This window comes from Tenebrio molitor, chromosome 9 (genome assembly GCF_963966145.1).
Source record: "Tenebrio molitor chromosome 9, icTenMoli1.1, whole genome shotgun sequence".
Taxonomy (NCBI): Eukaryota; Metazoa; Arthropoda; class Insecta; order Coleoptera; family Tenebrionidae; genus Tenebrio; species Tenebrio molitor.
The window spans coordinates 6447046-6580132 of NC_091054.1; the positions used below are offsets into that span (position 1 = coordinate 6447046).

Genomic DNA, 133087 nt, shown 5'->3' on the forward strand with positions numbered 1-133087 from the left:
CACAAAAATCAAAGAAAATAATTTATAATTGATACATATTAATTTCACTCGTAATTTTTCAAATACCAAAACAAAAAAAAGATGGGTGTCGCTGTTATTTCAATGTCTGAATGTAGAATTCATTTTGTTCTCTTTTCAGAAACGTTGACGAAAACGAAAATCTAAATTTTACCATTTTTTGTATAATAAATGTAGTTGCTAAATCGCTATGATCGATAACACTCTGTAGGCAACATCGGATGGTACATTATTATCACACTTGTGCAATTACAGGAATCTGACCTTGAGCCTCGTTACGTGGGTGCCGTAATAACCTCTATATCCCACCTATTACATAAATAACTATTATTTCGCAACAGAAAAGCTTTGACGCCATTTGAAAACATTTTTTGTTCGTGTTCCGGCACCCAGCCACAGAAATAAACGCATATTATTGCCCGCCCTCTTCGTATTTTCGTTGAGGCACTAAACGATGAACCGGCCTCGAACAGAAAAGATTCAACACGATTTTCTACGGATCGTAATTTGTCCCAAAATAAAGTTCTTTTTGTGCATTAATTCAGAAAAGAAGAACAAACCTCACGAAAAACAAATTACCCGCCATTTGTGGCCACATACGCCATTTGATTTAAGGAATGACATAAATCTGAGAGCTAATTTCAACTTCATTCGGGTACTTTGGCTAACGATCTCCTTGACAAAAAAGAATTTCCCAGATTTGTTCCTCGCCATTTCGCAATTACTCCGCAAAAAACAGACTGCAAAGCCCGACCAAATAAGTAAATGCCGCTCTGGTCATTATTTATTGTTAAATTACACTAAACGATTTGATTAGACTAAGATAAATCACTTTATTTGTCCCCGACGAGACATTCTTCTCTCCTTGTAATTTATATAGAGTATTGATCATTAATACAGATGCAGTTTCAACATATCTCACTGTTGCAATCTGTTTTCCCATCAGACAAATCCCCAGACCCGACAGTTGCTAAATTAATATTTATTATTGTTCCATTATCCAGCACGTTTCTTTTATTTGTTTATCTACGACCATTAAATAATGCGTTTATTATTTACGTAACTATAGATACATTATGCTAGTCATAAATTACACCCGTGACTTATTATAAGTCACTTGTGATTTATCATAAGTCACAGATCTTAAACATTTTGTAAGCTAAGTGTTTTATGAAAAAACGTCGTAGGTCGTAGATAAAACGTCGTATTTAACTCGCGATTAATGCCTATAATCCACTCGGTGATTAAAAAACTCGCCTGCGGCTCGTTTTTTAACTTTCACCCTCGTGGATTATGATAGGTATTATTAGCTCGTGAAATAATATACTATTAAAAATTAATCTAATTTTACTAATCTGTTCACAACACGAGTCTCGTTGACACTGTTTTGCCAACTCTGTCCTTCAGGACGTGTCATCCTTGTAAAGTTTTCACCCATTCCATCGACACATTTTTCATCATTACACAAGGACTTTCTTTACTGTCTAGAACAGGGTCGACTCATTTAAAACTTCTGAAATTACAACTTTAGTTATAGTGTTTGTCCCTTTTCACGTCCCAGTTACATTGGAAACACAACTCCTTTGCGATAACTTAAATTAAATGAAAAATTCCACCCCCAAGAGCAGTAAATTCTTGTTTGACAAAAACGACAAATTCATTCGCAAAATCTGCGTCGACTTTATTATTCATACAGTTACATAACCTCCCACCCCCGAATTATCATCCCCCAGGATTGGCTCCGGCCCTGCGGCAGATGTTCCACTCGTCCCTCCGAAATATTTTCCTTCGCCTTTTGTGTCCATTCGCGACGCTCTCCCTGACAATCCCAATACTCCATACGTGGTGTCACGACTCCTGATGGGCTTTTACCGGATATTTTAGACGGTGGAAAACAACGGAACAAATCCCGTGGGCGTCGGGATGGATTTCTGGGGATATTTGGCGCGCTTTAAGACGTCGCCGTTAAATAGCCCGCGGAAGTAATTAAACCTCGTCTAAACACGAAATTAAATTTTCCAATTTATTTAGCTGCCCCTTTTCATCCGGTGAAGGATTAATAAAACCGTAACTTTTTCAGATGAATATTAAACGGATTAAGGTGCAAATCCGTTTAAAACAGTGAAGTCGCCCCGAAGAGATGGAGGAGAAGAAGCAGTACTCGGCCCTGACGATCGACCGGGCGGCCTTCCTTCTGCTGCGTGTCAAGAAGGCGTTCAAGAAAAAGAAGTTGCAGAGGAAGGAGCGCGAGAGGAGGTAAGCAGATTATCGTCCTTATCCGCATTCCTGCGATTCTCTCTCGATGGGAGTTCGACCTGGGTGGCGGCCCAAACCGAAACGAATTAACTTGATTGGGTCGACCGGGGGTGGGACGGGGATGGTGGGATTTTTTGTATTTGTCAAAAATGCGGGGGCGGCTCGCGAATGTTACCGCCAGACTAATGTCGGACATATATTTTGCTAAAGCTGGCAAGGCTTTAGCCAGGCAATAAAACTGACGTAAACGATGAAGTTCATTCTTTATTATCAGAAATTATTGTTATTAAATTGTTTATTTTAAAAATTTTAAACTGCTCAATTGGAATAAAAACATCTGATTAAGAGCAATAACAAACAATATATCGCGCGTTCAAATGAAATCCTGGGCTGAGTAGGCGTTGGAAAAATTAAGCCGTTTAGAACAGTGTAAAGTTTGAATTTCCCGCGGTTAGACACGAATGACATTTATTAATGTTTAATCGGGACATCATTGAACATGTTTGTTTTCAGCAAAGAAAAAAAGAAAGATTTTTTTGGTTCTAAATTTTAGGTTATCTGTCAACATGCTCCAATTAATCTACGCTTTAAAAAAGTACAACAATTGACGGTTTCCAATGCCTTCACAGCCCAGGATTTCATTTGAACGCGCGATACAAGGTGATCAAGATTTTTTTAATTAAAACATAATTATACAAGGTGATTTACGAGTAATAAAGAGTCCGATAGAATTGAAAATGCAACCCACAATACATTTAGAAGGTAAAGCTGGATATCCACCCATATCCAGTTTTACGTCCAAATGTATTGTGGGTTGCGTTTTCAATTCCGTCGGGTTCTTTATTACTCGTGAATCACCTTGTATACTGATAAAGCAGATAATAGTAGAATCTGTTAATTTATCTATTAAATTTTATCCACGGTGATTCTTCATCTAGTAGAGCAATTAAAATTAATTGAATTTACAAAAATTGAATTAGTTTGTTAAATAAGGGCGTTTTTATATTGCAAGACAAATAATTAATAAAAAATGGTAAATTTATCTTCTTTAAACCACTTTCATTATAAATGTAAACCTACCCAGCCCTACTCCAGGGTGCTACCACCTGCTGCCGACAAATCCCATTGTCGCATAATTTACGACTGTTTAATTACGCAGGTCATAAATAAGAACAATTTTTTTTATTTTACCAGGCAAAAGTGAGCTTCATTCAAAATGTAATATTTTCTCCGTTGATTTCGTAAATAAATACTGAAAGTGAATCCCCAGACATCAGTGTAAAAATCACAAATTGAAATATCGGGTGTTCATTTAAATTTATATCCTCAAAGTAGGCGTTGAAGAGTCGATTGTGAACGCACCACGGAGTACAGATCACGGATCAGCTGTTTAAATCTAACCTCGCTTTTTGCGTTTTTTGTGTTTTTACTCTGCAGACTGACGAGTGGTGCGTTCACAATCGACTCTTCAACGCCAACTTTGAGGATTCATTTAAATTAATTGAACACCCGATATATTTTTTATTCATAGCTTTCTCAACGGAAAGTTAAAAAAAATCATTTAAGAGTTTCCGCACCTGGCATAACTCGAGAAGTGTTTTGAGAATTTTGACAGATGTCAGTTGAACCGTCACAAACGAACTATTCAACTCTACGTAAGTTCGCTACTCCTAAAATTAACGACTGTGCTCAATTTTAAAACCAACTACTCCCTCAAGTGTCGTTTTCCCAACTTCCGTCGGCCACAGATCAGATTAATTAAGTGACCCCCGCCCCTCCTGCTGTCCCCAAATTCATTTACACAAATTATTGGCCATTTTATCTCGCAGCTGTCACTTTTCGACGTTTCCCTTTTTCGATATTTAATATTCTGATTAGTTTCGTCCGGAAACGGGGACCTGCTCGTTTATCACCGACTGCAATATCCTGCGGCAGGAACCAGTCCTTCGATGCACGCGGCCTCGGCCAATGCGAATCTGATTAAAAAGGAAACAGACAGTCTTGTCTAGTTGTTTCTCTTTTCGTTAGCGCCTCGTCTACATCAATTAGTGTCAGCAAGTCGTCGTTATCGGTTCTTTCATTCGGATTTGCATCCTTTTGATGTCTTCTTTTGTCGGGGTGCACCAGATCGTGACTCGTTCGCATTCTCCAAGCGTCCCTTATCATCGTTGTTATTCACCGGTGGTTTCTGTTATTCCCCCACTGTGTCCGACGATATTCCAAATCTCAATTAGGATTAATCTGGCGTGCTCCGAATTGTGTTTGCGGCATTCTGATTGGTTGACAACGTAATGGTATTGTCAAAAGTGAAGACATGGAGAGCTGATGATCACGCAGAGAATACAGAGTTGGTGCATCGATGTTAACACTGTTATTGCCTCTAAACTGACCCACAGATGTCAAGCTTTTGATACAGAATTAGGTTGTTTTTCAGTGTACAGCAAATTAAAGGGAAGCGTTTTATCACGCCTAAATGGGAAAATGTCAGTGGTACCAATTTATCAAAAAAAAAAAAAATTACAGTCAATGACGGTGTAAAATGTCGAGTGAGAGATAACGTCAATTGCACATTTTCACATTTCAGAAGATAAAAAAAATAAATATAAAAATGTTTTTGCAATCAGAGCTACATCGAATTCCTTTACGTTATCAAAAATGCCTTAATGCTACTTTTTAACTTCTATAAACATTTCTCCATTTCCTCTTACTTGACACAGTTACGAAACGGAATATTTTGTAATTACTTCTTTTTACTTTGAGTAATTTGGCAAATATTTTCATATTTTCATCGTTTCCTTAAAACTGTCAACATTGTTGTAACAGCATAGTGCGAGACCCCACAATGCACGTAAGACCACAACATGCGTGAGTGAGCATTTAGAATTAGAAGAAACAACGGAAAATAATGAGAAAGTAATCTGTGAACAATAAAAAGAATAAAATCTGGAAAAAACCCTAACGACCCTAAAAAGGGGCTACACTTTCCAAATTAATGCAAGAAAATCCACTAAAACGCGGTCGCTCATAACATTACCGGATTATTAAAACAAAAACTCCCCAACCTCTTCTCAATCTTATCCTCCCTCGGCGACAAAAAATAACTCCCCGAGATAAAAACTTATTCGAAATGATTTTCGAGGGGTTCCCCAGACTCCACGCCGACCGTTTCCAGACGACCATTGAATCCGAACAGGACCCGGGGTAGCACCCCGGCCGGAATACCACAACGATGGAAACATTAAAAGAATTATAAGAGTTTTTTATTAAATCCCGACCACCCGGTCCGAAATGTATTTTCGAAGGGTACGAATCTACCCTTTAGAATTCGTAAATTTACCACGTGCACCGCTTCGTAACGTCTCTTTTACCTCAACTGTCTAATCGGGATTCCGCATTTGTGCAAAGTTGCAGTAATTTATTGGGCGGGATGCAGCGCGACCTCTTGTTTGCGAATAATTAGGAGTGATTTAGAGCAGGGTGGAGGAAGACGACCCCGTGTCCTCTTCAGCGCCATTGTTGTGAAGAACACAATACCCTTGACGGCGAACCGGTTGACAAGGTCCCTCTTGTGAGGCTAAGAGACGAACTTAAATAAAAATTAAAACGCTTAATCAGGCAGAATTGAGTTGTGTAATCTCGTTAGGGCTCGACTTGTTTCAAACGTTTATTGTTCAATCGGGCGAACAACTTCAGGCTTGATTTATCTTTGGGAAATTCATGATTAATGATTAGTTATTTTCTGCGATATTTCTAGGCGGACGTTCCTCCGACTCGCCACGTCCCACCCTAATTTCAGAGCTGATTTTACTCGAGTGTGAATAGTTCATAGATAGTCCAGTCAAATAAATGGACTTAGAATTCAAATTGAATTTGTCCCGGTGGAGAACTCGCCATTGATCAGATCGAATCTCGAATGAATTTATAAATAATATTGGACCCTCCAATTTTAATTGATTTGACGTGGAGAGTGACGTTTTAATTAAAAATACAACGGACACTCGAATAAGCCCAAAATTCTAGCGAAACTGATAAAAATAACCAGTTCCCCATCCCTTAAAGATGAATATAGCAAAAATGGTGGAGGCGCCAGGCAAAAAATATTCATTTTCTACTCCTGTTAAATAATACATTCATTTTACAACCGCTTACTGGCAAGTAATGCTATTCATTATTCACAGTCGTAGGTAACGACTCGTTAATCCACGAGGTGTGACCAATTACATTTGCAAATATAGACTACATATAAGGTTACCGTGATACAAATCAATATTCATCTGAGTCCGAGTCTGAGTCCGTTTTTCACTTTTTCATTAAAAAAGAAAGTGGAAATGATCGTGATGATCTACGTCGTAGAATAAGTATCAGATTCTACTCGCGTATAATGGCCATTACTACTCGCCTACGGCTCGAGTTCACCTCTTGAGTAATAGCCATCATTACACGCTAGTTCAATAATATACTTTCCATTCTTTATTTGTTATTATTGTTATAACTAGAACGAGATACGACTCTATCCGTACAAAAATGTAAATTATTTTATTTATTATTTTTAGACGCTATTATTGTTGCTCCGAGGTGGAATGTAAGCTTCAAGTTACACAACAATGTAAAGACAGCTTCTACAGGTGCGGTGGTTGATGTTTTCCTAAGCAAACTAGTCCCCCTAGTGTGACTAACTTGTCTGTTAATAGCTAAAAGCCACAGTTACGACAGGTAGCTTCACTTTGATGCAAAATCAGACCCCTCCCTTGTTTATAGATCTCAATTTTTCTATTTTGCGATGTTGAGCTTACTTGTTTACAACGGAAACTTTGCTCTTGGCGGAAGAAGTTGTCTCGGATTGTATTTACTTTGTGGGGTTTTATAAAATGTGAAAAATAACGAAGCTAATTAAACAGTTACAAAGTTAATAACACAAAACGTAATGAAAATTATGGCGGATGTTCTAAAGAGGATCATCCCATTAGACCAAAGCTAACACCCACTTTGAAGCCTTGCTCGCTCGCACTATTATTTTCTTATACCCTTTGCTTCTCTTGTACCCACATAAAGGCTTCACGTTGGAGGAAATGTAGTTAGCTTGTAATTGTATTGTGTTTTTATCGATGTACTTGTCCGTTGCCGGAGGCCGACAGGAAATCGACAAACACCCTGACAGTGTACAAACGTCTTTGCAATTTTTAACAAAAGTAGCGCTTTAAAAAGAAATGAAGTAACCCGAATAAAAGTCCACTAAACTAGACATTCTCGGTTGTACTGCACTTACCTGTGTTCCAGAGCCCTCACAAATGCCTGGTTTTGTTGCTGGTTTTTCGTCATCTATAAGAAATGTTAAAAAGGGGTTATATGAGCATTTGTCAATTAGAGTTTTTACTGTTTACTCTAAAATGTGTGTAACAGCGGCAAACAATCGTCGGAAAGTCCAATCACATTGATTTAAGTTTGTATTTCCGCAATGAAAACAATCACATAACCTCACAATTTTTGAATGTTGTCATTTGTAAAATGCCACAATGGCGGTTGTTTCAAAAATAGTGGTGGTTAATCGAACGAGTTTTTGTGGAATTATTCCCCAAGTATGTTTAGAGGGTGATCTCTCGTTTCCAGGATCCGGAGTCGTATTTGTGTTGGCTTTTCCGTTAACGATATACTCTCCATCAGAAGATTCCATTAAGACTCCACTCTCGTTCCTCTTTGCCGATGCAAATACGCCGGGATTCTGATCCCACTTTTTGAACCTAACCAACACATGAAGCAATTAATATAAATTTAAACTTGCCGTAGTGAATAATTCCGGCTTGAGTAACACACAGTTCTCGCTCGAAATGACGTCGGTTACACGGAAGAGCAGCTTTATTAAATTTCAACCACAGAAAATTTAATTATCAATCTGAATAGTAAAGAGACATTCCCAACTACTTCGACTCCATCTCCTTCCAGCGGCTCCATCATTATACACTCATTAACATATCCAACTCCTCGGAAAATGTCACTCCGTAAGGTTACACACCTGCATTTAACGTCCTACCAACCCAAATAATTAAATTTGCCCTAGAGAAGCCGTGCCGAACGAAACTAATTTGCATGTTCGAAGCCTTTCCTCGGCCCCGAATCGATAAACCGAAGAGAATCCTCTCAAGAATTGCTGATTGCGCCGCTAAACAAACGTATCTCGAGACGGATCGCATTTTTCTGATTTGTCTAGGCGTGAAATGTGGGTTGCCTATGCGGCTGTCGATTTGGTCAGTGTGCCAGCAGGACGCGTGTCACAGGACCTTATTGTCGTCCTGGCTGACATGTAAATAGCGCGGAATTCCCGGAGCTGCTGTTGCACAATGTGCTGGATATTACCCTTCGCTGTTTGTCGGGGGGCGGTGCATCCATCATCAGAGGGTGCATGTTGCTGATTTATTAACTCAATTTCGCCCACAAGAACTCGTGTTTGCGAAATTTATGCGTGTTTTGCAAAACAGTCGAGCTTTGCAGCAGTGTGTGCGTTGGATGGCTCCATTTCCTGTTTAATTCTCTTGCAAAAATTTTTACCTTTCGAATATTATAAATTAAAAAGATAAGGGACGCGGCATCCGTCTTATTACATAAATTAAGACGTTATCTTCGTGCTCGTTCGCTACTTTATCCACCTCTTTTAATTTTATCAGTTTTTATTATGACACCGTCGCTCTGGAGTAATCGCGAGGCGAAGGTGAACCTTGATCTTTACTTTTTGCTACTTGGAGATTAAAAGTAGAAAAGCTGAAGAAATTGTAGACGAGCTGAGGGGTCGTGACAACACCCGATAAATTATTTCTAACACTGCCAATTAGCCCTCGATTTGAATATGAACTAGGTGGCAGGGTCGTGTCCTCCGGGTCTAATGACACTCACTTATCGCAAATTGCTCACCAATGAAATTACGCTGGCCGGAATTCGTGCCTTTTTGACGAAACCCTCGTAAATAACTCCATCCGGGAAGCGTGTTTATGAGTCGAATTCCCAGTTCCGCCAAATTTTTACAACCCTCTTAACGCTTACGTTCATCCACCCGCGGAATTATTCCACAAAACTTTTATTTTATTGTTACGATGATACATCCCAGTCTGACTGAACCAAGCAAACTTCACTGAACTCCTCCACGGATGTAGGAGTCGAAGTTTGACGAGTTTTCGCTGCAATAATTCAACACCCAGCCCCAATTAATTCCAGAGCCGGGAGGGCGGCGAGGATTTTTGCGTGTTGGCTGCATATGTGCCACTAAGCGGCTCAAGCTCTTGCAGTTATGAAGGGATGGGATTATGGAAGATGTAAACTCGAAGAAAGCTTTCACAGCTCATGAATATTAAAAACGGATGGAAATTCGTGACACCCTTGAAATTTCGGAACAATTAAAAAAATCCACTGTTCGACCATTTATTATTGATGGAAGATAAATTTGGAGCTGGTTTAATTTTTAATCGACGCAGCGAGTGTTTGTTTTATTTCATTCAAAGGAAAGATCGCCAAGACACATAAATAAATTGCACGCGGTTAGGCAACATCTTTGGCGGCGCTGCTTTGAGGAGAGAGCACTCGTCTGGTTCCCAAGCAAGAAAATACCAAAATGAATATTTTATGGGACCTATTGGAATGTTATTTGTGTTGTCGACAACACCAACAAACTTCAAAAAAAAATTAGTCAATCTATCTGGAAATGTTTACGAGAGGTCGAAGGAAAATACCCACCAAAAAGTGTTTCCATGAAAATTTTTTGTTTCCATGTTGCGGCCCCTCGCCTGTTGTCTCCGAAGAAAAACCCAATCCGACCCTCAGATTTAGTCGAGTCCTATAAATTTAGATAAGGTCGAGGCAAAAAGTCTCAACTTTGAAGCAAGTTTTTGGCGACACAAGGTGAAACACGAGTCGAGCAAAAAGCTTAAAAATAATTAAGGCAGCAACAGAAAGCCTCGGCTTTCGAGACGTTCCCTAATTCTTTCATTAAGTGAAATCGCTGCGATTCTTTTGATTACGCGAGTTGAAACAGGTTTTGGGGAAAATCGCGAACACGATGAGGGCGGCGTGTTTTCTTTGCTGTATTATTTCATTTCCATCGGATATCCGCGCCCGTTAAAATTTCATGGCGAGCCGGTAATTTAGATGATGGCGAGGCTGGCAACGAGGAATAAAGAGCAGTTTTTTGTTTGTTTTGACCGTTTGTTGGACGCTGGCACGTCCGCGTACAAAATTATATTTGTGTAACTTTAATGAAATTTTCTTCTTGACTTATTTACAGTCGAGTTTGTTGTTTGCAGTTGAGGGAGTCGTCATGAAAGACAAGTGCCGAGTGACTCGTTACTTTCCTGATAATTGTTCACCCGTCTGGTAAATATCGGCCGTCGCTTCCACTCCTGCCAGGACGACGTCGCTTATAAATATTAATAAATCCGTCCGCAATCGAGGGAAATTATCCCAGTCGCGAATTCGGAATTGTCCTGCCACCGCGAAAACTTCTTCCTCTTGGAAGCCGGTTCTATTAGTTGGAAATTGTTAAAAGTGAGCAGCTCGGATTAATTAAAAGTTGGTCGAGTTGCAAGATCCGGTTTCGGCCTAATTCTAAATAATCGATATTTAATCGCGCAAACATCCAATCCGCGACCCTCTTTGCTCACCCTCGCCGACCTAATCGAATGATGTCCTCAAAATAGCTCCTCATTACAAAATGGTGAGTTTATTGATCAATAAAATTTGATGGGATAAGATGCACGAGATTAATTTGAATGATCCGGTCTCATATTCAAAGCGCCAACATTTATGGTGTCGTTTTGACGTTGATGAATTTTTTCGCGGGTGCTTAAACCTCGTCCCGATTGTTTTTGATAAACTGGATCACTTTTCCATCGCTGAGTAAGCGATTAAGCCGCTGTTGCCGTCGTTCTGTTGTAGTTTTATTGCACGAGGGGCGTTTAGTATGTCGAATTGAAATGTTTGTCGCTTTATTCAGACGAATTAATGTGGATTTTAGCGTTTAATAAAGTGTACAGTAAAGGCACAACTGTTCCAAACAGTTTTGTGACTCGATAAATCAAATTTATTTTTGAGTTTAATGAGATATTCAAGAAGGACGAGGTACAATTTCGAGGAGAACATTTACGGGAAGTGGAGGAGCGGGGAAAGGCTCAGGGCTGGAATAAGAGCAGAAAGAGTGGAATTAGATTCAAGGTATTACCGATTCTGTAAGAGTTTTTCTTAAGAAAAGCGATATTGTTTTTCACAGGAGAAACGTGAGGTGTGAGATAATAAAGTTAGTTGAAGTTATTTGGATTGCATTACGCTTTAACAAGTTGAGAGATGTAGATGTGAAAGATGAACAAAAGATGAAAGGACTGTATGGGAAAAAGGGTGAGGGAAGCAAATTAAACACGAGCAATATTAGACAAGATTTTTGGGATGTGACAGAAGCGAGATGTAGTAGTAATAACAAGAAAATGAACAACAAACAAGAAGTTTGTTTGGCTGAGAAATTGTTGCGAGAATTCATGCAGATTGGGATAATGGAATCTGAAATAAAACAGTGTAGTAAGTACGAGTATAACGGTTTACTGCCAGAACATTTCGAGCTAAATGATGGATCGATTAATTAGCAAACGAAAATTTAAAATTCATCTGTTCGTTTATGTTCAAATTACACAAAATGAGTATATGGCGGGTGTAACACACGATAGCCTTTGTTTCATGAATTATAGAAGCGCAAATTTTCATCAGAACTCACAGAGATATCAAGTTTAATGAACATTTGTAACAGTTTTGAAAAAATAGTCGACTCGATTATTATCTGTCCGCTAGATTAAAAGTAATGTTGGGAGAGTTACTTTGTAGTACTTTTTGCTTTATCTGGTTGGCAGCTTTGATCTTTGTTCGTAGGGACGTTCAATCAATTTTTACGTTTGTGAGTTACGGCAATACGTTTACGTGGGCTAATTGCTTTTTAAATAAATATTCTTCCGTTTTTGTGTTTACATGATCTGATTTGATATTTAGAGTGATTCAAAATGATTGTGAATAAGTATGGCAACTATGTACGAAAATTTATCTGGCAACTGTGTGGGCAGTTCATAGTCGCGCAATCAAAATTGTCATCAATGTGCAATGGCATAAAAAAAATCAAATGCACGCTTATAAAATGTCATGCAAATGTCAACTTTACCCCACCCACACAGTTGCCATATAAATTTTCTTACATAGTTGCCATACTTATCCACAATCATTTTTAATCACCCAATATTTGATATTTTGACAGATTTGTTACGAAAACGCAACTTACACCACACAATTTTGAAACAAGTAAGTATTTGTTAAGGAAAAAAAGCAAAGTAGGGCGCGTAGAAGCCATGATTTTAATTTAGAAACTAGCAATAGACAAAAGTGATGATTTTTCTTTTGCAACCGAATTATTTTGGACGATTTGGAAAACTTATAGAACACGTTTGACGAAATTTATTTCATTTAAAATAGTAAAATAACTAATAACACTTTTAACACATTTTGACTTGGTATTTTGTTTTAACGCTCTGTTTCTCTATACAGGACATTTCACGAGTGATAATGAGCCCGACGGAATTGAAAATGCAACCCACAATACACTTGCGAAATGAGCTGTGGACTTTTTAATTTCAGTAGCCACCTTTTTTAGGAAATGTACTGTGGGTTGCATTTTCAATTCCGTCGGGCTCATTATTCAAATGTATTGTGGGTTGCATTTTCAAATTCATCGGACTCATTATCACTCATGAAATACCCTGTATACTTTTCATGGAGTTGTTTTAACTATCGTAGTAAAATAGTTACAGCCCTAATAACTGTAAGATTGTCTTTAGAAACCTCTTCACTCTGACTCGTGCAGCCAAATTTCGCATTCGTAAAAAAGTACCACTTTATGTACTTGTTACATAAATTACATTTTTTATAATGCAATTTTTTTTGTCATTGAACAGACAAAGATCAATAATTTTTAATCTTGACTTTGATATATTTTTACTGTCTTGAATAAATTTCGTAAAACTAAAAATCATATCAAGGATTAAGTGCATTCAAATAATTTCAAGGATTCTATCCATGGAGGAGCTATAGTTTGACATTTATTTTGTTTTATTTTAGAACTTATTTTTAGATGAGAAATGTCCATTATAAAATAATCAGATCAGATCCTTTGCCTTTTGAAGCGAATTATATTAAATTTGTGTTTGAAGGATTCTTTTACATTTATATTCGGCTTTTTTTTCAATTTATTTCCTCGTAAAGACACCCACGCAGCGTTTTTCTCTTTATCTTACTCTTGGAGAAAATTAGCATCGAAATGTTTTAGGATTATTTTAATCTTAAAATCCTTGCTCAACTAAATCAGTGACTCAGTTTTGATTTTATTCATTTTCAATAATAATTATCAAATATTTGTAAAATATCACCCGTTTAATAATATCGTTGAAGATTTTTATTTATTTTATACAATTTATTGCTAGTGTATAAAGCATAGCAATGGTATAAAGTTGGGAAGGATTTATGTACTTCCACTAATTAACACAATCATTGTTAACGCGTTTATTGTTAAGTAATGCTATTCATTACTCACGGTCGTGACTAACACATAAAAACAAATATGACACAAATAATATTCAGATAATAATTTAGTCATAAATATTTTGAAATGTCCAAATTCCACGAATTTGTATATTTCTTATTAAAAAGAAGTAATAACTGAATTTTCTTATGAAAATGTTGAAATATGTACGCCCTAGAAAAAAGTGTTTTATTTTACTCGCGTGGGATGGCTCACTCATGAGTGTGACGTAACCATCTCGCTTACGACTCAAGCCGCAAACTTCACTTACATAAGTAATAGCCATGATTACACCCTCGTTGAACAGTATACTGTTATTTCGATTTTTGGTCAGAAGATAAGGTCTAAGTGTCATCTTAAACAATTTACTCGATTTTAATTTGTGTTTTGTAAAATTCTAAATGAAAAATATATTTTTAGCTGGATATGTGTATTCTATTTCTATTTTTACGACTCAACATTCTGACCTTGCTCTTGCTAAAGCCTATAAAAAATGAAAAGGTCATAGCTCCTTGGTGTATCGTAGATTTTTAATTTGTTTTTTGCCCTAGTTGGTAGTACTGCGTAGTACGGATTTTCATTTTGGCTTTCGACAGAAGACGAGGGTTGAAGGTTAGCTTGAATATTTTACTCAAATTTGAACTCACCCCTTTTCAAAATGAAAAGCAAACTAAAGCGAAATCAAGGTATTTGGTTGTGGTGTTGCACCACGCCATCTACACCGGATAAACAAGCCACCCCTTAATTACTTTATTACCCGACCTGCTCACCTCTCACTTATGCCGGAATTTATCGCGTAACGGCCTTAATAACAGCAGGATCGCCGTTATGACCTCATAAAGCCATCCACGCAGCATCTCCTGTCTCCTGAAACCGCTGAGGCAGCGTCGTTGCGGGTAGCATTTTCAATATTGCACCACGTATCTAACAAAAGGTCACGTCTTACCACCCGCAAAGTTTACATTAGTTATAAAGCCGAGATAATTGGGTGAAGCGTGGACAGAGGTAAACTGTAATTAAGCGTGATTTACGTCGTCTGAACGAGATAATCAAAGACGAAGGAAAAAATTCGTAATCACCGTGCGGTCCCACCCGACCGTAGAAATTGCCGTCCACCTTAATCCTGTTCGTCCTGTCAATTTGTCATTGTCCTTCCTGCCGCATGGAAATCCGTCGTTCCACTCTCAAAACAAATGCATTGATCATTGGCTTCTTCCAGCCAATCAGGGCGGGTTCGGTCGGACAAATGAAAACTGACAGCTCTGGGAGGCTTTCGGGGGAGCTAATGCAGCCCATTGAAAAGGGTTCGCGATAATATAGAGTTTTTTCCTTATTTTATTCGCTCGGGATAAAAGCGCAACACAACAGTGAAAGCAGCGAGCGAAAGCTCGAGTTTGTCGGTCGTGCACCCTTCAAGGCATCCTCCTGTTTTTAATATGGGCGCAAATTCGTTTCGTATTCAGGACGATTATAAATAAGCACAGTAGGGATGTTTGGACTTTGCATTAGTCATGATTTCCCGGGAGGGTGCAAAGAAAAGCTTCTATGGCAATGTCGGCCACAAAGCAGGTATATGTCATTGTCAACTGGAAAGAAAAACAACTCTTGACCTCCCGAGTCGTTATTGTTGTTGCCAAGATTCCAAAAGATTGATTCCGATATAAAACAGGATTTCCGTTGACTCCGGGTTTTGTCGGATTCGTCCGGAACTTGTTTCAGAACCTGAAAATTCTAAATTACTTTGAAGTTATGTAATGTTTCAGATTTAATAAATGAGTAAAATTGGGTACGGAGGGGTTTCACCAACATGAAAGGGTTTGAATCTCCACCTGTAAAATACACTGATACATACTCGTATACTGGTTTCCAAGAATTGACACATTTTGAAGTTGTCGACCAGTTTTATTGAAATTTTCACGAAGGCGATAAACAAAAGGTGGAAGTTTTATTAAAAATTAATGTTACTGAGGCTTGCCAGAGCCTTTTCAGCCACACTGACGGGAAGATTCGGAATGGGTACGGTGAGGATGGGTGCGGAGGGAAGGTGGTAGGTACTTGTTGACGTTGATATTGACCCAGCATTCGCCTTATCTGTGATATGAGATATACCACGATGTGATGGTGTGGAGAAACCTCTGAAAAAAAACCCACACCTGATCAGGCGAGACCGGGGTTAGAACCCGGGACCTGCCGAATGTAAAGTGGCGCGGTAGGCGCTTGGCCACAGTACTCGGTGTCACCCCTTTGGTCAGCCTGGGATTATAAAAAAAACAGGAGTCAACAGTGAACACCACCTGACGCTATTTTGCATCAAGTTACCATTTTCTCCACGATTTCCATTACTGTAGTATGATTTAATAGTAAAAATTTTATGTTCTCTTTGAAACATTTTGAAATATAACCTGTTAACTTGAAAGTTGTCAAGTAAATGTCAAAAATAATTGAAATAAATAATTTCATAGATAGCTTGTTAAATACACGGCAACCCTGATCCAAAGACTTTTTGATTATACGATACTTATTTACATAATTTATGATGCCAGGACAATTATCGGTTCTGTCGGTTTCCTTGCTAACTTACTAAACATATCAACAGATGTCACCCCGGTCAGCGCCCAAAAAAGTGCGTCCCAAAAGGAGTTACTTTTCGTTCGCTTGTGAGTTCGTAAAATTACCGTTTTTGATAAGGGTACCTCGACAAGGTATTTTATCACACATTGGAAGATAAAAGTGACAACGTTGGCAGAATGTGTGGCAGCTTTATGGCTTCATAAGAGGATATAATATACCATGCTTCAATACAAGATGGAATGCTAGAATCATCACCTTCACCAATTTTAAACCTAAAAACCGAAGTGTTTTTTATCAAACTGTGATTTTAAACGTTTCGAGAAAAATTATATTTACTTTTTTTTCTAAGCATTGTCATGTAACAACAAGAGGTTTCTCTGATTGTGATTAGTGATTACCCAGATACGAGTATTTATTATTTAAATATGTGCAAGATTACCATGTTTCAATAGGCATCAAATCAGTAGGTCGCAATGAAGACAAATATATTGCTCACAAATATATTGCTCAAATAAATATTTACATCGAAATATACATATTTGCAGGCGTTATCGTGACTAAAGGAATTGTACAAAATTGCGTATATTTCTGAAACCACGGTTCCAATTGAGACCAAAATTAACAGGCCTAGAGCCCCTATTGAAACAAAGATTTTGTAGAAAAAAGAATCAAATCGGTGCATTTTTGTGGAAGTTATGTACGAAAGAAAATTTCACAGACACCCGGACACATAGTCAGACACACAGACGTTACACAGCTGCCATGCGGAAAACCAGATTTCTTTACGTTTTGAGCATAGAACAATCAGTATGATCTCATCTCAGACACCCCACCACAATTTCATTTCCTTACGGAACGGGGAACTAAAAATTGACAATTTTTAAGAAAGAGAGTTCAAAAACCAAGATAAGCGCACACATGACCTCCATATCCTTATCATTTAATTCTCGCATTGTGGAGTAATTTCGTAAAAATTTGAATAAAGTTAGTCAACAGCTTGTAGGTGTATAAATTTTTCATTGACGTTTCCCGAAACTTTTCTAGATTTACCTTTTGAACGGCTGTTGTCGACCAAATTTTAATTAGAGTGAAATAATAAATGGAAAAGTTCCTGCTGCAGAAACTGTCGGTGAAGAAAATTTCCTGAAGCAACGACTTTTTCCCTCGCCAGCAAATTATTACACGGTTTTCCGATCCGGAGTAATTTTTTAACTCTGTTTTCTCGAGCTTTATTTCAGGAGCAAACAAGTCGACTGTGATCGCTGCGTGGTGAACTTCCCTCGAAAGTTTTTCACAAAACCAATCCGTCCAAATTCTATTACGCTTTAGAAAAAACTTAACGGATGAGGCCCCACATGTCCCGCATGAGCCCCACGTCTATTTATTTTCATTCGACTTGACTTCCACATTTCCCGAACTTTATGACCTCTGCCAGTTGTTAAACCGGCATTTCCCACCCCCAAGAATTGTCCCTTGGAAAAGTATTTTATGTGGCGATCGACAACAGATGCACCTTGACAGGTAATTATCTCGCTACTTCAAGGTTCATTTTTTACGTCACTGTGCTAAGTTAATTATCCCATGATTGATTGCTTAATGCTGGGTCGCTAAACGCGGGATAAACGCCATTATCCGTTTACTCCCCGAGTCATTTTCGCCACTAGTTCCGGTTCGAGGGTTGTTCGTGCTAATAAATTTTTCTCGTTGCCACTTGGAAATTTCAATAGAGCCATTGATAATTACGTTTTTCGCCGTCGTCTTTGAAAGCTCGACGGTTCAATTAGGTTTAAAAACAGCCTGGAATAAAATTTTCGCGATAACGGGGTTATAGCGAATAAAGCCGGACTAACGACGATAAAACCAGAAGCACATGTTAAAATGTTTCTTTAAAGGTCGCCACGTTAGGATTTCATATTTGTGCCGAATGGCCGACATAAGCATCCAGTCGAGGCCTCGCCTTTTCAAATTGTCTGAAATTGCAACATTATATTCGAAATTTTCTCATCGAATGACGCATAAATCATGTTTCACATTGCTCATATAATGCAACTGCGCCGTACAATAAAAGCGAATTTTTTTCTCTTTGGATTTTTATTCCAGGACCGAATCTGGAACGTCGCCTTCGTGTTTCCAGTCATAAAACTTGTTTACTTTAAGTCGTCTCGTAATTCCCATCTGAATTATATAGTGTGACAATGTGCTCAAATTGTTACGAGGAAGTGTAATTGGCAATAATATAGACTGGCGTTAATTATCCTGTGATAATACCGTTTGTTTACTTGCAAGAATCACGATGGTGATAATCTGTCCTAACAAAAGACTTCATTAACTACTCCGGGTGATACAAATTACCAGTCAGATACGGTTTTAATTGGGTCACGTCCGGATTCCCCAAAATGCTGCCCTGTAGTACTCTGCTGGGCCAGAAACTAAACATTAAACCGTCGGTAAATTGTTACTCCTGAACTTTGAACTTTGTTTACCAATAAACAACGCCAATTAAAGGATAATACGATTTAAAATGAACGACTCAGATAACAATCTAATCTAAACATTTTTCAAGTCGTCTGTTTATGTAATCTTGAAACATTAAATGAATACATATTTACTGTTGCTCCCGTTTTTTTACCTTTACGAAGTGAAAATTTCTTCGGCCGCACCAAGACGTTATTTCCTGGCAGTGAATTAGTTTCACCGTCACGCGTCACGTGTCAGGTCACACGCTGCGAGGTGAAAGGCTCATTCGAGTGAGTTCGCCGAGTTTAGCCGAGCGAGCGAGAAACAGTCCATTAATTGATTTTTTGGCCTCCTCAACTCTCAATGACATGTTTACACATTTTGAACAGCTACGGTATCTTGATTTTTACACACTAATTAAACTATCTATCATTTTACCGCACGGAGTGTGTAAAATACCACGAAAATTTTAAGCTTTCATTTAAATGTTTTCTTCTGAAAAATTGTGAACTCTCATGGCGCCATCTTGCGGTATAAATAGTAAGCATATCAGCTATCGGTATAATAGATAACTTTCTGGTATTTTATTAATCAAATGTCAGTCTTTGACAGGTTTTGCAAAATTATTGGTTACAACAAATTTCAAATTTGAGAAAACGAGTTGTCGGCTAAAAAGATTACTACTATATTACTAATGCGGTAGGCATTTTATATCGCTCGGTTTTTGTTAAAATACTCCCGCTGCGCGGTCGTATTTCAATTTAAAAACCTCGCGCTGTAAAATGTAGCCTACCGCATTTGTAATGTAAATAGCTATTTTAGAAACAGCATTGGATTTAAATGACCCAAAAGAGAGTATAACAAAAATGGAACTACAATAGACGGAGTTTTTTTAAGATATTGAAATACATACATAAATTTCTGTCGTGCCCACATTCTTTTTTTCCTCATATTTATCTTAATGTGTCTAATCTTCCTGGCAACGAAAATTGCAATTCTCATCTTTTTCACTTTAAGCTTTTTTTAACATATTTTGTATTCTTTAATTCCTTCTTTCATTTTTCTTCTGTTGTGAAGAGCGTTCAATTACAGTGTGACGTAGATTCATCACTTGTCAAACTGTACATGTCAAACATCATTTACTTAGCTGATAAGCAATTAATTATTTCTTTTTTTCAAATACAGTTTTGGTACATACCAACGAACAAGAGAATGCTACATAATCAAAGTGAGGTTATGTATCTGAACTAAGAAGCCAACCTGCGTTTGTAAAATATTCCTCTTTCTATGTTGTTTGTTATTTTAGTTATTTTCTAGTTTTGCTTTTTATTAACTTCTTTCTTTTTTCTGTTAATTTCCGGTTTTCACAAAATTTTACAAACATTCAGTCTTTATAATACTCCAAGGACAATGAGAAACTGTCACTGTTATCTGCGTCTCATGATTAATGAGTGCGTTCTGGCATATTGAAAAATAAATCAGTTTGATGCAATTAACCGATGTGATTCAGTTAAGAAAGGAATCTTGATAAGTGTTTATTTAAAGCGACTGATAAAAAAATAATGGAAGGATTGGATTAAAATCAAGAGAAAGAAAAACTAGGAGTAGAAAACAACTAAAATCATTAAAGAAAATAATTCCTAAAGAATTCAAAGAAATGGTGGTTTAAAAAATGTATCGAGCCTTCAAAATAGTTATTTACATTGGAGTACGGTGGGAGTATTTTACAGCGCGAAAACTAGGTTTCGAGGCGTAGCCGAGTGCCTGATTACTTTGAGTGCTGTAAAATATGTACATATATACTTACCGTACGACATTTGTATTAGATTTTATATCTTGTTCTATTTGCGTTTTTAAAATTCTTCGAACATTAATCTAATTAAGTCAACGACAAAAACTTAGATTTAAATCTGGTACTTCTGCTGGCCACTTGTCTCTGACGAGTGTTTTCCCTTATCTTTCCGCTACTAAAACTGAGATAAATTTCAGTTTTGAACAATTTTCTCTTCACTGGACTCCGGCTGCGCGATTAATCAAGCATATTTTTTATCTCCACCCTAATTTGCACAATTCAAACGTCACTGTCTCGCGAAATGAATAATCTTCTTTACATAACTCAATGTCTGGCATGCGTTTCACAAATTATGAATAAATAACACAATTATCTTTGTTTCTAATCCATTAACTTACCCTTGTGTTCTGGAAATTTCCGGTTTAGTCACAATCCTTTGATAATTAATATGTAACGAGACGACACTTAAGCTTTAATGCAAGACGTCGAGAACTGGGAAAGTTAAAACACATTTCGCAATATTGATATATTTTCAAATATTCATAATAAAAAAACAACACTTTTCAATTATCAAATTCAATTCAATTCCAACCGTTTGGCGTCTGGGATTTTAATTTTGTCAACTTTGTCAAAAGGCTCTCGATCTGCTTCACAACGTGATCGCGAAATTTGCAAACGTTGGACCTCGATAATGGTATTTGTATTCTGTTCAAATAGTACAAAAATTCCAGCAGCTTGATTTCGATTGAGTCGTAGTCGGGTTTGGTACCATTCAAGCTTTGCATCTGACTTCCTAATTCGTTGACGCTGGTACTGATGGACATAATATCAACCAGAGTGTCTCCAGTGGTACTCCTTCTGCCTGCTACGTTGTGGTCCACGAAGATCAAAACGTTGTCTATTTGTTTCAGAACGTCGCTGCATAATTGGTCATATTCTGGATTCCCTTGAGGCAAATCTTCTAGTTCTGCTTTGTAGTCGTTTAGTATTTTACAGAAGTCGTCATACATGTCGCTCTCCTTGCTGTACTCGGACGCCGCGATTGCTCTCTGCAAGTTTTGGACTTCCTCCCGGATCGTCTCCATCTTGTTCCTGACCAGCGGCGATGTTATGGGAGCATCTACAAAGTCTTCTCTCACCGTGACCAGCTCGATTTGCGCGTTGTCACGGTTTTCTTCTAGCTGTTCTGGTTGATCAAGAGACTCATCATTTCTCTGTACCAATTGCATGTAAGGGTCGTCTTCGACGTTGATTTGATTTTCCAGCACTGACAGTTTCTGCTCGATTCTCGTCTTCAGCTCGTTCAGTTGTCTGAAGACGTCTTGAAGCACCGCCAAGGGACAGTTGGCCGAAAATGTTCTTTCAAACTGCGAGTACGAACGGTACAAGTCTACGATCAAAATCTGGTTGCGGTTGGCGGCATCGATGTCTTCAGAAATCTGTCTGGTGATGTTTTCTTTGTTTTCTATCACCATCTGCTCCATTGCGTCAATGCTGTCTTCGATGTTGCACAAGAGGTACTTCTTCCGTTGGGTGAACTTGTCGCTGTCGGTCGAAATCTGACTCACCTCCTCCTTCATTCTAAGAAGAAAGCGTTTGTGTTGTTCGTAGTTGCTTCCGACAAGCAATCCCGCAAATCTCTTCATATCTAGCTTGAAGTTATAGTGTTTCTTCTCTGCCTGCTGCAGTTTTTCTTCAGTTTCCAAATTGTTGACGACGTTTTCCATGCTTGACATGGCATTCAACACTTCACTCTTCTTCACACCCACTTTGCTATCAACCTCTTCGATTATGCTGATCCGGTGTTTGCAGTCTTCGAGTGTCTTCTTGTCCTCATCAAGGTTCTCACTGTTCAAGTTGGCACTCATCGATTTGATGTCTTTTTCTATGTTGGCGAGGTTCTGGAGAGACTTCGCTATCAAGTGTGGTTCAACACTGTTCATTTTTGCTTCCAGTGCGGCTAGTTCGTCCAAGGCCATGACGACACGTTTCTCAGCTTTGTGTATTCTTGACGACCGCAATGTTTTGCTCAGGATGAGTTTCAGCTCTTTGACGTATTCGATGAGGATGTCGTGGGATTTGATTCTGTCGTTTTCTGTCAAGCCTTCGTTCTGGATCTTGCTCATAATTTCATTTACATTTTGTTTTATCGCGTCTAATCTTCTTTGTGAACTGCTCTGACCCATCATTGACCTGTTTTCGTAAATTATTAGTGAGAAACTTTGCAAATTTGGTACCTTACCTTGACTAGATTTTTGGTTGTGTGTTCACCGACTGAACCAATTGCATTGAGCCGTCGAAGTCATTTCTAAGATAAGGACCGATACATTTATTAATTGATAAGATAAGAGCTCTGTTATCAGTTAAAAGTAAACTGCTAAGTTGAATCTATACTCTCAATTATTCCAGGAATAATTGACTTCCAGAAGCTTTTTGAAAGGACATTAAAGGTCAAAAACTCGGATAGCAAATTTATAAAAGTTTTATTTATCTTTCACATTTCTTCTATAATATGTCTTCTTCTATATATTCCACAATTTCTATCAGCTTCATCATCTCTTTTACAACACTTTTCAACTTGCTAATCTGTTGTAACAGCGCGGCTTTTTCTTCTTCCAATAGCTCAATGCTTCTAAAACCTTCAAACTTCTGAACACTTCGCATCAATATCTCATCAATTTCGCAATGTTCTTCGATGAATTGAGATAATTGTGATTTTACTATCTCAAGTTTATTTTCAATATGGGATAGTTCTGCCTTTGAAGCCTTTTCCACGTTTATATCTACAACTGGCAACGCTTCCTTCTGCAGATCTTCAGCTGTACTAAATTGACTTAACAACAGGATTGTGTTGTCCATCTTCTCAATCAGACTCGTCTTCTGCACATAGATATCCGCGGTGACTTCCGAGATTTGTCCCACGTTTTCTTTCAGGTTTTTTAATTCGTCAGTGAAGTGTTGAAACTTCAGTTCAGCTTGCCTCAAGTGATTTTCCATTGCTGTGTTCAGTATCAAGTGGAAAATTGCAGATTTTCCCATTGTTGTATTTTCCTTGAATTTCTTCAACGAATTTTCAATTTTGTTCGATTCTTCCAGATGCTTGATAGACCTTGTGTTGTTTTGTACAGCCAACAAAAGCTCGTTTCTTTTTTGTAGTTTCTGGAACGTATTTAAAAATTCTTCTTCAAACAAGATTTTCTTTTTGTCACTCTCTGTGTGATCCTTTATAATTACAATTTGTAACTCATTTTTCAAAGCTTCAAGGGACTGTATATACGAATGTAATTGATTTTTATTGTGTTTCAATGTTTCAAGAATTTTATCTCTTGCAGTTATTAGTTCTCCACCTACTTTAGTTAATTTCGTTTCTACTTCTTCAGTTGAAAATTCTTTATTGACAGCCAATTCATCCACTTCTTTTTTGTAGTCTTTTTTTCTTTTTGCCGTTTTTCTACTATTCTGTCTAGATCTTTTCTGCAAAAAATCAACTTACACAATATTTTTGTTTTATTTTGATTACTTTACGTGTTTTATTAGAACTTACACGTTCATTCTTCAACCTTCTGTTACGTTTTCGACGATTCTTTTCTTCCTCCTTCTGAACTTCAAGAGTTGCATGTGTCGAATTTCGTAATCCCATTTCTTGCGCATTCACTAAAATAACATGAACAATATTAATACATTTTCATCACTAGAATAATTTAAAAGACGCTTTGAATCAGGAAAGGAGCTTGTAGGAAAACACAATATTTACCCTTTTATCAGTCATTAAATCCACACCATTTTATATTGTACGAACGAAACAAAGCGACTGAAGATGCGGATAATATAGAAACAAAATAAGAAAGATCTTGAAAATATAAAAATGGAAGAAATTGCGAACAAAGAGTGAAAACAGAAGTAACAAAGATACAAGAGCATAAAGGAAAAAGGACAATCCAATATGTTTTAATAGAAAGAAGGGAAGCAAGACAAAGACAAATTTGGAAAATGGAAACTTAAATGTTTCTGTAATAAGAAATGGATTTAAAAACTTCCTTACCTTGTTACAGCGATGACAACATACGAGTACTGAGTAGTTACCTGTTTCTATTAAGTTCGTCATTCTAAAGCGATAAGCGTATCAGAAGCGATAAGTTCACTAGAAATGCATTTTTTATTAATTTGCTTAACGCTTCCTAATAATCCTAATAGTAATAAAATAAGTAAACAAAACGTTTATATTTCACTAAAAAAAATTCTAGTAGTGCCTTTATGAAAACTAAAAATTTTTGACGGAAACTTTGGAAAAGAAGAATTTTACATGCTACAAATGAAAGAAAATTGCATTAACGTGGAAAATCTGAAAAAAAATTGTTTAGACGTTGTAATAGTAGATGATGTCATTAAGAGTAGAAGTGAGTCTTTTTGTGCTAAGCCCAGAGATTGAAGACCGAGACGAAGTTGAGGCCATTTTGCTATTTTTGATTTTGACATCTGACATCCATGCACACGGGCGACTCGTGATACATCATAGTGGATCCGGTTAAATATTAGGCAATAATATTCGTTTTTTCGCTTTTTTGGAGGCTTTTTTTAAATAGATTGTTAAATAAATCGTGACAAATGCTTGAAATGACCTTACATTTGACTCGGTCGAGCCGCCTGTGGACACTTTTACTCCTAGGACTTGAAGTATTTCTACTCCGCTCACAAAAAATGCTATTTTAACCGTTTCTATGGAGATAACCAAAGGCGCGATTTTCGACCGTTTGATGATAAAATAGTATTTCCTCCTGACAACTGCATACAGGGTGTCAGTAAATGGTTGGGAATAAATTTCGGGATGAATTCCTTATGAAAAATGTGACTTAAAACCTAAATAAAATTTTTCGTTCAAATGAGTAGTTTTCTCAAAAAAAGAAAAAAGAAAAACAAATGTATTCTGGCATATCCGTATTTTTTTTTAAATACTGCGAAATAAGTAATAAAGAAAAAATTTAAACGTGGGACGTTGGGTTTAAAAAAAAATCAAAACTAATGCGATTTTAGGCAGACAAATGAACTACATAATTAGAGAAATTCTCCAACAGTGGACTACATTTATTTTATTTTTTTTTGAGAAAACTACTCATTTTAACGAAAAACTTTATTTAGGTTTTAAGTCACATTTTTCGTAAGGAATTCACCCTGAAATTTATTCCCAACCATTTACTAACACCCTGTATAATTCATATCGTGATTATCTCCCGAAACCAGGTCATTTTCCACGATTTCCCAATTTCAATAGAACAAACAAAATTTATGATTCATGGCCTGCACAAGTTTTTTAAACTTATTTCATATCCATTTGAGCGAGGAGAACCACGATAATAAAAGTCGATGCCAATTTAGGTGATTTATTTTTTCGTAAAACGCGAATTTTAGTTTTTCTGGGACGTGATTCGCCTCAGTTAATAAGGTCAGCTTGTTTTTCAGGTTTAACCGTTAAAATTAATTCCACTCCGGTGAATCATTGCAGAAAGCAGGAGGATGTCAAAGTGTTCTTAATTTGTACTGTCCTGTGAAAGTTAACACGTACAAAGGTTGGTCAGGAGAAGATTTTGTGTCCCATGGATGGGGGAGTACAGGAGATGTGGGGGAAGCACATGGAGATAGGGGAAGATTTTATTATCCCGAAAAGTTTTTAGCGATCAGCTCGTCGCGTCTGTGGACAAAAAATATTTAAGAAATTATTGTTTTTTAATCAGCATAATGCGTCTAAAGTGGGCGTCTTTTCTGAAGTAAAGTGTGTTATCTACAATGAATACATGTCAAACCGTCCGACATTCATTTGAATGTCATAATGACATACTTTAGCGCACTAGTGTGGTAGCCAAGCTCGTGTGTGTAAACTTTCTCATTGTAAAACAAGTGCTTTATGCACACCTTACCTACATAACTATTTATTTTATTTCTATTTTGATCCTGAAATGAGAGTAGAAATGTATGTCGACAATGCTACTCGAAGATAAGGAAAAACATTCTTTCGATGTTGCCTAATTGGTACAATACACTTTCGTATTCACTCTAATCTAATCGTCATCGATAAGAGAATCTACTTGCCAAACAACGCTCGCAATAAATTTCAAAAATAATAAATTATCGTCAAACCGTCTCGCCTGTTTAATTCTTTGTTTTTAGTGCAGTCGACTTTTAATGACACCTGTTTAAGCCCCAGAATTAACGTTGCCATAAAATGAAAATAAAAACTCTTGTTATTGCGGCCTCATTTATATGCATGCAAAAACGCTAAACGATCACAACGGCGAGAGCACAAATTAATTACATTTTCGAACTAATTAAACTAGAAATTTAATTTCCACACGTCAAGTCTGTTGTCTGGTGATTCTTAAAGCACTTTCAACTGGCCCCAGTCGCCGATTTCTCGTCCTGCCCGGAGTAAATCCCTGACCGGTCCCCGCTCCCTTGATAAATAACGCGGGACTGCTCCATTTCCGGGGGACTCCTCCCGTAATAATCCTGGTATTTCTTGAGCTCATTTTCTTGCGCCTTCTCCTCCAGCCTCTTGAGGCACGCGTTGATTTCCGTTATCCTGTCGCTTTTATCTCCCGATTCGTACACCTCGGTCCATATGCTGTGCAGCGAGCTTCGAGTGTTGTGATAAGCGAAGTCAGATTTTCCTCCTTGGAGTTTTTCCGTTTGCTGGACGCACCGCCTCAGGATTTTCTCGACTTTCACTTGGTCCATCTTCCACTCGCGTTCACTGCACTCGACCAACAATCGCTCATTTGTAAAGCCATGATAATACATCGATAAGCGAGATAAATATGTTTTGATTTTCGCCATTTCCCTCCGTTTTATCGCTTCGGTGGGGGCTTCTGTTCGAAGCAAGTGGAGGGTAATGGGGTTAATATCGAAGTTGAAAACTGTTTCCTCCTTCGATAATTCACTCTAATGACATGCCAGCGCTTAAGTACACAACACTGTAGAAGCTAGTCTTTTAAGTGTCTGGATGAAAAGCGGAATTAAGTCAGGGACTCTAATTATCTGCAAATATTTGCTACCGCGATAGAGTTGTTTATTTACGCTCCACGAAAATTGCATCCTTTCTTTTTTTTTTATTGTGTGGGTGTTTGCTTCATCTTGCACCAACACAATTTCTTTTCTAAACAGAAGAACAAAACGATTGCACCTGGGTGAAATTGGTTTCATCGCATTCTCTTGGTAATGATATTACCAACATAATGAGAAATCAATGCAGCATTGTGCAGTGCGTGCAACAAAACACCGCAATATTCGCCGATTTTATGACTCCGTAAATTTGTTTCAGCCAGTTTCTGGAAGTGCACCTCGCGTTCTTCTTTTTGAAATGCAATTCGCGAGTTCGATGCAATAAATAGCGAAGCTGGCGGTAATAATTTATAAATTTAAGCGGCTTTCACGAACGGTACAATGCCGCATTACGTCTTGAAAACTGTTGAAATAGAACATAATTCTCTATCAGGAGAATTTATTAAACTGGTCTGAAACCTGTAAACTCCGAGTTGTAATTTCACTTTATTCCGCCGTGAAATTTGCTGCGTGGGTGTTGTTAAAGTTTGTTGCTGATTTTCGATGTTAGTTTTGTTTACTCAGTAAACGACTGGAAACCGACTCGCCAAAACTACACCAATAAACTTTAACCCACTGACCGTAAAATGGAGATAAAACCTGAAAAAAAAAAAGAAATCGGTTTTTTCTAGAGCTGTTTCGAGTGACTGTGAAAGTGGGCGGGGACGAATCGTGTCAGTATTGTACGGGAGCAGACATTACACTGGCATCAAGATATTTGGATTTTTCTACCAAGAATACCAAATTTAATGTAATTTTAAATCTTGTGTATTAAAATGTGGTATCATTATTATAAAATGTAAAAAACTTTACCCACAACGAGATTTTTATCTTGAATTTGTAATAAATAAAATCATGGTAGAATAATTTTAGTAGTTCTGGTTCTGGAACAGCTAAATAATTTCTCTGCTTCTTTTCCTATCAGAAACCTTCGCGGGCTTGTTTACTTTGCTCTTCTAAAACATACATTTCCAACCCAGATACTTTCAATTTTTTAATAGTAAATTCCTTTATTATTGCTACCCTGCGGGGGTTTCCAGGAGTTTCAAATAAAGTTTATCCTATCTACTCGCTTCGCAACCGGTTTTTCTTTATCTCTGTTGAAAATCTCCAAGGGTTCTTCCTGAGGCCCTCGATTTTCGGTCTGACAGAACGTCGGCATTTTTTAACTGAATATAAATGAAAAATTCCTTTCATGTTTACAAAACAAAGTTTCCCAAAATTAATTCATTTCATTGATAACATAGAAATGATAGGAGATATGATTCTAATCTCATTAAATAAAAAGTTCATTGTATGCGCGTTTATTATTGAGTATGCTAGTCATTACTCATTTCATTACCCACGGCCGTGAGTATCATTCATTACTCCACGGGCTGCAACCAATCGCAAAATTGCATTTGCAAACCTAGGACGGAGCTCAGTATTTGTGTCATAATTTTTTTGAAATGTCATCGCACGATGAAACTGTGTGTCGTAAAGAAGGTATCATATTCTACTCGCGTGTCATGGAGATTACCCACCATCTAAGGCTCGCGTCGTATACTTCATCCTCGTGGGCAATTGTTATCATTACACTCTCGTTGCATAATTACTGTTTAATTTGATAATAGCTATTTATGCAACGAGTTGAAAAAAGAGCGTCTTTTTTGCACTAGACATGACTATTTTTTTGCACACGACATGTTGGACCACGAGTGGAAAAAATAGCCATTTTGATACGTTTTTCATACAAGATTTTTTTCTAATATAGTTACGAAAGCACAGATTCTGATTAAAATCCTGTTTAAATCTGCTGTTTCAATAATTTTCGGGAATGTTACTTTTGAACACTAGTGATAATATAATATCACTTTTTAACACTAGTGATAATATAATGTCACTTTTTTTCACTAGTTATTAAATGAAGCACATTTGACAACTAAAATGACATATCACACTGGTTGCTTTTTGTAACTAAATTAGAAAAATACAATTTTTAGTAGTCTTACATCAATTTTTCTCTTTTCCTACGCTTATTTTTAGGTTTTTTTTCCTTCCATTTTTATTTTTACATAGGTACATATTTTGATTGTCTTAGGTGTTTATTTTTATTTTTCTGTTACATTTTCGAAAATCTTCTTCTAGCTTTTTGACATCAACTGTGTCACATTTAAAAATGTTTCTTCGTATTTAAGGACCAAAATAACAAAAAAAAAAAACAAAATTGAACATCTTTATAACCAAAACTATTTGCGTCGTTTTGCTAATCAACAGTCTGAGGTCCTCCATTTTCGTTCTGATAAAATTATTTTTTGTTCGATACTGTCAGAATTTGAGAATTTTCTCCTATGTGAACGGATTTTGATAAATGTCACCACATGTCAAAACGAAACGTCAAGCTAATTTTAAAGATTTTAAGCGATTTGGAGCCTTTAAGGGGCTCGTCGAACAAAAAAACGTTGTATTCAACGCCTTCGTGTGTCAATTGGGCTTTTTTGGCACTCGTGGGCCCTTAAAATGCTCGTTTCACTCGCGTTTTAAACTGGCCCACTCGTGTCAAAAAACCCAATTTACACAAGAACTCGTCAAATAAACTACTATTGATATTTACAAACCAAAGTTATGTATTTAGAGAATTAATTTCTTTTTATCAGTAACATAACGGGCGTTCAAAAATGTACGCGTTTGGAGTTGGCTATGGTTTGGGACACGTTCGTCTTTACTTAACCTACATAACCTAAAATTAAACTTAGGATCGCGAACAAAACGTCAACTACATCGTAAATAGGCACATGTCCGTTCAAAAATGTACCGATTACTTTCTAAACGCAGGTTAGAAATGATGCAGCAGTGATCTCCTAAGAAAACGGAACGTGCTAAATGTGTTAAATTCTTTTATTTACCAATTTTAAAAAAATAAGGGAGTTCGCACATTGTTTCTAATTTTTTTAATTTATACCTACTTACTGTCGCGAGCAAAAAATTCTGGTCGTCAATGTCATTTCAAAATTTGGTTAGATTGTCACAAATGAAAAAAAAAATCCCTGCCTGATTATGTCCATGTTAACAAAGTGTCAAAAAATTAATTAATCAATGTCAATTAGTGTCATACAAGATGATGATAGGTTATGATATTTACGACCGTTTTACAGTGGAACATTTTCCATTGCGTCAAAGCATGATTTTGACGACCAGCTTTTTTTGCTCGCGACAGTACATGTAATGTCATTTGTAACAAAAAAAGAAAAAACAAAAACTGTTTCTGGATTTAATAATAATGTAGAATAATGTTTGTGAATATGTGACACTGTGACAGTTTTTTATTTTTTAAATTGTTCATATCAGCAACAAGATAAAATACAAACGTCCAATTTTTTTAAAATGTTTTCTTGGTTGTTTGAATAATAATTTTTATTTTTTTGATGTTAAGAAACGTATTTTTTTCGCATTTTATGTCCTAGAATTGTGAACAGCGCTGGCATGTTTGTGGCACCTCAAGTAGGTACTAATTGCGTTATGTTCCACACAATGTGTACGCAAAGAGTCTTAATTTAGCCCAACAAAAGCGTCGTGGGCGTCGCAGACTTTTTCACAGTTGTCTCGTAATTCACGCGTGCCTAATTTTAAAACCGTCTCGATCAAATTATATCAAATAAAAACAAACAAGAGTGATAATAAATCTGGAAGAGAAACGAAATTCTGATAACTCTCCGGAGAGTTCAAGTGTGCAAAGTCGAAAATGACATAACCTTCACTCGGCCTGAAGATGGACAAATGAAACGGTGAGTGCGAAGCGCGGACACAGTGTGACGTTGCAGGGGTGATGGGGTGCAGAAACTCGAAACCCGATCGGTCGGACATGGTGATTATTTACCACCAACAAAACAGGGTGACAGTTGGGGAGAAACGGAAGCGTCGGAAGAAGCAACCGATCGTGCTGTTCCTCCCGGTCATCGTGGTGACAGACGAGAACAACACCGAGCGGGTGGTCTACTCCCCCAACGAAGAGGAGGACATGAAGCAATACATTCTTAACAGCCGACGCGTTTATCCCAATTTTTGATCCCAAAGGTATTTACTTGAGTTTGTGTAAAGCTGGTTGAATAAAGTTCGAAATTGGTTATTTCAGAAAACACTTGTCTCTGAATAAATCCCGGCTAATATTCCCGGTAGATCTGGAATACAGTCGAGTTCATGAATTATGCAGAATTCAACGAGCCGATCGCTTGTTAGAAAAGTGTGTTCGTGTGACCTGATCAGAATCGATGTGCGTTCGGATATTCTTCGTGCTTTTCGAGTGTGTTTAATTACGAAACTTCGCCGTAAAGGAGGAATGTGTAAGTTTGGAGGGTTCCCGAGCACTCACTCCTCCTTTATTAAACTTAGAGCAAAAGCATCGTCGGCCCAGCCGATCAATTCTTTTATTAAAAATTCACACCGACCCGTCCTTCTCCAGAAACGGGATTAGGGACGCAATTGATCAGCGACTCCAGAACACTCACCGGAAGAATCCTCCCGCTTGATATTATTTGTCGTCGCATCAAATTTGATCTGCGTCTTCAGTAACATTTTTACCACCTGCCTGGAGCGATCTGCGCGAGTAGGTCACAGATCCTACAACAGACAGGATAATAAATTATCCCCGTTTGCGAACAAATCGCAAAAGAAAATAAGCTCGTTGGAGTGTCTTTAACGTTGTGGTCTATTGATAAAACGACGAGACGGAAAATTCAGATGTGTGGATAAACGACCCGGAAAACTCTTCACTCAAATGGGTCCAGTCCGGTCCGAGATGCATTGAAAGCAGAGGGAAATTGTTGCGGTGGAAAGTTTCCTTAACGGACTAAACACTAGAGCTCGCCCAGCTTAGTCAATAAGTTCCTGGAAGTTCCGAAAGCTCCACTCTTGCCTTTTTGCCTAAGTATATTTTAATTAGTTTGTAACGCCTTGTTTAATAGAGCTTCCCGCAAAAGAGGAAGAGTTTATGCCCAAAAAATATGTAATCTACTTTTTAATATAATATTATGATTTGATGAATAAACGCTGAACTTCTCAGACTTACTTTAAGATTTTTTCCCCTCAATCTCTCAAATACAGGATTTGAATATTTTCCAGCACCGAGATCTATCATGTTACGACCCACAAAAAATAATTTGTCTAGACACTTGCTACCGCCTCCGATCCTAAAAAAACCTTCCAGTCTCGATGTAAATATTTGCTGTCTTTTCAAGTATTTATAAATGTCTCAGTTGGTTTGTCTAGATTTGTGTTCTCAAGTGTTGAACAGGCGTCAGTTCTTCAGCCACGATCATCATATCGCACTCCCCCAGGAAGCACCCTCGAATAACTGCCAAAGTTTGGCAACCCTCGTTAAAATCGAACAAGATAAGAACCCTCCGATTAGATTAATTTATTTGTAGTAATTACATGAACACATCGTCTAGTTAAAAAATGTTATAAATAATTGTCTGAAGAGTAGTTGGTCATTGTTCACTTTAACTACTTCTGGAATTTTCCCGTTTTTTCTGGCTAGACAGCCTCAGGGCCTCCTCCTGCATCGTTTTCCACCACTCAAACCTTGTGCAAATGAATTTTCCTTACCCTTTAGTTATACGAAGACATTGGCGCGACCTTGACGCGACCTTGAAACACACGAAGAGAGAAAAAATGGCATTTGCACAAGGTTTGAATGGTGGGAAACGATCTAGGAGGACGCCCTGAGGCTATCTAGCCAGAAAAAACGCGAAAATTCCAGAACTAGTTAAAGTGAACAATTACCGAGTAGTTACACTAAAGTGCCTGCGAACCCATCGCTCTTGGTCTTGGCAGCATCGTTGAGCTTCTTCATACACCCATCCACTTCTTTGATGCAGGCCTCCCTCCTCGCAACGAGTTCTTGATTGACATGCAGCTTCCCCAGACTGACCTTCAGACTGATGATTTGCTCGTCCAAGTAGGCGTACTCGGGGTCTCCGAAGTACCCGTTGAAAGAATCAATTTTCATCAACATCACCTTCACTTCTTTCTCCAGTTTCTCCATTTCTTCCGTTTGGTCGATCCTCTCGTCCAGGATGTCGCTGTACTTGTGTATCTCCCTCATCAGCTTCACCTTCAAATGGTACAACTCGCTCGTCTGCTCCAGATTCAGCTCGTCAAGTTTCAAAGTACCCCTGACCAGCACCTCGTCCAACCTGAAGAACATCTGACTGGTTTCGGTGCCAACAAAAGTGAGAATTTGTGGTTTCACTTCCTCGAGCTCGCTCTCGACAGTCGCGATCGTCTCTGCTGCTTGCTGCTGCTGCTGCAGTTGCTCCTTTTTGAGGTCCTCGAGGAGGATCGAGTGGGGTTTGCTGACGCTCATCAGTTCTTGTATTTTTGCAAAATAAAAATGAATATCTTTGTAGAGTTTGTCTCGGTCTTTGTTGGAGTGGTCGTCCTTGATGTTGTCCAGAGCCAGGATCGATAATGTCAGCCTGGCATCGAGTTTGTCTAGTTCTTCTTTGCTCAAAGCTCTGATCTGGCTCAGTTCTCGTTTTACACTCTCCACGTTGTCTCTGATTTCCGTCAGTTCTTTTCCGCTAGGATTTCGGACGTCGTGTTTGACGCTGTTGTAGTTCTGGTCTTTGGTAGATTTTTGTTCCAAGATCATTTTACTGTTCTCGATGTCACGCTTCACCTTCAAGGCGATGTTGGTGTCTTTGTATACGTGGTCGACCTTGTCAAGAGATTTATTCAAGTCATTTTCGATGGACTTATACAAGACGTTCTTGTAGGTACCACTGTATCTAGACACTTTCTCTTTCAACTTCCTCAAATTTTGATTAAACCGCTTTTCTTCTTCACTTGCAGAGCTGTCATTCTCATTTTTCTTCAAATTATCCAGAGTTGTCAAATAGCGTTCGATTTGGCGCAAGATGTCGTCTCTAGACTTGTAAAGATTGCTCCGAGAAGACGAAATTTGAAGATTCCTCAGATAGTGCTGATGTTCCAACAGACTACTCTTGATTGACTCGCAATCTTTGACCGTGTGGTTAAATCCTTGTATCTTGCTCCCCAAATCATTAACTCTTGTGCTGACAGACATGATGTCGATGAGTACATCTTCAGTGGTACTCTTGCGACTCGACATGTTGCTATCAAGCAACAACAACACGTTGTCAACATATTTGAGAAGATTTTCGCCGAATTTGCCACCATCTTCGCTTTGTCGAGACAAATTCGTGATCTGAGCTTTGTAACTTCCCAGTTGATTTTTAATGTCTTTGTACAGTTGGCTCTCTTTGCCGTAGTACGAGCTTTCGACATGTGCCTGTAAAGCTTCCACTTCCTTCTGAATCTTTTCCATCTGACTTCGTACCGGAAGCACTGAGTTGATCACCGGTTCCGAACTCGTTGCCTTGACCCTAACAAGCTGCGGTTCAGATTCATCTTTCTGAACCTTCTGGCCCAATTTCTCCTCGATTGTAGATTTTGTTTCATCCAGAACAGGCAATATCTTCTTCAGTTCTTCCAAATTTGTACTTTTCCTGCAAGTGGCGGCTAAATTCTCAGCCAGTTGTCGATTAGACTTGACAGCAGTCGACCTCCTCAACACCACCTCGTCGGCACTCTTCCCTTTCAACTTGTCTTGGTTTTCTTTGGCCTTGTGGTCGAGAGCTATTATATTGTTGTCGATATTATACAAAACATATTTCTTCTTTTCGTCGATTTTGTTGCTGATTTCCAAGATTTTGCTGACATACCCTCTCAACTGGATAAGGTATTGTCGATGTTTCTGGTACCCACTACTGTCAGGTGTATCTGCAAACTGTCCCAAATCGATCTTGTACTGGCAATGTTTCCATTCTGCTTGGTTCAGTCGCTCTTCCATTTCGAGCCTCGTGAAAGCATTCTCCACGTTGAGCATCACATCAGAAACTTCCGCCCGCTTCAAACTCACTTCCTGATCCCCTTCTTCGATGGAGTTCAACTTGGTTTTGTACAAATTGAAAGTTTCCTTCTCGCTGTCGTAATTCTGGTGATTCAAATTCGCACTAATCGCCATGAAAGTCTTCTGAATATCGTCCAAATCCTGCAAACTCTTCTCCTTCTTTTCTTTCTTGTGGAGCTCAGTGAGATACTTCAAGTCGCTCTCTTCGGTAATGCGTCTTTTGATTTTATCGATCTGTTGGTGGTAGCGTACCAAGTTACTCTCCAACAACGCCTTTCTCTCTTCGTCGAGTATTTGGTTTTTGACATTGACCATTTGCAAGTTCGCCATTAACGTTTGGATTGATTTAGCCAAGAAGTGTAGACGATTTTTGTCTTTGTTGCTTTCTGCAACTTTAATGTCACTCTTCAACGCGTTTAGCTTCTTCTCAATATCATCTAAGGTTCCGGCGTAGCTTTCCTTGCTGTTTTGAGTCATGAGTTTTGGTGTTTCAGGTTTGATGGACGGTGTATCTGTTTTGGGCGGAGGTGAGGCAACAGAACGTCTAACAAGTGTCGAATTCCTGCTTCCTTGTTGCTTGGTGATGAGCTCCGCCGTCACTGAAGAAACAAGTTTCTGGGCGGCATCCACCACTTGCTTGTTGTTCTTCTTCGCAATGTAACTAAGTCTTTGGGAGTAATGTGCAAGACTGCCTTGAAGGCGATTGCATTCTTCATCGGTCAGTTTTCCAGTTCTTATTTGCTTCCTTATCTCCTCGACAACCTCCTTGATTCCTTTGACCGACTCATTTTTGTCCTTTGCTAAAAAAAATCATATTCAAACTCCTTCAAAAAATTTACACTTGTTGACACTCACAGCTCTTTTTCGATGAGCCTCGACTGAATGAATTTGTAGAGACAGAAGCCAAATCCAGATTGACTTCTTGTTTTAGAGCATCCAGTTCTTTTCCAGTAATCTCGATCAGTTGCTCAGCAGTGTAAACATCGCTTGCTCTCACTTTTTTCGACAAATTCACGTCGATTTCCGTCGCGAACCGTTGCAGAATTCCTTGGACTCGCTCAATATCATTTGCTGTTATTTTCCCGGTTCTTACATCCTTCCTGATTCTTGTCAAGGACTGTGTGATTTGTTCCAGCTTCTGTTTTGACTCGGCCTGACCCATCTTTTGATAGATCTGCGTAACACAAGTGTTTACAATATTTCCCTGACGTCACAAAATAATAAACGTCAGCTAGAGTAAATACAAGAGAAAACACCAGAAAGAAATACATGAATGCGTTGCATTTACACTTGTTATCTAGTCAGGTTATTACTTATTAGATAAGGGCGTGTGATGTGTAATAATAGAAACTTGTCCTTGGACTTTTAAATAGATCATTCAACTAAAAAATCTTTGGGTCAAGATAAGCTCCTTACCTTCTTCATCTAGATTCACGCAAAGATCACAAACATCACAGACTCTGACTGTTACGCTACAGTCTTCTTTAACCTCAATGCTAAATGAAATTGTGTGGTGTTATCGTCGATAAAAAGATAAACTGATAAGGATGATTTAACAATTTAGATTTCAAAGCTGTTATCACTCTGTTGTCATTTATAAATTTAACAAGCGTCAATTGAACATTCTTCAGGTGAGGCAAACGCAAAAGGCACATGATGATGATTGTTGAGTATTCAGACTTCTACAGTCACTAATTAGGAAGATTAACGACAACCTTGTACGTCATTTGGGTACACACGCACATGCACGGACCCGTGTATTTTTTCTTGTTTGTTCTGTTAACATAATTAGTTGCGGCTGTTATTTTTATTGGTGGTGTTCCGCAAGGACTACAGGAAGAGCGGCGGTAGTAGTGTACGTTGTTTTGAAGTCACATGTCGTTGAAAGACCGGGCAAATGACAGATTTTGTAATTAAAGTCAATGGTGTGGACGTGGCCACGACACAATAATGTTCGAAGAGCTTAAAGCACTCATGCGACAAAATAAAATGGCGCGACATTAAAATAAGCTAGTGCAGGGCGACTTTATGGTTTTTGGAAAGGTCATCGCTGCCAGACAATTGGGTTTAATTATAAGCGGTGGGATTTGACCTCTTTGCTAAAACAAAATAATATTTAGCGAACGGAGATAACAATTTGTTTAATTAATTTTGATATTCGTCTTGCTTGTTAGTGTATTTTTAAATTTTGACGATTATGCGTCAGTGATATCTTTGGTGTATTCAGAAATGGACATCATATTTCTTTTGTAATTAACATCAGTTGGACCCGCCTATTAGTTCTTTCTTCAATAAGTACGTCCACTTCTAGAGTTCGATTGATTCTTTTATCCTTCACAATTGTATTTTTCTCTCATTAATTCCAGTTTCAAGTGGAATATTTATTAATTGGATCCATGTTCGGTTTCAAGTGCCTCTCATCACGATTTCTCCAACTCGAAAAATGTTGCTGGTTTCTATTCCAATAACGTAGAAACTTCCAATCCAATAGATTTTCCTTGAACTTATTTTTAGTTAATGATAACTTCTCATCTACTAATTGTAAGAGCTTCTATTGTTCCTGGGTTTATTTTTAACTTTGTGTACAATAATACAGTGCATCTTGACACAATGCATTATTTACCTTTCTCTAATCTACCACTCTTGAAGGAAACAGTTCAAGAGGAAGAGGAGAGGAGTGAACGAAACGAGTACGCTTAGAGGGTGAACGAAAGTGGGCGGTGAATTTCTACTGGCGTCACCCATAGGCGTCACCTATTTATTGGAAAGATGGACCAAACGCGGCACCATTGGCCCACCAATCAGCGGGCAGAGTACACAACGCTGCCCGAAGGTTCCGGCGTAATTCTCATCGCTGGCGCTGTTTCGAATTTCGCTGTTTCCATTTTAATGGGACATTTTTTCAAATTATGTATTAATTTAAACAAAAAACTTTCCAATGTTCGTGAACTTAAATTAACAAAGTTTAAATCAAATTTTTTCCCAACGATTCCAGTAAGTCAGAAACTGATTAGGAGTGTTATCAATCGCTCAAAATCACTTTTGTTTACTTAATGACAGTTAGCCGCAATCACTATGAACAATATTACACAAAGTTGAAAAATAATGTGTCACATACCAATCTAATTTGATATTCTGGGTGTTTTGTTAACACGACGAGTTACAAATTCGAGAAATAATAATTTAGTCTGCATTAATTATGTCTGTATTCTGTTTGTAATGAATATAGGTAACGATATCGGTCTATTATACCTATAAATATGAAATATTATCGCAATGCTGAATCAATATTTATGTACGAATACAAAGCAAAATTTATTACAACATGTACTACGTTATTAGTAACCGATCGATTAACTCTACATATTATATTTACACAAATTGCGCCTGACAACAATTAATTATTATTAATACAGCTTATTCCAGGTGTCCAAGTATTGTGCAACAATAGAGCCAATTATTTTTTCAACCATCAAACGGCGTCTTTTCTTGTTTGACAGCTGTCACTTTTTATTATGAAACGTTTTGTTGCCGTTAAACGGCCCATAAATTTCATTCCTAAAAGCAATAAAATAGAAAATTCTCGTGATTGTGATGATTCACTACGGAAAAATGTGGAAAACAGTTAAGGGGAAGCGACAGATTTTATTATTTACAAATGCAACATCCATACCAGGCCTTAAGCCAGACAGCGTGTGACGTCACGAGGAAGGCCAAACGTCAAAATTTGACATTTGTTTACATTTTCAGAAAGTATCAAATACGGTGTTTTAATCATTCTTATGGAAAATTGTGAGATAAGTAAAAGCTTGGTGGCAAGTGTATATAATAGTTTCAGTTGATACCAGGATATTTACTGTTCATCGAACGTCGCAAGAGACGTTGAAACCTGGGAAGTATTTTTATACAACATTTTCGTGATTACAAATCGTCGTAAGGGCAATTTAGTTGAAACTATATTTGCTACACATATAATTAAGATGTATGAAGCATTTGTTGTAGTTTGGTGTTATTTAAATGATTCACAAAGTAAAAATTCGCAAAAACAATAAATACACAAACTTAACCTCACTTATAAATGACAATTTTCGCGTCATTAATGGCATTTTACTCCACGAGGCAGTAATTGTAAAGCCTAAACACATCGTTCTACTAAAGAAAAAGAGTGCTAACCAAAAATTTTACTGTTTTTATTAAATTCTGGAGGTTTAATGCGTTTTTCGATGAAGCCTTTACTGTGACGTCACGATCAAAAACAATTGTTGCCTTAAGGCTTTGTCACAGGGCTTTGTGTTCTAGATGGCAATGTCCATACTATCCAACACATTGTGGAAGAATGTCCCCTTACTAAATTCCAGCAAGGTTTCTCCAAACTACATCTACTTACCGAAGACGCCCTAAATTGGCTACAACAAATTAAAAACATATAATTTACCATAATTATTTTATGAATTTCGAATTTTAATTGTAATTTTCTTCATACGAATATATATATATCATGATTACTATCAATAATGTCAAGTGACCCGTGAATAGTACTCCATCCGTGTATATCTGGTTGCATACGTAATTTGAAAAATTTTCATAACGTCCACTTATCAATTCGTAAAATTTATTATACGAGTAATAAATAAAATTTTTATCTGAGATTGTCCATTTACCTAAATTAATTTGCCCCACAGTCAGTAAACATCTTGTCCTGAGTGAATCATCGCTGATTAGATAACGGCCACAAATCAAAATTCATCACGAACTCGTGTTTATTTCAACAAATTAGGTACAACAATGAGACACAGATAAGTCGGTAAAAATGACGTTTCACAATGTTTGTTTATTCTAGAAGTGACTCGATTGGCGGATTTCTAAGTAATTAACAAACTTATCAGTACGACCAAGTCGCATGACTTCGTGTATTTGAGCATGACACATTTAATATCTATTCCTATTAAATTACATAAATAAAAACTAAATGTACGTGGTCCTCATGGTCCGCGGTGACAAGTTGGTGGTGGGCGCGGTCGCGTCGTTGGATTTGACCACATCTGGTTCTTCGTCGTCACTCTCGACATCATCATCCACCGCTTTCTCATCCAAAAACGACAAACAACTCGCGATGTAGTTATTGCACATTTTGACTTGCTCGGAGACGACGTCGTCCGCAGGCGCACTACTCTTCAACTCGTCTGCGTACTTTTCCAGTTGTCCTTTGATCTGGTTGTAGTGCTTTCCGTTTTTCCTGTCGACGAACTGGCTTATCTCGACCTCCATTTGCTCAATTTTTGCGCGGATCTCCCCCACCTTCTCTTCTTCCATCAGGGTTTTCCTGCGCATCGACTCCATGATGCTCCCTGGCAAGACCGGAACTCCTATTTTCATGGCGGAGAAACGTTTGTTTATCTGGGGACTCGCCTCGATCGGCTCCACTTGCACCAACTTCAACTCCACCGTCTTGCGCTTCTCTGTCGACTCCGGTGGCGGCTCGTCGAGGATCTCCTGGACGAAGACGTCGTCGTCGTCCTCCTCCTCTCCGTGGTCCTGTTTCGGTTCCGCCTGCACCTCTTTCTTAGGCTCGGCCACCGCCTTCTCTTGGTTTTCCCGCAATTTGTCTTCGAGCAGCGTGTGACATTCCTGCAGCTTCTTCAAGGTTTCGTTGTGAACGTGTCTTATCTGCGGTTGTAGGTTTTTCGTGTGGACCCGGAGATCGCGCTCGGCGTTCTCGATCTTGGCTTTTAACTCGACGTAGGCGACGTTTTCCTCCGTTCCTTTGAACTTCTTGATGTCTTTGGCAATCTTCTCGGCTTTGGACTTGACCCCGTGGACTGATTTCCTTTGGCTTCGGCGGAGGACGGTATTGCGTCGTTCCAACGGCGACTTTGACCCAACCACACCCATCGAGAACTATTATTTTATTCGACGCGTTATAAACAAACTCGCTCTGGTTTCATAAGACTTACTGATAACTTATCTTATTAACAACACACCTGGAGGTACTGTTACGGCCGACAACGAACCGGTATTGGCGCATTGTCGAGTTGGGACTCGAATTATTGCAACCTGTTGATGATAATCGAATGTTCACTGATAAACTGATAAGGAAGGCGACACCGATCTCCCAGTTTGGTTTTATACATGACCATTCACGCCCTTCTTGTACTAAAACAGGAAAATCAACAATCTACCCAACACACCGAAAATACACAAGAACTTACAATGACGTCGACGATTCGAGGCTTACTATCCACTGATTCTTCTTTTTCTTCTTCTTCTTCTTCTTCTTCTTCTTCTTGTTCTTCCTCGTCCTGTTCGCTCACCGACTCACAGTCCACATTTTCCTTAGAAGCTTTCACAATCACCTCTTCATTTATCGCTTCTATTTCCCTTGTATTCTCTTCCTTCGGAGACTCCAGGGAAGCACTACTGTTACTTCCAGTCTCCAAAAGCATATCAATCGTTGACGAAACAATTTTCTTAAACTGTCTCTTAGTATTTTCTCTTTTAGAAACCGCCAGAACACTAGAACTTTCTTGTTCTTCCATTATTCTTTCCCAATATTCTAGATACTTCATAGAAGAGGTCTCGTGCTTCCTCACAGGTTTGTGCTCCCGTCGATTGATTTTCTCGAATGATTGAAAATTTTCCACTTGCTTTTTGATATAATTTTTATCAATTTTGTTACCAGTGGCGATCTTCTTCTCTAACGATAGAAGTCGGTCGTGATGGTCGGCTACGACTTTGATATGTTCCTTAATCTGTGATAGATGGTTGAGAATCTCTTTGTAATGATAGTCCTTACTGGTTTCCAGTGCTGCCAAATTCTCGTTAAAATCCTTTACCTCCAACAGTTGCTTCAAATTGTCTTCAACATCTCTCTCTAGGCATTCAACACACTTTTCTAACTCCTTGTACGTCTGGTGCAAGGTGGAACCCATGGTATTTGTTAAAATACAAGAACTATCCCCTTACTTGTAATTTTCTCACTCTCAATTGCAACACTGTACCTTGGATCTCATCCACTTCGACTGTAGACTTGTACGAACGGTAAAACGATAGCACCTTATCAGATTATAGTTTGCTTGGCCAAATATGTATTGCCATGTAAATAGACGCCGCGAACGTAATCTTTAAACGGGTTTTTCGGGCAAGATTGTCAACAAATTTTGACAAAATTTCTGTCAACATGTTTTGTGCAAAATATGGCAGAAAGTAACGACAATGGCGGTAGAGTAAATACTGAGTACGTGTTGGGATCGTTGGACGATGATTCGGACAGTGACATGGATGATGAAATCGAGGGCGTTAAAAAACCGGTAGATTACGAGACGCAGACTTTAAAGGAAATCAACGATCTGGTGGACGAAGTCGAAAAAACGTCTGACAAGATCGATGACACGCACGACAAAATCCTGTTTGACAAATACTCAGAATATATCTTGCAAATCATCATTCAGTTGGATAACATCGATACGAGGAACATCCGCAGGATCAGAGAGGCCAGGAAAGACGCCATTTTGTACGCCCAGGCTTGCTTACAAAAACTAGACAAAAAAATGTACGGATGAACAAATCTAAACAAAAATATATTTCTTATTAATTGTCGAGAGTTCGTTTGTGTGAAGTATAACTCAAATCTTCAGTAGGTATTTATTTCGTTTCATATAATGTTACAAAAATGTCACTTCAGTTCGGACAAGATTGTCAAAATCTTTGACAAAAGTCGTGTCAGCGAGTTTTGTGCAAAATAGGATAGACCGGTAGAAAGTAACGAAAGTATTGAGTATGTGTTAGAATTACGAGACGAAGAAATCAACAACGTTAAAAAAGAAACTATTTGATGTATGAAGTGAGAAAATATCTGACACGATCGACGAAATGGATGTCAAAATCGTGTTTGACAATCTGTTGCAAATCATCCAACAGAACAAAGTGGACGCTAGGAACATCCGCAAGAACACAGGCTAGAAAAGACGCCATTTTGTACAGAAACTGGGCAAAAAATGGGATGAACAAAACTACACAAAAATATATTTCTTATCAATCATCCAGAGCACGTTCGTCTAAAGTATTATGCAACCCCTTAATATATTCAATCACTTGAACTTTTTCACGCGTGACGGCTTCATCTTGACTTTTGATCTTGTCCAAGTTTTCGATGAACCGCATCAGCTTCTCGTCGAATATGAAATATTCCAGAGAGTGCTTCTCTTCGGCAAAATTTTTAATAGGATGTTCGAAATTTTTCGCTAATTCGCCGATTCGCTCGATTCTGGTAAGGTGATCCTCATCGTCTAGAGTTTTCAAGTCGAAGTCGTTCCGGAAATACTGGTGGACATCGAGGATTTTAAGTGGACTGTTGTCCACTTCTACTGCTTCACCTGCAGGACTGTGGTCACTTCTTCCACGTCTTGCTTGCCCTCTACTGACCGGTTGTACATTCGTGTCCGAATAAGGAGCCGCTTCAATTGCAGCGGAGAAATTTCCTTTGGAAGACGGTGTTTGGAATTTGTTGTCTATACCGGGAGCCAGAGGTTCTGCTCCTGTTCCTTTTTCCGCACTTTCAATTGTTTTTTCTTTGTTTTCTACTGCATTCGGTGTATTTTTTTGTTTTACGTTCTCTTCGCTGTGTTTTTGCCGAGAAGATCCAGGTCCGCTTTCTTCAATTTGTTTACAATTATCTATCCTTTCTTGACGGTGATCGTAGTGTAGTCTGTCTACCTCTCGTGGATCTTGACCTGAAGGTTGAAAACCAGTATAGTAATTTTCTTGGGATTCTCTAACTTGTGTTGATTTAAGGTCGACTTCGTCTGGCCCCACGTCTGTGCTCTTATTATATCCATCATCCCACTGGCTATTTTGGTTAAGCAAGTTATCTAAATCCGGAACAGATGTACGTTTTACAGTAGTGTCTACTCTGCCAGAAATGCCAAAATATGGATTCTCACTGTGATTTTCTGCGTACGAGAACGAAGTTTCACTAAATATGCCACCTTTTAGAAGATTAATATTTGAAGGCGGTTCACTGGTATCCATTTTTTCTATATCTATATTCGTATCATCCGAAGGTGGTTCACTGGTATCCATATTTTCAGGAAGTGAATCCAAAGATTGGCTTTGAAGGGCATGATGTCTCAAATTCTGTGTCAACTGGGCTTTTGGTTCGTCCATCCCATCTGTTTCAGTACTGCTTTTCGTAACAGTTGCTTTTTCTGTGGTACCAGTTTTTCGACCGTCTACCAACAAGCTTCGTTTCGATTCGTTGCTTTCATCATCTTGCTTCAATTTTTTTGTATATTGAGTGGTGTTATGACTTTTCGATTGACACCTTTCCTCGTTCGTGCTTAACGGTTTTCCATATGTTTGGTGTTTTTCTCTTTGTGAAGATTTTGATTCATTTATTTCGATAAGTTGATCGTGTACAACATTTGTGTCCACTTTATCTAGCACGTGGGTAATTTCTCGTTTGTTTTGATATGGATCAGCATTATTATGGCCTACGTGAACTTGTGGCAACTCAATATGACAATTAACAGACGACATTTGTGTGGTTTGCGCACTCGTAGAAGGTATTGCAGTAAGGAGTTCCTCTTCTTTTTGTTTTCTATTTTGCGTTTCTCCTGGACGTTTCTGTGAGGATGTTTGACAGTTTTTAGGTAAATCTTCAGCATATCTGGAACTCACTTGCCCACTTTGTTTACTAACATTTGTTAGTTCAGTTTCTGATTCAGCATAATAATTAAATTTCCACTTGAACTCCCTCAGTTGTTCTTCCACTTTTCGAAACTCGCTCTCAGAAAATGTTCCTTTACTCGAATAATACGTTATAAATTGCTTGTACATACGCCTATTGTCAGGTTCATCTTTTTCAAGTTCCTTAGTAACTTTCTCTAAATCCTTTTCGAAATGTTTAAACTTTCTACTCTGCAATAAAATAAAAAAGATAATCAATTTCGTAAAACCAAATTGATTTTTGTAAAGGAAACACAAAATGCTCATGTAAGCGTCTATAAATGGAATATACAGACTGATTCACATAACTTTCCGACCCTGACGAAATTTAAATGCAGTCAGTAATACGTTTTTCATTCATAAATTGATCCAAAGATATGAATAATTTTAAACTTTAGTATGATTTAAACATCTCTCACAAAAGTGTCAATTATAAAAATTTTAAAATGGCAGTAATCAGTTGTAATACGATGAGTAGTCAATGTTATGCCGATTATTTTTGTGGTGGTGTTACGAATGTCAACGGCGCTGAGATATGAATTTGACGAGTGCGCAGCATGAGTCGAATTCTAAAGCGCCGTTGACATGAATAACACCACCGCAAAAATGATCTGCATAACACTGACCACGGTCTTAAAAATTATAAATCCTTGGGGTGAAATATTTGCAAATTTCAATTTTGAGATCTCTGGCAATTCTGGCATCTTGACAGAAAGGCTCAGCGCTCTCTGTCAAAAACACTCAACACAGGCCAACAATAATCTGCATGAGTAAAATGTGAGATCATTTACATTTATAATTAGAGGAGGCTATGACTTTAAAATTATGTTGGCAGCACCTCTGACACCTTGATTTGAATTGTCAAAATGACGCTTCAAAATTCAATAAAAAATATGAAACGGCGAGTTTAGAGTTGTATCCAGGCCAGGTGTTTGATACAACTGTTAACTCGCAGTTTCATATTCTGTATTGAATTTTGAAGCGCCACTTTGACAAACCAAATCAAGATGTCAATGGTGTTGCCAATCTAATTTTAAAATCATAGCCAACTTTAATTATAAATTTAAATGATCTCACGGTAGTAAACACTCGATTTCCAAAGCCGTTCTTAATTTTTTTCAGGTTGGCAGTGTTTAAATGTGAAATTTGTCAAAAGGTTTTCAAAAAGTGATGACTCATTTGTTATTTTATAATTGTATTCAGTATTTCAATGCAATCTGCAAACCCAAAAGTAAAAACTTTATGTTAATTAATTGCAAATTATGATCCTCTTTGAGTATGTGATGGTTGTGTATAAATATGGCAACTATGTACGAACATTTATGTGGCAAATGTGTGAGTAGAGTAGAGTTGACATTTGTATGAGATTTCATATACGTGCATTTGATTTTTTTATACCATTGCAAATTGACTTGACACTTTTCAAAATTGCGCGCCTATGAACTGTCACAGAAATGTGAACTCTATCCTACCTACAGAGTTGGCACATAACATTTCGTACATAGTTGCCATATTTATCCACAACCATTTTGAATCACCCAATCAGGGTAACAAGTTGATAAACATTGGCATGAATGATGGAGTCTCAGTTTGAAAATTACTTTAAAATGCATCTACTTCAGACACACGATACAGTTCTGGAATAATGGTAGTGTGATGGTAGTGGTATGTACCATTGAGGTCAAAGAATACCTATAGTCTTTGCCAAAACCAAATAACTACCAACACTGCATTCTACCCAGAAAATCGTACTTAGATTTGATTGGTCTATCATCCTAGTAACATCAAAATTGCCATTATACACTTAGTGTAAAATGTGGTTTTTAGCAAGTTGATTCAACAGGTGGTGGTTATTTGGATTTGGCACCGCCTATACTGGCACGGTATGTTACTGTAGACACTTCCAAAACTCAATCAAAACAGTACAGTATGTTACTGTAGAGATGCTGTAGAGTGTAGAACTGTAGACACTTTCAAAACTCAATCAAAATTTACTAAAGTGTGGTCGCTGAACAGATGGAGGAATAAAACCGCCGCCTAGTGCCCGCGTATTTTAAACAGAAGCTTCTAATTGGCTTATTCAAAACGTGCGCATATTATTACTTGACGGCATCTCATTAATTTTTAACCTCGCTTCGGCAGTTTGACTACGTGTTCATGTTTGGAGAAGATGTGGACTTCAATGAATGCAACATTTTTCTCAGTCTATCAAGTATATCATATTCTTATGAGAACGATAAATGGCAAAGAACCTGTCTCATTGTGAAACAGGCTTCGGCGTACATCGTTCTGCGCAACTAACGCCACATCCCTTTTTTTATTACTCCATCTGTTCAACGACCACACTTCAGTACCAGTATTCGTTGACCGCGATGGTACAAAAAGATTTAATAACTGGTTATGAGTTATGACAACAGTACTGCGCTTGATTGACCAGGCCACACCAAACTTATCAAATGTCGAGCTACTCGTATGATAATTCTATTTGAATTTTCATAGTAATTTCAATTGTAGCAAATTTGAAATGACAGGACCACCGCGTAGTGCATGGATAGTTTTGTTTTAAACTTACCTTTATTAATGAAAATAGATTTCCACACATTTTCAAAAACAGAGTTAACAGAAACACAATGTACTGTTAATGATAAATGATAAGGTGTAATCAGCTACATTTCGTTAAAAAAATTCCTCTAGTGAGTATATGTACTTTAATTTATCAAGATTATAGATCTTACTAATAAATATAGCCTGTGCTCATTACACTAGTGTATGATCGGTTGCAGAAGTATCATCTGTTCCGAAGATATCATTTCATAAAAGAAAAAGTCGCAAGTTTCTGTAAAATATAATTTATGAAAAATATTACTCCAGCCAAAATGTTGCCAAAAATATTGGATGTTCAAAGTACTTCTTTAATTCCTTTTACTCCTCATGGTAAAGGGTGGAGGCCACGTAAGATAGTTTCCACGCAATAATTTTTTTCCAAATTGTAAGATACACGATAGCACCTTATTAGATGATCGTTTGCTTGCGTAAATTTTATTCCCAATATTATTGGTTTTTGTTGTAAAAAAAAAACTTTGAGATAATATTTCTAAACATGTTTTGTGGGTGTTGGGCTGGTTGGACAATGACGAAATGTATAACGTTAAAAGACAATGACTTGGGGAAAAAATGTAGACGAACAAAACAACACAAAAATATATTTCTTATCAATCATCCAGAGCACGTTCGTCTAAAGTATTATGCAACCCCTTAATATATTCAATCACTTGAACTTTTTCACGCGTGACGGCTTCATCTTGACTTTTGATCTTGTCCAAGTTCTCGATGAACCGCATCAGCTTCTCGTCGAATATGAAATATTCCAGAGAGTGCTTCTCTTCGGCGAAATTTTGAATAGGATGTTCGAAATTTTTCGCTAATTTACCGATTCGCTCGATTCTGTTAAGGTGATCCGCACCGTCTAGAGTTTTCAAGTCGAAGTCGTTCCGGAAATACTGGTGGACGTCGAGGATTTTAAGTGGACTGTTGTCCACTTCTACTGCTTCAACTGCAGGGCTTGCTTCTGTTTCGGACTGTGTCTTTTCATTTTGTTGTTTTGTAGGTGGTTGGTGGTGATTTTCATCCTTGTGTTGTTCCGACGCCGAGTACCCTGCTCTTTGCGTGTGGTCACCTCTTCCATGTGGATAACTTATTGCGGCTTTCGTTTGTTGTCTCCCCTGTCTTGCTCGCCCTCTATTGACCGGTGCTCTCATGTTCCAACAAGCACTCGCTTCAGTTGCAGTGGTATAATTTTCTTTAGAAGACGGTGTTTGGAATTTGTTGTCTACACCGGGAGCCAGATATTTTGCCCCTGCTCCTCTTTCCGTACTTGCAATCGTTCTCTCTTTGTCTTCTACTGAAATCAACGTATTTTTTTGTTTTACGTTCTTTTTGCTGTGTTTTTGGGGAGAAGTTCCAGGTCCACTTTCTTCAATTTGTTTACAAATGTCTTGATATTGTCTACCTTGTGTTGATTTAAGGTCGACTTCGTCTGACCCCACGTCTCTGCTCTTATTATATTCTGACAAATTTTGCTGATACCCCTGGCTATTTTGGTTAAACACGATGTTACTTAAATCCGGAACAGATGTATGTTTTATAGTGTTGTCCATTGTGCCAAACAATTGATTCTCAAAAGGCCTCCAGCGATTTTCTTCGTACGAGTACGAAGTCCCAATAAACATGTCACCTTCTGGTGAAGGTGGTTCACCGATATCCATTTTTTCTATATATATACTCGTATCATGCGAAGGTGGTTCACTGGTATCCATTTTTTCAGGAAATGGATCCAAATATTGGCTTTGAGGGGCAGGATATCTCACATTCTGTGTTGACTCGGTTTTTGGTTCGTCCTTCCCATCTGTTTTAGTACTGCTTCCCATAACTGTTTTTGTGGTACCAGTTTTTGAACCGTCTGCCGTCAAACTTCGTTTCGATTGGTGGATTTCATGATCTTGCTTCAGATTTCTTGTATATCCTCTATCGTTGTAACTAAATTGTCTATTACCACGTCTCTTTTTACTGCATTTATTGTTTTGACATGGATCAACATTATTACGACCTACATGAACTTGTGGCAACTCAGAAGGACGATTATCCAACGATGCTTGTGTGATTTGCCCACTGGTAGAACGTATTGCAAAGAGTTTTGGTTCTTTTTTTTTCCTAGTTTGCGTTTTGCCTGAACGTTTCTTTGAGGATGTTTGGCAGTTTTTCCGTGAATCTTTAGCTTTTGCATATCTGGAACTCCCTTGCTCACTCTGTTTATTAACATTTGTTACTTTAGCTCCACCATAAGATTTAAATTTCAACTTGAAGTTCTTCATTTGTTCTTCCACTTTTCTAAACTCTTCACTCTACAAAAAAAAATAAAAAAGATAATCAATTTCGTAAAACTAAATTAATGTTTGCACGAAACACAAAATGATCATGTATGTAAGCGGCTATATGTATTGATCCATTTTGATTATGTTTAATTTGATTTTTTTTTCATTATTGTTTGTTTATACGAATTATACATTTAAATAAAATATGTCAGTAAATACGGTACCTCCATTTTTGCTGTTTTTTGATTTTATGATTTAAATAACAACAATTGCATAATTTTAACGGAACCATAGATTTTTTGGAGATTAATTCTTATTGTTCATCATTCATCATATTACGAGTAGTAATTAATCATAACAGCGGCGTAAAAGATTGGAAAATGTTGATTGTAGCAGGTACAGTTGGTTGCAAAAAAAAACGGGAACTGATGTCAGAATAAAATTGACATATTTTTACAATTTTCCCATAGTGTGAAACCTTCTTAGGAGATATAGGTTAGAATTAACGTCAAAATTCAATGACATTTTTAAAAATTATTTGATAGGTATTGTCAAATAGACAATTAATTGACAAATGGACAAAATCAAATTTACATTAGAAAAATTTTCGTTTCCCGATTTTTTGCAACCAACTGTATTAATTTTGAATTAATTAATTCTGAAGTTCGGTGCATTGTAGGTCTGCGAGTTTAATATTACGAATTATAAATTTTTGCGCCGAAATATTTGAAAATTTTAATTTTGATATGTTTGGCATCTTGACTGAAAAGCTCAACAACACTCAACACAGGCCAATAGTAATCTCCATGAGTAAAATAATTGGTGATTAAAAATGGTTGTGGATAAATATGGCAATTATGTACATAAATATATGTGGCAACTGTGTGGGTGAACTAGAGTTGACATAGGTATGTGTGTATTGATTTTTTTATACCATTGCAAATTGTCTTGACAATTTTCAAAAGTGCGCGCCTATGAATTAACTGTCAAAGAAATGTCACCTTTATCCTACCTACAGAGTTGCCACATAAATTTTCGTACATAGTAGCCATACACAACATTTTTGGTGGAACCAAAAATTTGTAATTATTATAAAACGAACAAGCAAAATTTACTTCACATATAAATTCGGCTTAGGTACATGTCGCTATGGAAATGACATAAATAAAACAACTCATTTTGTAAATAATTGTAAAAATGTCGGAAGAGAATTATAGTGAAAGTGTAGTTTCGTGTATGAACTCCTCCAGTGTTAAAAAGAATGTATTATAAATTCTGCGGTTTTTAATTTCATACCCGAAAAATCTAAACGACAGTCTTACATGGTAACTGTGATTTGTATCAAATATTAAAATGACGTTTATTTTAACGGCCGTCGTTAAAAGCAAGGGCCGCGAAAATGAATTTCGCGGCCTGTTTAAGGTACGCGAAGTGATCGTTTCGCGTACCTACGGTTGCACAAAAAAAGATTTAATGACTGGTTATGAAAGCAATACTGCGCCTAATTGACCAGGCCACACCAAACTTATCAGATATCGAGCTGTGATGAATTCTATGTGAATTTTTATAGTAACTTCAATAATAGCAAATTTGTAAAGAGACAGGACCACTGCGTGGATAATTTGTATTAAACTTACCTTTGATTGACATAGATTTGCACATTTTCGAAAACATAATAATCAAAAATACCATATACTGTTAAATGAAAAGGTGTAATCAGCTACATTCCATTAAAAAAATTTTTTAGTGAGCACTTCAATTTATCAAGATTAGGTATAGATATTGTTAATAAATATAGCCTGAGCTCATTACACTACTGTATGATCGGTTGCAGAAGTATCATCTGTTCCGAAGATATTCTACCAATTGATAAGGAAAAAAGTCGCAAGTTTCTGTAAAATATAATTTATGAAAATGTTTGGTTATTAAGTTTAGTTCGTTTTGGATAATTTCACAAAAATATTACTCCAGCCGAATTGTTGCCAAAAATATTGGGTGTTCAAAGTAGGTACTTCAGCTCCTTTTTTACTCACCTGTAAGGTGAAGGCCATGTGAGATAGTTTCCACGCAATAATTTTTTCCCTAAATGTAATTATATTATGTTATACACATAACAATCGTAACACAATAGCATCTTTCTTATTTGATGATCTTTTGCTTGGGCAAATTTTATTCCCAATATTATTGGTTTTGTGGGTGTTGGATTCGTTGGACGATGACGAAATGTATAACGTTAAAAGACAATGACTTTAAATCAAAGATTCGATGGACAGGGTGGAAAATCCTCTTTGACAACGACGCCAAACATCTGATCCACCGAATGTCCACAAAAACACAGGCTAGAAAAGATGCCATTCTGTCCCCTAGTGGTTGTTTACAAAAACTGGGAAAAATGTAGATGAACAAAACTACACAAAAATATTTATTTCTTATTAATCATCCAGGGCACGTTTGTCTAAAATATTATGCAACTCCTTAATATATTCAATCACTTTAACTTTTGTAAGCGTGACGGCCTCATCTTGACTTTTGATCCTGTCCAAGTTTTCTATGAAGCGCATCAGCTTCTCGTCGAGTATGAAATACTCGAGAGAATGCTTCGGTTGGGTAAAGTTCCGAATAGGATCTTCGAAATTTGTCGCCAATTCGTGGATCATCTTGATTCTCGTTGGGTGATCCACATCGTCTAGAGTTTTCAAGTCGAAGTCGTCCCGGAAAAACTGGTGGACGTCGAGAATTTCTAGTGGATTTTCGTCCACTTCTTCGGCTTCAACTGCAGGATCGCAAGATGCTTCTGTTTCGTACTGTGTTTTTTCATTTTGTTGTCTTGTGGGTGGTTGGTGGTGATTTTCGTACTTGTATTGTTCCGACGCCGAGTACCCTGCTCTTTGACTGTAGCCACCTCCTCCATGTGGATAACTTATTTCGCCTTTCGTTTGTTGTTTCCCCTGTCTTGCTCGCCCTCTACTGACCGGTGCTCTATTCGTGTCCCAATAAGCAACGGAATAATTTTCTTTGGAAGACGGTGTTTGGAATTTGTTGTCTACACTGCGAGCTAGTTGTCCTGTTCTTGCTCCTCTTTCCGCACTTACAATCCTTCTCTCTTTGTCTTCTACTGTATTCAACATATTTCTTTGTTGTACAATCTCTTCGCTATGTTTTTGCCGAGAAGTTCCAGGTCTGCTTTCTTCAATTTGTTTATAATTGCCCATCCATTGACCTTGATTTGGAGTCGTTGTTCTTTCTTGACAGTGACTGTAGTGTGGTCTGTCTATCTTTCGTGCATCTTGCCCTGAAGATTGTTTTTGAAAACTAGTACAGTAATTTTCGTCACATTTCCTACCAAGCTCGACTTCGTCTGGTCGACTTTTCTGAGTTCCACTTCTTAAAACTGTTGCGTCTTGGTAGGTTCTTTGATCTTTTTCTTCCCAATATTCTCGCTTTGAGGCCTCGTCTCTGTCCTTATTATATCCTGACACATTTTGCTCAGCCCGCTGGCTATTTTGTTTAAACATGTTGTTATCCAAATCCGTGACAAATGCATGTTTTGTTGTGGTTTCCATTCTGCCAGAAGATCGTTTCCCAAAATCCGCACCGCGATTTCCTTGGTACCCTCTAACTTCTCGCGATTCGGGTTCTGGTTCACGTTTTCGATTCATTTGGGTGGTGCTTTGCTTTATCCTTTCGGCAGCATTAGTATTCTGCTTTTGTCTCTCTCGTTCTGAAGAGCTTGGCCTAAATTGTGTATATTCACCACTTTTATTAAAATCAGCAGAACCGCTTGGAATCAAAGAATACGGAGTCGCACTATCACCTTCTGGACGATTCATATTTGCAGGTGTTTCATTGGTATCCAGTTTTTCTGTGTATTTATCATACGAAGGTGGTTCAGTGGTATCCATTTTTTTAGGAAGTTGATCCAAACGTTGGCTTTGATGGGGACGATATCTCACATTCTGTGTCGACTCGGCTTTTGGTTCGTCCTTCCGACCTGTTTCAGTACTGCTTCCCATAACAGTTCCTCTTTCAGTGGTACCAGTTTTTCGACCACCTACCGACAAGCTTCGTTCCGATTCGTTGCTTTCATCATCGTGCTTCACATTTGTTGTGTATTGAGTGGTGTTATAACTTTTCGATCGAGGCCTTTTCTCATATGTGCTTGAGGGTTCTCCACAATGGAAACAACGTAAACTTTCCTCATCTTTTGGTTTTTCCCTATTTGAATCTTTGGTTTCATTGACTTCGAAGTATTTGTCACGCTCAATATTTGTGTCTATTTTATTTACTTTTCCTTTTCCTTCCCAATTATTTTGCCGTCTGACATTATATTCCGTAGATAAATCTCTATCATGACCAAATTGTATACTCTCAACTACCTTTTTACTGCCTCCTGTTTCATGAAGATTTTCACATGGATTTGAATGAACTCGTGGCAACTCAGAATTATGATAACCCAACGATGATCGTGTATTTTGCGTGGTTTTCGTATTGGTAGATGTTCCAGGTTTTCCGACCAATGGTTGTGAATATCTCTTTGAAAAAGCTTGATACTTTGATGAATCTTCACCGTCGACACGTCCACAACTCAATTTTTCATTTTTTTCCACAAAACTTGTTACATCAGAGTCCGTTAAACCATAAAGTTCATAGATCGACTCTAGTTTCTTCATTTTCTCTTCCGCTTTTTGAGATTCTGCTAGGCTCAAAAATGATTTGGCCTTTAAATATTCATTTAAAACAATTTTGTATTCTGCATTGATGTCAAACTTACTTCCATATCGAAATAAAGAGTATTTGAGTTGTTTCTTGAAATTGTCAAATTTTTTTTCGAATTCGTTATATTCTTGACTCTGTAACAAAACAAAAACGTTAACAGATTTCATTATTACACCACCATTGGAGTGATATGAAGGTTCTTTTTTTAAATTTGGCGTCGAAGTTGGCGTTGAAGAGTCGATTGTGAATGAACCACTCGGATTCTTGACCTGATCAGAGTTGTAATCCGGTGGTGCGTTTACAAACGACTCTTCAATGCCAATTTCGATGCCAGATTAAAAAAAAAAAAAGTTATGTACCTATCTAACAAAAAATTTTCACGCAAGCCCCATAAATTAAAATTTTTAATTATGTATGAACCGTTTTATCAATAAAAGTTTACAAAAGCAACGATGTTTAAATTTGAAATTTATGTCAGCTGTCAATAATGACAATAAAACAAACGGAAATAGTCTTGTTTATACTAAGGACAACGTAACATTTTATCTGCCCCGCCCATTTCATTTTCTTAGTTACCAATCAAATAGGTTGTTAAGACGATCTGATTTACACAGCAAAAATTTCTGACATTCGAATTGTCTTAATGACCTAAAACAATAATTGTGGACTTGACAGCAAAATTCTAACCTTAACTTTTTTACGTGGCAAATGTGATTGAATCTGGCTTTGATTCTGATTGGTCAATTTTAGTGGGCGGAGCAGATAAAAAGTTATAACGGCAATACTATAATTAAAGTTTCATCGTACAAATTCTTTTTCCGGAAATATTTGAGTGTTTGATTTTGTCATCTGTCAGTCTGGAATAAGGGGCAATACTTTCTGCAGTTTTTGCCAACAGTAAAACACTAAATACTCCATCCTTAAACCTTTCTCAATTTGGCACAAGTCAAAAAGTTAAATTTGTCAAAAGGTGATGACTGATTTTATATTCAGTATACCTAGTTTGAGGTGATCAAGAATGTCAAGAAGGACCGTTTCAGTTGGCAATACAAAGAACATTTTTGTATTCGGCTATTTGCAACATTCTAACCGTCCAACCGGATATGTTTTGTTGTTTTTTTAATATCTGACGTAACATTAACAGCGACAAAATGGAAAATGGTAGGTAATGACGGAGGCTAAAAATTAATGGTAATAACTGTAAAAAGAAATTAAACCTGAAATATATAAATTAAAATCGAACTAAAATGAAATTTTGTCGTAAACATAAATTAACTCTTCTTTTTAGGCTCTCGAACAGATTCACCTGCATGTTTAATGCAAATGTTACTTGTCAATGATGCGGATGTCCCTGTGAAGCACAGTGAAGCCGTCAACAACCGGAAGTTACTCCAGTTGTACCTACCATTTAAAAATAAAATTCAGTATTACCAACTCAAATTGAATTTTATTCTTGATCAGTTGATCCCCCGTATTTAACTATTGCATTAAAAAGTGTTATTACCTATATATTTTTTTTTAGTAGGTTAGGTTACAAGTTAATACACATTACCGTAAATGGTTTCAATTTGATGATTATTTTAAAATGGATCTAAATTAGACACATGATGCAATTTAAAATCTGAAACAGCAATGGTGACACGAATGTTGTTCTATCTAGAACATTTGGTTACGACCATTTACAACACACACCACTGCTCTTGACTATTTTAACTAATGTCAAGCGAAATTTGTAACTTACAAGTCAAATGTTTAAGGTCAAATGTTAAGCCATGATAAATTGTACACAAAAATTTACGATTAACTGCAATTATAGCATTTTTTTTTGCGAAGTAACGCATGCAAGTATTTATAGAATCTGCACCTACATTTTGTGTCAATCTTACCTTTGGCTTTGATGTAAACATTTTTTTCAACATTTTCACAGAACTATACAGTTATTGATAAATAATAAGGCGTACTCAGCTACATTTCGCAAAACAATGTCAACTTGAGGAAATACGGAGTGTGCTATGTGTGATTGTGTGCTATCAAAAACATAACCTCTCCTCTTCCTCACTGCACTCTGTATTAGTGGTTGCAGAAGCATAAGTACTTAATGCTCAAAGAAAAAAGGAAAAAAGTCGACGGAGTTTTAACGAGATGCAATTTTAAAAATGACCGATAAAACTTGGTTTCTAATTTAACTAAAATGTTACCCCAGGCCAACCCCCTATTTGCGACAACTTCTGATAGTGAAAATAGTTGTCGCAAGGGCCCCCATGAAATACGATCCAGTTCCCTGTAGTGCTCCCATTCCGACCACTTTCGGCGGCCATAAACTCCCCCGTTATATCATTTGGGGCCCGTATTTTATGCGTCAGAAGTTAACGTTCAAGCTTGGTGTTTAAATGCGAAACAATGCAACCAACAAGACACGCTCATGCAGAGCGTGCGTCCCGCGTGATGCATGGCAGATCCGGGATGGCCGCTTTCCCGAATTCCAGAGGCCAAGAAAAATGATCACCCTAAATTCCTCTAACCCGGAAATTTTCTTTGCAGCGCTCAACTAGCAGCGACCCGAATCGATCAGAGGGCATCATGTGCCGGTTTAGAAGGAGCCGGTCGCACCGGAAGAAAACCACCGCCATTGTTAAGATCCCGCACTTTACCCGCCATTGTAGTGCCCGGAGTGAATATTCTGCAAGCTCAACTCGGCAACTGTTCACCAGGTAATTCGACGTTTAAAGCTTAAGAAAGCCAAGAGGGAAGGGTCGAGGAAATGAGATTTGAATGAAGGAAAGAATGTTGGCGGAATTCGTGATGTAGCTACCCATTTTCTGCTTGTCAAACATTATCAATCGGGCATCTAGTACGTCTTTTATTTACGAACAGAGAACGTGCTTTGAAAATGTTCGTCTTGGTTGAAAATTAATTAATCATTTTAATTATTAGATTATACTTATTTCAAGTACAAGAGGTAAAGGAGTCAACATTTTCATTATCTCTTGAATACTAAAACTTTATGGGGTTATGTAATTATTTAGTACGGTCAGCTAGACATGTCGTAATGACCCTAACTGACCTGAATTAACCTCATCATAATGACACTGAACGTGACTTTTAAACTTCTATTAAAGTTTCATTGAAATGAACATATTTGATTGGTGGAAATGTCTGAGTGACCAACTGAACGATAAAATCGATACGGTTCGTAATAAAATAAAAGGCAAACTGATTTTTTGATAATGATCAAAATTACACTCATTCGTTTAAAGACAGCAAATTAAATTAAAATGGAATGAAATTATGTCCAATGTGCCTTTTATCAGTTTTATCCTTTGAATCATATTCGCCATCGATGATAATAAAAATCAGTTTTGTTTACTTAGTTCATTCTTATTTCAGGTTTTAATAAGATTCTAATTTACAAACGCTCTGACTTTTGATAGTCATCAAAATGACATTCATCATTCCTTGAAAGACAGCAAATTAAATTTAAATTAAATCAAATTATGCTCTCTGTGTCTTTTATCCTTGAATCACCCGCGATGAAGGATAACAAAAATTAGTCTTGTTTATCTAACTGACTTTTATTTCGGTTTTTGCGTTGTTTGTGTTTTTACACGAGTGGTGCGTTCACAATCGACTCTTCAGACCGGAAATCTAAATGAACACCCGATACATTATTTTGATTATTTTATTTTTTTTATTATTTTATTACAGTCACTAAGCAACCAGGACTACATTATTAATCATCTTTAATTCAGTAGTGTATTGGAAACACAGAGTGACTTTAATGATTGAGACAAATTTAGTGGGTTGGCACTGCCGAATAATTGGTACGCCTAGTCATTTGTCAAAGAGTCGTCTGTTGATTTGCTTTCTAGGTTAAGATTCGAGAATATTTGCAAATTAATAAATCATCATAATTATAATTTGATTTATTTTGACTTTTGAACTGTCATATTTGAATCTGACAGTCAAGTGTACCAATATAAAATCGTAAATATCTTGCCACCCGAACAAAATTATTTAGTCTGTCAAGACAGTCGAGTCAGGTTAGAACAGTGAGTTCAAGTCATTTCAAGTTTTTTTGGATTTCAACAACTTATTAAAAGATAAAAGCATTGCACAGTGCTTGCATTGCGATCACCAAAAATCCTTCCTCTTCATTCTGGACCTCTCCACCTCCCGTTTTCATTTCCAATCCTTTCGCTCTGAAGACTCCTTTACTCCCCCCTTCGTACACTTGTCTTGTCGGATTTGGCGACACTCAAAACACAATTAAACATTTATCGAAATTTCTAGACGTTCAGCAAACAGGACCGAGTCGCTCCAGCCTATCTTCTCGATTCCTTTCGGCGAGGGTGTCGTTCAGCCGGGATGACAGCGTGGCCTTGGACATGCGAAGAAAATCGGCCGTCAGTCGACTCTGCGGTTCGGGAAATTACGGACCAGAAAGGGGAGCTGACGGCACCTTATTACTCAGGTGAGAGAATTCGCCTCCAGTTACTGGAAACGTGCTAATTATGCACTCGAGCGGTTTCCTTTCGCTTTGTATTGACGCCAGGATAAAATAAGTTTCCAGCTATATGATCCCAAAAAGGGTTGAACAACCAGCTGTTTTAGCGAAAGATTAGGGGACACTTGTATCGACGAGATGTATGAGGGTGGGTGTGAATTGCAAACGTACGCGTTGGAGTTGATTGTCACAGGTCCGCTTTAAAAACTGATGCATATTTATGGGGTGATTCGTGCGGGATTTGGGACAAAGGGGGCGGCGCCGTCGACCAAACCGAGATTGATTTTACAATCAGACGTCACATTCCACAAGAAATGAACATACACCGACAACTGTCTGTTTATGCGAACTGCTCTTTCGCCATTGGTGCACTGCAGTTAAAACTCCAAAGGGGATAATAACTCGAAGGTAGGAAAAGCGCCAGTGTCGCTACAAAAAGCATAAAGATCTCGTGATGTAAAAGCTCGACACGAAGTATAAGACAGGATAATGCAAATATTCCGGTCATGCCGTTAACAGTACGAGCTTGGGCGAACTAATACTGTAAGAGCATCACGCAACGAGGATACATCCTTCAACTCACCTTTCTCATATCTTGTCATGGAGCGAGCTCCTCGCAATTTATAAATTACGTCGTAAACCGAGATTTTCTCGGGATTACACCGGAAACTCGACTTTAATTCGTTTTATTGTTTGTTGCAGAGTGCCTGCACCTCACGTGGTCGCCGCCAGAGCCTACAGAATATCCAGTCCGAGCAGCAGCAACACCGCCCTCTATCGCCTGGGCAAGCTTCTCAACCAGGGAGGCTCCAAGAACCAGATGGTGGTGGATGACTCCAACGTCACCAGGAGGCTTAGCTGGGAGAGGTGAGTGCAACAGGAAGATCTGAATCTCGAGGAGACGTCTCTTATCGTGTTGGAATCGCAGAGCTGAGGTCGCGAAGGATCTGAATCCCGAGAAGACGTTTTTTTTTTGGTGTTGAAATCGCAGAGCTGAGCGGGATGCCACACCACGTCTTTGCGTCTGAGAAGCAAATAATGACAATAATTGGGTAATTCCCACCGAAATCGAGTTGTAACCATTAGAGGATGTTTATCTTCTATTCGATGTTAATTAAGACGGCTCTGACGCCGTCGCGGCACACCTGGAGCCAAAACAATACCTGCAAAGTACATTGACCACAATTGGAGACGCTACGCAGTATCGATTGCACCGATTTCATCCCGATCGATGCGCTAATTGCGTTTCAGGTATTATCCGGTTCGAAGGACCACCCCGACTCTTTCATCTCGTCCCGTCTCGAATTACACTTTTCACTTCCATTTGTCACGTGGCCGGGTATTATCTCCGGGGAAGCGATCTATTTGCGCCCAATCGAATTGTCTCTTTTCGTTTCGTCATCATTTGTCTTTCCATTTCCGGTGCGTGATAACTGTTCCGTTCAGGAGCGTTCGGCTACTAATTATTCGACGTTCGAGATGATCGTTGTGAAGCTGTTCGAGAAGTTGATGCGCGTCCTATTGGGCGTGAAGTTGGGGTGAGTCGATGGGATTTTGTGTTGTTTTTCATGAGCATTGTTCGATGATCGGAGAGATTAATGGGAATTTTCAATTACTTCCCGGGTGGATCGATGTCCCGGGGGGATAATAAATTTTTATGCTGCAGTGTGTATACGGAGGGTTGATGGGATACAATGAAATGATAAAATATGTGGCGAAGATTGGCGCGATTTTTCCCCAGCAGCGGAGGGTGCATCCCAAGGTGAATGACTATCACCAGTTTCTGTCGATTTAAGTAATTAAACCTTGTTATTGGTCCCGCCGAATTAAATATTTGAACAAGCCGCGCTATCTCTATGGTTTGTCTTAAGAATTTGAAACTCGTAAGTTTGTGTACAATTAAATCCCGCCCTCCAGAACGACACACCAATAAAAATGATAAGATTTTTACCGCCGAATTTGAAATATTCCGCTCTAATCTGATTCATCCGAGTTTCTTCATCCGAGATCTTTGTCATGATTTAAACATAAACACTTCACATTTCTCGTTACCAGTTCCGTGTCGATACGTTTGTGTGGTAGTCATGGCAACCGTCTATTAGTCGTAGTTCAACCGAATCATTTTATGACTGTTCTCGTTGACGATTCAATATGTTATGCCTCAAACAACGCTACCACTGTTATTATTTGAATTACATATCTGCGACAACAAGATTACGAACAAATAAAGAACGCATAAACACAGTCTGTTGAAAATATTCCAGATTTCAGTTGGCCATGATCTGTCACTTTGACGTTTGTCGTTGCGGATGGGTTAAGCGCAGACGTGACTCTCGAGAGTCACAGCTTGTTGACATTTTTTCCGGCTGTTGTGGGATTCACAACGATTTTAAATGAAAACGTAATTCACACAAACAAAAAAAATAATTTCACGAAGAGAATATAATTATGAGAAAGAAATTCTTTTATGTGATTTGCATGACAATGCATGTACGCATTCAAAAGTGTGTAAAAAATTTCCGAAACAATCAAGGTGAATCAGAGTCGGTTTTGTGATATTGAAAAGTGATTGATTAAGGTCGGTGTTGGAAAAATTTTGACAACGTGGGAAAAAGTGGATTGTAATAATTATGTAATGGAGGAAAATGAAAACGATTTTAATGACCCAAAGCTATTGAGGACAAGTGGATTACAGTTTAAAAGATAATTACAAGGTTTAGATCGATAGCTTTGAACCGGTTAAGCGAACTGAATTAAACAACCATCGAGTTAGAAACTTGCAAACTTACAGTGTTAAATGTTTTTGTTATTGCCTCAGTGACCAATCACGTTCAGTTTTATGTTCACGCAAATCTCATTACCGCAAAATAAATTGATCTGTCAAGAGTTATTCACTCCGGCTTAGAATATTTCTTATTCGCCTCTTATGTAATGATTAAATTGCTAAATAGCTGTAGCAATGAATGAATTTATTTTTTTTTCAATTATCTCCAACACCGAGTTCATTCAGAATGCGTCACTTTAGACATGTACAACGTGTATACAGGGTGGAGGACGACCCTTCAAAAATTCATGGTCAAGAAGGCCGCGGTTTTCTTTTGTTTTACAAACTCAGGTAACATCTCTTTCAGAAAGATAACCTCACTTTGCCCATTATTTTTTTCTAAATTAAATTAGCAATTTGACAATAGAAATACATAATTTGGATCCTTCTTGTTCGCTAAATAAATGACGTTTGAAGTTTGACAACTGATAAAGGTGTGCGAAAACAAAAACAAGCATTGAGCCACTTGACCATACATTTTTTGAACGCCTCTTATTTTCAACTTTGGTGACATATAGAGTGGCCCAGAACGGCCGCATGATTTTTTAATAGAAAATTCTGAAGTGAAAATCGTATTCAAAGAAACTGTTTCATACGTTTCTGCATACATAATTAATGACCTTCAATAAAACAAAAAAGTATGAAGTTTTTTTGAGACAATTTTGTAAAAATTTTAAAATCGTATCAGCGTCTTCATCGAAAATAATTCTAGTTTTTTCCGATATCTCGGAAACAACCGAAAAATTATTTCCAAAATTCCATTTTTTTTTTAAATCTATTGGTAATTGTTCACTTTAACTACTTCTGGAATTTTCGCGTTTTTTCTGACTAGACAGCCTCAGGGCGTCCTCCTAGATCGTGTCCCACCATTCAAACCTTGTGCAAATGCCTTTTTTTTCTCTCTTGTTGTGTTTCAAGGTCGCGCCAAGTCTTAGTATAACTAAAGGGTAAGTAAAATTTTCATTTGCACAAGGTTTGACTGGTGGGAAACGATGTAGGAGGACGTCCTGAGGCTGTCTAGCCAGAAAAAACGCGAAAATTCCAGAAGTAGTTAAAGTGAACAATTACCAATCTATTTTCAGCTTCTAAATTTGAAGAATGGCAAATGACAATTCCAGAAGCTAGATAAAATCAGATGAATAAAACAATTCAATAAAAGTACTAGATGTGGGAGGAGTCAGTCCGCGTGTGCGTCTTTCGGGCCACGCTGTACATTGATGATCTAGCTTTTAGCGGTTTAATTTCTTGTTCACTTTGTTAATGAATCGTCTCTTTTGCAATTCTCTTTATCTCGTGCCATTCCACGGTAACCAAGATGGAAGGGGTCCGAATTAATAAGCGACATCCTGCATTAAAATTAATTATCAACCCTTGAAATTGTCCCTTATGCGTCTAATACAACATCGGTCGACCGAAATATTCGCTTCGATCGTTCGGTTCAGGTCTAATGAGAGTATGAAGGTCTGAACGCGTAGTATTGACACAGTGGATGCCCCTTCACTAATTTGTTACAAATTATTGGACATAATACCCTTCGTTATGACTCCGCCTATTGACGGACGAGCCGAAATCGTAAACATTTATTCATTCGACGGATAGAAAGCTAGCATTTGTGTGGAATAATGGGGTGTTAATAATGTAACATCCCTCAAGTAGACTGTTTGTACAGAAAGGTAGTAAAATGAAAGGCGATTCGTCGAATTGATTTAGGTACAAGAAAAAACCTTCAACTCGACGAAACCATAATTCGAATTGTATCAACGCGACAAAAACAGGTTGGAAGTTTTAATAAAAAAAGTTTCCGCTATGCAAGTCCGAATTCAACCCCGAATTCGTAAGGTTGCATCAAACTTCCATTCAAAGTGTAACGAACTGAAAGTTAGTGAACTTTGATACGGCGCTTCTTGTCTCGTGTTTACTGATGAAGCGACTGACCCTTTCTGACGTCGGCTTCCATCGATTCCACGACATTCATCCATTCTCACGAGAAATTTTACGTTGCGGTCTTCCACCAGTGAAATGGTGCAGGAGTCGATCCAGAACCTCACCCCATATCGTCACCCTAATTATCAAACCTCGTCACAAATTGTACAGAAAACACAAAAAGCTGAAAGAACAATGCAAAAAATTAAAATAAAAAATCTCGGTTATTTAAATTATGGTTAATGACTGTTAAATTAAGTCGATTTATATCGTTTTTTCAATTTAAGGCTTTATTTTGGTGATACGAGTTTTTCTAAAATTAAAGTTGAATAAACATGGATATAAAAAAAATAAAAATAAAAATATATCTGAGGTTTTATTTTTCACAATTGGCACACTTGTTTAAGGGATACAACAAATATATAAACTGTGTATACAAAACAAATGACTTCTTTGGAAAAATTTAAATAGAGGGTATTTCTTGAGTAATAATAAGCCCGACGGAATTGAAAATGCAACCCACAATACATTTGCAAATATCGACGTATGATTTAAAAAATGTAAAACATTGTTAACTCTGCAGTTTCGTAAATTTTGACATAAATTTTATATTCGCTTCGTAAAATGAAATTTTGAAAAAACGAAGAGTTTTTGGGAAAATGTTTATTGTCTGCATAAATGCGCAACGGCAGAGGCATTTTGATTACATTCGCCTTAATTTACGACAAGTAATAATTGCAAAATTAACAAAGCAATTAGCATCATGAGTTTTAATGTCGTAAATTGTGAAATTATGCACAACACGTTTGGTTTCATAATGGGAAAAACAAACATTTGATTTTCGACTTTGGATGGTAGTTTTTAGCAGTTTCTTTCTCCATTCTAGCTTCCTTTTTCTTTTCTTAGTGAATGTATCGTATTTTTCCTGAGCTATGTTATTTGTTATCCCTGCAACACATACGTCACATTCATCTTTTTACGTGAAAACAAGATTAATTGAGATCATCAAACACATTAATAAAAGATGTATTTACAAGCAGATTTGATTGTTTCCCTTGACACCATTCTTTGGAGTAGACTTCATAAAATTGTTGCTTATATCTCAAAATGGGCTCTAAATACAATTTTTAGGCACGTTTAATGAAAACGGTAATTTTACGTACTCACAAGCGGACGAAAAGTAAGTCTCTTTCGGACGCACTTTTTCGGACGCTGCCCGTGGTGCCATCTGTTGCTCTGTTTAGTAAGTTAGCAACGAAACCGACAAAACCACCTGTCACCATAAATTATGTAGGTACATAAATAAATAATTGTATTGCAAATAGTCAATTTCTAGTTTTGTTGGCAAGCTGATAACAAATACTATAAAATTAAGGTATTCCTTTATTCTTTCCGTGATTTTTTTCTGACTTTGTACACAAACATTTTCTTTTCATATTTTTCTCTTTTGTATATATCATACTTCCATTCAGTACCTCCTACTTTTTTTCTGTTTGACACTTTTGCTTTTTCTTAAAGGTTCTTATATGCTTCTTCATTTTCAATAATTTGAACCTTCACTTTCAATTGTTTCATCAGAGCGATGTGTATTTTTTTCAGACATAGAATTGGAAACAAAGGGAACTAGTATGGTTTGTTTTTGAAAGAAAATTCATCATCTGGTTGTAAATTATAAACACAAATAGTTATTTGTACAACTAGCTATGAAAGTCATACTTTTTTCATGAATTTGCAGATTGATTAACGAGGGCGTAGCTGAGTTAATCAAGCAAATAAGTGAAAAAAAGAGACTTTCATAACGTGTTGTACACACTATTTTTTTGCATATCGATGTAAATTGAGAAATTTGGTCTAAAAGTATTTATGAAAAATCACAAAAAAAGATTGGTATGCTTTGACAATTATGTCCAAGGAGATGGAATAAAATGATCCAAAAAATGTACTACTTTCACTACGATTTTTCGTGTAAAAAAGTGCTACTTTCACTACGATTTTGCGTGTAAAAAAGTGCCACTTTCATTACGATATGCAAAAAATAAATTTTGTCACGTATTTTTCATGAATCGTGACAGAATTTTAGGTTAGAAAACATGGAGTTTCACTTAGATGAACTATTTATTCTCATAATATGGAGGAGTTATTCTCCTGCGCTTAGACGTACCTAATAGAGGTTTTCTTTTCTTTCCAAAAATTATGACAGTAAAGTAATGTGCGGTTATGTGGTTTTCTCCATCACAGAGAGCATTTTTTTCTTAAACATTCCATTTTCGTCCAAAAATGGATTCTGCAGAATTTAAGTAATGTTTTGAGTCCAACCATAGCCGGCACTTCACATCAGTGGCAATACAATTCTTTTATGGATTTTTTTCTGCAGGAGGGACACACTGAATTCGCGCCTGCCCCGCTCGTCCAGCATCGACTCCATGGTGGAGGCGGTGTGGGCCGAGAGCGTGGAGGCGGTAGCGGAGCCCGCCGCCACCTCCGAGAAGAGGCCGTCCCTGCGGGCCGACAGGCCCTTGGCGCTGGTGTCTCCATCTGTCGGCCGACGTATGAAAGGGCAACGCGGGATTAACGGTGAGTAGACCCTTGGGAAAACCACGATAATGTGGACGCTCGTTACGGTCATCAAGTTTACAAGTCGGACGATCTATGGAAAAGACAAAGGTTGTCTCCAGCCCGGCGAATTCGCCTTCACCTGGGGAGTTTCGGTTTGTCTTGCGATTAACGCAGCCAAAATTGGAACGGACCGTTGCGTCGGTTTGTTACGAAGTTTCCGCTTCGGTTGCTCCAGAAAAGGACGACCGATTGAATTTGGGGGCTTGTACAGGGTGAGGCATCCTCGTATTTTCTCCCGCTCCAAGCTAGGAGTTAAGTGTTGGGGCGCGTGGGCATTATAAAGGGAGCGGCGAACCAAAATGGGTCTAGATTTCCACAGAAATTGGATATTTGAAAAGCGCCAAGGCAACAACGGTAAATGACAAATTTGTCCGATCTACAGGGTGAACGAAATAATCGAGAATATTTGAAGAATTTAAACGACCGGACAAGTCGTCCTGCCCCATTACAAGGATCAAATGTTTTTAAAATGCAAATCAAAGTTAAATTACAAACTGGAACTGTTTTTTCATCGATCTGCAGACACTAACACCATAATCAATTTTTTTTGAAATTCTCGACTTGTGCAAAACGAGTTTTGAGTCTTGACCTTCAGTGGAATTTCCGCAAATTTCAAAGATATATGGTCCAGATAGAATTATAAATTGATATTTCGCAGATATAATGTGGCCATAAAGCTAATTAAAATGGTGTTTTAATTCAGATTGGAAATAAATTATGTAATAAATAATTTTCTGGTTCTGGGTCATTATTGACAATTTTGGATTGCACCAGTTTATTTTAACTGGACGTGTAGCGGCCCGGAGCTTGTTTAGGTAAAAGGAAAACTATGAACATTAAAATCTTGAAAGATTTATAGACGATCGAGAAGGTCCAGCGGCGGTCTAGAAACGCCTCTGGAACGCCTTAAGGTTAGATTTATAGTAATGTTACGTAACAGTTCAAATGAGCAGCGTGGAAATTTTTAATCGAAACTGTACAGAGTGACCCAACAATTATCTAGTCGTGAATAAATTGATTTTATTAAATAATACTCGTGTGGTCTTCGGGTCATTATTTCATTATTCTACACCGCGATGTTTTGCCTCGGTCATAATTTAAATTTTGATAAGAAATTATGAGATAGGTTGGTTTAAAACGGTAATTTAAGCACTTTTCCGCTTCGTCGGAGTTTGATAAATCCAGCATTAAATTTATGAATAATTTTGTTACAACATGACGTCGTAATAAGAAAGCTTTTGTGACAAATTGAAAATTAATTTGCCAAGTAAATGTTTAACTTGGCAACTAAATTACATGCACATAATGAAATGTAGACGCAGTGGTTCTCGAACCTTTCTTGTCCATTTTATTTATGTTCAAAAGGGTAATTTTTTTAAATTAATTGGAGACTGAACCATTTTTATAGCGTTGACAAGAAATACATTTTTGACCACTGTATTTTTTAAAAAATGTACGTATTTCAATTATGTAATGTAATAGTTCAGTTTTTAAGACGTAAAGCTAGAATACTTATTTGGGTATCAAGACCAAAAAGAGAGTTTTCTGGCCGAGGCGCAGCCGAGGCTTGAAAACTGGCTAGAATACTACAATAAATCCATTTCCTTTTTGTATATTGTTTTACAACATATAGTTTGAAGTGTTTTTTTTGCGCTAAAACTAAAACTTCTCATATAAAAAATCTATCAAATATTGTCATCATTTTCGTAAATTATTAATTTTTTTATTTTACTCAAATCTGATCAGTGACCTGAACAAATTTCTTTTCTGGTCTTATACAAATAATAACTAAATAATTTGTTTAGGACAGAAACCCCAAAGTATTTTCCTTATGAAAGTGACAGTCGTACAAACATCAGCAGTAATAGCATTTCTGTGCAAAAAATTAAAAGAGCAACAGGACCTCCGAGATCCGCATCCCCACCCGGGTCGTTCCAACCGAAAACTTAAATTTACAAAATTTTCCGCGCCAACTCCCGGAGATAAACCGCCCCCGCGGTGCCGTAACTCGCCTCGAATAAACCCATCGAGATTTTTTGCTCTTCACCAAATTAATTCTCCTCTGCTTTGTCCGGAACAGCACGACAACTCCTCCGTGCGTCTCGCAACTCCCATCGGCGGAGTTCGATCGAACCACGAAGACTCCTCCAACGGCGTCTTCGAAAATAAAAATTTTGTCTCCGACTATACTCTACCTGTTCCGTTATGGCAAGCTCGAGCAAGTGACTCATTTAAAAAGAGACGCCCAACAGTACCATCGATGGTACGGACGAGGCCGGACATACTGTCCGTTTAACGTTTCCAATATACCTGTTCTTTCGCGTTAACTCCGTCGAGGTTTAAGCGGCATTAAGAGGCAATGTCGTACGTTTCCCCAAGTAATTAGCGGATTTCGATGCGATTGTGCTTTGATTGAGTGCAAATTGTTGTGGGAAAGTCGTGCGGATAGTCGGCAGGTCCCTACGTCCTCACCCGATCCGGTTCCAACGGATTTCGCTTGGGACGCACGGGCGCAGGTGGTTTTTGTTTATGTTCCCGTCGGACAGGTGAACATTTGAGGTTATGTTTGTTGTTGTTGTGGTGCGGTCTCGAGGAATTGTCCTTCTGGAGTACTGAAAAATCGCCAAACTGAAGAAGAAATACGGTGAGTGTCTTTGACGAATCTCCTCGCGCCTTCCCTGCACCAAATCCAGGCAAATTAACTTGGGTTGCCATGGCAACTCTAAGGATAACACTCGCCAAAATAACTAATTTAAGTTTGAGCCGGTCCTTGACTGTTTTTTAAGGACGATAATTGTCCTTAATTCGTGTCTGGATTGTCGCATAATTACCCCGATTCAGATTTATGTAATTCGAGCCGTCATTTTTTTTTCCTAGGACAATTCGATTATCTAATCGGAGATTGGCGAAATTGCGGTAAAGGTTAACGAATCGTTCGCTTTTCGGCCGTGAATTAAGTCTTGACGTGCCGCGCAAGCACAACAATTTTCTAATAATTGAAGTAGGCCACCAAGCGTGAAAGTCATGTCGGTGATAATATCGCCGTATGAGAGGAGAATATTTTATTGTTTGTTTTTGTCATTTTCAAGGTTCGAGAACTGTCGGAAATGGGTCGAGTTTTTTTTCTTAATTCGGTGGTCGGGAGAGGCGAAATGAGATGATGAGGTTTGCTCTTTTGATAAAAAGTCAAAGAACGTCAACGGAGTGTTTTAATTAGCGTTAATTTGTGAACTGATTAAAGAAAGGTTTAATTATAGAATGCAATTTTGTGTGGGATTTTTTTTACATTAAAATATAAAGTTAAATTGTTTTTATTATTTAACTCGTAAATGCCAAACAAATTTAGATTATTTTTGCAAATGTTAAAAGGCGCAAGAGGAGTGGAGTTTTTATCATCGAAATATTTCCTAATCCAGTTCAACAGATAATTCTGTTTCCTATTCACGCCTTTTCAATATTTGTCTTGCACGTTGATTTTTCATTTAATTTGTACAAATAAGCCCCCACACCTATGATTCGTTGTGTTGATTCTAATTAAAATTTAAACCTACTATAGGGAATTTAAAATCGAAAACATCTAGGATTTCATTTTTTTAAATGTTTATTAAGAAAAAACTGAAAACAAAATTCTTTTTATTTTTATTATGAAATTAAGTTTGCTTTCTCTAGTTCTTAAATTGTTACTTCTTACATTTTTATTATTTGATTTTATTTTTTTTTACGTTTTACAGTCTATAGTATTAAAATAGTATATTAAAGAACGTGTTTTGTAAGGGTTGATTTGACGCACGAGTCCCAAGTAGGGGACGAGTGCGCCAATGCCCTTATAAAACGAGGGAATTTTTATTAAGTGGTAATTCAAGGTAACGGATGCAACTAAATCTGCAACAGATGTTAAAAAGTAGAGTTTGAACATTGATATTGGAAGTTTTTTGGTGTAAATGACAATAATACACTGAAATATTGATAAAAATTTTCTTAGAGATCTGTTAAACCACGAGTGCTTAAAAGCCATAAACGACTCCAAATTGAATACAATAATGGACCTATTAGAGACGCAAATTCTAATAATTCTTAATTGAACTGCAATAAACATCCAATAAAAAGTTTGCATTTGTTTGTCAGGGCAACAAAAATTTCCAAAACCTTTTTAACCTATCAACAAATTAATAAGTGGATGTTTCAATTGGGCACATTTGTTTTTTTTTTAGTTACCGTTACCGTGAAAATTGAAGGTTGGACACTTAAAATAAATACCGGGTGTTCATTTAAATTTTTCCTCAAAGTTGGCGTTGAAGAGTCGATTGTGAACGCACTACTCGTCAGTCTGCAGAGTAAACACACAAACAACGCAAAAAGTGAGGTTACATTTAAACAGCCAATTCGTGATCTGTAATCCGTGGTGCGTTCACAATCGACTCCTCAACGCCAACTTTGAGGAGAAATTTAAATGAATACCCGATACATCTGCTCAAGTGTTTATTAGATGAGATTTTATTGTAGAATATCTAACGTGCATCTGAATTAGTTTCCCTAAGTTTTTCCTCGCTTTTTATCCATGCTTTTGTTTTTGCTAGAAATAAGGCGCTTGTCTGCGACTCGTGCTTATTTCCACAACAACAAACGCAATGGTGAGCTCCAAGAAATTTCCTAAAATGATTAAATTACGCGATGTTCTATTTAAAATAACAAAGTTGGAATCATGTTTAGAACATCTCTTCGTCAATAAACAGCATTTTCGTTGTTCAAATTTTCACATTCTTATTCTAACATTTCATGAAAAAAAATAAACAAACCAGATTTCTAGCTCACCTAGTTACAACAAGGAAATTCGATTGGTTTGTGAAAATGCAATCTTTGTGAAAGGCTCTAGAACTCGAGTCTTGTATCCTCTTCGTGTTTATTTACTTTTTCACATTTGTTTATTTAATTTTTTTTACACTTCGCAAATGTGTTCCAACTAATATAAATTCACGTTTTTAGTTGTTCACATTAATTTCCATTCGGAGTAAAACATGAAGTGTTTTAGGTTCGTCGTCTAACTAAGCGTTGCCATTTCCGCGGTAATAAATCTCCGAGATTCTCTCACATGTCAGTTCTTAATTGACCAGCAAAGACACAGCCTCATATGCAGAATACCTCGTTCCTCACACAAGTATGTTCCCAGACCCAGTCGTAAATCTCGAATCAAAATATCTATTCGTTCCTATCTCTGCGTAATAACAAGTTGAAAAATTCTTCATTTGTACTTATCTTTGTACCATCCGAGCCGCCCTCTCAACCTCTTCGTGTCTCTTCCGCCATAAACACGTTTAGTTAGAAATTTTGTGTTTCGCCGGTGGCGTTTTTGTATGAAATTTGTTCGATTCGCTTCATTAATCGTTGTCACGAACCACCATTCCACCCCAGTGTTTCCCCTTTTTGCGTCTGTTTCTGATGCACGGTCCTGTTGCCGAGTGTTTTTCTACGACCGCATCGCAGCTGGCCGCCCCTATACGCCGCCCCCCATCTGTCACCTCTTGATTCCATCACGGCGGCGGGTCCGTCCGTGTACATCTGTGCTTCGATTTTTTCGCCTTCATGCAACCCACATTACGCACCCTTTGTCTCGCCCACACCAAGAACATCGAATTTCCTTTGTTCGTCACATCCGAACATGTTTGTGCGGAAAATCGGAACACGTCTGCGTTTATTTTTCCGTTCGCACATTACAGACGGGGCCCATGAAAAGCATGAATAATTGCGCATTCACGCGCTGGAAAATAGGGAAAATTCGCCGACGCGGCAATTTTTTTTTCTACTACATACGCAGCTACCTCTATTCAGTCTATTGATGTTTCAATTTGCACCTCTTTCCTAATGTCAGTTTTAAATCGAATTTGTACGCCATCTTGTCGAGCATGCCGAAAATGTCATTTTAAATTCGAAATAGCTTGTCGACGAGCTCCCAAGAAAACCTTTGAAAGTAGATTCTGACGATAAATTATCCTCTGAGGTGCCGATTTAATGTGTTTTCAGTATGGAACAAACCCTTGAGGCCTTGAGCATTTCCAACGTGGCGAATTATGAGTGCCATTGTTTTTGAGTGTCTCGTAGCGACCTCTGGCGAGGCACTCACTCAGGTCTCGTAAACCGTCAAAAGTGACATTTATTTACATGGCCGCGGTTAGCGCAGTTCTTAAGATTATTGTTAAAATGTTAAACTGCGGTTTAAGTCCAGTTGTTCTATTGTTTATTCTCTAGATAACAACCGTCAGAAGGATAATTCTGTTTTATTGCCTGTACCTTTAGGATCGTAAAAGTTTAACGCTGGGTTTAACTAACCGACGGTTTTGACGGTGTATCGGAGCCATCAAATCTCGCGGCTTTGACTTTTATGGAGAAAGGATAAAAACTTCGTTTGCATGTTTGGAGTTATGGAGAGGTCGCGTCGGTGTCACTGTCAAAATTTAAACCCCAATTTAACCCTGCGGTGCAAGTTCCCCTCGGAAGTTGTGACAAGGGATAGAACTGTAGACAACAGACACGTCCTCGTTGCCGTACACTCGGCTCAACTTCGAAAGTTATAGTATTTGGACGTAAACCGAAGAGGTAGAATAGGGAAATGGCCACTGATTCGGGATCTAAACCACTAAACCAGAAAATCTGTTAACTTGTTATTAATTAAATCATTCTGCAGAGTGATCAACAAGAAAACAAATCAAGAGTGCTACCTCATTTTTTGTTTTATCGAAATGTCTGTCTTATTCTGGGGTTGCTTACAATTACAGGAAACGTCCGTAAATCGAAATCGAAAACTGTTTTCAAGGTTAACATCAACACCGTTGCTTTAAAATTGACGTTTCTTTGACATTTCACAGAAAAATCTGCTTACCAGTGTCGTCGCGTTTGACAATAAAGCTGGTAAATTATCCATTCTTACGAATGTTGTACGAGTTCGTAAAAATTCTCAAAAAAATCAAACTGCACTTTTAACTCCAAGGTGATAATTCGTGTTTTAGAAAAAAGTATCAAAAGGAGATCTATGTTTATAATGTTTAATGTAAAAGCTATTGCTCATTAGTTTGACGCCCTAAACAATGTATTTTCCTTTCCATTTAAAAAACTAATTTTGCACTCGTTGTTAGACTGTCAGATTTGAATCCCATTGAAGATTTCTGGTGTTAGACCTTTTTCCTCGTGTACTTCATACTGTTTCCCTCTTTAGCATGACATTAGAAGCTTAGCCGCGTGTACTTATTGGGCGGTGATTTCCGGGAACTCTTTGGTTTTTCTTGGACCGCAGCCCGCGAAAAAACGCATTTGTACAAGGCAGTTGATAATTTCGCGGTACAGTTGCGTCACCCGTCTCGGTCGGGGCTCTCAATGTCACCGTTTGAAAAGGAAAGACCCTGTTTCCTTTCCGGGCCGAATTTCTGCAACGCAATTATTAAATTTTCTCCACTCTCTCTCCCACGGAGAAACTCAATTTAATCGCACGGAAAGCAACGACTCAAATAATCTGTCTGGGGGAAAACAGAAATCCCTGTTCGCTTCCAATTCGCGATAAATTGAAACGGCTCTCGTGTCACGTTGGAAATTATCATATAGACAAATCCGGGGCCATTCCGGAGATGACAGACACGAACGATGATTCGGGCGGGCACGCCAGCCGCAGTGCGCGCGTGACTTGTTGGTTGCCTAACTTGGGGGATTTGTCAATAACGAGCGGGGGCGCGTTCCAAGTTTAAATTAATAATAGACAGTCGGGGTGATTTATTGAAGAAAAAAGACTGCAAGATTCGACTGTATTTGGGGAGCACGCTCCAGAGGACGCGCGCCGGAGTCGGCAAAAGCGCTGCAAGAACAACGCCGACACAAAGTGTGTATTTTCCGGATTTGTTAGCTTAACTCGATTTGATTCTGCCGACGCGAATCGTTTTGTTTATTTTGATGGTTAACTAACTGGCTCCATTCTGGTCGAATTTTTCGCGAGGGCTTGTTAAAATCCGGTGGCGCATCTTTATTTCCATTTCTAATCGGATCGATATTGACCCCTTCGCCTAATATTAATACACGTTTCGATACAAACTAGTCGTGTGAAACTCACGCATTTAAGTAAACAAAAACAATGTCGAAAGCGTTTACTATTTGGCGCGTTTGAAGTGTTGCGGAAGTGTCGAATTGTAAACGTGCGATGTGGCAAATTAGAAAGCGATATTTGCGTCGTCTGGACGCTTTAAAAAGGTCATCTCGAGATTTATCGTTTTGACAGGATTTGCCAGGCTTAAAAAATAAACTGGGACGAGATTGATGAGGACGTGAACAGCGAAACGTTTCTTTATTGTTGCGGAAATACAGTTTTTAATTCCAAAAGCACTCGATTTATTTTTCGATCTTGTCGACACTCTTGTGGCGTATTCTTTCAATAAATAACAACCGAACATGATGGGGCGTTGAAAGGCTACTTGTTCCCTCAAGGTGCACAACAAGAGGAATTGCTCAATGAATCGGGAAGATTGTGTCTCGGGGCGATAATCGATTAGTGTCAACGCTTCAACAGATTTCATTTTACATTTAACACAGGATGTATATTTTCTTTTCGCGTGTTGATTAACTAAACGAGTTGGAGATTTTTTCCTGTTGCGAAAGGTGGGACACTTAACCGAATATGTCACAAATGAAAGTACAACACAATAAACACCTGATAACAAAGTTGACACACGTGAAATGACAATATCATCGCATTTTCTCTAATTACTTGTTCACACAATTTTTCGCTGAACTCACCTCATTTTAATTAAGTTTTGGAAAGGGGTTGTCGAAATTTATTTTCCGTGTTGTGTCAGTCAGTAATTATTGTTGTGTAAATAACGAGCGACATAATTAGTCTCGTATTTTTCTAACGATTATAGCGGGTCTCATGTATAAATATCATTTTATTACTTGTTACTATGTGCATGTTGTCACTTATGTAACTTACCTTGCCAACCGAAGGAGAATCTAAAACAGTTTGTGAAGTAATTTTGCAAAATTATAGTCGGCAAGGTCAGCGAACAAAAATAAAAATAAATTTATTTCTGAAAGTGTTCTTCAGATGTCCACGATACATAATTTCGATTTGTATTTTGTCACAAATGCGACAGCGGGGGCGAGTTTACTTCCCACCAGTCATTTGTCGTTTGATTAATTTATTTCTCGATAAACTGCACTTTCAGTTAATTTTCTAGATTAATTGTTTCGATTAATTCTCCCAACGCAGAACAATCAAAGTCGTTGTCGGTTTAGTAAATTATCGCAGTTCGACTTTCTCCATTGCACTTTTTCGTGTCGAATCCATTTTATTTTTATTCGTGGTGTTGTTGGATAATGCAATACAAATCGGTAAATAAAAATATTGACGTTATCAAATTCAATTTGCCTCGAGCAGTAGTGAAAAATTTTCACTTTGGGATTTGAGATATTTGAAGACTGATAACGCACGTAATTGGACTAGAATATCAATGACAAAAGTTAGGTTAGGACCATGTTAAGAAGTGACATTGTTGACTAAATGAATTTGTGTAATCTGTAAAATTTTAGGTTAGGTGTGTTTTTATGTTGCAACATTAAATGCATACCCGATACATTTTAAAACTCTCATCACATTTTCCAACATCATCGGATTATTCTTCATTTGCATTATTTTATGTTGAATTCTTTGCTGTAGAAAAAGCGAATGTTATTTACTTGTGAAAGCAGTTGATTTATTATAATTCCACAGAAAACAAAACTCGACTCAAAAAAAGACGCAAAACACAACTGACATCTGTCAAAGAAGGCATCATCCCTTTTTCGCTCTTCTTTGATCAAAAAGTCATAGTCAGCTTGATGAACTTTCCATTTGAATACCGGTTATTACTAGCGAACTATAGAACTATTTTAATAGAACACCGCCTTATGATTGAGACTATTTTTGCAATTTCTTTACGAATGTATTCCCAAAGACTGTCTAGGTCCGGAAGATATTCTGTGATATTTATTTGCTGTTAACTAGTTAATTCGAGAACATTATTTTATCACTATTTGGTGATAGGTTAGCCTGGACGACTTCTTTTAAGATTTTTTTTAACTTCATATATCGGAAGACACAGTGAACAAAACCAATCCTTTCCTGGTTTGTGGTAGATTATATTATTTATAACTTTTACAGCTGTCTTATTTATCCATTAAGCTCCAACAGTGACATTTAAAATTCTTCTGCTCTTCATAAATAAAGTGGTTTGTCAAGTTTGTGTCACTTTTTTCCGGTTTTGTTATATTTTGAAATATTTCAGTGTTGTGTGCAGTAATCCGTTATGGCGTTGTATCTCTTCTTTGTGAGAGATTTGTTTTCAAGTCCCGAAAGTGGTATGTATTTTCCTCTAGAAAAATCCATTCAGACGTTGCCATTCTTTCTTTTTCTATTAAGCAAAACACACTAGAGAAGCATTGATTTGCAAATTTAACATTTGCATCTCGTAAGCTAAAGTGATGTAAGCAAGTTTTTGGGGCAAGAACTTATACAACACGACGTTCGCAAAGTTCGAATCATTTTGTTTTTCAAATATTTAATTAAGATATCTTTGGATCATAAAAGCAATTAGTGAGGTTTTGGGTTAGAGATTTTTAGGTTAAGCGTTGGAGCTAGTACAATTAAAATCAAAATTATAGGGTACACCTCAAAAATCAAGAAGACGATTTATTACAGTTTTTTCCACATGTAAAGATGCCTTCGCAAGCATATTTCCTAGAGGTTACTTCGCAGTGGCGTATAAAATATGATATAGAGGGTGTATTTTTAAAATGTGCCGAAATTTTACCTACGAGGTTGTGGGCCAACGTAGAAGACTAAAAGCAATTAAAAAAAATTGTAGCTCAAAAAATAAATCTCATTATATTTTTTGACATAGAATTTTTTAAATATTTTTTCCGAGTTCTACAAGAAGCCAGTAGCTCGTGGTTAAAATTTGTCCGCGCATTTTAATAACACCCTGTATTTTTTTTTATATTTAAACAAATTTTCAAATTTTGGGTTTTTGTGTCTGTCTGTTTCTCTGTTTGAATCCACTTAATTCAAAAGCTAATGTATCGATTTTAATCAAACAAAATGTATTAAAAACCAAAAATTCGTGACCATGTTCTGTGCTTTGTTGCATCGCGATGGGATTTGAGGAGGCTGCGCAGTATATCGTGGTGTAACGAGCTCGCCTCGTTTATTTCTGTTTCATCGCTTTTGAAAGCGGCGTCCGGTCGATCGCATTAAAGATTTCTATAAATCCTTTCGTTCTCCTTTTACTGTGGTAATTGCCGAGATGAACAGCAAAAACAGAAAGCTAAATCAGCGCTTGTGGTGTTCGTTTTGCGATGTCTATTTAAAAGCTCGACGTTCTGCAAGTGTTAATTCTTCATAACCGGTAAAAAGCGCAGACTGACGTCCAACGGGACAGCCTGCAGAACGCAAACGGAATACCCTCATAGCTGCATGCATTCGCGATAAGAACCTCTAACGGCGTGTTTATTTACATATCTCGACAAACACGATGATACCGCAACAACCCACAGTCACGAGTCCCCCCAGTATCATGCGGATATGGTTCGGTATTTCCTGCGATAGCACTCTTGGCTCCACGTCAAGGAAAATCCTAATAAAAATTCGTGGGAATGCAGATGCGACATGGAAATTAAGCGCCCGGGTCAAACTAATGAACGGAAAAAGCTTGAAGCTCGAGCTTTCTTCGAGTCGAAAACGGTGCTCTCGGGCGGGGGCGCCAGGTTCGGGCGCGTAACGACGTTAATATTTTACGGGCGCTTTTACTTTTATGTAAACTTTCCGGCCATAACTCACCCGTTTTTGACAGGGTAAATAAGGTGAGACGTTGGGAATAAACGAGGTGAGATGTATGGGTGCGTGTACGTGGGCTAGTTTCGCGTCGTGTATACAGAGATCGAACATATTGACGTATTAACTTATGATATATTGACAGCAGAGGCAGTGGAAGCGTCCCCGTGGGCCGGTATTTTTATTGGCTCCTTTAAATTTGAAAGAGAAGGACGTAATTGCGGACATAAATCACAAAGAGGAGCTACTAAGGGCGTTTAGTCGCCCTATCCGTATCAATCGGGAGACGAAGGGATGAGGCACACATAAAAAGGCGCGAGTAAAAGGGAAAGCGCACATGCAGCAGTCCCCGTAAAGGGTTGGAAGTTGCCAAAATCGCAAAATTGGGAGTGACGGGAAAGGAATGAAAGTTGAACGACTTATCGACAAAACAATGGAAGCGAAAAATGCATCGACGTCTTGTAGGAACGTTGCAATTAAGATAGTACCACCGAAGGCGATCAAGTGAGATTTAATGATACGATTTAGTACACACACAAATTAAAGTACATGTCACATCACAGTCTAAGCAACATAATTTCCTGACTAACGGCGCCACTGGACTGTCACGATAACTTACAGTAGCAAAGAAATTGTTGACGTAGGTTGTGATTAAAAAGACGAAACACCTCTAATTTTAGATAACCGCAGTAGCATGTTTGTTTATCAGACAAGCTCTAAACTACCTAGTGTAATAATTTCAAATCTCTTTTTCTTGTCGTTTTCTGGATCTTGGCTTGACAGATTATCGTCCTAGCTAGACTAGTTTTTTGATTTTAATAAGTCCTACGCCTTCTTGCGGCTTGTTCACAGATTTTTCACAGGTCTTCTTACATGAGCATTTAAAAACCATTAAAAAAATTTTCCGCCTAGAGTGGATATTTTTTTCACACAATAAAATCATAATAGGTAAGTTTAATGTACGAGCGCAGCGAGAGCAATAATTACATGAGGGATGAAAAGATATCGCATATACGCTATGTACTCGTACATTATTTACATGGCGTATAATTGTCAACGTGACGTTGTTCAGTATAAGTGAGTGCAATGACTGTAACATCAATGTAAATAACTAAATATTAATATAAAAAACTTGTTTTCACTTTTGTATTGTGTTTTCAAGGGTACTTTCAATTTTCTTGTTCGTACATAAACAGCGTTCACGTTGTTTTGGCATAATGGGATGCGGACCTATCATAATGAACATAACATGTTGCTGAATTTCCCGCGATGTCTGAGTATTCTTCTATTGCAAACTAGTAAAACTGACAACAATGCACTAGACATTGACGCTATTTATAACCTCGAACTTAGAAAAACATAACCTAATTCAACAGACAGCTTTACTATCAAATTAAATGCAAAATTTCCATGGCCTCCCATTATGCAAAACAACTTTATTGGTACTGTGACACACTATGTCAACGTATCAATCCCGCTAACAATAAATTAACTCAGTCGGCTGTGCTTTTCCTCCCAAGGCACTAAAATCTCTTTACTTGGTACTTTGGGGGACTGAAATAACACTTTACCAAGTGTTCCAAAATGATTGTGGTATCGTAGGGTGTTTCGATTGGAAAAAATAGTTTGCCACCTTTCGACGATAAGGTCCCGCACTACACTACGCCAAACATAACCTCGAAGCCGCTGGCAAGTGTCAAATATCATTTCTCTCATCCATTGTCTGTTGTCAAAAATTCACAAGAAAGTGAAATGATGCCTGGGGTTTACCCAACGAAAACTAGTCAAAACATTTTATTATTTTAAGGAGTTGTAATTGTTTAAAACCAATAAATAAAAAAAAAACAATACAAACTGATTTAGTAAAAATTGTTGATAAACCTAATCTCTCTTATACCTCGAATTGCAGCAATCGCTGCGCTCGTGTGTGTAAACTTCCCACTTGTAAAAAAATAGTGCTTTACCCACATCTTGCATTTTGGATCTGTATTATCATTAAAAACGCAAATAAATAATGTACTGTGAATTATTTAGTGCAAAATCAATAATCCACCCTCACTTGTGACCCCTTCCCAAACACCGTCTTCTTCGAACGACCCTGAAGGAGTCGTCATTGACCTCATTGAGAAGCCCTGCTCCAGTCGTGCACATTTCTCTTTTCTAGAATAATAAATACTTCCTTCTTGTTCGTTGTGTTTGCAATTATCTTGTATTGCAGAGAAACTGCAGTGAAGTTTTACTCGTTTCGCGCTTCCACTTGAAAAACTGTTATTTTCCAACTTGTTTAATTTTATAACAGTTTATTTGTTTATTAGCATTCGTAAATTTAACTTTTCCAGAGACGTTTCCTTGGAAGAATTTAGAATTTTTTAAATTAGACTGAACCTCTGCAGTGACAAGCAAAGTGAAAGGCTATGAAAAATTACAAATACGTCGTAGATTGATTCATACGAATTAAATTACTGTCAAATGTCAGGGAAATCTATAGTTCGTTGTCAAAAACAATAAATGAAAAATCACCCCCCAGTGTTATTTTACAAAAAAAGCCTCCCACCCATTTAGTTGCAATAAAATTTGCAGGATAGGAGAATTATTGAGAAACAAAATTCAACCGCTTCAAAATTTATTAATTGTCGACAGAAAAACAAATTTATTAAGATCGCAACGAAATATTACTAAAACATAATTTTTCTTTTCCGCTACAATAAATCTCCGAGTTATTTATATTACGCGTATAAATAAGGAGATTAGTTTTTTTTAGAGGCGTACTCAGGTCTAATAAAAATATTTGAGTGAAACTCGAATACACCTAGATGAAAAATAATATTTCTCCTCGTAAATTGTTTGCTAATAATTAATACCCAGGTAAAAGCCTTCACCTTAAAAAAACACTTTCTGAAAATTCGTTCAAGTGATTTCAAGCAACAAGAGACGAAACCCACCAGGACTTTTTTTCGTTGAATATTATACAATACACATCCAATGTATTCAATTTTTGCATCAAACACTTCACTTGCGCTTTAATACATATATGTATAATTGTGCGGAGTAAGCTAAGACACAAGTTTCAACTTTCAGGGCACAGTGATGTGCAAAAATTTCGTACAGTTGTGGAATTAAAATTTCGGGCAGTGTTTTTCTGTCACTTCAACAAAACCTCTTCACCTTGTACTGTCATCGTGACTGACATTCAAAAAGTAAACTTTTCTGTGTCAGTCACCCAGTCAATTTTGAATTTTAAGTTTTCAGTTAATTAAATCATCGCTTTTTTATGTTGCCTACCCGTTATTATGCCACAAATGACAATTTTTGAATGCCAAAAAGACAAAAACATGACAAGAGTAAAAAATGAGGTTATGAACGTAAATGTTGTTTTAGAGTTTATATCATGACATTGCCAATACTGCTCGAAATTTTCATTCCGCAACTGTACATCATTTCCGACGCACGCGTTCAATTAATATGCAAATGGCCCCACAGAGGAATAAATTTTCAATTTGCTCCCAAACAGCTAACTAACCAATATCGCAGCCCAATCGGCGACAAGGACTTTATTTACTTTCTATCTGCGCCCTCTCCGTTTGTCGCCAATAAATTACCGCTAATAAAATAACTGTCAAAAATGACTGCCATTATCCCCAGGACACATAATACCCCCGTAACGATCCCCCAGTATCGCACTTAATTTCGACTGAATGCCCATTTTTGAATCGACCACAAATTGGAGAAGCTCGACGCGTTGTTAATTGCTCGCTTCTCGATTTTTCCCTTTCGCCATCAATCTTATATAATTTTTTTCGACCCCGTCAGCAAGCAATTCTCAATTAGTCCTGTATCGATTGCGAACGAGCCTCGTGTGAAGTCAACGGTTCGTGCGAATTTCTCCGTCGTGTTATCACACTTTTCAGTCAAATATGCCGAAGAAGAGGGCCGCTTTCCGCCCCTCAAACCGATCACGGTGAGGATCTTGTCGGAAAGGGTGCATGTGCTATTTCGAGGGTTGTCCCGACCCTCTACGCGGCTTAACATTATATTATCCTTTGCCAAAGATACAGGACATTAAGTCATCGGACTAGGTCTTCGTGGAAAATTTAATAAACAAAGGTTGTTTATCGTCCGATTGGGGTCGAGTTTGTCGTCTTATGCGACAGGAAAACCAATAAAGAGATTATCACCTGAAGGTCTCCAAGGAGATCCTCGGGATAGATAGATTCTAGTTTTTCTTCCACTTAGTGGGACGAGAAATAGGTCATCGGTGCCCACTTATTGTTACAGTGCCAAGTTTATTTAATAATTGGTGAAACTGACTGTCAGTTCTGTTACCTAAATAATGTTTTGCACGTTTACGTTATAATTAATCTAATTAATGGAAATCTTGTTTACCTTATGAGGCAGTCGTGCCATCTACATATCGTGATTAACACACTCTATTCATTATTTACTTTGTCAGAAGATTTTGGGGGGTGGGAATATAAAGGGGTTTGTCGGTGTCGCTCGCTAACTTCACTCTAAATTAAAATCGTGCCATCCAATTAACGTCACTTTCGTCATTTTTCATTACACGCTAATTCTTAACGTTCGCTTTTTTCTGTCCTTTTAACTTCATGATATTCGTCTTCCAGTCTTTCTAATTTATTTATGCAAATCACCAATTACTCCGAAAATCTATTTCATGCAGATTTTTCTTACTAGTACCATCACGGGATAATAAAAAGTGGTAGTAAAAAGAATACATCTGCATAATTAAATAAATTAACACTCCTCTGTGATGGAATTTTGAAAGTCATGTCTGAACTTCGTTCAGAGGGTCAAGAATGTCACGTAAGTACAAAATGTTACAAATATTGATAAGAAAATTGACAACTATCGCGCGTTCAAATGAAATCCTGGGCTGAGTAGGTGTTGGAAAAATTAAACCGTTTAGAACAGTGTCAAGTTTGAATTTCCCGCCGTTTGCCACGAATGACATTTGTTTAATCGGGACATAATTGAACATGTTGTTTTCAGCAAAGGGTGTCCTTGGATATTTGCTTCGAGAACAGGAATCGTTAAGTTATTCTATTTTTAATGTAAAACATTGCAAAGAAAGAAAAAAAGAAAAATTTTTTTGGCCCTAAATTTTAGGTTAGCTGTCAACATGCTCTAATTAATCTACACTTTAAAAAAGCACAACAATTCACGGTTTCCAACCCCTCCCCAGCGGACTTCATTTGAACGCGCGATATAATACATATATTAAATATACACAGTGTTCCATTAAAAAATGTTTTTGAAAAACTGTAATTGTGAAAAACTTTTTCTTCTCCAAAATTTTATTGTATTATGATAATATGTCAATGTATTTTTATATTTGTCATGTGAATTTTTTGACAATATGTATCTAAATATTTTAAATATGTCAAATAAAAGAATTTAAAATTGTAAAGTAGCAAGTGAGAATCACGTGTAGCTTTACCGAAGAAGTTTATTAAAAAGTAAAAAAGTAAAGATTTTTGAAAAGATACCTGCAAGATATTTTTGAATAGAGTAGTAGTGGAGCTTGCTATAAAGATGCGCAGTAGCTTTGGACGAGTTCAAGATGAGAATGAGGGAAGTTGGTGTATCAGTGGCGTATCTGACATATGGGCACGCCGTGCGTATGTGCATATATGTTTTTCCGTGATCAAAGTAATACCCCTGACAATGTTACGTACGCCACTGGATACGCCCCAGACTCGTTTTTAATTTTAATAATTGAAGTAAACCGCTCACTATTTATGACCTACACTAATCAAATTAAAAATAAATTTTTTGATACAAATGTCAAAGGACTTTTATTCGACTAACATTGTTTACACAGTAATCACATCCCACTACCATTCCGTCCGGAATTAACTTCATTAAATAGTCAACTCCTACTAGTAATTAACTTTAACCAATAATCAATCGATTTTAGGTCGGAAAAAATGTTATGTGATTAGTTGAAGGCGTCACGTTCCCAGTCAAAAATGACATTTTAGGGAGCTGAAATTAAAGTGCGATTATATCGCGTCGCAACGAATTACGTATTGTTTTGGGACTGCAAGAATGTCTCGTGTGAGTCTTATCTTTTATTCAGGAATTTTAAAGTGTAAACGTGCCCACAAATATCACAGGTGTGGTTGTTTTTAAATTTTGTACGGAGGGAAGTGAGGCAAGTAAAAGGATTGACATCATGATCAGAGATCACCTGGAGTTTTCTTCTGTGAGGGGATTTTTTCGTACGTCGATGCACATCGAAAAAGGTAAATTTTTGATCAATAACGGTAGCGTTTACTACGTATGAAGTAAAAGGTCTTTAATCGTACGAGAAGTAATAATAACAAAATAAATAAAAATGATCGCTGTGACTAACAGGAGATTCATAAATATTTACCGAACGTGTTTACTTAAAAATTGTTCGGATTTTGTACCGTTGTAACGGTGATAATTGTAATCTTATCGAGATTTTTTTCCGTTGAATTGGACAAAATCTGCATCACTTCAAATGTTCTAAATCATTATATTTTCACGTTTACAAATTTTTGTACAAAATGATTGATTGATAATAAGTTTTTTCCAATTTGCTGCAGAAATAAAAAAGAAACAATATCAGTTTCTGGTGGAATTTTCTTCATTATTACTTCATTATTACTTTCACCACTGTGTTCACTCGTTTTATGGAAATAAGTGTAAAAAAACTCTAAATCTGCATATTTCAGCATGGTCACAGATTTTTACTTTTATCTACGACCATTAAATAATACGTTTATTATTTATGTAACTATAGATACATTATGCTAGTCATAAATTACACCCGTGACTTATTATAAGTCACTTGTGATTTATCATAAGTCACAGATCTTAAAAATTTTGTAAGCTAAGTGTTTTATGAAAAAAAGTCGTAGGTTGTAGATTAAACGTCGTATTTAATTTGCGATAATGGTGATTTTGGTGATTAAAAAAACTCGCCTGCGGCTCGTTTTTTAACTTTCACCCTCGTTGATTATGATAGGCATTATTAGCTCGTCAAATAATATACTATTATCTACGACTGCTGGGATAAGGTCTTATTGTGCCGGTTAGTTGCGGTAAGTAATGAAATTCATTGTCACACTAATTAGGTAATGAATTCATTACCTAACTCATTTTGAATGAAAAAAAAAGTGTTTTCAAAGTACATAGAAACTTAAACCACACAAAAATTAAAACAAATTAAATCTATCTTGTTCCTTTCATTTTAAATCAAAAACATGAAGCGACTTGCTATTTGCAAAAAAAATCAATGCCACGTGTAATACCTATCCCTGAGTAGTCCTAGATAAAATATTGTATGTCACATGTGAAATAAAAGCATTGTTATAGTACTCGTGTGATTACGGGACTCGGTCTACGACCTCGTTGTGCAACTTCCACAATAACAATGCCTTTATTCCACTAATAACATAAACAACTATTACGTTTCAAAAAATTATCTGCCCAACTTTTGTTTAACCACTTGTTTACGGTGGAGTTACAACTCTTGCTAAGCTCCAGTGTGTAAATTTCCCACTTGTAAAAAAAGTTGTCAACTTCTGATGCCACGAAATAAATTACCTAAAACTAAACCAAGAACGATTAGTTTTAAAATTGTCATTCACTAAAATACTTCACAATTTTTCTACTTTTACTTTTTACAGAAACCGCCCAAATTTTTAGGCCAATCAGTATAATTTTCAATTACGAGTAGAAAAAATTGTCACCGAATATTTTTTTTATCCTCGGAAGGATTATCCGGTAAAAACTTTCGTCATTTTATTCCGTGCAAGATCTTGATTTAAACCTCTGGACTTGCCATTCTCCTTTTTTTACGAAGGAAGCGAACCTAATAATCCGAGTTGACCGTTACATTTTTCCTTTTTAGTAAGCAATTTCTTAGAAAAACTTCATAACTCTCTTGATAACAACTCTCTCCCCATATCGCGTACGATACTGCTCGAGTGTCGCCGGAAATGCCACCAGCTGCCGCTTCATGCGAGGGTCACCCTGTCATTGTGCGAAATCTGTTCCGCCAATATTTTCCCCCAAAGATTCCCTCCTCTCCAATGAATATTATTTCTGGAATGATTTTGTCATGACGATATTACATCTTATTTTTGTACCGATAGACGCAAGGTGTTGCCTCAAAACAAAATATCTTCAAGGTTCAAAAGCAAATTGTCGATTTCTACATTCATCTGTGACGTCATAAAACTGAAATTTGTAATTTTCATGGAGACAACAATCTGACACACAGTTGGTATTCACAAAGTGCAACACAACTCAAGTTTCACCTTTTTAAATATGTTTATGATCGTCTTATCCAATCATAATCGACGGAAGTTGTGTAAATATTTTAATGATAGCCTGTGTTTAAATAAACTTCCAAGTTCGCGATTGAGAAATTATTTTGCAGAACAATGACATCTACTCCTGGTGAAATTTATTCCACCAACCTGGCCGGATTTATTTCGCCATTTTACCTGTCCCTGCCGGTGTAATTGTGACGATAATCTGCTAATAAATCGAGAGTTGGCCAATGAACTGCTCGCTGTGCGAAGACAAATCGTCTCCATTGTGCCCCAGCGCAAATGCAACAAATTTGATTGGATTTTATGGGCACATTAAAATAGTTCAAGTTGCTGTCATTTCCGTCGTCTACCCGCATTTGTCACAATTTCATCGGCTTACTTCCATCTCGAACAGTATTTTTCGCAGCAGCTATTACACAAACGCGTTGCGCAACGAACGACGTCTTTAGAAATAGATAACGCTTTGAACGTCATGTACTTTCTCGAGTGAGCAAACTCGTTAATTTTTATCTCGTTTAAATTGCACATTAAATAAAAGATTTCGTCACGACACCAACACCGAACTGTGAGGTTTGCGATTTTTGGGGTTTCGCGACAAGAAAAATCGACTCGACTTTCTTACTTTTGCCATGCCGTAAGCACGTTTTACCTGCTTTCGAACGCCCATCGGTAAAGTCGTCCTTATCGTGCGGTATTTAGGGGCCACGCCACGTCTATGGTAGCGCACTTCACACAATGCCAGTCCCGTCCCCTTCTTGGAGTTTACATTCATCGTAATAACAGACGTACAGACAGACAGCTGTTTGTAATTTGAAATCCAGTCAACCATGCGCAGTGAAAGAAGGAGGACGCGTGTCGGACTTAGTGTTTTGGTGGGTTCGGGCGGGATCGAGCGGCGGTTCTGTGATGGGTAAGGTGAAGAAGAAGACCGACGAAGTCAAGAAAATGGCTGATCTGATAGCGGAGAGGCGGAAGAGTTCGCACCTGAAGCGGTCGAAGTCGGTGAGGGCGTCCCTCAGGTTCATAGGGGCGCGCTTCCTCAGCCACAAGAGCGACGAAGTGCCCATGCAAAAGACGCCATCCATGTCCAGTCTGCACGACTACCAGAGGAACCTCTACGAGTACTCGATGCTCCCAGACGTGTTCGTCAAGGAGCCCGTCGAGACCATCCTGAAGACGCCGATGGTCCGGCTCGACCAGAAGATGAAGCTCGGCTTCCACAGGGCCAAGAAGGACAAGGTGGTGAGCACACCGCCCCCGGTCGTGGCGCCCAAAGCCGCGCAACTGCTACAGATCCCGATCAAGGAGAACTGCGAACCCATCAGCTTGCAGCCCGATGGGAACGGCTTCCACAAAAATGGAATGGAATGTCACCGTCAAGGACGCTACGAAGAATTCGGATACGACTACAGACACAACGGTTTCTATAGGAACACGTTGCGACTGTCCATTGTCAACCCCAGGAGGAAGAACAACGTCAGGAATTCGTCGTTCTCCGCCACGTCGAGTACGTATTTTCCCACGTTTTTCCCGACTTTACTTAAGCGATAACATCGCTTAAATAAATCGAGGGGCGAGATAAGTCGTGTCTTGTGCCCTTTAAGTCGCCATTTAAAAATGGCGCCCGTCGAACCTTCACTCTCTCATTGCTTGCAAATTTTTCGGAGATTGTTTTCGTTCCTTCACGACGAAAACAAATCTCAGATCGTTAATGGTGCCATTACGTAAAGCTCTTGTCGGTGTGTGTGTGTGATCGTGAATGTGTCAATACCGCCCATGCGAGATATGGTAATAGTTTTGTCGTGTTTTTTTTTTTTTAATCTCAAAAGGCGTATCTAAACATTTGTCGCGATATATCCAGGTTAATGGCGGTTTTGAAATCGTTGCAACATCCCACCAATGGGTTTAAAATGCGGCGAAATGGTACGGTGCAAAAACACGATCTCTTCGAATCATTAATGCATTTCACATTTTTATGTAACGCAGGTGAGGTAGCGTGAAACAATAAATTTCGTGGCATTTCCTATGCTGTTATGAGCTGTTGTTCTAGGGAATAGAGCGGTGAAATATTAAAGAGGTTGTTTGTTTTTACGCGCAGACAATTCGTGGCTGCTTCTGCCGGTGTTAACTAAAAAATTAACCGGTCACGTGTTCACCTACGACAGTAATTTTGTTGTTAAAAATTGTGTTTAATTAGTTAATTTGCGTTGCGGTTTAACGAAAAGCTTCGGCATTTGTAACGCGCTTGTTATAATTTCCTGTAATTTTTCATCAGAACGCACATAATAATCTGTCTTTATTTATTTATTTTACGAATTCTTAAACTTATAAAAAATACTTTCCGTGTTTAATGTTGTTAAGTCAAACTTCAAAGTACTGTTTAAAAATTAAATAGAAATTTTATGATTTATCTTGCACAGAAAAAAATTCAAGGACAAAAATCTTGTATGGTAGTTTTTAGTTGGCACCTTTTAGATTTATTTGTGTTCAAGAATTTATTATTTTTGTGATGCACTAAGTGTTGATTCTGTAGAATGTTTATACACGACCAAACACAAACACTTTTTTACACTTAAACTATGCAAAATGCAGAATATCAAGGTATTTTATAAATATTTATAATATTATTATAATACAGGCTGTATCTAAAATACGTGTGTTAATTTTAACACGTAACAGAGCTTGTTTAAATGAAACGTTTCTTCTATTTGAATTTTTTTACGAAAAAGTGTTACAAATTGATTAAATTTTGGAATAAATTAGCCATCAAAATGTATACCCGCCTATGGGTAAGGGCCAATATTTTCTGTTGTGATAGAAACGGAGCCTTGTCAATTGACAATTTTTGTAAATTGTACGTAGCTCCTTTTTATTTTTGTTCGTATCATCAAAAAATTCCAACCGATTCCTTTTGTTGCTGGTAGAACTTTTTAGTCGATTATCTCTCAAACTAAGCATTTTTGACCTCATATGTATTAAGAGTTTTATGCTTATTTTTGATCATAGAATCTGCCCTGAAAGTTTGTCGGTCGAATTCGGATACACCTTGTATATATAATAATTTTCTGCGATGTTTTTGAACCAATCTGATCCGTTGTTTGAGACTAATTTGTCACTCATTAAACAGTAACAGCATATTTTAATGTTACATTTTGACGGAATACTTGACAATTTTACTTTACAAATGTTTGTGTCAAAAAAAATTAATAAAAATGTACCAAATGAATTTTTGAATTTTAAAATGGTGTCCCACTAGAGCATTAACCCCAATAGAAATCTAAACTTACGTTTCCTTTTAAGAATAATTTAATGTTGCTTCTGTTTAATTGTTTATGTTTGTAAATACTGCACCATTGGTGCAGTAATGCACAGAGAAAAGCAATTTTTTGGTTTTGTTTGCACTAAAGTAATTTGTTTTTGGACGCGCAGATGTAAATATTGATTCGATTCCGAATAATTATTTGTTTGAAAGCTTCCGACAGGATAACGAATTAATTTAATAACGAAATTCTGCAATTTTTTATTACTTCGACAAATATATTGTAGTGCCAGTACTATCGACTGAACTGGATTATTTAAAAAGAGAAACAAAATTTAGTTCCTAGTTTTAAACAACTCCGATTCGCAGAAACCACCTTTTACCTTTCCTGTGTATTCTACAATGTAACAACGTATGTTTTATTGCTTCAAAATATTTAGGAGTTCAATGCTCCATTTAATAGGAGTAAAAAGATTTTAGCCCAATATTAAATATAGGATGCCTTTAAGATCACTGAATTTTTAACGACGTCATAAAAGTTATTAATTTGTCACTGTTGGCAAAAATCCACTTTCAGATTTAAACATGAGATCAAGACCTTTCAGATTTTAGGGGAACAGGAAATCAAATACATATCTCAAATCTAAATTACATGTACCAGGTGTCCCCTCGAAAACCAAATTTGAAATTTTTAGAGGAGTTGTCACGTCACCACCCCCATTTTAACATAATGTATTTTTAACTACGGTTCTGCAAAAAATGAGATATTAATGAGATAATAAATTTTGAATTATATAAGTATTTCTATCGAGATTGCAGCAAACGCCGCTACTACAATTTTCAAATCACGATAAAAGTTCAAAAATTTCACCTGTATATAAATAGCAGTGCGGTAAAGAGTCACTTTACCACACTAGTGTGTTAAGGTATGTCATTATGACTTTCAAGTGATTATCATGAAGTCTGATATTATGTATTGATAGTAGATAAGAGTATTTAGTTTTAGTGTAAATGATTTTGCACTATCGTAGATAACACTTGACATTTTGAACATTTTTTCAAACTGATATGTTTTCTGTATTTATATTTTTTTTTTATTGGAAGCATCGATGCATGACTTCGAAAACATGAAGTACTGAAATATGTTTCGCAAGCGTGAGGCTACAGCGAGAAAATTTTCGTGACATTTACTACACGTTCATGAAATGCATTTCATATTTTATGCAGAAGATGCGACATGATGCCATCAATATTTATGGCGATTTCCGGCACATATTTCTTGTGCTTTTGGGAATTAGCAGCCCGACAGGAAAATACAAAGTTCTCCCCAGGTCTGGCTATTTATTAGCCTAGAACTTAAAGGTGTTTTCCCTATTCCCGGCCGTTTATTAGCGTTTTCTTGTGCCACTCCAGGCGATAAATTCGAACAAACGTTGAATAAGTAATGTTGCGGACCAGAGTCGGTTTTGTTGTTTCTTCGCAACCGCGCTTTAACCATCTACTCAGACGAAAGTAAGTACCGGATCGGCTCTTAACTTTCTTTCAATTACAGGGAAAATTTCAAACGACCATTTTACCTTCACTAATTTGAATCGACCGCACTCATTACGTTTTAATGAAATGCATTTATTTCACCGTAAAATGGTGTAACGCTACGCGTAACTTTGTGCTGCAATAAAAATTATTTAAAGCTCCATTTTATCGAGAGTACACGTGTTGGTTCCGGTTTTAAGTAACAAAATGGAAAATTAATGCATATATTAATTCACGACGAAATTAATTTGAACGTCCCGGAAATGATTATTTTTTTAAAAGTCCATTTAAAAATTGGATCGATCCGGTGATGGGCCGGAATCGGGACGAATAATTAAAGGGAACAAAGTGCGATTGCGATTTTCCATCAGGAGTAGTTGACGGACGACCTGCAGAATATTCAAGTAAAATTGTGATTGCTTTCAGTGTGGATTTTTATTTTTTATAGCTAAATTGAAAGCTACAGCTGTGTTTACGAGTTGCGGAAGCCGAAAAGTCTAATACAAATGTTGTACGGTAGGTATTTTACAGCGCTCCACTCGGCTTCGCCTCAGTTTTCGCGCTGTAAAATACCCCTACCGTACTCTAATGTAAATAACTATTCATTCTTAGTAATTTTTAAATACGTATATAAATTCAAGGTTAGATTAGGGTTAAGGAAAACAGTTGCTTCAATTAGGAACCAGAAAAAAATATTTCTTTCGCAATTTTATTATTTTCAATTGCGCTAAATTATTATACCTGACGTCTTTGTCCCATTAGTTTGTTTTTTTTGAGGATGAAGGATCCTCGTAGAACATCGATTTTTTTCCTGGACATTTTAAGGCCTGCCGTATTTCCCAACAATATTTAAACCTGACATTTTTTTTCACCACGGTCTAAAAAAACCCCGATTGACATCACATTCTTAATTATAAACGTGTTGTGAGGCAGTTCCGTCTTGAATAATTGAAACTTTAATAGCGTGCCGAATGATTGATGCGGAGGGCAAATAAGGATCAATGTCAAATAATTTGTTAACGCCGTCGCCTTTTGGATTTCACCTCACGCTTCCGGAATTCCCAAATATCCAAATAACTACTTTCGACACCACTTTGTACAGACCACCGTGAACTGTTTCCTGTTAGCAAATGATTATTAAATTAAATTTTTTGCATATCGTAATGAAAGTGGCACTTTTTTACACGCAAAATCGTAATGAAAGTAGCACTTTTTTACACGAAAAATCGTAGTGAAAGTTGTAACTTGCATCATTTTATTCCATTTCCTTGGAGATGATTGTCAAAGCTTACCAATTTTTTTTTTGTAATTTTTCATAAACCTTTTGGACCAAATTTCTCAACTTACATCGATATGCAAAAAAAATACTGTGTACCTACAACACTTTGCTTGATTAACTTGGGTTACGCCCTCGTTAATCAATCTGCAAATTCGTGAAAAAAGTATGACTTTCATAACTAGTTGTACAAATAACTACTATCGTTCGGACCGTCGCCTCTACGAAAGCCTATTAGATAAAAAAAACCAATTCGTCATTTGGAAATTTGACGTGGAATAAATCATTTTCGCGGTCTGTACCGCTAACCCACGATTAATTATTGGAAAATGACACAAGGGCCGAGGCTGTTCACCCCAAATCAGGACCGTTTCCGGACCCGGAGACCGTAAACCCAGTTCCTGTTCCTGTTCTGTTGCAAAGTCCTCAGTCGCGAGGGCTTAAGTTATTTAGCCGAGATTTGTTCCGGACCCGGATTCGTCCGATTTAAAAGCGCGCTAATTGAATTCGTCGTTGCGATCCCCAATTAATAAATAAACTGTTTATTATGCCACAAGGGCCGGAACCCTCTTCCGCATGAGATGTTCAATCGAATTAGCGTCCTCGTCCAGGTGAATTCTGTTTAGTTTCTCGTCTGTTGGGGTCCGAATTATCCGCATCTCTGGAGTCATTTGCATCGATACTCGTATACCTGGTGGGTTAGCGGTGAGCAATCGAGCGCGGATTGCGAAGAAAATTTCCATCGGTAGATGCAACGCCGTTGCATTATTGATTTGTTGCAATTCGCCCAAAAGGGGGGAGAAAAAATCCTACGCCCAGTTTGTGAGCAATTGCGCCGTGTCCTTACCAAATAAGCTAATTGCTTATGGCGTGTTTAATGAAGGTAAATGCAGGTGTTTATCCAATTGAGTTCGTTAAACGCGTCTTATTTGTTTGAGGCAATTATTTAATTTGTGCCAAGACAATTCGAGCCAATGGCTTGTTAGGCAATTGGACGAATTCAAAGTGGTTAAGGGGTTTATTCCGGCCTGGTGGGTTCGTTAGTGGCCGGCCGGAGGCTGTCTTAAATTTAACAGGATCAGACAGGAAAATCGTCAAACATTATTTTTTAAATTGTTAAGTAGGAGTTCAGTCAACGTCAGTTCATCCTAAAATAAGATTTATGATCGTAGAATTTTTGAAAAGTTTTCAATGATCATGTTATACATAGATACAAGACCACAGCAACATCTATTTCATTTAATATTCATTTCATTCATTTAGAATTCTACGTACAGTTATATGTTTGTATAAAATAATCTAATCAAATACCACTCGAGCTTTGAATTATTTACTATGTATTAATTACTCAAGCTTGCTGCACACTCACCAATTCGACTATCTTTTCCTTGCTGTGTAACAAGTTACCGTGAATTAAGAACAGGAAAAATTAAGAAAAGATGTTACTGCACAATCGGTTTATTTTGAGAGAAAAAAAAATCAACGATCAGTAAAGAATTAAAAAGAATTAAAAGGGAATTGGTCACGATCAATTAAAAAAAATGGAAATATGTCCATACTTAGGATTTATTTTTAAAAAGCATTGGATTCTCTCATGGGCTGTGACCTTGGAAATATCTGCCCGAAGGCGAAGACGGAACCAGTGAAAAATCTGCAAATGAAAACTTTTCAAATACGAATTCTAGCTGCTTTTACTGCTTTCACATTTTTCGAAAATCCGAAGAAATATGAAACACGGAAATAGTGGTCTTAAATATACCTAACATTCTCATTTTACATTTTGTGATTTTTTTTCTGATTGTTTCCTTAATGTGTTTAGCAACCAATTGCGTGACAAATATTGACCAATCAAAAAGAGAAAACAAAAATAACCCGATAAAATTTCTCTAAAATGCACATGTGCAATAATCTGATAAAAAATGTCGGTACCTGATTTTTTTTTTGTTTAATTATTTTGAATAAAAAGGATTGGAAATAATGTGTTTGGTTTCATTCTATTCAGGAAATAATCAGCCGTATACCCCTTGTGCAAAATTTTAATATCGGAAATTTTTTTGCTAATGAACTCAAACATCCATAAATTATTCTGTCAGAAGACCGATTATTATCAAATAAAAGCCCTCGACTTCGTCTCGTGCTCTTATTTGCTAATATGTAATTGGTCTTCTGACCTCATTTATGGATGTTTTCGTTCATTAGCAAAAAAATTTCCGATAAAAAATTTTGCACTTGGGATATAATATGTGATAAAACCTCGTCCAAAATGATTTAAACTCCCAAAATTTCGTTTCGAAATTAACATATCTTTCAAAAAATGTATGTTTAAGAGCGGATGTGAAGAACAAAATACTTGAAAACTTATGGCTTAACTTGGGCCATCCAACACGAACTGCCACGAAGTAACAATTAGAGGTGTTCAGGTTGTTTTTCAGCAGTTTCAGGGGAGATCAAAAACGATTTTTGCTCTTTAGAACGGTTCCTATGTGAAGGAGTCACCGCTACTAACATTTGACCGCAGTTCGCAAATTCAAAATTAGCTGCACACTTTTCACGGGAAGGTGAAAACGATTTGAGAAGGATTCAGATTTACTGAACGATCTTGAGTATTTTTTTATACTGACTGTGGGCATCTGTTTATACAATAAGACTCTCGTAAACCATTTTAACGACGAAATCCGAGTTGTATAACCGAGTTTATCTGCATAATATTAATCACCCTGCAGGTACTCTCACGGGAAATTCACTTTAACAGTTTTCATAAATAGCAAATGGACGTCCTAATGGGAAAACGAGCATGGGACACAGTCCCGTGAGGGCTTTTCCAATTAACTAGAGAATTGAGTCCCGTGTGGAGTGATTTTGATTCGTAACAGCTATTCCCTTGACATTTGCTTTATTAGAAAATAATTATGTATACATATCTTCGAACTGAAAATATTGGGTGTCCGTTTAAATTTATTCTCAAAGTAGGCGTTGAAGAGTCGATTGTGAACACACCACGATTGTGAACGCACGCAGTCATCAGTCTGTAGAATAAAAACTCAAACAAAAAGTGAGGTTAGATTTAAACAGCTGATCCGTGGTGCGTTCACAATCGACTCTTCAACGCCTACTTTGAGGATAAATTTAAATGAACACCCAATAAACAGGGTTATTCACGTAAGATGACGAGCCTGATCAGGTAAAAATGCAACCCAAAAGACAATTCACAAAGCAATCTCGATCCCTGTTACATTATCCGGCATTATCATAATGCACATAAAACATAGACAGCTTTTAACGTCAGCCTAATGAATGTCAAGTTCTGACAGAAAAATACCTCTTTCAACAAAGTATTATTTAATAACAATAATAAGGAATTAAAATCACAAAAGTAATGGATAAGTAGGATGATATCGGTTCTGTCATCGTTCGAAAGCCTTTTCAAATACTAAATCTGTGGCGGTCGTGAAAAAGTAGGTAAGTCGAAAATGTTAATTTTTCAGGGCAACGATTCAAAATTCCATATCATTCCTAAAATCCTGTAATTAAATAGAAACTTCTTTCTACCTGTACTTGCTTTCAATATAAGTCAATTTTAAACTGTGAAAATCTGAATTATTTAATTCCATGATTTATTATTAAGGTGTAAACATCGTTAACACATTTTTGAAATTATTTGACTTACCTACTTTTTCACGACCGCCACAGAAATATCAACGAAAAATGCAATGACAGGTATACCTTTCAAATCAATAGAATACCTACTTGGATCCTTGATTTAATTTTTAAATACCAAAACACAATGAATGCTTTGTAAAATGTATTTTGGGTTGCATTTTTACCTGGTCAGGCTCGCCATCTTACGTAAATAACCCTGTATTAACTGTGTGTTTAATTTTGCGAGATTCTAATAATTTTTTAAAGACTTTAAAGTGTAAAGTGTGCAATGAAATAAAAAATGTAACACCTTTTTTGCACGCTAAATAAAACAGCACTTTGTTATCTCCTCACGTTTAGAACGTATTTCCTCTCAAACGTTCCACGAACAATACATATTTTTTATTAACTTGATGAAACAAATTTTACTCTCGTTAAACTTGTTGGCTGGTAATAATTCACCAAGCTCATTAAATTTTCCCATCAACTTCATCCAATTAATTTCACCATTTATAATATTTACACCCAGTGAGTCATTTGACGGTATCGTACTTAGCGGTTTTGTTTTTTTTTTTAATAGCAATATTTCCACAAATTATTTATTGTATTATCTACATTAACGTAAACAATCTTACACAACGAATAGTTTCCAGAACAGTCATGATGTTTTTACTTGAATATCAAATCGGTATTAGATATTTTTTTACAAGATGTAACAAACAAGCTCTTTCAAACGACGCTTTGTACTAAACTATTTAAAATGACGCCAATCAAATAATTTTTGACGCTAGAGAGCGTGATAAATTCGACAATATTACAGAAGAAAAAATTTAATATATCATGTCGGTATTGTCTCTCAGGACCACTTTGCTCTCTGGCTCTATTCCCAATAAGCAAAGCAAAAAAAGATACAATACTCTTTTTTATTCGAGCTTTCATACAGATCGTTACATAAATACGTTACAACCAATCGCCAATAGATTTTTTATTGCTCCTCCATCCATAATCGATTCACGATTAATCGAATTTGACACGAACAGGTGCATCATATAAATTTGCTCGTGACTTCCCGGAACACATCTATTTCGGAGAGCGACTCAAAATTTTTAACGAAAACCTAAAATAGATCATCTGTGGGCCACTGCTACCGTAACGACACCATTTGCATAACTCTGTGTGGTTGGTCATTTCACGCACGGACCAATCTGCACAAGGACATGTGACGTTGGTCGGTTGCAAAACTAGCCTAGACTCGCTGAACCGGTTTAACTGTTGACCTAACCTATCCCAATGTTGCTAACCACCTCGTTGCTATATGCAGATTTTTTCGGTTATTTTCGCACCAGATTTTCTTGGACATCTGAAATATTTTGGGAGCGCGATATTTATCGAAGATTGATGACCCATTTTTTATACCAAAGGAGGTTTACATTACGACCATATTGTCCGTCAGTGTGATATTTATTTTCCTAACATGTTGCAGCTTATTACTCCAACATGTGTTCGTTGGTTTTTATGATTGCTTGGGGGGTGCGCAAGAATGCGACCATCCCAGAGGTCACATAACACCATCTGGAAGTGCACGAATCTCGCTCCACTAACCGCGCTTACTTATTATTTAGTTTTGGTTTTTCTTTTCTTTTTGTTACTTTTATTTTGATTTTTTGACAGAGCTCCCCCCGGTGCCTAGCGACTCCGAGATGGAGGTGGCTAGCCTACCCACAAACACAAATTTACCCCCGGTAGGCCATAAACCCAGTAAAAAAGAAGCGAAACTGATGCAGCAGCGTCGCGAGCGTTTAGCAAAGGTCAACATACACTTACACGGTAAGAAAAACTGTCTACAACTAAAAGCTTTCTCACCAACGCAACAAACACTCAATCATCGGAGCTTTGCTGGAATGACTTCTCAAGTTAACATCCCTCGGTCGTTTTTTATACGAGTCCGCGACGGTCGCGACACCGGATCCGGCGGGGAAAAATCTAATTACTGGCAACAAATGTGGTGAAATCAGGAAGTAGCGATTGAATCGGCGGCTTCCTGCGAGCTTTCCATTTTTGTCAAGGCTGCGTAAAAATAAGAGAAAAATTTCACGTGATCCAGGAGGATATCTCGATGGAGCAGAAGTGAATAATCGCGCGAGTTAATTTAAATTGAGTTAATAAGTGAAGAGGACACTACCGCTGTTCGTCAATTTAAAGTTTCGAAGATCAATTAGCTCTGCCCGGGGCAGATAACTTTCGCCTCGCCGCCGTAACATTTAAATGCAAGCGAAATCTAATTAAACGAAAATAATGAAATGATTTCGTTGGGTTTATTTGCTTAGGTCCTTTCTGGTGCGGTTCGGCAGGAAATAATTTACTTTGAAAGTCGAATGTAATTATCGCAAACATGCGACGAATCAGCGGAGGAAAAATGTCGACGGACTATCGTTCTCTTGCGATAATTAAAGTCCAGGAAGTGACTGGTTGGTTTTGGCGGTATCGCTCCCGCGATGGAACATCTTTCAGACCGTGACCCAAAAAATTAACCGAATGGATTTTTACGCAACGTTTTAATGTTTAATGGATTTTTTATGGGGCATTTGATACAAGATCTGAGACGCGATGCGGCTGTTTTTATTCGTTTTGTTTAGATTGAGCCAAATCTAAATTATTTCTTTATGATATTCGATGAGTTTTTTCCCGTGGCACAAAATAGTCAATCAAAAATCTAATTTAAGCTCAGCTCCAATTTCTCTTTTTTTCCTCTCCCAAACCGAAATACTTTCCTAAGCGCTTATTTCCTCTTTTTACACTTTCAGACTCGTGTTATTTTTCCTGTTCATCTATTTTATCTACGACCGTGCGATATAACCTGTTTATCCCACTCATTTCACCCAGGCAAAAACTTACCGCACGCCACACCTGCGATAATGATCTCTATATCCCACTAGTTGCATAATCGCATATTAACAATCATACATTAAAATAATTTTTTCCTAATTATGTACACCGCAAACAGTACGAAGCTAAATGTCCATCCTTGTCTAACACCCTTCCTTGCTCGCAGCTCCACATTCTCTCTATTGATTTGATTCGACTTTTTAAAGCTCGCCAATCTCTTCATCAGAGATTTATTTATCTTTTCTTTATTGGACGTTTCTCACATTTTCTTTCCACCATCTGAAAACTTCACAAAGTATCTTGCTTTTCTTGCTATACTGTTCTTTTTATTCATTTGTTTATTTACATACCTCGATAACATTTGTTCCAAGTACCTATACTAGAAGGTTCAAATTACAAAATGTGACACATTGTGGTTGCGATGATGTTTACATCGTACTTGACTCAACAAGCTGCAAATAAACCGGTTTTAAGTAGAAATTAATGCAACAAATGTGCATATGGGGATATATATAACCCCACAGAGCTTTCAAATGCTGATTTCTTTTTGTAAATGGATTACAATGAACGTGTAATCTCCCCAAAAATAATCTCATCGTGGATTTCAGTGTTGTAATATTTTGCTAATGGAAAAGTTATCAGCAGAAGTGTGACATTGTCGGTGAAAACGCTCGAGATTCGCAAACAATCCTGAACAATAACGTAATTTCTTTTAGGTGGGGGCAAAAGCTGAGTAAAAAGAATTTTAATTAACATTCTTCATCGAAATTTCCTTTAATCTCCAAGTCGACAAATAGAATAATCCGCTTATCGGGAAAGCATCGTGCAATCCAGCGACAGTATCTGGAATCCATTATCCAAATTAACAACCCATTTCGAGAACAACATTAAAAATTTGTCAGAGTTGCTCCCAGGTAATCCTCTAATGCCTTGTGTTACAAAGACCCACCAAAGCAATCGCATTGTAAAACCTCTAATAACCAGAATGACAAATGGGGAAACGCCAAGTATTGATTTCGTTTGATCTTCCTTCTTTGCTCCCGAATGTAATTTGTTTTAAAGCAGCTGTTGAGCAAAGGTCCCGGTGATGGTCACGTTATCGAACGGTTCAGGGGGGTAATTTTGTACGAACAAATTTCCAACAGCGTGCTGGAGGGTGACGAAGGAGCAAGGAGCAACCGTGCAATCAGTTTTGGTCGGTTGCGAAAGCACGAACTTCGTTTTGTAATCACCAACAAAAAAAAATGTAGGGGAAGACATTTTTGTTTGATGTTGAGACACTAATGAGGAATTTTATTCGAGGTTTAATCAAACTGGAAGGTCTCATTTTGCTTCGTTAATAGAAGCGTGCAACGAAGGTGTGCCAATAATAACTTTTATTAAGACTTTGGTAATTGTTCACTTTAACTACTTCTGGAATGTTCGCGTTTTTTCTGGCTAGACAGCCTCAAGGCATCCTCCTAGATCGTTTCCCACCATTCAAACCTTGTGCAAATGCCTTTGGTAATTGTTCACTTTAACTACTTCTGGAATTTTCGCATTTTTTCTGGCTAGACACCCTCAGGGCGTCCTCCTAGATCGTTTCCCACCATTCAAACCTTGAGCAAATGCCTTTTTTTTCTCTCTTGTTGTGTTTCAAGGTCGCGTCAAGGTCGCGCCAATGTCTTAGTATAACTAGAGGGTAAGGAAAATTCATTTGCACCAGGTTTGATTGGTGGGAAACGATCTAGGAGGACGCCCTGAGGCTGTCTAGCCAGAAAAAACGCGAAAATTCCAGTAGTAGTTAAAGTGAACAATTACCATGCCTTTTTCCCCTCTCTTGTTGCGTTTCAAGGTGGCGTCAAGGTCACGCCACTGTCTTAGTATAACTAAAGGGTAAGGGAAATTCATTTGCACAAGGTTTGAATGGTGGGAAACGATCTAGGAGGACGCCCTGAGGCTGTCTAGCCAGAAAAAACGCGAAAATTGTAGAAGTAGTTAAAGTGCACAATTACCAAGACTTTTTGAACGCTGCCAGCGAGTCCAAAAATTTGAATATTTTCAAATAAAATGAAGATATTGATTTCTGAATAAGATGTGGAGCGCCAGAGCGTTGGAGTCTCGTCTGCGACTCGTGCTTATTTCAAAGCATTCCTATGCTCGTGACCTTCGACACAGTTTTCAAAGCAGAAGCTTTACTGCGGTATTTGTTGAGATGTTGGAACAAGAACCAGTTTAACTAATGACCCCGAACTGGCAAGAAACGTATTCAATAGGACCATATTTTGCAGTGTTTCTTTCCCACAAGACTCATTGATGTTAAAGCAATCGAAGAATTTCCTGGGAAGAGAGCATAAAAATTTTACTTCTGTCAAACACCAACACTTTATGTCGGCCGTAAATCACCAGGATAAAAACTTTCGTAGCATCGTCGAGTCTAGTACGTGGCCAGTGTACATTAAGAAACTTCTCCAACTCCCATGGAATTAATATTCCGACTCTAAACGAGGCAATTACATTTTGATGACCATGTTAAACCGCTTATTTCGGCCCTTTAACGAACAAGTAAGTGGCGTGCCGTTAGAAGGACGTAATCAATGCCATCATAATTAATGTTGGCCCCCTGTGAAACGCGAACCTCTCGCGCAAACTTTCCCGACGTTCTATTTGCAAATGTATTTACCCCTCGTGTTTGTGATAGTTTGGTGAATATTTGATCTTGTTTGCAGCTCTCTTCGCAGCCGTCGAACACGGCCATTCGGAGAAAGCTCGCACCATACTCGAGTCGACGGACGTGGACGTCAATAGGTGAGTCACCAAACAGATACAATTGGACACAAATCCGTCAAGAGAAGGGTCCCCAAGAGCTGCGAACTGTCTCTTGTGGCGGAGATTTTTTTTGGGAGCACTTCGAGTTCCCCCGTGGGGTTTTCCGGCCGACCAGCTCGATTATCAATTATCTATTGGTAATTGTTGGTTGGCCGAGGGTGCTCCTGACGGTTCGTTGTTGCAGCTAACTAGTTCGTTAAGTTGTTGGCGGTTATTTAATTAAAATTAGGCTGTACACCTCTGGCTCATATTAACGTTTATTACCGACGAAATGCCATCAGAAGTGGGAGTTAATTAAAGCTACCGATGGAACATGGAATTCCTGTCGTGTCCTCCCTCGATCGCGATAATAAAGACGGCACAGAGATGCGAGATAATTCGGAAAAAAGTCGATCCCGTCCCACTTTCTCGCTGATTTATTCCAGGTCTTGACGACTCGTCGAAATCGGAAATTTTGACGATGATCGATTTACATCAAAAACAACAGAGTTTACGCTCATAAAACCGCGATCGCTGAGTCAAAACAGACGATCTAATCGATCGGTTTATTGCAAAACCGTTTCTTCTGACAGTGAACAGACTTACGCTAACGTCATACGTTTGAAAAAAAAAAAAAATTACGACTTGCCCCAAAAGTTAATTTTATTTGTTCGCGTTCCCGAAACGCGATTTCGATTACCTTTCAAAAATAGAGCGATCCTGTCCAGAGCAGAGATTTGTTTGCTTTTTTTCATTTTTGGGGCATTTTTCGGGGCTGACATAATGTCGACTGGAGAGTGTCGGATCCGCAACGGTTGGACTTCCTGTTTTGCAAAAATTATACATTCACGACGGATGATGTGGTCTTATGCAAAGTCGACCCCTGGAGTCGTCCCGTTGATTATTTTATTGTGATTGGGCTTGTTTGACTCAAATTGACCCTATCGCGTCAACGAAATCGTTCTGTTATGCTCAATCAAAACAATTTGCGGAATCACCATTAGTTCCAATTCAGACAATTCTGCCGTTGTTCGGCTTATTAAGCCGTTTGTGAAAATATAAAGAGGTTGTCGGTTGGGAATGCCATATCGTATTTGCACAATCCTGAGACTCGGCTAGGCAAGGTCGGATCTACACTTCGTGGGCTTTAAAAATGGGGATGAGCGTGAGCAGTTTCTCTCATTATAAATTGACTTCCGAAGCATTGTTGTTTCAGAATTTGTAAAGTATAGATATGGTTGCATCACTCGGCTAACGCCTCGTGCTTCAAATTTCGGCCTCGTGATATCGAAATAGCTATATCTTGTTTATTTTGTTGCAACAGTTCTTCCAACTGACTTGTTAATTCAGGTAAAGTGCGCCACCAGTCGGGGGCGGCGTCGTTGCCCCCCGATCGGGTGGAGCTGCCCCGATCGAGTGCATAAATCCGGCGTAAAATCCAATCCCGTCTGGAAATCGAAAAGTCCTAAAATATGAGCCCCGCTCTGAGTTTGATAAAACTGATACAGAAATCGGCAAATGGAGCAAAACTTTTCATCGTCCGGAATGGGTCGTTCCTCTAGCTGCGCCGTATTTATAGCCATCGTCAAATCGGAACCGCACGATCTCCGATTATTTCAATTGTTGCAAGACTCCCGCAAATAAAGACTTCGTAACACTGATGTGGGTCGACACCGAATAACTTTAACAAGAGCCGACTCGGATGTCCGCAAAATCCGATCCTGATGGGATGAGATGGTCTAAAAGTGATGCTTTTAATATACTAATTCACTTAACGCCGTTCCGACGCGGCGAAACTGCGCCCTTTACGTCGTTCCTGTTTCGAATTATTAGCGAGACAATTCGATTTTCATCTTCCGTCGAACGCCCACGCAGATTACGTGAGAAATTTCATTCGTCCTGGCGTTTTGTTTCCCGATGACCGAACGAAATTAACTTGGGGTGGTAATGGGGGTGTGTTCTGTTCCAGTCTGAACAACGACGGACTGTCCCCGCTGGACGTGGCCGTCCTCAGCAACAACAGGCCTCTGGTGAAGATGCTGATCAGTTTCGGGGCCCGGGAGGGACACAGGTGTAAGTACAACATTTTTTTCCACTTTTTCTTGGGGAGTTTTTTTTTTTTGGCGCCGAGAAACTCATTAGCGGAGATAAAAGTTCGTTGATTGCTGTTGTTAACGCACTGGGAAGTTCGAAATTTAATTAAATGCCTGGCCTATTGTCTTATGAATATTTAAATTGACGGATTATTGCGATGTTTGGGGATTAGCAACCGTTGGGAAACAGTGGCGGAACTGATTTAAGACTGGCATTTACTCATAGAAAATTCCTCCATGCTTGTAGGGTAGAAGTGTGTTAAACTTCTGCTGATTATAGCGGTGGATATTAAAATCTTACAGATTAAGAAGACTACTTTACCATTTCTTCGTGTTTGACGTTCAAGGCTAAGCGAGAAAGCCATTTCCTTGTCTTACAAACTCTCTCTCCTTTCCTCTTCTGCGCATTTCATGTGCCAAGCTATTTTTGTCAAGCTGTACAGTATTGTAGCTTCATTTATAGCATTGCAAAAAATGGCCTCCAAGGCTTAAAAAGATGGGACAAGCTTAAGAAATGAGCTTCCGCAATGATTGTTTAAAATTTGCTACGACACCGGAAATCATCGGAAAGTAAACGGTCTTTTTTTGGAGGATCGTTAATTAAAGGTTTCTGTAAATCAAGGTTGCGACAACAATGGATCAAAAACATATTCGAATACAAATTTCTTGAGGTTTTGTGAACCGTTTTAAGGATATTGATTTTTTTGGATAGATTTGTAACCACGAATGAAACTTGGATCCACCACTATACTGACCAGGAACAAAGCAGCGTCAAAACAATGAAAACGTGCTGATTCTCGACCACCAGATGTGGCAAACTCGTTTTATGTATGAAAGGATTAACGATACTGGTATTATAATAATCTTTTAGATGAACAAAAACGAAAAGCTATGAAAAGAAACAGGTTTAACAAAGAAATGAGTCATTTTGTGGAATTGTGGCCACCTAATTCGCCTGATTTAACTCTATCTGACTTCTATCTATTCCCATATCTCAAACAAATTCCTCATAAATAATGTTTTCGAGGCGAAACGAGCATTTCGCGTACCTCAAACAGGCCGCGAAATCAAATTTCGCGGCCGTTGCTTTTAACGAGGGCCGTTGAAGTAAACGTCATTTTAATATTTGTTACAAATCAGAGTTTCCATGTAAGACTGGCGTTTAGATGAAACCGCAGAATTTATAATACATACATATTGACTTTTTAATTCTGGACGAGTACCCACACAAAACTGTAACATCACTTTCATTTATGACAGTGAAATAAATGTTACTTGTTCATTTTATAATAATTATTCCAAATTTTCGGTTGCACAAAAAATGTGTACACCTTGGCCGCGAAATTTAGCATCCTCGAAATTGTGTCGCCTCGGCCGTAAACGGTCTCCTCGACAGTTTTTCTCTCCCGGCCTTGATATACAAATAACCATTCTGGGATAATACACACAAAATCAGAATATCAGAATTCTAGAATAGAATAAAGGTATTGGAATCTTCTGGGGCAAAATAGTGATGGCGATGTTATTGGAAAATAAGCATGATTAAAAAGAAATTCGCTCGCAAACTTTTTAGATCATCCTCGTAATTGTTTCATTTAATCTCCATAATTTAGAATCATTTGGTACCAAGAAGTATTTAGAGAATTGTGAAAAGTATGCGAAGAGTTTTTTTTATGGAAGTTACAGGGTTTTCTAAGCGATTATTAAACCAAAATAATCAAATTTTCGAAACAATGAAAAATTTGAATTGAAAACGGAAACAATGAAAAGCACACAATTAAGCATAGAACAATAAACCCCAGATTGTAAACGCTGAGGCTGATAACCCCGGTCAAAAATCGGGCTCCAGGTAGGAACAAATAAACTGATAAAACGCCAACAAAGTAATTTCATTTGTTAACATGTGGGGGCGAGTTTTTGTCAAAACAAAAAGGAACAATCTGTTCCGGGCTTTAACAAATATTTCTGAATGAATACTGTGTATGATGTACTTCCTGATTGCAAAATAATAAGCGGTTTTCTCTGTTAAAAGCTGTGAGCGCAAAAGCTTGAAATAATGGAAATATTTTCCTTTCACTTGAGCTTACACATTTAGACGTTAATATATCGGGTGTTCATTTAAATTTATCCTCAAAGTAGGCGTTGAAAAGTCGATTGTGAACGCACCACTCGTCAGTCTGCAGAGTAAAAACACAAACAACGCAAAAAGTGAGGTTAGATTTAAACAGCTGATCCGTGATCTGACACCCGATACAAGGTAATTCACGAATAATAATGAGCCTTACAAAATTTGTGATGCAACCAACAATACATGTCCTCCATAGTTTTTTTAGTTTGTGTTTTTATTAATTATTCCACATAAGGATTTTCATAAAATTTGACAAATGTAATGACATGTAATGGCATGTTGAATATGTTGTAAAAAATGAAAATATTATACAGGTTGTTTTTGAAATAGGTGCATTAATTTTAACTGGAAAAGGAACAAGTTTTCTATCTACCATTTTGCCGAAAAACGATGTTTAATTCAAAAAAAAAAATTGGGGAGATTTTTCACTAAAATAGCCCTACGCCACTAAATACTGCAATGGCTAATTGAGATTAGCGCTAATATGAAAAAAACATCCATTTTCATCCAGAAAACGTGTTTTAACGCCGAAATCGAAATTCAAATAAATCTACCCGTATAGCAAAAAATCCACTTCGTAAGAATCTGGTTGTTTCACGTTTTTAGGTAGCTTCGTTTTAGAGATATGAACGGTTTTAGGAAAATCTTTCCTAGTTTTTTAAGCGATTACGCAACGTTTTTCGCCAAAATGGCAGAGAGAAAAGTTGTTCCTTTTGATGAGTTCTATTACCAGTTAAAATTAATGCACCTATTTCAGAAACACCCTGTATATTTTTTAAATCCACATAGTAGGTGCAAATGTAATGTTGGCTACATCACAAATTTCATTAGGCTCATTATTACTCGTGAATCACCCTGTACATACAGGTGTCTCAAAATTCGCGAATTCCGAATTTAGAGCTTTGTAGGGGATCACTTCAGTAGTCCAAATATGGAAATAAAAAAAAATCGGGACTCTCCCCAGAAAGATACATTGGTCTGAAAGTGCATTCTTTGAAATGCGTTTTCTTCAAATACAGGCTGAAAAGTTCAGTGTTTATTGTTATTTATGGTGTAGATGATTGTGGAAAATAATCGTAAAACAATTTTTTGAAGAATAGCTTTACCTTGGAGTAAAAAAATCTGTGGATATGAAGGCTGCTCTGTATTGAACAAAATTAAAGTGCTTATATCTTCCTCAGGAAGAGCGATTTTTTTTTCTAAGTATTTTTCGAGCTCCACTGGGTCCTTCCCTACCACACTCTGAATTCGGAATTCGCGAATTTTGAGACACCCTGTATACATCGCACTTATGCGATTGCACACTTCGCATATTTGTCCATATCACACTCGTTGCGTAATTAACGATTAATTCGCATTTTACGTGAATTTTTTACGGCTTCGTATTTTTTTCTAGGAATTAAGCCGTCGAGATTGATCCAAAAAATCCACTTGAAAAAATCACAACGTTATAAATCCCAGGTTTAAACGAACCGTCATTCTTTATTCGACATTTTTATTTTATAAAGCCGCTTTTCCGTCGAATCAATAGCTGTGAAGAATCGGTTACGCTCCTTGCTCGGGGAGCTAGTTCCTTCCACGCGTCCAATTTGTAGCACGAACGCATTCATCGAGAAAATTCACACAATTAAAAATAAATTAAGACCGTCTTGAAAGCAGGGAAAATCGCATTTGATTTAAAACAATAGATACTTCGCCCAGATCGCAAGTGTCTAATAATGAGAGCATTAACACCATTCGGTCAACTTTCAACGCTGTTGTGTTTTCAGTTTCGAACCCAGACAAACTCGGATCTCACCTGAAACAATTACTCGGCGAGGCTGAAATGAGGCTGCAAGAACTGGGCGGGTTGCTGGAGGAGCCTTGCGGTGCCCCGCTCAACACGCGAGCCTCGTTCTCTAGTATCATAGGAAACGCCTATCCCACGTCGGCCATGACAGGTACTGACATGACGAGAACGCGGAGCAAAGAATTAAAGTTTTGATGTGTTAGGTTGCGCCGGGGGCGACAACGACAAACAAGCGATAGCCTGGAGCAGACGCGCCAAGACCCTCAAGAGACTGGTCTTGGGGTTCGCCCAAGCTAGGCCCCCCGACCCTCCGTCGCTCGTGGCCCTCGACATCACCTCTCTGTCGTCGGTGTCCATGCGACTGCAGGAACCCACAACGAACGACTCCCCCATAACAACCAAATTCAAAGGTAGTTTGCAAGAGAGAAAGTTGCAAAGCCTAACCAGTTCTGTTAACAGTCCAGTGGTCCACGCGCGCCGACTTCAGCATCATCTCCGGCGAGAAGGAGCTCCTGGACATGTCCAAGACCAACTGTAGCATAGATTTAACGCAGGGTAGACGATATTTCTTCAGGGCGGCTTGCGGAAACCTCAAAGGGTACGGCGCGTTCTTGACCTCGACGCCCTCTTCGGTGGTGCCCTCCACCTGGAGGGAGGTCGACAACAAGAAGTCGAGGTAAGTGGCCTCGTCGCGTCTTGACGCATCTCACAAAGTGTTTTGCAGATTTGAAGGAAGACAAAGACAACTGGAACAGTTGATGGACGAGATCAAGCAAGTCAGACCCGGGAGCGAAATCCTCGAGAATCCGGGACCACAAAGGAGGACCCAGCGCAAGAAGACCACGATCAAGCAGCTCTTCACCGCGGCCAGCAAGTTCCAGAAGAACCTGAGGCGGGGTATCTATCTGGCTTGCATCCTCTACCACGAAGACAAAGTATTAGTAACGAACGAAGACTTTTTGCCTGTGATAGAAATAGACGAGACATTCCCTAGCTGTATCCACACGGATCTCCACTGGCTGATGAAGGTTTCTTGTACTTGGGACGACACCAAGTCTCTGCGATCTGACATGGAGAAGAACGCGTCTTCGGCGATACACTTCCGGACGAAGTTGCTTTCGGCGGTTCTTCAGATGCAATCGTCGCTTTGCCTGCAAGATCTGGGCCAGCTCTATTACAAGCCTTTGCGCGACTCGCAAGGGACCGTCGTGTTGAGCACTGTTAACTACGTCAAGACGCCTAAGAGCGTGTCGGTGTTGAATTCTAGGTGGTTGCCGATGAACAAAGTCTTCAAGAAGAGCTTGTTGAGCGACGACCACAGCATATCGGAGATTCTTATGGCGTCCATACAAGAACAAATCAACTACCACCAGGTGTCCAGTTTGAAGCTCAACAAAGGACTGTATTTGGCGTATCTGAAGATGCAGAGTTCCGTCGACTTGATCCAGGTGGTGGTCTCGGCCAAGTCTCCGAATATGTTGCCGCACTGCAAGATCCGAGACAACCCCCACGTCTCAGCGTAAGTAGAGCTGGTTTTGAGCGAGTGTTGTGTGACAGATGGCGCTTTCAGAGAGGAGTGGGAGTACCTGAAGCAGCAGCACTTGCCCGACCTCACCGACAACGCCACCGAGCAACAACGAACATTCCTCGAGTTGGTGACGAGCGCCGCCAAGCGCCTCTTCAACTACATGGACATCAGCAGCGAAAACGCGAGTTGCCACCGGCTCTACGACACCGAAGTCGTGGACCTCACCGACGAGGTCAGCTTCATCGTGGTCTGCCCCTCCGCCGAGTTCTCCTGCTCGGTGCCGGGCCAAAGAGAAATCCTCCTCCAGCGTAGCGACCTCTTAAGTCTCCCGATCCAAGTCTTCGAAATGATCCACCTCAACACCTACCAAAACAGCATAATCAAGAAGTACTCGAAGCTGAGCTGCCTGCTCGAGTTGGACGCCGCCACCGCCAACCACCTCCACCGCGAGGCCTTCTCCAACGTCGAGGTGGCCATCGCCAAGGAGCGCTTGACCCGCCTCCAGGACCTCCAAGCCAAGCTCAACGTGATCTGGAAGACCGTCCGGTGGCTCATGGACGTGATCACCTTCGCGCGCGACAGGATCACTTGCGGGATCTCGATGCGCTACATCCTGGACAAGGAGATCGGGAGTTGCACCAGTCCCAAGAGGAGTCTGCTGCAGATCCCGCCCAGAGAGACGAAAGTCGTGAAGAGCACTCCAGGACGCGGGAGTTGGCCAGGACCGGGGAGCAACAACATCAACCCCCCCAACTCCCTCATCAACGAGTTCAGCAAGAGCGAGCAGCACTTGAGCACCAACGAGGCCTGTTCGCAGTATCTGAGCACTTGCAGTGACTCAGAGTCGCGCAAAAACAGTGACAGTTACAGTAGTGATTTTTTCAACGAACGCTTGCCCCCTTCTCGCAGTGAAGACATGCTGTTCGGCATGCCTACCACGTCGAATCACAGATGTCGCGCCAGTACTGTTTCCAGTGTTTCCGCATCGACTAGTCCTCTGCTGAGTGTCAGACCTTTGTACGGTGGTAGCTTAGTTAGTGTTAACACCATCAACACGACCAACACTTCGGACAGTTTGCACAGTTTAAGTTCGGACAGTGACGGAAACCCGCAACCGGTGGGTTCCTCGACTCCGCACAAACCCAAGCACAAGCCGAAGATGGTACCGTCGCGGAGCATGGCCAACGTCAAACAAAACGTCTTGGACATCAGCACCAAATCCGAACGGTACCGGCCCAAGCATCTCAACTTGGAACCCAACATGTTGCACTCGAACCTAGAAAGCGGTCTTTCCAAGAGCCTGTCGAACATCAAAACGCGCACAGATATCGACACCACCTATCTCAGACCTCTGGAGAACCTGAAGAAACGCGAGACGATGCCGGACACTCTCTTCAAGGTTCCCTACTCCACAGATCTGACGCAGTCGACTTCCAAAGAGCTGCAGTCGGGGATTCTGCAAGTATTCGCCGCCTACGAGACGGGCCTGGCGAGCGGCACGTCGCTCAAGCTGCACGTCACCCCCAGGACCACCGCCCGCGAGGTGGTGGACCTGGTGGTGAAGCAGTTGAACATGGCTGTGGTGCTGAAAGGTAAGGAGGGCCCGATCTACCCGGCCGACAAGCTGAAGAACTTCTGCTTGGTGGCGGTGATCGGGGCGCGCGAGAGGTGCCTCAGAGACGACTTCAAGCCGCTGCAGCTGCAGAACCCCTGGAAGAAGGGCCGGCTGTACGTCAGGCAGAAGCACGACGTCCTCGCCGCACTCGAGCACAGCAGCAAGCACAGCGCGATTATATGAAAAGAGGCTGAAAGTTTGATATAAGTCCAGTTGGCTCATATCGAATTCCTAGTTCTAATCCTGGTTCTTAGTCAGTTTAAAATGGTGCTAGAGAAATGATGAATTTCTGTCTTATGATTGTTAAGTCATTTGTTGCCTAACTTAAGCGTAACGAGCCCTATTTAAAGTAATCCTGAGCCTGTTACTTTAACAGAGGTGTCAATCTTTCGTTATGAATGTTGATGATACTGTGATGATAATTATCTTAAAAGTATTCAATACATCAAAATTTTCTATTGACGTTTTTGAGGCCGTTCGGCTCACAAACGCTCCATCCATGTTAGTGTTATGCCGCCAGAGCAAACCTTAAATGATATTTTCGAGGAATTTTGTGCAATAGCGTCCCGGCCGCCATTGTTGCTACTCTTTTTTTACGAACAATGCATTTCGATCGTCCAGTCTTGCTCATTTGTTCGGTTTTTTCGACGACTACGAACACCAATACTATTGACAAGTATTATAAAAGATGACGCATACTTATAAGTGTTAGTATAGAGAGAGTTTTAAAATATATTCTATAATAAATATAATGCGTGTTATTTATTAAAATGTGCTAAGTAATCACACTGTATTAGAGAAACCATATCATATAGCGTTTATGTGTTCATTGTCAAACATTTTTCTCTTTTTTTTTACTTTTATTTGTTATCGTTCGCGCTAAATCCCTTTCTTTAGTACAAAATATTTTTATTGTGTTGCGTAAATTTATAAGTGTACATAGTATGAAATTTATGTATAGAGAAAGTTTATTGAAATACAGTGCAATTAAAAAATATGTAAATAAATAAAATTGCAATTTTCTAATATTGAAGGCAATTTACATCTTCAATATTCGGAAATATTAGGGATAGGAAATGATATTTTTTCAATGCATTGTATGACTGTTGTAATGCACAAGATGTCTTGATGAAATGTTTAAATGAAGTGTAAAATAGAAGAGTAAATAAAGATATGTTAACTAAACGACCAAGATGAAATTTTATTCAAAAATTCCCATTCTGGAAGCGTTTCAACACCAATTCGAGACAAAACACGACCAAACTGATACTCAATCCCACAATCAATACCCAGAAAGCTACAGAAATCTCTTCAAATGTTAGATTTTCCGAATGGAGAACCTCCTTGGACTTGAGTTCTTGCTCAACCCAATGGGAACTCCGCTGCATTATTAATTCAAAAATACCAGATGAGTACAGTCTTTGAGTCGCTTCAAGAAAACGGTCATAGAGGGGATATCCTTTGGTTAAAAAAATGTAAGCGTACTCATATTTTACGTGGTTTGGAACCAGGTGGACCAAAGGTTCTTGTAATCCTCTCACTTGGATTCTATTTTTCCAATTCGTAAAACCAGTTCTTGTCATCATAGTGGCAATCTGATCACCGGAAGCTATCCGGAGAAATATGTCTTTGATATATTCGTTTGGTTGGATGGAGGTGCATTGGTTGACGTAGTCTCTATAGATTTCCTGCGAAGATTTATACAGCTTCTTTGCTTCCTTGTAGACAAAACATGGCAACTTGTACCTCACCAAGTCTCCCAAAGAGTCGATTTGATACTCGAAGGAAAAACTCGTAAAGATCCTTACCATTTCCCTCCTGAAAGCGGTCGAAATCACGCAAAACGAAAACATGGAAACACAAGCGACGATCCGCGACGACAACTTCTTAATTTTCAACACTCTCGAATTCGCAGACTCTAGAAGAATCTGGTAGTGGAGTTCGAAGGAAGAGACTAGATCGTCGTTCTCCAAGAAGTACCAAGTGGTACTCAGCAGAACTAGAGCCAGTAGAATGAGGAACCACATCATCGGAGTAAAAGTGGCGAGGGAACTCTTCCAACAGGGCAAGAGTCGAGCTTTTGGTACTATCCAGTGTTGAGTATTTGCCACATACAGCGATACCAGATCGAACTCCAAAGCTTGCCGATCGCTCAAAACGAAGAAAGTATTCATCATGAGATGTTGAGTTCGATTCTGTAACAGACCTGATGGTGGCAATAGCAAGACCGAAACAAGGGAAGTGTAGGTACTAACCTAACATACTGGTGTAAGTCCCGTTGATTTTTGCGAGCCCGAAGGGACTCGTTTTGCTCAGTCTTTTGAACAGTTTGAATTTCAACATCTGCTGGATCAGTTTTAGGTTTTCGTGCGCAGTTCCATAGAGTTTCCCCTTGTCAGTGTACAAGAATGGATACACATTATAATATACTGAAGAAATTATTGTGTTTCTCCACAGACTTGGTAGTTTGGTGTTGAATAAATTACTGACTTTGACTGTTGTACAATGGCCTAAAATAACAGGGGATGCGTTAGCCCCTGTGGCATCCTCATATCGAAAGGGATGGTGAGTTACTAGATTTCCATCAGGCTGGACGACCACAGAGTTGTAAACGAAGAATCTTGAGAGATTTTGAAAGATCTCTTCGATTGGGGAGTCACTCAAAATGACGAATTTGGCGCGGGAATTGAACGTTTCAGATTTGTCCAAAAACGTCAACATTTGATTCATGTTTTTCGCTCCCAATTGTATAATATAAATGTCTGGAGGGTGGAATTTGAACAGTTTCAAGCGTCCGATTGAACTGTTTTGATAAATAATCGGGTAGGGAATTTGTAAGTTGGTGTCTATCACGTAGATTACAGAATCAGGAAGTGCGAATTCTGCAACAATTTTGTTAACGCATTTGCTGATGATATTACTGTGAGAATTGCAAAAGTGGGATTTGTTACAACAGCAAAAGATTAATAAACACTTAAAAAGCACTTTCATTGCGGAGGGTTTCATTTTCGACTGACATAAAATTGATTTTGAGTGACTTCACAAACATACAATTATGTTGTATTAACGATAGAGGAAATGATGTAAATAAATATTTTAGTGATCAAACAAAGCGGTAAAAATAAACCCTGCATTTTAACAAAACAAAATTATTATTGAACATTTACTGTGTTTAGTAAAATTGTCTTGACATAAGCTGAGAGTAAGATTTTAGTGGAGGTGCGTTCAGAAATCATGAGTCATGACTTCTATTTTTTATTTTACAACAACAGTGAAAAGTCCTTGAAGAAGATCTTTCAAATGAATTTTTTTTGGTCATTCTTCTAAGGTAGCAATAAATAAAGAAAACATCGAGTTTCTATGTATTAAATAAAGTTTGTCTTGCTGCAAATTATAAAAACAGTTATAATTCACACGTGAGTTATGAGGTTATGACTTATAACACACGCGTGACTTATAAACCACTTTACTGGTCTAAAATAAGAACAATTATGACTCTATAAGTGGCAGGTGTTGGATAAATAAATAAAATTGCAATTTTCTAACGCGGAAGGCAAATTACAACTTCAATATTCGTAAATTTTCGTACAGGAAATTATTTATATTTTTCGATGCATTGTGTGGCTCTTGTAATGAACAAGATGACTTAATGAAATGTTTAAATGAAGTGTCAATACAAGAGTAAATAAAGATTTGTTAACTAAACGATCACGATGAAATTTTGTATTTTACCACGAGTCAGAAAACCACTCCTTGGATTACTTTATGATCGACAACGAATTAATACATTCCGCAAGCGTTTGAACCCGAATTCGAAACAAAACACGACCAAGCTGACGCTCAATCCTGAAATCAAGACCCAGAAAGATACAGAAATTTCTTCGAACGTTAGATTTTCCGAATGGAGAACTTCCTTGGATTTGAGTTCTCGCTCCATCAAGTGGTAACTCTGCCGCTGTAGTAAGTTGGCAATTCCAGATGAACACAGTCTTCCGGTGGCTTGAAGAAAGCGATCATAGAGAGGATATCCTTTGGTGAAGAAGATGTAAGCGTACTCATATTTCGCTTCGTTTGGAATCAAGTGGGCCAACGGTTCTTGTGATCCTCTCACTTGCACTCTATTTTTTAAACTTTTGAAACTAGTTCTGGGCATCATGGTGGCAAGCTGTTCTCCGGAAGCTATCCGAAGGAATATGTCCGCAATATCGTGATTTGATTGAATGGTGGTGCACCGGTTAGTTACATAATCTCGAAAGATTTCTTCCGGAGAGTCATAAAGCTCTTTTGCTTCGTCGTAGACGATACATGGTACTTTGTACCATACCATGTCTTCCAAAGAGCTGATCTGGTGCTCAAAAGAAAAACTCGTGAAGATCCTCACTATTTCCTTTCTGAAGGCGGTCGAAATCACGCAGAACGAAAATACGGAAACACAGACGAGGATCCGCGACGACAACTTATTAATTTTCAAGACTCTCGAGTTCGCAGAATCAAGGAGAATCTGGTAGTGGAGTTCGAACGAAGAGACTAGATCGTCTTTCTCCAAACAGTACCAGATGGCACTCAGCAGTACTAGAGACAGTAGAATGAGCAACCACACCATTGGAGTAAAAACGGCGAGGGAGCTCTTCCAATAGGGCAAGAGTCGAGCTTTTGGTACCACCCAGTGTTGGGTAATTGTCATATGCAGCGAAGCAAGATCGAACTGCAAAGCTTGCCTATCGCTCAAAAGTAAGAAATTATTGATCATGAGATGTTCGGTTCGATTCTGCAACAGACCTGATGGTGGCAATAACAAGACCGAAACGAGGGAAGTGTACTAACCCAACATGCTGGTGTAAGTCCCGTTGATTTTTGCGAGCCCGAAGGGACCCGTTTTGCTCAATTTTTTGAACAGTTTGAATTGCAACATCTGCTGGATCAATTTTAGGTTTTCGTACGCAGGTCCATAGAGTTTTCCCTTGTCGGTGTACAAGAAGGGGTACAGATTATAATATACTGAAGAAATTGTCGTGTTTCTCCACAGACTTGGTAGTTTTGTGTTGAACAAGTTACTGATGTTGACTGTTGTGCAATGGCCTAAAATAACAGGGGATGCGTTAGCCCCTGTAGCATCCTCATACCGGAAAGGATGGTGAGTTACTAGAATTCCATCAGGCTGGACGACCACAGAGTTGTAAATGAAGAATCTTGAGAGATTTTGAAAGATCTCTTCAATTGGGGAGTCACTCAAAATGATGAATTTGGCGCGGGAATTGAACGTTTCAAATTTGTCCAAGAACGTCAACATTTGATTAATGTTTTTCGCTCCCAATTGTATAATATAAATGTCTGGAGGGTGGAATTTGAACAGTTTCAAGCGTCCGATTGAACTGTTTTGGTAAATAATCGGGTAGGGAATTTGTAAGTTGGTGTCTATCACGTAGATTACAGAATCAGGACGTGCGAATTCTGCAACAATTTTGTTAACACATTTGTTGATGGTGTTACTGTGAGAATTCTTGAAGTGAGATTTGGTACACCAGCAAAATATTAATAACCACGTAAAGAGCAATTTCATTGCAATGGGTTTGTTTTTCGACTGACAAAAACCGATTTTGTGTGATAAACATGTCATTATGTTGTACTTACAAAACAAGAAATAACATAAATAATAAAGGGGATAATTTTATTAATCAATCAAAGCCATAAAAACAAACTCTTAAGTCAGAACGCTTTAACTTAAAAAACAAATCAATTCATTAATAGTTCTTTCAGTCACTGAGATTGCCTGTGATAAACTAACTAACTGTTGTGACGGAGGTTGCAAGCTGAGAGTGCAGAATGGAAGTGCTTTCAGAAATCACAAATTAATTTTTAATTTTACAACAACGAAAAGTCATTGAGTTATATCGCAGTGATTTGATTCGCAAATTTGCATACGTCCCTTTATTAAAAAGAAGCAATAAATGAATTATGATTGCGAGAATGATAAAATCTGGACTTCGTAGAGAAAAAATTGTACATTTTCTACTCGGGTCTAATTGCTTTTATCTACTCGTAAGTAATAGTTACCATTAGACGCTCGCTGAGTTTTATTTTTAATCTCAGATAAATTATTATAGATCTAACGGGTGTTCAAAATGAATAGTTCGTCAAGTTGGCTATGAATTTTTGATGGAAGAAGATAGAGCAGGATGATGCCTTCTTTGACAGATGTCAGTAGTGTTTTGCGAGTGTAACGTCTTTTTTTGAGTTGAGTTTCGTTTTATGTGGAATTATAATAAATCAACTGCTTTTACAACATAACACAACATAAAACTTTTGAACAATAATCCAATGATGGAAAAAATGTGATGAGAAATGTTCATCGTAGAGTTTTAAAATGTATCGGTGAAGGTTGTCAACATTTTCAACATCTTCTATAATTTTAAAATTGTCTCAATGTGCTTTTAAAGCTTTCAACATAAAAAAACACATCTAACCTAAGATTTTACTTGCGACTTTCGTCAAATTAAGAGGTTTTATAAATCAATGTTACCAAGCATATAGTTAGAGACATGTCCTACTCTAATTATAAACCTTTTTGATAACCTCGCATTACATCTAAAATAAATTTAGTCAAGAATGTCACTTCTTAACGTGGTCCTAACCTAACTTTTGTCATTGATCTACATGTTATGAAAAATGTAAAGACTACTACTGTATGAACTTTTCAAATGAACACTCGATATATTATTACATAATGTGCATAAGTTTTTATCTTGCTGCAGCAAGCTGTGCTATAGCACGCTCTTAAATTGTCAATTTTCAATATTGATAACAAATTTCTAATAAGAACACGGCACTGCTAATCCCCAACCCTCCTAGAAGTATATAAAAAGCAATTTCGATGTGACCCAATTTTAAACTCTTCGAGTTAAGCAGTTTTTTAGACATCAGTATTCTCTCGATTTTGTGATAAGCGTTGTTGAAAAAGAAGTTGCTAATTCCCGAATTAGATATTCTTCCTGCTAGCGTAAAAAATCGGTCGTAGAGCGGATGTCCCTTGGTAAAGTACATAAATGCGTTATCACTCGAGACTTTCTTGGGAACTAGAGCAATTAAACGTTTCTCGTATCCCATCAAGTACAACCATTCTAACATAAATTTAAACTCAAAACCTCTACATGTCATTGCTGCACTCCGCTGTAACGCTATTTCTTTCAAAATGTCTCCCTTGTTCTTATTTATTGTAGTGCAGTTGGCAACGTACCCACTTAAGTAGTCTTCCGACATACCATAACTGGATTTGATTTCTTCAGTCGCGTAACATTTCAAATTCAAATTGACAATGTCTTCCAACGACGAAATCTGATGTTCGTACGGAGGTTTTGTAAACGAAGAAACCATCGCAGTCTTGAACGATGTTGAGAGAACGAGAAATGACAATAATGACACCGAAATGATAATTCTTGCTGTGTTCTTCTTAATTTGAACGGTTCTGAGATTGCTATTTTCCAGAAGAATTTGATAGTACGATAAAAAAGCGAGAAACAAGTCACGTTCACGGAAATAATATTTAGCAAGGGATAAAATTGTGATCAGGAGCAGAACCGACAACCATGTTGGTGTATCAAAATTGCGATAAAACGTTTCCCAAGAGCGCAAATGACGAGCTTTAGGAACGACCCAGAAGTAATTGAAGAAGATGTGGATTGGTAGTGTATCGAAGTTTAGGAAGTCTCGAGTTACGGCTTGGTGGAAATTGAGTGCGATGGAGGCATTTCTTTTTTTTAATTTATCTGAAACAGATCTGACAGAAGATTGCGAAGAAATAAAAGCAAACTGACCTAGTGTCGAATAGAAATCATGCTCTTGGGGATTTTCTATTAATGTCACTTTAAATTGTAACTTTTCTTTTAATAGGTTGAAGTTTTGCCAAAATAAACCAATCATTTTGTTGTTGTGAACAGCCAAGTAAGGAAACTCTTTGGTGTAGACTGCTGTAATTGTAGTGTTGGTCCACATCGATGGTAGCTTTTTGTCAAACAAGTCTGTTATCCTCAAGTTGTCAATATCACAGTGTTCCCAAATTCTCGATTCAATCTGTGCACCAAGAGCATCTTCGTAAAGGAAAGATTCAGTAGTTATCACGTTACTTTCTAGATCTAAGAGAACTGCACTGTAGATAAAATATTGTGACAGTTGGCGAAAGTACAGGGTGTAGTTACTAGATTCTGCCAAAATTATGAACTTAGCTCGTGGGTTGTAAATGTGAAATCGTCCCAAAAACTCTAACAAGAATTTCAGATTGTTGTTCCTCTCAGTAATTATGTACAGATCTGGTTTTCTGTATTCAAAAAGTGTGAAATTCGTTTGGGAACTGTTTTGACGTACCACAGGAAGAAAAATTTGTAGATTTGTGTCGATCATGTAAATCAGTGGAAAAGGATTTGTGAATTTTCTTACAATTGCGTTGACACACTCGTTTGTTGAATAATTTTCGTAAATTTCAGGCGACCAGAAAAAACCTTGGCTTCCAGAAAGCAGAAAAACAGAACCAATGAACAGTTGGAGCGTCATTTTTAACGACTTTGTCAGACATTAAGTAAAATAATCTATTACATTTTATTAATAAAAATATGTCATTACATTTGATTGATTCGGTATTGATCTTATTTAAAGTAATTGGTTGACTAGGTTATTTACGAGTACATCTATCGATGTATATATTTTTAAAACTGCAGTTTTGTTTCTTGGCATAAGTTAAAAAACACTCTTTTAAATGTAAAAAGGTGACAAATCTCTAGAAAGAACACCACACTACTAATTGTTCTACATGAAGCCAGTAACTCGTGGTTAAAATTATGCTGGTTCATTCTGGGACACCTGTATATCGCAGTGATTCGCAAATCTGCATACGTCCCTTTATTAAAAAGAAGCAATAAATTAATTATAATTGCGAGAATGATAAAATTTTGACTTCGTAGAGACTAGAGAAAGTATTATATTCTACTCGGGTGTAATTGCTTTTATCTACTCGTAAGTAATAGTTACCATTACACGCTCGTTGAGTATTATTTTTAATCTCAGATAAATTATAGATCTAACGGGTGTTCAAATGAATACTTCATCAAGTTGGCTGTGCGTTTTTGATGGAAAAAGATAGAGCGGGATAATGCCTTCTTTGACAGATGTCAGTTCAGTAGTGTTTTGCGAGTGTAGCGTCTTTTTTTGGGTTGAGTTTCGTTTTCTCTGGAATCATAATAAATCAACTGCTTTTGATAAGTAAACAACATTCGCTTTTTCTAGCTCGGTGGCCGCATGGCTGTCGGAGACAGTGCTCCGGTGTCGCGGTCCCGGCGCTAGTGGGTTCGAATCCCACCGAAGGGGGAGGATTTTTTCGAAGGAAGAAACCTCCGCCGGGCCATGGATGTGTGTGATGTCTGTCAGGGGTTGACGGTAGGGTGGTGGAAGGAAGAGCGACACTCTTCCGACACCACCGCGAGGTCAGCAGGGTTCGAATCCCAGGCCGGATGGGCCTCCCATGGATGTTGTGTGTTGTTGTATTCGTGTTGTGTCGTCCAGAAAAAAGAGAAAGGTTAAGAGATGGTGGGCGTGGGTGGCCGGGGAAAGTACCCCGGAGCCCCGCCGCACCACATAAAGAGAAAAACAAGCCGACCGCAAAGGTACCTGATAGGCCAAGTGGTGAAAGGGGAAAGGCTATAAAAAAAAAGTTGGTAATGCTGAATTTTATTTTTAAACGGTACAACTGGAGTAACTTCGGGTTGTTGACGGCTTCACACTGACAGCCGCATCAATGACAAGTCAAATTTGACATTTCAAATTAAATTAAACATGCTGGTGAATTCGTTCCAGAGAAGAGTTAATATAAGGATTAGAGCAAAATGTTACCAAACATGTAACCAGAGACATAATTATACTGCTGTAATTATAAACCTTTTTGATAAGCTGGGACTCGCATTACATACAGGGTTATTCACGAGAAGGGTATTTCTGAACTTCTTTTTGCCGCAACCCATTATACACATTCAACAACATCTTGATTTCAAATTTTGAAAATAATTATAACTGAATCCGCGATGGCTCTTAGTCCTGTCTCTTTGACGTTAAAGCAAAAAATCTTTGTGAATTCGAAAAATTTGTTTTTACAATAACGACGAAAAGACCAACGTGCTCTCATTTATGGAGTGTGGAAAGAATTCTGTCGCCGCTGCGGATGTTTAGAAGCCGATGGTAGACACTTCGAACGCCTTTTACATTAACTTAATTTGTTTATTTATTTGTTGAATTTTGATTAAATACAGGTTATCTGCCAATCTGACATTTCTCACAAATCTATCCAACTTACTTTGATTTCTAATTTAAAAGAAATAACACATTTGATTTAGTAGTTACTGCCATTGGTATTGTTGGTTGCGGCAAAATAAAAATTCAGAAGTACCCCTCTCGTGAATAACCCTGTATAAAACCTGTTCACGTTGGATTGAACATTAGTGGTGCAAATCGCACACATTTGGCATTAACTTTCATATGAGTTGTCATAATAACAGGTCAGTCATTTGCACCACAGCAGTTCTTCTCAACGTGAACAGATATTAAAATAAATTTAGCCAAAAATGTCACTTCATTACGTGGTCCTAACCTAACTTTTGTCATTGATCTTCTATGACATACATGTTATGAAAAATATAAAGGCTACTACTGGATAAACTTTTCAAATGAACACTCGATACATTATCACATAGTGTGCATAAGTTTTTATCTTGCTCTAGCAAGCACGTTCTTAAATTGTCAATTTTCAATATTGATAACAAATTTCTAATAAGAACACGGCACTACTGATCCCCAACCCTCCTAGTAGTATATAAATAGCAATTTCAACATGACCAAATTTTAAACTCTTCGACTTAAGCACTTTTTTAGACATCAGTATTCTCTCGATTGTGAAATAAGCGTTGTTGAAATACAAGTTGCTAATTCCCGAATTAGATATTCTTCCTGCTATCGTAAAGAATCGGTCGTAGAGCGGATGTCCCTTGGTAAAGTACATAAATGCGTTATCACTCATTACTCTCTTGGGAACTAGAGCAATTAAACGTTTCTCGTATCCCATCCAGTACAACTTTTCTAACATAAATTTAAACTCAAAACCTCTACATGTCATTGCTGCACTCCGTTTCAACGCTATTTCTTTCAAAATGTCTTCTTTGTTCTTCTTATGTATTGTAGTGCAATTAGCAACGTACCCACTCAAGTAGTCCTCCGACATTCCATAACTGGATTTGATCTCTTCAGTCGCGTAACATTTCAAATTCAAATTGACAATATCTTCTAACGACGAAATCTGATGTTCGTACCGACGTTTTGTAAACGAAGAAACCATCGCAGTCTTGAACGATGTTGAGAGAACAAGAAATGACAATAATGACACCGAAATGACCATTCTTATTTTGGTCTTCTTAATTTGAACGGTTCTGAGATTGCTATTTTCCAAAAGAATTTGATAGTACGATAAAAAAGCGAGAACTAAGTCACGTTCACGGAAATAATATTTAGCAACGGATAAAATTGTGAGCAAGAGCAGAACTAACAACCATGTTGGTCTATCAAAATTGCGATAAAACGTGTCCCAAGAGCGCAAACGGCGAGCTTGGGGAACGACCCAGAAGTAATTGAAGAAGATGTTGATTGGTAGTAGATCGAAGTTTAGGAAGTCTCGAGTCATGGCTTGGTGGAAATTGAGTGCGAGAGTGGCATTTCTTTTTTTCAATTGATCTAAAACAGATTTGTTACAAGATTGCGAAGAAATAAAAGCAAACTGACCTAGTGTCGAATTGAAATCATCTTCTTGGGAATTTTCCATTAATGTCACTTCAAATTGTAATTTTTCTTTTACTAGTTTGAAGCTGTCGTAAAATAAACCAATTACGTTGTTGTTGTGAACAGCCAAGTAAGGAAACTCTTGGGTATAGATTGCTGTGATTGTAGTATTGGACCACATCGATGGTAGCTTTTTGTCAAAGAAGTCTGCTATGCTCAAGTTGTCAATAACACAGTCTTTCCAAATTCTCGATTCAATCTGTGCACCAAGAGCAACTTCGTAAAGGAAAGATTCAGAAGTCACCACATTACTTTCTAGATCTAAGAGAACAGCACCATAGATAAAATATTGTGACAGTTGGCGAAAGTACAGGGTGTAGTCAGTAGATTCTGCCAAAATTATGAACTTAGCTCGTGGGTTGTAAATGTGAAATCGTCCCAAAAACTCTAACAAGAATTTCAGATTGTTGTTCCTCTCAGTAATTATGTACAGATCTGGTTTTCTGTATTCAAAAAGGGTGAAATTCATTTGGGAACTGTTTTGACGTACCACAGGAACAAAAATTTGTAGATTTGTGTCGATCATGTAAATCAGTGGAAAAGGATTTGTGAATTTTCTTACAATTGCGTTAACACACTCGTTTGTTGAATAATTTTCGTAAATTTCAGGCGACCAGGAAAAACCTTGGCTTCCAGAAAGCAGAAAAACAGAACCAATGAACAGTTGGAGCGTCATTTTAAACGACCTTCTTAGGCATTAGGTAAATTAATCTAGGTACATTTTATTAATAAAAAATGTCATTCATTACATTTGATTCATTCGGTATTGATCTTATTTAAAGTAATTGGTGGACTGGGTTGTCTATATCTACTGCTGTAGCCTTCGATATTGATATTTTTAAAAGTGCAGAGTTTTGTTTCTTGGTATAAGTTCAAAAACACTCTTTTAAAATGTAAAAAAGTGACAAATCTCTAGAAAGAACACCACACTGCTAATTGTTAACCCACCTAGCAATATATAAGCAGCAATTGCGATATGACGAAATGTTAAAGTTTTCGACTGAGCCAGTTCTTTAGATTTCAGTTTTTTGTCAATAGCAAAGTGGGCTTTCTTGATATGCAACTGAGGAATTCCTGCATTAAATAGTCTATTTGCTATTTCAACAAATCGATGGTAGAGCGGATGTCCCTTGGTAAAATACATAAATACAAAATCAATTGTGACCTTTTTGGGAACTCTAGCAATTAAAGGTGCAACGTACCCCATCGAGTACAACTTTTCTAATGCATACTTATACTCGACCCCTCGACATGTCATCGCAGCGTTCCTTTTCAACGCTACTTCCTTCAAAATCCAGTTCTTCTTCTTTTTCTTTACTATGGTACAATTAGCGACGTAACGACGGAAATACTCCTCGGACTCTTCGTAACTGGATTTGATGTGTTCAGAAGTGTAACACTTCAAATTCGACTCGACTATGTCTTGTAAGGAAGCAATTTGATGTTCGTGTGGGCGTTTTGTAAAAGTAGAAATCATAGCAGTTTTGAACGATGTGGAGAGCACAAGAAACACTAGTAATGCAACAGAACCCACAATTCTTGGTGCATCCTTTTGAATGTCGATGTTTCTGAGATTACTGTGTTCGAGGAGTATTTGGTAGTGCACCAGAAAAGCCAGAGATAAGTCGCGTTCTTTAAAGCGGTACCGGACAACACTTAAAAGTGTGATCAAGAGTAGAATTGACAACCATGTTATTGGGTCAAAGTTGCGATAAAATGATTCCCAAGAGCGCAAAGGGCGAGCTTTGGGGACCACCCAGAAGTAGTAGAAGTAGAAGTTGATCGGTACCAGATCAAAATCGAGGACGTGTTGAGCTGTGGCTTGATGGAGATTGAGTGCGAGAGACGCACTTCTTTTACGCAGGTGATCTACAAATATATTTGTTTTGGAATGCTTTTTGGAAAAACAACAAGAAACGCACCTAGAGTCAAGTTGAAAAAATCTTCTTGGGGATTTTCTATTAACGTCACTTCAAATTGTAATTTCTCTTTTATTTGTTTTATGTATTCGTAAAACATACCACCTATTTTGTTGTTTTGAACAACCAAGTAAGGAAACTCTTGAGAATATGCTGTTGCAATAGTGGTGTTGGTCCACACCAATGGTATTTTTTTGTCAAACAAGTCTGCTAAGTCCAAGTTGTGAATGTCACAGTGTTCCCAAATTTTAGTCGTAACATGCGTACTGTTAGTGTCTTCGTAATGGAAAGATTTGGAAGTTACTACATTGCCCTCTAGATCTAAGAGGACTGCACCATGTATGTAATGTTGTGACAGGTGGTGAAAATACAGGGTGTAGTTAGTAGATGTTGTAAAAATGATGTACTTAGCTCGTGAGTTGTAAATGTGAAATTGTCCCAAAAACTCCAATAAAAATTTCAGATTATTGTTCCTCTCAGCAATTATGTACAGATCTGGTTTTCTGTATTCAAAAAGCGTGAAATTTGTTTGGGAACTGTTTTGACGAACTACAGGAAGAAACATTTGTAGGTTTGTGTCGATCATGTAGATCAGTGGAAAAGGATTTGTGAATTTTCTCATAATCGTGTTGACACACTCGTTTGTTGAATAGTTTTTGTAAATTCTAGGTGTCCAGAAAAAACCTTCACTTACTGAAAATAGAATTAATAAACGGAAAAACAGTTGCAGTTTCATTCTACGCGGTAACATTACATATTACCCGAAATTTTCTTGCTTAATTACACTTTAGTTACTACAAGGGTAATTTTACCATTTCATTAATTTAATATTGATCACACCTGTTTAATGTAATTAGTTGACTAGGTCATCTATATCACGGGTATGGCCTTGGCCTAAAGAAAAATTTAAAAGGAAAAAAGTGTTATATAATAAAAAATGTATTTGTCAGTTAATTTATATAATATACAGTGAGCGGCAAAAGTATGGAATAAATTCATTAAAACTTAAACAAAATTTTTTTCAAAAAAATCTTTGAACAGGTCAGTTTTAGTTTATAAAAATACATGTTTTAGTATCAAAAAAAAAATCCAAGCAGTCATTTGTTTTCGAGTTATCACGTCATCGATAGTTTTTTTAAATGGAAACCCCCTATTTTTTTCTTAATTCTGATAGCCCTTTTAACTGTCTAAATGACAGTATAAAAATTTTGTTATCTTACATAAGAAAATTTTTGAGAAAAAAAAACTAGAAAACTAGATAAAACTAAAACAGGGGGAATTTCTTCATAAACTTGCTTATTGTCAACAAGCTGGGGGATGGCAAATCGAACATTTAATTCCATAATTTTAAATACTTACTAACACAGTTTTTGACTTGTTCGTTATAAAATTTATTTTTTCCAAATTTATAATTTTTTTTTCTCAAAAATTTCCTTATGTAAGGTAACAAAATTTTTATACTGACGTTTAGACAATTAAAAGGGCTATCAGAATCAAGAAAAAAAATAGGGGGTTTCCAAATAAAAAAATCGATGACGTCATAACTCGAAAACAAATGACTGTTTCGAATTTTATTTTGCATTAAAATATGTATTTTTATAAACTAAAATTGACCTGTCCAAAGATTTTTTTGAAAAAAATTTTGTTTCTTTTTTAATGAATTTATTCCATACTTTTGCCGCTCACTGTATACAGTGTGGGGCAAAAATATAGCAACAAATTTGGAAACATGATTTCAGAAGGTTTTCAAAGAACTCGCAACTCACTTCAATAGTAATAAGATCAATAATGGTAGTAATTTTTGAATAGTTCATCTCATTGGGGGAAGTTTTTTAACTTATAACAAGTGAATTTAAAAATGATCTGAATTGTAAAAATCTCGAATAATTCTAGTTTAGTAATAAATTTCTGAGAAAATAGTATATTATGCAGCAAGATTTATAAACGGCATTTTAGACACGAGTTTTATTAGGCAAGAGCGGAGCGAGTGTTTGATAAACGAGTGTCTAGAGGAGTTTATAAATTCGATAAAACTGTAAGTATGTATTCATTTCTGAGAAAAATCCTCGAAGAGGTGAACTCTGTTTTTAAGAAGTACATATTCTTCAGTACTTTACTTATGTTGACAGCTTTTCATCTCCTAATTATAACGTCATCAATATTTTTTTTAAATGACAACTCCCAATTTTTTCAAATTTTCTGATTGACCTTCGTACTAGCTAAACGATGAATGAAAAACATTGATACTTTACATAACAATTTTTTGAGAAAATGACATATTTCACTTTCAAAATTTAGTTTGATTTTTATTGTCAAAATTTTAATTGATCTCAAACAAAAACAAACATGTAAGGATCTAAGGTTAACAATAAAATGCAAAGCAAATGTTGAAATTGCCTGCCGCCAACCATTTAGCACTCACCAACACTTTGTACACTGCGCTCAATAATGTCAGGGCTTATTTATTCCGTTTCATGGTGAATTCTCTGCCGCAAATCTTCTAAATTGTTTGGTCTATTAAAATAAACCTTCGATTTTAACTAAACTCATAGAAAAAAAAATGTTTACCTTAAAAATTAAATAAAATTTTCGAATAAAAATTGTCATTTTCTCAAAGTAATTGTTATGTAAGATACCAATTTTTTTCACTCATCGTTTAGGTAGTACGAAGGTCTATCACAAAGTGGTTGTGGGACAACTTAGAAGACTAAAAGCAATTAAAAACAAATGTAACTCAAAAAATAAATGTCATTTTAATTTTTGACATCGAATTTTTTAAATATTTTTTCCGAGGTCTACATGAAGCCAGTAGCTCGTGGTTAAAATTTGGTCACGCATTTCAATAACACCCTGTATAGTGAATGTATTATTTAATAGGAGTGGAAAAATACATTATTTAAAATGTAAGTGAGTGCAACAAATATATTAGCAGTATTAGATAAATGGCGATAACAGCTGAAGATGACATAATCTATTCATCTCAAATAAATAGATAAGTACATTTAAAAATTTTTTATTGCAATAAATAATAATGTCATTGACATCGACTAAAATTGCAAATAGGGAAATTTGTTGTCGTTTGGTTAATTGTTGTGCTTTCTTTCAAATCTGTTTTTAATATTATACCTACATATTTTTTACAACACTTATTTTATGTTACTATATGATTTTATTGTAGGTAATTCTAAAACAGTTTGTTTTTAGTCTAAAGGAAAACCAATAAAAACAACTCATTGATTAAGTACATCGCGTGACCGTAGGCATTTGCAGCAATTATACAAAAAAATGACATTCTTTACGAAGATGTAATAGTTGTCAATGTGTGAGAATTGATGTCACTGTTCAAAAACTATTTAGCTAAAGTAGTGTCAATTGACTTCTATGGTTATTTTATATCGTCTCGATATGTCAATATGTACTCGTAGAACACACAAGTGTCAATACGAAAATGCTATCGAGAAATCAAATTAGATTAAGTTTTTTTGATATATGTACCTAACTAATAATAATAATGATAATCTCGACAAAAAAAAAACAGCACAACTAACATCTAGTCTTACAAATCGAATACGAAAGGCGACGAAAACGAAAATTTTACGAATTGAAAAGTTCCAAAATATTCAAGTGATGTTTTCTGGAACCAATTTAAACAAAATAACACAGTAAGAGAATGATAATGTGCTATTCTTAAAACTTTATTTAATACCACAAAGGTATCTTAATCTTAAAGCTTGCTGAATGTTCATAAAACAAGTAACGATTGTTCAGAAACTAAGCGATCTCGAGTAGCCTGTGCATTTTTTAACGAATCATGCTGTTGACGTTTTGTTCATATTCGCAAGTTTAATTTTAGGTTGTGAAGATTAAGTAACGACAAGCCAGTACCAAAACAATAAAAACACCAAACGTACTAGTTTTTGAACAGTCGTTACCTACATACTTTATCCAAAGTTATTTTATGGTTTCATTTAATATAAACTGAATGAAGTTTCTTGTCACAATAACACTGAAAGGAAAATAAGACCATTATAAAGCAATATTTATTTAAGAAATATTTATTGCGAAGTTAAAGAAAAGGAAGAAGAAAAATTCTCACTGCGGTGGTGAAATGATTCCAAAAACATTTTATTCACATTCAACGTGGAAACGCTGCAAGCATTCGGGGCACTTTTCCAGATTCCGCAATATTATCGGAAATTTTTGCATTATAAAACAAAGATTATGTTATTAATATATTAATATTTTATTCACATATTTCCTTCAAACTGAATTTCTGAAAAATAACATTGCATTTAACACCTTCACCAAAGCAAAATGACTATTTTAAGCTGAATATCAAAAAAGCTTTAACTTGAGAACACTTCTAGCAAGAAAACGACAGCACTGATTACTAATCCTGAAAAAAATACATAAAACGCAATGGAAATGTGTTCTAAGGTTAATGTTTTCGACCGGATTTTCTCAAAAAGTTTCAGTGTCTTGGCCAGCTTATAATTGACTACATTTCTGAAATATGTCGTGAAACCACCCGAATGCAATCTCCTGATGATTTCAGTGAAACGCTCAGACAACGGATATCCCTTCGTAAAATACACGTACACAAAATCGAATTTCACTTGTTTCGGAACGAGATGAACGGGACACTTTTTGAACCCTCTTTTAAAAAAATCGTTAGTGGCAAATCTAAATTTCAGAATCCTGGTCACGGTAGCTACGCTGTCCTCGGTGCCAACTTTGTACAACGTATTCCGCTGGTTGTCGTTTTCGTCCAGCAAATTGCACCCGGCCACAAATCTGGAATAAAATTCGTCCGCCGATTCGTACAGCGCCTTTATATCGTCAGCGACATAACACGAGAAGTTGTTCTTGATGATGTCTTCAAAACTGTCGATCGGATATTTGTAGGAAGTGACAGCGAACGACCTCAACATTTCGCTTTTGAAAATCGTCGAAATAACCAAAAACGAAAAGATCGAAGTTCCTGTCAAGATTCTAGTAGAGACCTTCAAGATTTTGACAATCCTCAAATTGCCAGATTCGAAGAGCAACTGGTAGTGCAACAAGAAGGAGTAGACCAGATCCTCGCTTTCCATGCAGTACCAAATCACAGTCAGCAGTACCAGAACGCAAAGAATCGACAACCAAACGCCCAGATCGAAATGGAAGACGAAAATCTTCCAGTACGAAGTCTGCACGTGGCGACCTGTCGGTACCACCCAGAAATAATGCGCCGCTAGATTCAACGGAGCTAAGTCAAATTTCAAGTGTTTCCTTGCATTGGTGGTCTGGAAATTGATCATGGCATGCTTGTGCCTCCACTGCAACATATCTGATACAAATATTGGACACACTGTATGCGAACAGCACACCTAACAGATCTGTATAATGGGTACCGTTCAGTACCGCCTTTCTCTCTTCTAAAGTGAGCCGAAACTGCAATTTTTCTTGGATTATTTTAAAGATTTCGTAGTTTTCTCCCTCGAGCCGTCCATTCTTATGGTACAGATAGGGAAAGTGTTCGGAGTAGATCGACGCGACTGTGCTGTTCCTCCACAACAAAGGAAAAGTTTTGTTGAACAAGACATCAACAGACAAAGATTTGGCACAGTCTTCCATAATAACAGGTCTGATGTAGTAGGTATTTGAATCTTCGTGCACAAACGGGTCGTAGGTTATTATATCGTTTTTGGAATTTACGAGCACCACGTTGTATATGAAGTACTTGGATAAAATTGTAAACACTTCTTCGTATCTAGTCGCTTCGGGCACAATCACTATGAATTTTGCTCTTGGGTTGAAAATTTGGGAGTTCTCTATTGAGGCAAGTACGGCTTTGAGAGGATTGTCTGCTATTACAGTTATGACGTAGATTGCTGTTGAAGAACCGTCGAATATCTTAAACTGCTCTGCTGAACTATTTTGGTAAACAACTGGAAGAGTCGTTCGTAGATTGGTGTCTACGAAGACAGTTAAATTTTCTGAATCGTAGTGTTTGCTCAAAATCTTGTTGAGACATTTATTTGTTGGATCAACAACATGGTCAACAACACTCAAAGAATAACCCGTCACTCTGCAGAACATCATCAAAAACTGAAACACCAGTTCTACATAAAATCTATGCATTTCCATTTCTAAAAATGTTCTTGACATCTAATCTATTTGTTTGTATGTCCAGAAGTTTATTTATACTCCCTTAAATATTTTATGTGCATTAAAAGCTATCAACTGGTCGTTTTATTCTGTTTTTGTCTGGTTGGTTGAAAACAAGCTAATTAGCAATGCACACACCTGGTGTTGACACCGAAAAGGTAAGAAATATGTTCAGGAAGTAAATCTTTTTGGAGATGAACAAATAAAAATGTATTGTCAATTAAAAAGAAATGTTTGAAGAGGAAAAAGACTCAAGATAGAGTAAGAGAAAAAGGAGAATGAATTAATGCTAGAAATTGACCACATCAAAGATCAATTGGAACATGTTGACAGCTAACCTAAAATTTAGAGCCAAAAAATGTTTTTTCATTCTTTGCAATGTTTTACATTAAAAACAGAACAACGTAACGATTCTTATTCTCAAAGCAAATATCTAAGGGCACCCTTTGTTGAAAACAAACCTGTTCTATTACGTCCTGATTTACATAAACAAATGTCATTCGTGTCAAACGGCGGGAAATTCAAACTTTACACTGTTCGAAACGGTTTAATTTTTCCAACGTCTACTCAGCTCAGGATTTCATTTGAACGGGCCATATTACATTAGTAAACAAGAAAAAAATTATAAAAAACTTCCTAAAAATTTGAAAATAATTTTTAAAATTGAAAGTTTCTATTGGTTCAAAAAATATGCTGTATTATGTGAATATTAGAGTAAATTGAAATGTTGTTTATTACCTTTAGCTTGAATACAATATTTAAGATACAAAAATATTTGGGTTTAATTTTCCACAATAACTCTCAAGCTTGTGCCAACATGGTACTACCAAAACTCACTTTAACACTTTTTCTCGATCCATACGTTGGCCATATTCGTCATTTAGAAGCTACACAACAAAGACATTATTTTTTACGGTTGGTGGCAACCTCCCAAAAGAAAACAACACAACTGAGAGCCAAACCTGCCAAAAACACATAAAAAGCAATGGAAATCTGTTCGAAAACCAGAGTGTTCGACCCAATCTTTTCATTAACTTTAAGAGCTTTGTCGATCTTGTAATCAACTTTGGTGCGAAAGTAGCTGCTGAAACCTGCAGAATACATCCGTGCTGCTGTTTCCAAAATGCGGTCATACAGCGGAAACCCCTTCGCGAGATACAAGTAAAGAAAATCAAATTTGACTTGACGACGAATCAGATGCATGGGTCTATCATCGTACCCCATTTCCAGCAACCTGTTGGCAGCGAATTTGATTTTCAAAAATCTGGAGATCGTCGCGACGTTCTGTTCCAGAGCTATCGTCAAGAGAATGTCTTGTTGGTCGTCGTGTTCGTCGATCAAGTGGCATTTCGAGACGTACCTCGAGTAGAGCTCGTCGACAGCCTCGTAGAGCAACTTCATGTCTTTGGCCACGTAACACAACAGGTTGTCTCTGATGATGTCGTCCAAACTGTCGATCAGGTACTCGTAGTCGTTGCGCGTCAGCGCAGACAACATCTTGCTTTTGAAGATGCTGGAAATGATCAAGAAGGCGGCCATCGAAGTACCTGTCAATATCCGAGTCGACAGTTTTTGGACATTGACGATTTCCA

The 133087-nt window shown here is 37.7% G+C and overlaps 4 protein-coding genes and 2 long non-coding RNA genes across 17 annotated transcripts; 2 read left to right on the forward strand and 4 right to left on the reverse strand.

The window, feature by feature from the left end:
* The first annotated feature begins 2127 nt into the window (after positions 1-2127).
* Positions 2128-112746, forward strand: wake (wide awake). 8 transcript variants are annotated; one of them, XM_069057223.1, is made up of 13 exons: positions 2128-2274; positions 57537-57706; positions 59286-59466; positions 60202-60366; positions 66621-66820; positions 98407-98562; positions 102330-102408; positions 104378-104481; positions 108399-108569; positions 108622-108828; positions 108878-109094; positions 109143-109937; positions 109989-112746. In XM_069057223.1, the coding sequence occupies exons 1-13, from the start codon at positions 2159-2161 to the stop codon at positions 111742-111744; spliced, it is 4317 nt and encodes a 1438-aa protein (XP_068913324.1). In that variant the 5' UTR covers positions 2128-2158; the 3' UTR covers positions 111745-112746. The 8 variants fall into 8 exon arrangements, with proteins under 8 accessions (XP_068913324.1, XP_068913327.1, XP_068913331.1 ...); XM_069057226.1 differs by lacking the exons at positions 2128-2274; positions 57537-57706; positions 59286-59466; positions 60202-60366 and adding an exon at positions 60964-61037; XM_069057230.1 differs by lacking the exons at positions 2128-2274; positions 57537-57706; positions 59286-59466; positions 60202-60366; positions 66621-66820 and adding an exon at positions 69199-69506.
* LOC138137711 (uncharacterized protein MCAP_0864-like) lies at positions 21193-24889 on the reverse strand. Of its 3 annotated transcripts, none has more exons than XM_069057238.1 (4): positions 24724-24889; positions 24226-24335; positions 22924-24155; positions 21193-22874 (listed from the first exon to the last, which is right to left on the reverse strand). In XM_069057238.1, exon 4 carries the CDS (start codon positions 22868-22870, stop codon positions 21263-21265), a length of 1608 nt encoding a protein of 535 aa, XP_068913339.1. In that variant the 5' UTR covers positions 22871-22874; positions 22924-24155; positions 24226-24335; positions 24724-24889; the 3' UTR covers positions 21193-21262. The 3 variants fall into 3 exon arrangements, with proteins under 3 accessions (XP_068913339.1, XP_068913340.1, XP_068913338.1); XM_069057239.1 differs by lacking the exon at positions 24724-24889 and adding an exon at positions 24436-24685; XM_069057237.1 differs by lacking the exon at positions 24724-24889 and having other exon boundaries at positions 24226-24685.
* LOC138137720 (uncharacterized) lies at positions 30135-32816 on the forward strand. The gene is made up of 2 exons (XR_011161854.1): positions 30135-31826; positions 31885-32816. It is a non-coding gene; the product is annotated as an uncharacterized lncRNA (long non-coding RNA).
* Positions 33151-37627, reverse strand: LOC138137704 (uncharacterized). Its single transcript, XM_069057231.1, has 3 exons — positions 37102-37627; positions 36541-36859; positions 33151-36485 (listed from the first exon to the last, which is right to left on the reverse strand). The coding sequence occupies exons 1-3, from the start codon at positions 37108-37110 to the stop codon at positions 33541-33543; spliced, it is 3273 nt and encodes a 1090-aa protein (XP_068913332.1). The 5' UTR covers positions 37111-37627; the 3' UTR covers positions 33151-33540.
* On the reverse strand, positions 40422-48110 carry LOC138137715 (uncharacterized). Of its 3 annotated transcripts, none has more exons than XM_069057246.1 (3): positions 41895-42744; positions 41667-41838; positions 40422-41583 (listed from the first exon to the last, which is right to left on the reverse strand). In XM_069057246.1, the coding sequence occupies exon 3, from the start codon at positions 41575-41577 to the stop codon at positions 40651-40653; it is 927 nt and encodes a 308-aa protein (XP_068913347.1). In that variant the 5' UTR covers positions 41578-41583; positions 41667-41838; positions 41895-42744; the 3' UTR covers positions 40422-40650. The 3 variants fall into 3 exon arrangements, with proteins under 3 accessions (XP_068913347.1, XP_068913346.1, XP_068913348.1); XM_069057245.1 differs by having other exon boundaries at positions 41640-41838; positions 41895-42742; XM_069057247.1 differs by adding an exon at positions 47981-48110 and having other exon boundaries at positions 41576-41838; positions 41895-45600.
* LOC138137719 (uncharacterized) lies at positions 52689-57520 on the reverse strand. Its single transcript, XR_011161853.1, has 2 exons — positions 56882-57520; positions 52689-55129 (listed from the first exon to the last, which is right to left on the reverse strand). It is a non-coding gene; the product is annotated as an uncharacterized lncRNA (long non-coding RNA).
* Positions 112747-133087: the final 20341 nt, after the last annotated feature.

Excerpts from the sequence above, each read along its gene's own strand:
- LOC138137715 (XM_069057246.1), bottom strand. The coding sequence starts at position 41,577 with ATGGGTGTGGTTGGGTCAAAGTCGCCGTTGGAACGACGCAATACCGTC.
- wake (XM_069057223.1), top strand. The coding sequence starts at position 2,159 with ATGGAGGAGAAGAAGCAGTACTCGGCCCTGACGATCGACCGGGCGGCC. Across the intron at positions 104,482-108,398 it reads GGCCCGGGAGGGACACAGGT|TTTCGAACCCAGACAAACTC; the intron begins GTAAGTACAACA and ends TTGTGTTTTCAG. Across the intron at positions 108,829-108,877 it reads CATAACAACCAAATTCAAAG|TCCAGTGGTCCACGCGCGCC; the intron begins GTAGTTTGCAAG and ends TTCTGTTAACAG.
- LOC138137704 (XM_069057231.1), bottom strand. Across the intron at positions 36,486-36,540 it reads AGGCTCATCGAAAAAGAGCT|CAAAGGACAAAAATGAGTCG; the intron begins GTGAGTGTCAAC and ends GATTTTTTTTAG.
- LOC138137711 (XM_069057238.1), bottom strand. The coding sequence starts at position 22,870 with ATGATGGGTCAGAGCAGTTCACAAAGAAGATTAGACGCGATAAAACAA.